General features: G+C 43.7%; 6 protein-coding genes and 1 pseudogene across 15 annotated transcripts; 6 read left to right on the top strand and 1 right to left on the bottom strand.

Moving 5' to 3' along the window:
* The first annotated feature begins 742 nt into the window (after positions 1–742).
* On the top strand, positions 743–12,334 carry si:ch73-362m14.2 (NHS-like protein 2). Of its 5 annotated transcripts, none has more exons than XM_014195999.2 (6): positions 775–886; positions 1,901–1,984; positions 2,425–2,574; positions 8,777–11,124; positions 11,308–11,446; positions 11,724–12,334. In XM_014195999.2, exons 4-6 carry the CDS (start codon positions 8,892–8,894, stop codon positions 11,944–11,946), a joined length of 2,595 nt encoding a protein of 864 aa, XP_014051474.2. In that variant the 5' UTR covers positions 775–886; positions 1,901–1,984; positions 2,425–2,574; positions 8,777–8,891; the 3' UTR covers positions 11,947–12,334. The 5 variants fall into 5 exon arrangements, with proteins under 5 accessions (XP_014051473.2, XP_014051474.2, XP_014051475.2 ...); XM_014196000.2 differs by having other exon boundaries at positions 1,901–1,990; XM_014195998.2 differs by lacking the exon at positions 1,901–1,984 and having other exon boundaries at positions 743–886.
* A 1,212-nt stretch (positions 12,335–13,546) lies between these two features.
* Positions 13,547–17,781, top strand: LOC123742350 (retinal guanylyl cyclase 2-like; annotated as a pseudogene).
* Positions 17,782–21,851: 4,070 nt separating this feature from the next.
* Positions 21,852–28,193, bottom strand: LOC100196573 (ATG4 autophagy related 4 homolog A (S. cerevisiae)). The gene is given in 6 exon segments (NM_001141602.2): positions 21,852–22,341; positions 22,343–22,353; positions 25,071–25,169; positions 25,258–25,329; positions 25,426–25,536; positions 28,178–28,193. Coding segments are annotated over 6 exon segments (318 nt in total). The 5' UTR covers positions 28,188–28,193; the 3' UTR covers positions 21,852–22,326.
* A 660-nt stretch (positions 28,194–28,853) lies between these two features.
* t185l (Transmembrane protein 185-like) lies at positions 28,854–32,229 on the top strand. Its single transcript, NM_001140554.1, is given in 7 exon segments — positions 28,854–28,991; positions 29,470–29,646; positions 29,795–30,002; positions 30,160–30,243; positions 30,357–30,533; positions 30,626–30,749; positions 30,915–32,229. Coding segments are annotated over 7 exon segments (1,053 nt in total). The 5' UTR covers positions 28,854–28,953; the 3' UTR covers positions 31,160–32,229.
* A 309-nt stretch (positions 32,230–32,538) lies between these two features.
* LOC106602949 (protein EOLA1) lies at positions 32,539–34,623 on the top strand. The gene is made up of 2 exons (XM_014195997.2): positions 32,539–34,148; positions 34,287–34,623. The coding sequence occupies exons 1-2, from the start codon at positions 33,890–33,892 to the stop codon at positions 34,499–34,501; spliced, it is 474 nt and encodes a 157-aa protein (XP_014051472.1). The 5' UTR covers positions 32,539–33,889; the 3' UTR covers positions 34,502–34,623.
* Positions 34,624–34,755: 132 nt separating this feature from the next.
* Positions 34,756–82,913, top strand: LOC106602948 (high mobility group protein B3). Of its 5 annotated transcripts, none has more exons than XM_014195994.2 (5): positions 34,756–36,294; positions 68,927–69,129; positions 80,072–80,217; positions 81,684–81,858; positions 82,062–82,913. In XM_014195994.2, the coding sequence occupies exons 2-5, from the start codon at positions 68,980–68,982 to the stop codon at positions 82,188–82,190; spliced, it is 600 nt and encodes a 199-aa protein (XP_014051469.2). In that variant the 5' UTR covers positions 34,756–36,294; positions 68,927–68,979; the 3' UTR covers positions 82,191–82,913. The 5 variants fall into 5 exon arrangements, with proteins under 5 accessions (XP_014051469.2, XP_014051468.2, XP_045572844.1 ...); XM_014195993.2 differs by having other exon boundaries at positions 34,756–36,427; XM_014195995.2 differs by lacking the exon at positions 34,756–36,294 and adding an exon at positions 53,216–53,827.
* A 455-nt stretch (positions 82,914–83,368) lies between these two features.
* Positions 83,369–87,921, top strand: LOC106602947 (mitochondrial ornithine transporter 1). 2 transcript variants are annotated; one of them, XM_014195988.2, is made up of 7 exons: positions 83,369–83,590; positions 83,869–84,127; positions 84,313–84,453; positions 84,713–84,885; positions 85,019–85,177; positions 85,636–85,782; positions 87,284–87,921. In XM_014195988.2, exons 1-6 carry the CDS (start codon positions 83,518–83,520, stop codon positions 85,758–85,760), a joined length of 930 nt encoding a protein of 309 aa, XP_014051463.1. In that variant the 5' UTR covers positions 83,369–83,517; the 3' UTR covers positions 85,761–85,782; positions 87,284–87,921. The 2 variants fall into 2 exon arrangements, with proteins under 2 accessions (XP_014051463.1, XP_014051464.1); XM_014195989.2 differs by lacking the exon at positions 87,284–87,921 and adding an exon at positions 85,925–86,129.
* Positions 87,922–104,406: the final 16,485 nt, after the last annotated feature.

Raw genomic sequence — 104,406 nt, 5'->3', positions numbered from 1 at the left:
CAAGTCAAGTAAAGAGCTTTTCTTTTATGTCTTAAAGGGGAAGCGTTGTATTTTGAGATTGCCTTGAATAGCTAAGTAGCCAATAGGCAGAGCGTAGCATAATTTGTCTGATTCTTTTTTTTGTAAAGTGGTTTCTTGCATCAAACACAACATTTTCAGACACCTCCTTGTCTGAAGAACAAATGGATAAGCAGGTTCATGTCAAGCCCTGCATGTTTATTTTCAAAAGTCTCATGGAATGTAGGCATTGAGCCCCACACATTGGCTGCTACTGTAGGCTGAATGATAGAACAGCTAGTTCTATGATAAAATGTTACGGGATGCATATCCTCCATTGTTTTTGATGGTAGACCACTCTGGTAGGCCTACATTATGATCAAATAGCCACGGTAGTCTACTTGGCCACTGTCAAAGCTGTAACTTAAAGCGGGTACAGCATCAGTGTTCACAGTAAACAACTTTTTTATTTTTGAGGGATCATTGATAACCAGTAATGTTTTACACCATCCATATATCCCCAAAATCACAGTGAGACGCCCAATCAACTTCAGTAAGGTGTGGGAGCATGATCTCTGCCTGTAAGGAAGCAAGGGATGTGGTGTACATTCGATGGTTCTCACCCTTCACTGAACCCTTGACCCTGATCATCGAGCCCCAGCCCTAATCACTCCCCTGCTCTGGTTTCCTGTCACAACGCCTGGTACACAGCCACTTCCTGTATTCTAAGGGAGGGGCTGACTTAGAAGTTACATTTGAGGAACATTGGGTCATATTGGGGCATATGTGACAAGAGTGGGTGTTACAGCCAGGTCTAGAGAGACACCTCACCATCTCATTCAGCAGCTTGAGTATGCGGATTGTGAGCTCCTTTCCTGCAGGTAAAAAGGTATGTGATTTGGTTTTTATAATATAAAGGCTTGGTCTACCAGGGTTGCAGGGTTCAATTGATAACATCAGTATGGAATGGTGAATTGAAGGCCATTCAATAAACTTTCAGTTTGAGCTCTTTATGATCAGCTAAGGCTCATGGCATGAAGATGACCTGTAGCAAGTTCAAGTATTTCAAAAGTACAATGATTCCTTGGTTACTTTTACTTTTCTTAAATATAATGCAGAAAATCAATAAAGATTCAGTGCACTGAAATACAATTTAGTAGGTCATGTCGGCATGGTATTAAAAAGGAAGAAATTGGATGTTCATGCACCATCTAAGTTTACTCTTGGGAAAGAAGCAAAGCTTGCTTGAATAAACCCCAGCCTTTTCATTTGAAGGATTCACATTGACTGATCAAGAAACAATTGGCACAGCAAAGCTGTCTCGGTAAGGTTAGAGTGCATGAATTGTCTGTTGTATTGTAACGTGTCTACTTTTCTTGCTCTGATTAGCACAGTCATAAACCCAGTATTCCCACCAAGGTCATGAAGGCCTCACAATGCTCTATTTATATGTGTATCACAGAATAGTCTTTGCCTGGCTACCCAGACTCCAAGCTCCGGCCAAACGTTACACCCCGCCCATGGACGTTAGTCTCTTCTCCTCAATGAAAAAAACGAACGATCAGCTGAATCATTTTGTGTGAGTCGTCAGACTACACAGGCAATGTATGTGTTGAACTGTTCAGTTAGCAGAAAAACGTATGTGCAGAGGACGTTTCCCAGAAGTTGTGAAACGTTGGTTAACAGCTCTCCCGCCATTAGTACAAAAGGGTGGACTGTCATTAGCAGAAGAGATCGGACCCAGTTTATCTTTCTCATCTCTGTCCTCTTTCGCCTCAGTTGTTACTGTCAACACCTGCTACATCATGCATCAGTAATTTAGTTGTATTTGACTGTATGGCATGGCACTTGTTGATTGTTAAAAACCCTGATAAGAACATAAACATGGTTTATCTTTAAACAGCATCTGAAGGGATGTTCCTGAGCGAGCAGCCACTCATGACATGAACTTCTGAACACACCCATTGAGATAAAAAAAAACACTGAGGTGATTGTAAGTTGACGTTGAAGTGTCTCAAGCTTTCATGCTTTTATTTACATCAAACGTCGATGGAGTTGAACATTTCCATCTGGCAAAGTCAATTTAGCAAAACAGCTGGGAATGACTTGCAAATCCAGTACTGTACATTGCATGGTTGTGAAGTAGAAACGGACATACATAATCTATACTCCTCAGTGTAAACCAACCAAGGCATACCAGGAATATCAAGTCATGTTAAGTCTGTTATGTCAATTCTTGTCATGCTGCAGTTGTCTTGAGTCCACGGAACTATTTTGATGTCCCAGCCTCTTTGAAACTGTTCAACACCCTTCTTGTCCCTTAGAGGCAAATGTGCTCCACACGCCATCAGAAAACAATTTTGATGTGCATCCTCTGTTCTCCTCTGGCTGTCTTTCTACCTCTCCCTCTCCCTCTCCCTCTCTCAGCATCCGACGAACTCAGAGCAAGCAGCAGCCCACTTCCAATTGTCATGGCAACAGCATGTGAATGCATTGGGCCATAGGTACAGACTGTAGAGTGGATGTTTGAGTGCGGCATCGGAAGCCACAGCTCTATCTCCTGAAGCAAGCTGTAAGGTAGGAGGGGACAACACAGGGGTTTGGAAGGGTTTATGGACACGTTAATCAGGCTCTATTTTACAGGAAGGTCGAGATGACGGTATGCCACTGCTGTCCGTTCGTTCTGTCAAAGATCCATTTTGACTTCATGTATGTAGACATGCAGACAGAGCTTGTGTGGTTTATGTGAAATAATGGCATGTTTATTGTTCAAATTAGTATGTATTTATTCAAGGAAGTCGAGGGTCTCTCTCTATCTACAGTGTGTACACGTCTCTCTCGCTATCTCCATCTCGCTCTCATCTATCTGGAAAGGTAAAACATGGACATGATTATGTCAGAAAGCCCTCTATTTTAAGCGTTGTTGTTATTGTGTGTGTGTGTTGTGAGAGGTTGTGTGTGCGTGTGCAATGTGCAGGCATATGTGGGTGCATGTATGCATGTGTGAGTGTGTGCATCTGCATGTGCAAACGTGTGTGCATGAATGTGTGCATGCATGTGTGTGTTTATGGGCTTTTGTGTGTGTACATGTATGTATGTATGTATGTATGTATGTATGTATGAATGTATGTATGTACAGTACCAGTCAAAAGTTTGGACACACCTACTCATTCAAGGGTTTTTCTTAATTTGTACTATTTTCTAGATTGTAGAATAATAGTGAAGACATCAAAACTATGAAATAGCACATATGGACTCATGTAGTAACCAACAACAAAAAAAGTGTTAAACAAATCAAAATACATTGAGATTCTTCAAAGTAGTCACCCTTTGCCTTGATGACGGCTTTGCATACTCTTGGTATTATCTCAACCAGCTTCACCTGGAATGCTTTCCAACAGTCTTGAAGGAGTCCCCACATATGCTGAGCACTTGTTGGCTGCTTTTCTTTCACCTTGCAGTCCAACTCATTCCAAACCACCTCAATTGGGTTGAGGTTGGGTGATTGTGGAGGCCAGGTCATCTTATGCAGCACTCCATAACTCTCCTTCTTGGTCAAATAGCCCTTACACAGCCTGGAGATGTGTTGGGTCATTGTCCTGTTGAAAAACAAATGATAGTCCCACAAAGTGCAAACCAGATGGGATGGCGTATCGCTGCAGAATACTGTGGTAGCCATGCTGGTTAAGTGTGCCTTGAATTCTAAATAAATCACAGACAGTGTCACCAGAAAAGCACCCCCACACCATCACACCTCCTCCTCCATGTTTCACGGTGGGAACCACACATGCGAAGATCATCCGTTCACCTCAAAAATACACAGTGGTTGGAACTAAAAATCTCAAATTTGGACTCATCAGACCAAAGGACAGATTTCCACCGGTCTAATGTCCATTGATCATGTTTCTTGGCCCAAGCAAGTCTCTTCTTATTATTGGTGTCCTTTAGTAGTGGTTTCTTTGCAGCAATTGGACCATGAAGGCCTGATTTACGCAGTCTCCTCTGAACAGTTGATGTTGAGATGTGTCTGTTACTTGAATTCAGTAAATAATTTATTTGGGCTGCAATTTCTGAGGCTGGTAACTCGAATGAACTTATCCTCTGCAGCAGAGGTAACTCTGGGTCTTCCTTTCCTGTGGTGGTCCTCATGAGAGCCAGTTTCATCACAGCGCTTGAGGGTTTTTGCGACTGCACTTTAAGAAACTTTTAAAGTTGACATTTTCCTTAATTGACTGACCTTCATGTCTTAAAGTAATGATGGACTGTCGTTTCTCTTTGCTTATTTGAGCTGTTCCTGCCATAATATGGACTTGGTCTTTTACCAAATAGGCTATCTTCTGTATACCACCCCTACCTTGTCACAACACAGCTGATTGGCTAAAACGCATTAAGATGGAAAGAAATTCCACAAATTAACACTTAACAAGGTACACGTGTTAATTGAAATGCATTCCAGGTGAATGCCACATGAATCTGGTTGAGAGAATGCCATGAGTGTGCAAAGCTGTCATCAAGGCAATGGGTGGCTACTTTGAAGAATCTGAAATATAAAATCTATTTTGATTTGTTTAACACTTTTTTGGTTATTACATGATTCGATGTGTTATTTCATAGTTTTCTCTTCACTATTATTCTACAATGTAGAAAATAGTAAAAATAAAGAAAAACCTTGGAATGAGTAGGTGTGTCCAAACTTTTGACTGGTACTGTATGTATGTATGTATGTATGTATGTATGTATGTATGTATGTATGTATGTATGTATGTATGTATGTATGTATGTATGTATACACACACACACACAGTGCATTCGGAAAGTATTCAGACCCCTTTTGCTAAAAAAAAATCCCCTCATCAAATTACACACTATACCCCATGATGACGAAGCAAAAACAGGTTTTTAGAAATATTAGCAAATTTATTACAAATAAAAAACTTAAATATTACATTTACATAAGTATTCAGGCCCTTTACTCAGTACTTTGCTGAAGCACCTTTGGTAGCGATTACAGCCTTGAGTCTTATTGGGTATGATGCTACAAGCTTGGCACACCTGTATTTGGGAAGTATTCTCCAATTCTTCTCTGCAGATCAGCTCAAGTTCTGTCAGATTGGATGGGGAGCATCGCTGCACAGCTATTTTCAGGTCTCTCCAGAGATGTTCGATCGGGTTCAAGTGCAGGCTCTGGTTGGGCGACTCAAGGACATTCAGAAATTTGTCCCGAAACCACTCCTGTGTTGTCTTGGCTGTGTGCCTAGGGTCCTTGTCCTGTTGGAAGGTGAACCTTCTCCCTGGTCTGAGGTCCTGAGCGCTCTGGAGCAGGTTTTCATCAAAAATCTCTCTGTACTTTGTTCTGTTTATCTTTCCCTCGATCCTGACTGGTCTCCCAGTCCCTGCAGCTGAAAAACATCCACACAGCATGATGCTGCCATCACCATGCTTCACCGTAGGGATGGTATTGGCCAGGTTATGAGCGGTGCCTGGTTTCTTCCATACGTGGCGCTTGACATTCAGGCCAAAGAGTTCAATCTTGGTTTTATCAGACCAGAGCATCTTGTTTCTCATGGTCAGAGTCCTTTAGGTGCCTTTTGGCAAACTCCAAGCGGGCTGTCATGTGCCTTTTACAGAGGAGTGGATTCCGTCTGGGCACTCAACCATAAAGGCCTGATTGGTGGAGTGCTGCAGAGATGGTTGTTCTTCTGGAATGTTCTACCACCTCCACAGAGGAACTCTGGAGCTCTGTCAGAGTGACCATCGGTTTCTTGGTCACCTCCCTGACCAAGGCCCTTCTCCCCTGTTTGCTCAGTTTGGCTGGTCGGCCAGCTCTAGGAAGAGTCTTGGTGGTTCTAAACTTCTTCCATTTAAGAATGATAGAGGCCACTGTATTCTTGGGGACCTTCACTGCTGCAGACATTTTTTGGTCCCTTCCCCAGATCTCTGCCTCGACACAATCCTGTCTCGGAGCTCTACGGACAATTCCTTCGACCTGATGGCTTGGTTTTTGCTCTGGCATGCACTGTCAACTGTTGGACCTTACATAGACAGGTGTGTGCCTTTCCAAATCATGTCCAATCAATTATTGAGGAGTATTTCTGTCTGTAATAAAGACCTTTTGTGGGGGAAAACTCATTCCGATTGGCTGTGCCTGGCTCCCCAGTGGGTGGGCCTGGCTGCCAAGTGGGTGGGCCTATGCCCTCCCAGGCCCACTCATGGCTGCACTCCTGCCCTGACTGATTCCTTATCTGAACTGTAACTCAGTAAAATCTTTTAAAATGTTTGCATGCTGTGTTTATATCTATCTATCTGTTTAGTTAGCGGAAAGGTAATGGGACTGATCCTATCTCCAATATATCTAAATGGGGTAATTCCATTTGAATTCAATCACTTTTTGACATCATACCTCTTGCCCATGGAAGAAGTGGTCAGAAAGTGACTTTTTGAACCTGAATGCCAAAACATTCAGGAGATAAAGGTGCTCAAAGTTGATCTATTTTGTATACCCCACCATACCATGAAACATCCATGTTTTCATCACTGGAAAAGATAAACGGGTGAGATTGATACAATTTAACCCAATCAGTCAAAAGACCCCGTTTTTCATTTTTTCTGACTAACATTTATCTGCATGTCAGATTAATGGTTGGTTGGAGTCATTGGATTAAAAGCTTACAAACAGTGCTGTCAAACTCTTTTATTATTCCTTGACAAAAAAATGAAATTGTCATTTTGAAACCTTTAACGTCAACGATCTAAAAACACATAAACCGAAAAATAAATCAAAAATCTTCATATTTGCATATGCTGTATCTTAGACCCCATTTCACATCATATGAGGTTTTGTGTGGTGCCAGCCATCGGTTGAGACACAACATGCTCTTGAAAACAGTGTGGCTGTCATTTCAATCATAGATATAGAATTCATAGAATGGACCTATCCCTTCAGACCACTGCAATTTAGCTGGTACACCATTGAAATGTAAATGAAATTGTAACTTCTAGTTACTACCACAAAGATGACCGCCAGTCCACCCACCGTCGAATGTCAACTTAAATGGTCATGTTTATTCTGTTATCTATATTTGTATGTTTCAATAGGTTTCCTATGCTGGATTGACAATAGAACTTAAAACAACAGATATTCCCATTCAAATCATTATTCTCTGATGTGTGGACCTTCAACCATCTTTGTGGTACCATTTGAAAGTATACATTTCAATTGTATTCCCATTATCAGTCAAAACATGACACTCACCCTGTATTCAAGAGCATGCTGTGTCTCAACAGATGGCGGGCACATCACAAATACCTCAGATGATGTAAAATATGGTCTAAGCATATGTGAATATGAAGACAAAAATCAAGAGTTAACATGTTTTTACATAGTTGACATTAAAGGCAAAAAGAAAGTTCATACAGAAATGATAAAATAGTTTGACAACCGTTCATCTTTTCCAGTGATTCATTTTTATTTAAATTTTTTATTTATTTAACCTTTGGGCCAATTGTGCGCCGCCCTATGGGACTCACAATCACTGCCGGTTATGATACAGCCTGGGTGAAGACATGGATGTCTCATGGTATGGTAGGGTATGCAAAATGGGTCAAATTGAAGCACCTTTATCTCCTGAATGTTTTGGCATTCAGGTTCAAAAAGTCACTTTCTGAGCACTTCTACAATGGGCAAATATGTACGGAAGGTTTCATTCAAATCAAAAGGGGTGCTGTGAATAAGTGAATCAATTCAAATGGATTTACCCAATGGCAACTGACCCATGCCAAAACGTTCTCTTGAATCCATCATAACCCACTTAGCATTTACAAGAAAGAAAGTGTTAAGTCTAGTTTTTCCTAAACAGTATGTTGTTCAGAGAGTTGTCAAGGGAGAAAGCAGGTGACGGAATGGAAATGAAAATGGAAGGGAAAAGGGATTTTGGACTGAAAGGAATTAAGGTTTAGTCCAGCAATGAAAGAGGGGGGATTCCAAGAGCATCTGTACACAACAGTCTTTACCCTACTAATTGTCCCAAAAGAAGGTGCACCCTCCAACAATAACAGATGATCATTTTCCCCCGTGAAACAGCATTGACCATCTTCATTAGCTAACTTTATCCACACTCTGTCTGACTGTGCTGAGGCTTGTTATCAAGTACTCCATTGTTGAATGTGTAGATCTCAAAGCAACATTCATCATACTAGCCTTGAAACTATTACTGCACTGCTCCTACCATCTCTTTATTCCTGTTCAATATAAAACTGGGTGGTCTTCGTAATAGAGCTTGTCAATCTCCCTCAATCAAAATGTATGTTTTTTTTTTTAACACACTCTTTCCCTTTGATCAATGGCCATGGCTTTTTTTGTTGTTGTTGGCATGATTACTGGATTAGCTTTTGCACATCTTGTTCATCCAATGCAGTGTAAATGGTAAGAAACCAGACATCACGCAGTATAGATCTCATCTGGGAGTGTTTTTGTGCTCTGACTATGGATGAACAGGTAGCAGTTGCCATGGCAAACACCCACTCTTTCTTTATCAGGCACAAGACCAAGATAAGCAGACATTTTCTGACGTCCTTCCTTCTTCCCAGCCACAGCTCTCTCTCGCCCCTCTCCTACTCTCACTATCTCTCTACATCCTTGTACTCAATAGATTATGTCTTAATTCAAAAGGGAAATGAACAAAAGGCAGAATAGCATATATTGGTTTTATTTATGAAACCAAGATGAACACCCCACTATGCTCGCACTCACACAACTTGTTTCTTCTCTCTTCTCATCCAGCTGAATGAATAGTGAAACCCTGTTCTCTAAAGAGGAGCCATCTCACCAAGGATCCATCTCTGCTCAGCCAATCAGCCTGTGATCTGCCCGGTCTCTCAGGCCTGTCTCTGATTCCATGGAGCACAGGGCCCTGATGTGTACCAGTCAACCCTGGAAGGGGCCCAAAGGCTCCACCTTCACCCCTAACTGGGACGCCCCATCATGCCGACCAACAGTGACGTCCCCTTGCCCTGACGTGGTAAAGTCCCCGTGTCAACATGCTGCCAACATATGTCACCCTTCAGAAGCCCCTGTGACCTCCCAGTCCCAGCAGATTGGCCCCCACGTCTCAACATCCTCTGGGTTCTCTGCCACTGCCAACACTGCCAGTAGAAAAGGTGAAAAGGAGTGTAATATAGTCATCCCCATTCAAAATGAGGAGACGGTCCTGCCAGCATACAACCCTGGGTTTCGCGGACGCTCCTCCTCCGCAGCCACTGCCTCACACCCAGTCCCTCCCAGACGCAGATGTGACAGCTACGTCCACCTATGCCCTGACAACGGCTCAGAGGACACAAGCAGAGGCGACGCCTCCCAGTTGAGCCCAGACGTCTCCCCTGATCACGGTGGCCCACGGTCGCGGTCCCGCAGCATCATCCTGAGGAAGACAAAGAGGAGGCCGGCGCCGCCAACCCGTAGCGTATCCCTCAGGAGAGAACCTGCCACCAAGCTCAGAGACAACAGGACTAAGAGCCTTTATATCGACAGGGACCCTGCCCCCCATGACTCCTTCCTGCCTGACCTCATCCTCATCTCCACACCGAGGACAGAGGAGGAGCTGGGCCTGGAGCAGTCCCCTGCTCAGCCTGTACAGGCCCGGATTGGGCCACCAGTCAACGACAATGGGCAGCTACGTGAAGTAAGGTCTACTGAGCCCTGCTGTCTCATGCCAAGCTCAGGTCCTGCTATGGGTATTACTGTAAATGAGGGAAGAAAAGCCTCCAGCAGGTCAGAATCAGTCAGACCCCTTCCCCCCTTGCAACGCCCACAGTCTCTAACTTGTAAGCAGTCCCCCTTCCAACAACCTGCCTCAGTCTCTCCCTCCAGTGGCCAGTCCAGCTCTCAGTGTGAGACTCATCCCCCTCCTGTCCTCACATCTGCCATCACGGGACCCTCCCCCTTGGGCTGCAGGATGCGCCCCAAGTCCTCCACCTCGCCCACCTCCCCCATTGCCAGGACCAGCAGGATGCGGCTATCCCTGGAGTTGCCAGGGGTCGTCCCTCTCCCAGACCCGGCGGCGATCAAACCCAAAGCCACCCGGCGCCACTCAGAGTCCTCTGGGTCGTCTGGCACCACCAGACCCAGACAGAGGCTGAGCTCCAGCATGATGGTGATGCCTGTGGTGACCCAGGAGGAGCTCAGCAATGTGCGTTTGCGTTCCGTCAGCAGCTCAGACTCTGACAAAGGCCTGGAGGGCTCACCTGAAGTCATCAGGGAAGAGGAGCTGGAACAGGAGCTGGTGAGCTGCCCACTGGTCCACCACAGTCCTAAAGCTAAACCACCTGTTGCTGCTAAGCCACCTGGACACAAATGGCCACCGATACATTTGGTAAAGTCTTCCTCAGTCTCTACTCATTTCTCAGAGACCATTCCAGCCTCACCAAGAGAGAGCCAGGGGGACATGTATATGGTGGAAAGGAGACCAAAACCTAAAAGGTTGCATCAGCTTCCTCGTGTTGCCAGTGATGGGGTTATGGTTGAGAGGCAGCAAGCTGTAGACAGGCAACAGTATGATGTGATTGACCCCCACCCACCACCCGCCTCCTGCCATTCAGAGACCAGGGATGTGAGAAGGACCTCTCCCACCAGGACCTCATTTCTCCTAGCTGAACTGGATAGGAAGAAGAAGATGGTTCCCCCTCCAGTCGCAAAGAAACCGGATGTCCTCTTCATGTCCTCCATCAGCTCACTGGGACAAAAGAGTAATAGGAGCCATGTCTGGTCTGGGCCCAGTGGTGCTTACCAGTCTCCTGCCACTGCATACCAGTCTCCTGCCACTGCATACCAGTCTCCTGCCAGTGCATACCAGTCTCCTGCCACTGTATACCAGTCTCCTGCCACTGTATACCAGTCTCCTGCCACTGTATACCAGTCTCCTGCCACTGCATACCAGTCTCCTGCCACTGCATACCAGTCTCCTGCCACTGCATACCAGTCTCCTGCAAGTGATTACCAGTCTCCTGCCAGTGCATACCAGTCTCCTGCCAGTGCATACCAGTCTCCTGCCTGTGCATACCAGTCTCCTGCCAGTGCATACCGAGACAAAGACTTTATTGGACAAGATCTCAACCATCACAGTATAAGAGATGGTATTCTTCATTTTATAAGAGAAACTCATTCGCACTGTTTTGAACTCTGCATGCTATCTGTGTTTGTTACTATCAAATCAATATGTACAAATAATATGTAGATGGCATGAGTTAGTTCTTAAACTAAGAGTTAGCTCTTGCACGAAGTAATGGAAATGATACTGTGTTATATTTTTCCAACAGGGTTCTTCCTAGATGAGAACTATGAAGAGAGGAGGGCAATGCCCCAGATGAGAACACTGTGCCTTGGGGAGCAGGAGGAGGAAGCGTTGGAGCACAACTCACAGTCAACTACTGAGGACCTATTCACCATCATACACAGGTAATGAGACTTACTGTTCCCCAAAATAGAACTGTGACAGACACACAAAACAAACTACCCGTATTGCGTAAGTAAAAGAGATACAGAGATGGGCCCTGTACACTTTCATGCACACTAAATTAGTTACATAATTCCATCCATCAAATAACCAAACATTACCACACTTCACAAAGAAATATGTTGTCAGAATTATTTTCAACTTATGGTTGTTTAAAAAAAATATACATCTTCTTCACAAGTGTATTAAATTGGCTACTTTCGGTCTCCCTTTTTTAAGGTCCAAGAAGAAACTCCTGGGTCGCAAAGAAACAGCTGACAGCAGGCAAGGTTATGGATCCCCCATTAAAGGCATCCAGGGGGTTGTCCAGAAGTCAAGCTCCAAAAATGACAACTTCATGGCTTTTCTGCAGAGGCGGAGGAGCAATAAACCCAACTCTGGGGAGAGACTGTCAGCCGCTGAACTGCTGAAGAGTACCAAACCACTGGTCGGTCAGCCATAGAGCATCAAACAACTCCAATGTTTATGTTTCTCAATGTGTTGCAAACACTTATCACTCAATATGGGGCATGAGAGTATTGTGGACAATCAGGGACGGGGGGACTGGGACGGGGGGACTGGGGGAGGTGATTGTTTAGATTGCTTTACGTGCTACACCGTCAACTTGTTTCTGTGATGGCAATACAGCATACAGAGGTCTAACTGTGAATATGACAACATGTTGGCCAGCTGTGTTTTGCTTATGAGCTGAGACAATCTATCACGTCAACACCTTTTTCTTGCCTTGACGTGTGATGCATACACCATTTGTTTTTGAGCTGCCAACATTTGTGCTTTTGGTCATGTATCGCTCAGAAATAAAAACAAAAGCTGCTTGTGTGTCTATGACAGATCATTAGTATGCGTCTGACCTAACCCACCGCTGCCCAAACCGGATGCCCTTATTTACTCGGACAAACGTGACTGCTGTTTTATCGACTGGCTTTTCATCGATGAGTAACTCCTCCGGCGTCAGGGTTATTGAACTGATATCAATTCAAGATATGTTTAAGGGCCAATGTTTTCGCCCAATATTTCCCTGTTACAATTACATTGCATTCAAAATGGGTCAACTGGTAGGGTTGTGAAAAATGAGCAATTTAAGTCATTCAAGAACTTAGTCACTGAAAAGTGGGGATTGCCAAACATTCAAGCCAAGCATGGGGACTCTGAGCATGAGGGGTGTTACTGAGTGTTAGAGATAAATAGATGGGATTTAATATATATATATATTATAATTGTATATATAATCCACAGGTAGTTTGCCCTAGGTCCTCAATGTGTCACTCCTGATACAATATGACTGACTGGATTACTAGCGTTTAGTATTTCACTCTCACTACTAAGGTCCACTCTAAGATTCAATTTCAACATGGCTTTCCTGTTCAGTGTTAGAGTGGGTACATCCCTGGATTGAAGAGACCTTAATGTTCAAGAAGGGGAGAATTTGTGCTAAAAGGTGAGGACTTGTTTTAGCTGAGGCTGGATGATGGTGCACCTGCCAAATACAAGTTTGTATATCAATGTTGGCTAGCAGCGTATCAATATATTGTGAGATATTACTCATCTTTGACCTCTGACCCCATCAGGTGATAGGAGGGCTGCATTGCTCTTATAAATCAATGAATGATATTTAAATGTTTGGGGAATGTAGTAGTAGTAGTAGCAGCAGTAGTATAGTTATCCTATATAACACAAGACGTGTCCACTTTCTGGTCTCGGATGTCTCTCTTAAAGAATTAGAAATTTGTTGAAAATGTAATTTCAGGTTAATTCCAACAAATAATACGTGTGACTGCGTTGTGATATCTCACAATGTCTTTCAAAAGGATACGCAATGATGTCTCACAATGTCTTTCAAAAGGATACGTAATGATGTCTCACAATGTCTTTCAAAAGGATACGTAATAAGAGGTCGTTTTCATGTCACACGACATATCATAAGGATCATTTTATGATATGGTATTTATGATATTTTACAAGCAAGGTTGAAAATGTGAATTTAGTTTGTTTTTCTCTCGAATCACAATTGTTACACCTGGAACTGGAACGACAGGTTGAGTATGGTTCTACTGAGGATTAGACAGGTAGGTCATTGTGACAGTACTATTAGGCAGGTGCCGATGGGGACAGACAGAGGGCTTTTTCAATCTGTGCTCCCTGTCTGCCTTGATTAGATTATCACCACACATGATGAATAATCATCCCATTGGAGAAAATAAACCTATAGAATTACGTCAAATAAACCTAGCCATGTCTGTCGTCATAACTTTATATTTCACAAGACATCGGGCCTTTTGGGGGAAGGACAGTGTTTGATGGATAGTGGAATCTGCTGGAGGAGGCATTTTGCAATGCTCTGGCAGCTTTACCAGCTTCACAGTTTACTGCATGAGTGGCCTCAACCTATTTGACAACCCCAGTCCTCAAAGAAGCCAAGTTCCCTTATACCTCCCCATGGACCCTGGCTGCTGTGGTTCCTGCTGGCATCCCTCAGTCTGTTTGTCCTATGTGGCCTGATCTACTGTGTTCAAGGCAGGGATAGTGGGACCTTGGAAATGTGACCATCTTGTTTGCTAAGGTCCTGCCTCAGACTGCAGCGCGGCTAACTGTGGAGACGATCAACGACAACCCCTCACCGTCTCTGGGCGCCACCTTCGAGTACGTCATCATCGATGAGGACTGCCAGACATCCAAGTCACTCAAAGGTTTCCTAGGCCTCTAGTCACAGGCTAATGCCTTCCTGGTCCCTGTCAACCCTGGCTACTGTGAAGCAGCCTCTTTATTCTTGGGTCTGTGTGAACTATGTGCTGGATGATTGAAGTAAGGCACCTTACCTTTGCCCGCACGGTGCTACTCAGCCTGGTGAGACACTTCCGCTGAGCACACATAGGGATCATCTCCTCGGCTGAGGATGTGTGTGTGTGGACACAGTCAGCAAGGTGGCCAGTGCCCTGCGTAACCATCGTGGTATCCACAGACAAGGGCCCTGCTAGCATACGACTGGCTCTCACTAGGGTCCAGAGAGCAGAAAAGAGTACTGTTTTTCATTGTGGTTTTTCTTTCAATACAACTACTATTTGTCCACCACTAACAACTATTAGTACTACAATCAGTACCAGAGACAGTATAAAAAGACAACTACTACTGTGTCGCAACTACTACTACTACTACTACTAACCTATTGTGTGGTTGTGTTTTGTGTTCTCTATAAATCAGTGATGATCCTCAGCATGTACTCTGTGCTGATTGGAGGGCGTAACCAGAAGTTGCTGTTGGAGACTGCTCTGGACATGCATCTGACGGACGGTCCCTCGTGTTCATCCCCTACGACACGCTGCTCTACAAGGACGTGCACTACCCTGCCCTCATCAACCACGGCAAGCTGGAGAGCATGCAACGCTGTCTTGACCGCCACCTTGAACTCAGAGGAACTCTGAGGAGAACTGGGGCTAAAGGGTTTTTTCATGAATAGCCATAGTTTGGGCTAAATCAAATCGTTGGAGTGTCCCTGGTTTTGTATATTTGCATTTGTGTAACATTATCAGTATGTAATTTAATCCTTTTCCACATTCCCCCTCTGTTTGGTACCGTCTACAGCTCTATCCTCTTCGTGGCTAACGCTATGCAGAATGTGCGTGACTGGTGCGCCACTCCAGAAACATAGCTTTCTATGGGTTCCGCCAGCGTGTCGGGAACCAATGGCTCTGGGGCCAGCCTACTGGAGCATGTGGTGCTGGTCACCAATAGGTAGTCCTGGCCTCTGCTGCCCACCCACCGTGTGGACCTAGACCCTGGGATGGTCAGGTCTCTGGGCTGTAGCACCCACTTCCCATCGGGGCCCCATCCCAACCTCCAATTGCTGGTTAATTCCAGGCACCTTATGCACAGGAGGTGAGGAGAGAACACAGCAAATTATACAAAACCACATAGGGTAGGGGGGGGGGGGTTAAACACAGACAAAGGAACACACACACTAACACACTGCCCTCACTCACTCACTCACGCCCACACACACACACACACACACACACACCAGCAAAACAGGAAGAGAAGGTCACCATCTGTTCATAGAGAAGACATCTTTCTCTAGAGGAAAGTGGAACAGAGAATTAGAACAGGGTGTGGTGGTGGAATGTTGATATAGTTTGTGGTAACTTCAGGAAGCTAGGGGGTCTTTTTTAAAATCAGGCAAATGCTACGTTTACTACATGATGTTTTTGTTTCCACTTCATCGTCCTGTTTCAGGGTCAGGAGGAGCGGATACATTCCATCATATCATAGTCTTCCTGTGCATCCCTTTGACGATTCTCCTCTCAATTGGACTCTAGTTATCATGACACAAGGTGAGACCCAGCAGACACAGGAGGCAGATGGTTGGAGTTTAAGATGTTTATTAATCCAAAAGGAGTAGGCAAGAGAATGGTTGTGGACAGGCAAAAGGTCAAAACCAGATCAGAGTCCAGGAGGTACTGAGTGGCAGGCAAGTTCGTGGTCAAGGCAGGCAGGTACAAAGTCCAGAAACAGGCTAGGGTCAAAACCGGGAGGACTAGAAAAAGGGTCAATAGCGAAAAGCAGGAGATCAGGGAAAATGCTGGTTGACTTGGAAAAATACAAGACAAACTGGCATAGAGAGACAGGAAACACAGGGATAAATACACTGGGGAAAATAAGTGACACCTGGAGAGGGTGGAAACAATAACAAGGACATGTGAAACAAATCAGGGTGTGACACTAGTACTGTATTAGGTACAGTACCTTCCACATATTGCAATTTTTTTAACAGCTGGTAATAGCAGCAACAACTCCCTACTATATGCTTGACCTGTCTGCTGAAGGTAGGGATCACTCATCCAATCACAACCCCCGACACAATCAAAAACAGGTTTAACAGTTTAGTTTAATATGCGTGAGTGATTCAGGCTTCATTTGAATGTGTACATACACGTTGTCTGTTGCACGCATGGTCCCAATGCTCTCTTCCTGTCTGTCAAATATCATCCAGAAGGTGAGTACCGGTAACCCTCCTCCACTATGCTGTCCCAGTTTAAGAACATTAACAAAAAGGGAGGGAGACCAACATTCTAGACTCTGTGCTGTGGATTCTGGAGCAGTACTCCTCTAACACGGAGAAGCTGATCAGAGAGAGCTGGAGATAGAGAAACAGAAAACTGAGAAATTACTCACCTCAGAAGCTGCCTCCATGACTAACAGACAACAACAACACTCACACACACCCTCAAAAAAAAAAAAACTGTCTAGGATGTACACGTTTATCCAGTTTCAACTGAATAGGGCCCTAAGTGGTGTGTTTCAGTCAACAGGAAAGCGTAAGTCCTCTCAACTGCCACCAGAAAGCCCAATATGGCTAAAAGATGAAGTAATTCTAAGCTGCGTTTTAGCCATCGCTTCATCCCACACACCCAAAATAGGATTTTCCCTACCATGTTGTTTGCAGAATACCAAATCCATTTGAGCCATAGCACAGCAAAGATCCTGGTGGCAGGTAGGAGTGCAAAAACAACCTATACAGGAACAGGAACTGTGGTCCAAGTGACCGTGTTCCTGCAGGTATCAAACTACTGTATGCATCATGAACTGTATACAAACTGCACTTAACCACCAGATCATAGCGAGTTACTATGACAACTTAAAGTGGATACCTGCAGCGCATCATGTGTATAGTTCCCATGTGCAGCATTTGCTTTAATCAACACCCCCACCCCATATATGTTTCAGACAAATGGCTCATGGCTTGCAGATGGAGGAGATCGCCCGATAAAAGCGGAAAGCAGAACAACAACTTGCCAAGAAGAATAAATGAAGTAGAGTTATGCATTAAACATGTATATCATTACAAGGTGTACATGGCTAGAGCACTCTCTCAGTGGGATACACATTATGTACACCGACTGCCTTTTTACTCTTCCTGGATTTGTTTTTCTACTGAAGATCTTACTAACAGCTGACTAACATGATGTTCTTTCAAACTTAAATGGACCGCAAGTGGGACTCGCTCTTTAGAGTCTGTGCTAAGGACGCAGCAATGACAGTTCAAGGGGAAAAGGCCACAGACTTCATGGATGACTGATGTCCCACATCCAGCTTGCTGTCTTTCAGAACGAGGACAGTAGTGAAGGACTTTAAGCATCTCCTGCAGGAAGCGGTGAGGAGGATCTTGACTGTGCAGACAGTGACGGACTCTGGCACCAAGTTTGGACACGGAGGACAATGTGATGAGGTATCATCCCCGAAACACAAGAAACAACTCCGGGGGATGAGGAGAAACATCAAGTGAAAACGGCATACTCTCTGCACTTGTATTTGCCATTTTGACACTCAAGGGCTTTTGTCCAACCAAAACTCTTCCTATGGAAATGGTTGGCATCGGTGGACATATTGCAGATGACATCACCGGATATATTGCAGATGACATCACTGGATATACTGCAGTACAATATATTGTAGAGATTATTCTGCAATCTTAATAAGGAGCTTTTCAAAGAGGAATTTGTCTCTGGAGAAGGAGATATAAATAGCATATGGGATGACATTTACTGAGCCATAGAGGGATCACATTTCTGACCTGCCCCTCACCCCATTTTTCCCTTTCCTGAAGCAGACAGCATGTAGTACAGTAGATGAGTCACTGGTACTTAAGGAAGAAAACACTCTTTACATGAGGTCGTAAACATTGTTTTGACCCAGTTGGGCGGGAGCACAATCTTTGCATCTCGGGAGCATGTGTGCTTTTCCGGTGCTCAAATAAACAATCATACAAGGGTTCATATAAGGATTGTACATGTACAAATATGATAGTGTATTGCAACATAAAACTGGATCTATGTTTCATGAATCTGCTATGCGGTTGTATCCGATCATTCTGAGCTGTCTTAAATATTTCCATATCCAAATAGTCATTCGCATGAGGTGCTAAAAACATGTGTTTTACCTACCATTATTATCTGCATCTCAAATAAATGGAAGTGGAATTGCATTTGGTTGGTTTCGTCACACCGTGCTTGAGCGTGGGCCCTGCAAGTACAGTATCTTGTGATGCAACTATGCACTAAAAGCCAACGTAGATGAATAAAGGAAACTTGCATCAAACATATTTATTTGGAAACAATTGTCCAGTGGACAAAGTGACATTCTATTACAGTATCAGAATCTGGGCATTTAAAGATTCCAATGTTTTCGTCTCAACTCCAGTATGCGCTACACTGCCCCCATAAGGCTGAACGGGACCGTACCAGGGGCGCGTTCAGCACCACACAAAGTTTTGGAACATTCAGATAAAAACATGTTATGTAGAACAAACATGCCTCTCCGTATCCGACATGTAATCATGTCGGCTTTATTCATGGCAACGTTCAACAACGTTTGGAACGGAACGTGGCCCATAATAGGCCAGTATAATCCTACACGTAAACTATCCTCATTACAATTTGCATGAAATCCTGCCATCAGAAGAGTGAGTAGGTAAAACATTGTGAGCCAAAACAAGTGTAAACTCTGCTCAGATATCTTGCACTGTCCCTTGAGTTTGTAAAGCTGATTTGTTGCAAAAATATGACTGGCTCCAAGACACTTTGAAATTGAGAGATAAATAAGAGATAAATAAGTTTGTGGTTTCCCCGGAACGTTCAGCGCTTTCAAAATGGCGAAAACACCTGAGTGCAGAGGTATAACAAAGGAGAATATATTTTTCGTTGCTTCTCTTAACCTACCCCGAAACCACCATAATCAACAACAACAACATCACCACCATCTACCCTCAGCAGCGGTGCTCACCTTTAGCTAGAGGAAACAACACTGCACGCTTGGAGTACAATTCATTTTGAAATCTCTCAGTGCTGTGAGTTCTCCTAAGAAGGTAATTGATCAGTATCAATGTTTCACTGTTAGTAAGAGGGGAGATTCTAAACACAAGCACCTGATAGGCCTGTACACTAAGGACGAGAACTTTATCATGAGAGCGAAGAATGCAGAGGAGCAAGAGGATAGGTACCTGGCTCTGAATGACCTGAGTATCTAGGAGAAAAATCAGCACCAGGACACTGAGGAGTTGAATTATGGATGCTGGACAATCTCTCCTGGCACCATCTTCAAACCAAGAACCTAACGGGGCTGTGTCTCTCTGCCAAGAGATGCTGTCTGTCAACCTGCCTATGATGAATGTCTTTCGCTGTGGTCACTCCCGAGTGCTTCTTCTTTATTGAGGTGGGTCGCTCGATCCTCTACTGGGCCCGCGGAGATCTGGATGCAGGTAGACTCAGGTGACCCTGTAGTGGCTCAGAACATGCACAAGACAATCCTGGTGGCCGTGAGAGCGCTGGCGGCCATCCCTGATTTCAGGCCGCGGAGCAAGAGTCAATCATTCCCATCAAACCCCTGCGCTGTAGTCACCACGTGACGTCATCAACATGTCAACCTGCCACCCAGACGGACTGGGCTCCAGCGGTCCTCAGGGACTGAAACTGTTGTAAGCAAACTGTCCCCACAGAAAAGTGAAAGAGATGAAGGCCACCGCCCTAACCAAACCTGTAGCCAAGGAGAGGGGACAGGTTAACAACTGATCAGCCCTGCGACTGGCACCTTGGCTCTCTGTAATGTCTGCATCAATAAAATCCTTGAAGAGAGCCTCAGTCACGGTGCCTGCATCTCCACCACCATTCCCGCCAGTGTATCCGGCAGCGGTGGCAATGTCTCTGATACACACCTCTGGCCCCTCCGTCTGTGGTTCTCCCAATGATAGAGGCTCTGTCTGGGCTGAGGATTTGGGCTCCCAGCCTTTCAGTTCTCCAGCAGTAACACCTCTGACTCCCACTCATTGAAGAGAACAGCCGGACTGACTACGTGGCCATGGATCTGAAGGTAATGGCGAGATCTTCGGTGTGGAAAAAGTCTACCCCTGAACATTCCAGACAATACCACCAAATCACTTCATGCGCTTCAAAATGTGAAAAATACCTCATCCAAGCCCCCTTTCCTTCATGTCTATCACCAGAGTACACATACACCCTCAGTGGCGGGCAGTTATATGCCAATGACTCCTGGCCCAGGGCCTCATGATGCAGATTATATCCCTTCAGAAGTCAATGTGACTCCCACCCCTCCTCAAACACCTAGTGCTACCATGTTCTCCTCAGACCAGGTGGGGCCCCAGGGCTACATGATGATGCTTCCACATAGCTGTTCACCAGCAAAGGAGAGCCTTAGTGATGTCGATCATTCACTGTGATGAATACATGGACGTGTCTCTTTGGAGCCCCATGGAAGACCCATACATATGGCTCACCCGAGGCTGTTAAATCTTCTTATTCCTCTCTACCAAGCTCCAACCAGCTCTCTACCAAGCTCCCCCCCCACACACACAGAGGAACTGTGAGCACGATGACTATGTCCTCGTGTGCCATCCTGCAGATAATCACTACTCTGCAGTTGAATGGAACGGTAGAAGCCCTCTCAGTAGCTCACCTTGTCGTACTTCTCATCCAAACAGTGATTTGTATGTCGGATGTCACCGGTTTATCCTGCTTTTGAATTGATTTAATACAGAACAAACCAGATTGTGAATACTCAGCCTCGTTGTCTATAGAATGAGAAATAAAAGTTTAATTAATCATATTGAAAATGTCTGTCACGTTTATTTTCTTTTGGTGGTTGTTGCTACACTTGGAGAACATGTTCCTATAGCTCCTTGCAAAGAAGTTGGTTTTGTATCGGTTGTCAATTTGAAGAATATACTTTTTGTGTGGGCCTTACTGATGTCTGTTTCGTGAGTCAAGAGAGGGATGTTTTATTTTCTTATTTTTAACAGGGCATTTACTGGAAAGTTGCTCTGTACCTGTGCGGAAGTCAGCACTTTCGGGTTATGAAAAAAAAAAGAACTTTCGTATTGGATTGCCACGGCCCGGTGATATCACCTTTTTATGCCTGAGATAGGATTATACCATTTAAAATAAAGAAAATGCTGTTATCCACAGCTTGTCTTCACTTACTGGGTTAGATGTACAACCAGTAATACTATAACCATTATATAATTCAGTTGTCACCACAGGCTATCATCCTCCGTACTAATACAGTGGGCTGCAGGGACAATCAATAACCATCATAGAACAATTCATCAGTGGAAAGGGGTTTGCAGGAAAAGATGGGTTAGGTTCATCACAAGAAGCCAGTTTTGCTAATGATCACTCAAGGCTCTATTCTACACATTCCCTTTCCACATGACACTGTCACAAGGCCATTTTAGCTCCTTCTCAGAAATACACACAAGGAAGATGGTGCTAGAACAGAATATCAACCCTGAGGCAGAATCACAATATATATTTAAATATCTTTATTGACAGGCATATTTACATGGGGGGGGGGGATGTTCCACACCAATACCTTGGGAAACCCCTTATTCTAACCATTGAATAACATACATATATTTAAGAGAGGCACTTTTCTTAAGTTATTTGTTGAATGTTTGTATTTTAACCCTGGGGGTAAAAAAGTGTCTGCATATTTGCTGTCTCCTGGCGTCAGGAGGTAGTGTGTAATGAGGAGATATCATCCTCACCCCTGTCTTCACCTACTGTAGGACCCTGGCTTTGTTTCCTAGTGACAACATCAAAGTGAGACAGTGCAAGCTTGTATTTACTGTGTACATCATGTTTCTGCCTTCATTTGGTCACTTTGTTTTGAGTTGTTGTCCAGAATATTTTCTTATCTAGTATTGTCTCTTGTTGGTGATTATTATTGTTTTTAAAATTGCAAAGTGGTAAGCAGTTAATGCTTGGTGTTGTTCTGAGGCACTTCTACAGCACAGTATGGAAGATGGTGGCCAAGGGAATCAACCCAATCGCCATCATCCACTGGACTGGACGGAGGGGAGGGGAAGCTGGGTCACACGTTAAGGATCTCAAACTCCTCTTCAGACTCAAACAGCTTGTCGGACGAGTCGATGAACTCTGTCCAAAAAGAGAACACAACGGTAATCCATTTGACGCGGCACACTCAGTTTAGTTTTGTAGGTTTCAGTTGAGGTTAAACACCACATAGAAGTTTCAATACGCTTCAAGTAATAAGGCGCAGTCATGCACCTATAAATAAATACACTTCCTGTATAGACCTACACTGTCATTTCAAAACAATATTAAGAAATAAGAGTGGAAGCTGGATACCAGTATCCCTATAATTATTTGCAGCCAGAATTTGTTATTGGTGTAATACTATGGGTCTGTCTGGTGGCATAGCTCATACCGGCCCCTGTGGTCTGAACCTCTGGTTTGGTGGGAGGAACGAAGGGGGGCCAATGGGGCGGGTGATTCTCCACCAGCTCAAACATCCTCAGGTTCCTCTTCATCTGGATCTCCTTAAAAAGGACATGGGTCTCAATCACAAGAGAATAACCTCCATCTGCATTGACGTGTGGTTAGAGTGGATGACTCTTACCTGCTGGATCAGGTTACACCAACTGTCAAAGTCATCCTCACTCTTACAAAAAAATCCCTTGAAAGAAAAGATCGAATTTTGATTGGCAAAATCAGCACCACTGTACACAAAATTCACATTGGAGCAACACTTTAGAACATGCCACTTAAAAAAAAAAAAGATTCATTTTAACTATACAAACAAGGCCCGTGAGACAGGAGGCTCGGTAGTAGAGCAGGTTATGGTGGTCGGTGTGTGGGTTCAGCTCTCACCAGGGCCACAGAGGGGTCCAGGTTGGTGATCTTCATGCGGCGTGGACTCCTCAGACAGTGGTAGCTCTGGTCGTCCACTCCACTGCCAGCCTCTGACTCCACGGCTGACTGGGTGGTGTGGGGGTCCAGGTAGATCAGCTCCTCTCCTGGAGGACACATACAGGCCTGGCTGAACACAGTGGCTTGACAACTCACAGGTTTGGCTTGTTTTTTTTTTTTGTTGCTTCCTTTTTGGGAACCTTCACTTACGGCTTCCTCTTAGACTCACCTACAAATCCGATGAAGTAATAAGCCAGATTGGGCTTTCCTCCCAGCACACCACAGGATTGTGGTATTTTAAAACACTCCTGAATGGGAGAACACAGAGTGAGACCAGTATAACTATTTAAAAGGCAACAGTAAATACAGGAATATTCTAGTTTAGTATCAATTGAATAAGAACAGAGGAATTCATTGTACCTTGAGGGCCTGGATGTAGACAGGGTTGATGTGGTTGATTCCCAAACGGAGAGGTATGACCAGCAGCAGGGGCCTCCAGTCAGAACGAGACTGGGATTGAGAATGCGGACACATCGTGGCTCTGTTCCCGTACGTGTGCGAACAGGCTTGCTCTGGTGTTTCTCCAGAGGTGAAGGGTTCCCCCCAGCCACAGGGTCTGGGCCGCAATCTGCTCCCTCTGCTTGCCTGGCGACACTGCTTCTCTGGAGAGGACATGGAAAGGAAACATTTGTGTCCTTTTGGCATCACCTTTGTGATCCTATACAGAACTCTCAGGTGGTAAGAGCTCAACAAGTGAGGGGTGAAGAAAAAAACGTACTGATGTCCTCGATCACCACCGTGTTGTCCATTGACACATACACAGCAAGAGAATTCCAGTCATCAAATAGTGCAAGTTTCCTGAGGAGAGATAACAGGTTTCTTATTCATGGCCAAAACTTATTTTAGCTTGAAGTCACTGAGTCCACTACTGATCTTTTCAATGTTCCGTAATCAATATTCAGAAATGAATTGATCAGTCGTAAAACGTGCTCATAAAATACTTACTTGAGTACTTGCGCAACTGTGTTTGGGCCATACCACTCTCCCACAGACTTCCCTTCACCGACTCCCATCTGAGCTGCAAGCAGGTAAAAGGCAAACAAAGTTCCCTGCAAAGGTCTAAGTCATGGCTCCTTTCTAGCCTGTCTAACCTGCCGTCTATTCATCAGGCTACTTGATATTCTTTCTTCAAGTTACACCTTTTTACTTTGAGGACCTGTCCTCTAGAAAATTATAGGAATGTGAGAGAAAAAAAATTACATTTGATCTGCTGATTCATGCTAGGTGTGGTCAGACCAAGGTTAAGGCAGAGTTAGGTTATGACTCTGTCTTACCCATTTGGTGTACGGAGTAACAGCTGTCTTTCCTATCCAGGAAACAGTGGAGGATACGATGGTACTCCTCTGGCTGTCCTCCCTCTGCCCTCCAACGCCAGGCTACAACAGGAAGACAGGCCACAATCACTGTGCCATTCTGACATAGCCGTGCTACAGACGCTATGGTCAGCTAATACAGGACTAGTAAAGGGCCAGTGCACTACTTTTGTGAAAAACATTTTTTTCAAAACAACAAAAAAAAGAATATATATATATATATATATATATATATTCAGATTTTTCAGGGGGTGCTGCAGAACCCTCATCACCCCTAATTCCCGCAACCCTGCATTCTGATAGCCCCTTTCTCACTGTTGAATTGATTACATAGCAGTATACATATCATGACCTATTTGGGATCCTCAAAATCTCTCCCCCAGATGAATAATTCACATATAAAACACCCCTTTGCTGATGCAGTTCCATACATCCCCACCCCATACAGCTATGTACACGACTCGAGACATCCCCCTCACCTCGTCCCAGCTGTGAGCATACCAGGGCCTGTGCAAGAATCATCTGCCCACACCGTAGCATGCATCCCCAGCCTGTATCAGAAGAGGGCCCTGTCCCGCCTACAGACCAAACAAAGATAGACACTTAACCGTTAAAGAAACTAGCCATCAATTGGTTATCACAATAACATCTGCCTGTTTCACTCACCTATGGGAGAGAATTTTTTCCTGTAGGTGAACCATAACCGCGAGTGAACGTCTGATAGGAGTTCTGTCTTTTCTGTGACCACACAACAAGAAGCACCGTCAAGCCCTTATTCGGGCTTCTTTTTCCACATATGAATCACAATGTGACTGCTAGAAGATGCCAGCCTACCTGTTTTAACGTTGTAACACTCTCCTAAAACCCATACAGGTTCATCGGTGTCAGGCAAGTCTTCAAGGAATTCAGAAAACACATTTATCTGGTTTTCATACTTGGCTAATACTGAAACAAGACATGGAAAATGGGAGACATAAAAGACTTGTCAATAAACATACATGATGTGATACACCAGTTCATAGAGTTTATACACAAGAAGTTTTGGGGATATGGGTTGTTATTTAGTCGCAATTTGACATTATAATTTAGGTTTGCTGGAATTATTAGACATGCAGGTTGGTTTGTTGTTGCCAACACTATTTGTAGATGCCTGATAACATACAGTATAGGCTGTACACTATATCTCAAAAACCCTTCTCCGTATGAATCATTTGCCGCCATTACATTTGGCTGTGGTAACTACAATTCCATGCTGTGTTTTAACGTTTAGAAACGTCAATAATCATCGCTTTCGAAACGGTTTTCGAAAACATATGCTGATACGGCCCTTATCTTTCATGTCAGCGAGATCGAATCTTTCGGTTTTGTACAGACCCATATACTGTGTGTGCCTCCTGTTGACAAACTACACTGCATCCCCAGTTTGAGACAATAACGCTTGGTCCGAAAATATGGTCGGATTGGCCGTATGGATGGTGTGACCGCAATCGCGAAGCCTCTGGAGGCTGTGCGCCTCTCAAAATGTGTAACAATGCAGACGGCTCCGTATAGCTCCGCATGGACATGATTTGTTGATGGTAGTTGAGGGCGGAAGGTCCTGTATAAACACAAACTCACTTCCTTGACAACTTCCTTCCCAACCGATGCTGCTCGGTGAAGTGCAAGAAAAATGGCGGGGGGAGAAAGGAGATGGTTGTTAAAGAAGAACGGTAGAAAGTGTAAGCAGAGGAGAAATAGAAGTGAATGAGGGCGAAGTATCGGAGGTGGCAGGTGTGGTGCCCGGGCTAGCACCGACGGTCAGGATAAAGATGAATCTGTGCGAGTAGGAGTGAAGTTTTTGGAGAAAGTGGACCCTTGCCTTTTGGCTGATCCATTTGAGATTTCAGGGTGGGTCAATTACAGAGTTGGGTGCTGTGGAATCTGTGAGGGTAACCAGAAGTGGTCTTGTGATAATGGTTTGTGTTTCTGCTGGTCAGAGGGAGCAGGTGCTCCGTGTTAAACGAATGGGGGAAAGAGATGTGAATTGTTTTGCTCTCAAGAAAAGGGTGCCATTGAAAGGAGTGATTACTGGGGTAGCAGTAAATGTGAAAGCTGACCAACTGAAGGGGAATATTCCCAGTGTTTGTGATGCTTGTCGTGAGTGGAGAAACAGAATACGTTGTCTGTTCTTTTGAGTTTTGATGTTGAGTCTGCCCGACAAAGTGCTGTTAGGATATAGAAGTTATCCTGTACGAGCTTTTGTGCCAACTACATTACGTTGTTACAGGTGTCAAGCTTATGTGCATGTGGCAGCAGTGTGTAGGGGGAAGGTTCCTAGGTGTGCAGAAGTGTGCAGAAGGGCATGAGACAAAGGAATGTGTACCATTGGGGAAAGTAGTGGTGTTAATTGTAGGGGTGCCCATGGAGCTGGGGATCAGAAATGTCCCGTGTGAGAGAGGCAGGTTCAGGTTCCCAGGGTTAGAGTAGTGCAGAAGTTGTCATATGCTGAGGCAGTGAAGAAAGTAGAGGAAGATGGGTCAGTGGGGAGGGATCCTAAGAGGAGTGGTATGAGTAGTAGATCTGTACCAGTACAGAGGGATAAATAAACAAGTGATATGTTTCAGTAAGATTGGATTTTTGGCATTTATAGTAATGGTTTATCAACTGTACTGAAGGGATGGAACGTAAGGCACAGAAAATAGGTTGTGGTGGCAGCTGCAGAGAGGTGTTTGGGTGTGCGAGACTTGACATCAGAAGAGTTACAGGGTGTGTTAAGTGGTGTCCCATCTTTTCAGGATGTTGGCCTGAAGTGGGACTACGGTATTTATTATTATGATATTTATTATACTTTTTGTGTGAGTGTAGTGTTAGATGGTAGGGTATTGGTTGTAATTGTTTTATTTTTTTGTTGAAAAAAATGATAATTAAGCAAAGCATAAGGGAGGTTATACTCCAGTCTAACAGGTGGCGGTAATGCAACATGTATTGGATGCCAAACGGCATTAAACCTCATCGAAGAAGATAGCTAATTAGCACAGGTAGCAGCCCATGTCTTCTGTAAACAAGCGGTGTAACATGAAGATATGGCCTTGTGGGAACACAAACCCTATTAAAAACACGTAGTAATTTACCTTTTTTTTGTTTAATTATTTTTTCACTGATATGAAAAAGACACGTTCCTAAAACAGTACCGCAGAGCTCTTTAACAAAACTCCCCCCTGCCAGAAGACACTATCGTCAATAGGGCTAAAGTAGCGTCTACGAGTGTAGCTGTACACTGTGTGACCAAATTACCATAGCACCCTTACACTGAAAAAAAATACATATCGTACTTCAGAGAAGAAGTACATTTCACTGACAATGCCCCGCTTTTCAAATGTTCTGAAAGCCGCCGGGTAGACAAGTGAGCGAAACAGGCCACCAAGGAAACAACAATGGCTAAACTTTCACATCAGCCATAGCTTTTTACAGGGGCAAGTTAATAACGACCAACATCTTTAGAAAACATGTTTTTGGTTCAATTGCAGGGCGATCTGACAACACATGTAAGGGACTAACTGAAAGGCGCATAATAAGTGAATAAGGTATTTGTTTTAGTGGCTATTACCTGCCTCCATCCTTCGGCTGTCATTGGCGTTAAAAGGCAGGATACACGCATAGTATAACTGGGTAATGTAGTTTAAATGCGTTTGTGCTTCGTGACAACGAATAACATTTGAAATCATTATAAACTACATCTACCAAAAATACTTGTTCATTACGAATCCACGTGAGAGTTTCCAGACTGCATACATTATTTGACAGTCTGGTTTTTGTAGGTTTTTTTTCACACAATAAAAAAAAATGGTTTTTGACATACTTAGATATGGCTAATTCCGATATGAAAAATATTCATTTTCATTGTCTCAATTATTAAATACGTGCCTGTTGCTTTAAAACATAATCCTATTTGATTTTTGCGTGCGTTTAGGCTACAATGTATATATCAGTCAAAAAACGTTCAAGCTTTGTGCCAGAATGTGGCAGTGTAAGAGGATCAAAATCGTAGTGTTATGTATCATGGGTCAATTGTGACTGACTGATCTACAAATAATAATGAGTAGTTATTTATGATGCAATGTTCTTTGTAGATCAGTCAGTCGGCAGTCTTCTGCAATGTCGAACATGCTCCATTATCATTGTAGCAAGCTGTCCTGCTTTGACAACACGAGCTAGCTACATTGTTGCCAGTGGCAGTAGCCTTACTGTACATGACGCCCCTAGTGGCCTATCTCTCTAGCTAGCGTGAACCGCAATAGCAAGCAGTTTGACTGATTAAAAAAAAAAACATCCTCTTGATACGTAATTGTATTGTTAATCCAAATAAGAATATAAAATATAGTCATGAATCTTCGGGGATTCTTTCAAGATTTCAATCCCAGGTAACGTAAAGAGAAATCTAGCTGTTAAGTTAACGTCTCGCGTTCGAGCTACCAGTAACTTAACTAACTTAACGTTAGCGAACTAGCTAGCTATCTGAACCGGTGAATCATTAGGACTTCTGACCCAACTGACGAACTAGCTAACATTAGCAAACTAATTTAGCTATTATATTGGCGAAGGACAGCATTAGCTAAGTTAGCAAACATTGATGTTAGCTAGCCAGCCTTGTTTTACAGTCGCTATTATTAGCTAGGTAACGTTAGCATTGTTTTTTTTTATGCCAACAAGCTAGATAACTAACCAGCTGAATAGTCGGAATGGCTGACTCCACTGAGCTCAGTTTCCTTGTTCTGGAATTGCATGGGGTGTACATTTTTGTACCAACCTGTGCTAACATAATCTGATGAGTAGCAAGCTAAATGTATTCCTGAATAGATTCATGGTTGATGAAATTGTGTTTTTTCCCTCCCTTCTCAGTAAATTCCTCATCTATGCCTGTCTGTTGCTGTTCTCTGTTCTACTGTCCTTGCGTCTGGATGGCATCATCAAATGGAGCTATTGGGCTGTGTTTGCCCCCATATGGCTATGGAAGCTAATGGTTATCATCGGTGCCTCAGTTGGCACAGGCGTCTGGTCCCATAACCCACAGTACAGGTGTGTTTTTAAACCCAAATGCGTTTATTCTTTGTTTAGTTTTTCTGTCAATGTGGCTGTCTTATCAATATGAAGCTGTCTGGTTGCCATACCTATCACTGCTGACTAGTATGTCTTATTTACTGTGCCTGTCATGCTGGCAATGCAGGGCTGAGGGTGAAACCTGTGTGGAGTTCAAGGCCATGCTGATAGCGGTTGGGATCCACCTACTCCTGCTCACCTTTGAGGTGCTGGTGTGTGACCGTGTGGAGAGGGGCACCCACTTCTGGCTGCTGGTCTTCATGCCCCTCTTCTTCGTCTCGCCGGTCTCTGTTGCGGCATGTGTGTGGGGCTTCCGCCATGATCGCTCTCTAGAGGTCAGTCTGGCATTTTAGCAGTTACAAGGATGTTATTTTTCTCAAATAGCATATTTAGGCTAGATCTTGGTGATTTATAATAGATATATGTATCTATCTCCATTGTTCCCCCCCCTCACCCATTTTTTTCTGTTCTTCCTATCTCTCCTTGTATTAGTTGGAGATCTTGTGCTCAGTCAATATTCTCCAGTTTATCTTCATTGCCCTGCGACTGGATAAAATCATCAGTTGGCCATGGCTGGTAAGTGAACTACCTCCCTAATATTTTGGTCTGAAATATTCTGGGAATTGAGTTCGATATATAGCGAGTTGGAATGGAAATATACGTAGACATTGTTGGTTTTTGTCATCCAGGTCGTCTGTGTGCCACTGTGGATCCTCATGTCCTTCCTGTGCCTTGTGGTCCTCTACTACATGGTGTGGTCAGTGCTCTTTCTGCGGTCTATGGACGTCATCGCAGAGCAACGGCGCACTCACATCACCATGGCGATCAGCTGGATGACAATCGTTGTACCTTTGCTTACTTTTGAGGTATGTGGTCATGCCATCCCCCCTCCAGTTATTAGTGTGTTTGGAGAGCTAAAGAAGTTGGGTTATTGTTGTCTCTGTCATTGGTTCTTCAGATCCTGTTGGTCCATAAATTGGATGGCCACTACAGCTCCAGCTATGTGTCAGTTTTCGTGCCTCTCTGGGTATCCCTGGTGACTCTGATGGCCACAACCTTTGGCCAGAAAGGAGGCAACCACTGTGAGTTATTCCTCAGACAGTGATAGCAGTGCAGCAGAATTAATCGCCATATAAGTCATATTGAGGCAATGTTATTTTTATTTATTTGAGAATCCAGTCAGTGTAACTCTTTAAATGTTGCTTCAAGCTATATTTGTTTGAACTGGTTTTTCTATTTTCTAACAGGGTGGTTTGGCATCCGAAAAGACTTCTGCCAGTTTCTTCTTGAGCTCTTTCCCTTCCTGCGGGAGTATGGGAACGTTTCTTATGACCTGCACCATGAGGACCCTGAGGTGTGCGAGGAGATGCCTGCACACGACCCGCCAAAAATAGCCCCGATGTTCAGCAAAAAAAATGGTGTGGTGATCACACAGAGCCCAGGGAAGTACTTTGTGCCTCCTCCAAAACTGTGCATTGACATGCCTGACTAAATTAAAGCTTTGCAACAACTGCTCCAGAGCTTTGATGGACTTCACATGCACCAGACTGCTGGATAAGTATTTTTTTACAACCACATATCTATTTTTTTTATGTAAATGGAATGTTATAGAAGGTGAAGTAGAAACTTACCCCAAACTGCGAATTACTTCTTCATTATTTTTGTGGAGTATGGGTGTCCTGAAAAAATGTGAACAAAGGCTCCAAAAAAACCCAAATATGGCCTTTTAAAACGGCATATTACATTGCGGATAAAGTTCGGAATGATGCAATTTCATGTGTACATATCTAAATACCTGCATCACTATACTGAGAGCTTTACCGTTTCTAAAGTAACCTATTTTGGTGTTTTTGGAGCGTTTGTTCATGTTTTTTCTGGGCCCCTGTATTGCACAACGAGGATGAGGAAGTGATTTGCTGTTTGGGGTAAGTTTCTCAAAAACAAGTTGAAATCACAAATAAAAGGTAGCTGGACCCTTCTATAACATGCCGTTTACATCAGAAATAGAGATTTGGTTGTAAAAAAAACAAACAACTTCTTTAAGAAGAGGCAGAAGAGCATAGCGTTCCATGTAAGTCACTCCTAGTGAGCGATGGGACCTGGTGGGACCAGAATTTGGACATGAGTTTTTTCTGAAAACAAAAATCCATGGCAGAGTATGTGGAACAAAAGGCACTCTTTTATCAACGTGTGTTTTTCCATTGTATTGGCAGTGGAAATAATGAGTTCCTTTTCATTGATTTATGTGATATACTGTATAGTACTTTCTATTTTCCTTGTGATGTTCTGTCCGCCAACAAAATATCTCCAAAGTGTTCATCCTCTTTTAAAATTCAGATGTCTTTCACATTATTCCAGTTGAAGATGCATTCTGTTGTATGTGTGTCAAATTTCCCAAACCCTGATTCTTTTTTGTTGTTGTTTGTTTTTTGTATCAAAGCTGAAATACTATATGTTAGGATGACAACACGATCATGCTTATTAGTGTAACCTTTTTAAATCTAAGATTAGCTTGCTACTTGGGTATAGTTGCTTTTTGTTTATTAAATTATTTAACTTCTCTATTGTGAGAAACATTTGTTGTAATATAATAGTGTTTATATATAGTATTATTCCCTAATACCCATTTGTATTTCGATGGTTTGGTTTTGATTTCTTAGGGTATTTTCCTGAATTAAGACTCAACCCCGATCTCTGTCCACTCAATTGTATTTAAGTTTACAACCTTGTTCCTCTACTGGCCCTTTGCACTGAGTGTATAAAAACATTAAGAACACCTGCTCTTTCCACAACATAGACTAACCAGGTGAATCCAGGTGAAAGCTATGATCCCTTATTGATGTCACTTGTCAAATCCACTTTAATCAGTGTAGGTGAAGGGGACTGGTTAAAGAAGGATTTTTAAGCCTTGAGACATGGATTGTTTGTGTGCCATTCAAAGGGTGAATGGGCAATACAAAAGATTTAAGTGCCTTTGAACGGGGTATGTTAGTAGGTGCCAGACACAATATTAGGAAGGTGTTCCTGATGTTTGGTATAGTCAGTGTATATGGCAGTATGGCAGACATTGTAGTTGGCCTTTGCTGTTACAATAATGTCAGATTCAGGGTGCACAACTTCACCTCAAGGTTCCTAGTAGTGTATTCTAGTTTTCAATTAATCTTGAGTATTCTGGGTAAACAGCCTGTTTGCGTCTTCTACCTTGCCAGGTCTACATTGGGTAATGTAAGGGAGAAAACCTGCAGTGCCACTTCTCTATTATTATACCTGTGTAAAATTCTTTGTTAGTGAAATTGTGACTCCCCTTCATACAAAATTGTCTCCCCCCCCATTGAACTTATAATGTAACCCCTCTCAAGTTTTGTTCATTTTGTCTGTTTTGTCTATGTTCTGTGACCACGCTCAGCTAGCCTGAGAGATGAGCATTACTCATTTGAAAACATGTTTTTGACCGAGGACGGACCAATGTTATACTTTTCCCCCTCTATTGTACCTCGTTTCTTACCTTTCACCATACACATTCTGTTGCAATATAGCTGTTTATTTTTCTGCTGGCAAGCACTTCAGTACGTGTTAAATGCTGATAACGTTTAAATCATTGTTTGTTATCGGTTAGTTATCTGGTCATCATTTTGTTGACTTGTCAAATGCATGAACATTGATTTCAAATTGAAATAATACTTTTTGGAAATAATACTTTTCCGTTTCCACATTGTTTATACTTGATTGGCTGCAATTTACAGTGAATACAAAATGATGGAATGAATCGTTTCCATGGACTTGTCAGTCGCTAGATGGCACTATGCGCCTATTTTAAACATTTTGGAACTCCCATTACCTTCTTATCAAGACGTCCTCGATAACAGGACAAACAGGAAGTGTGTAAGGTTTGGGAGAGTAGTTGAAAAGTCTTGTAGCTCATGTCAAAAATTACGTTTCTGGTGCGTCGAGGAATTGCCGATTAAATTGCATTTGTTGTAACGAGGTGGTCTATATAAATACAAGTCAACCATTGTTCCTTTATAATTTCAGTCGGATACATGTAGCCAGCCAGCCAGCCAGCCATAATTTACGCGTCACAGAGAACACAAAGGCATTGATTGACTGCGTGATGATGTGTGCAACAGCTTTTTCTTCTTACTAGCTCATTATTTTAGGATTGGTTTAGAGTGATAAGAGTAGCTAGCACCTGGTTGTAACGTATTCACGACGTGGAGTGACGATGACGTTACAAGTGGGTTGCCTATCATTCAAGCAGCCATATGCCGGATTAGTACTGGACGGTGTAAAAAGTATTGAGACACGTTGGCGCCCTCTGCTGTCCACAATGGAAAACTGCACTCTAGCTATTCATATTGCGCAGAAGGACTGGGAGGCCGACCAGTGGAGAGACATCCTCACCCATACACTGGGAATGAGCCACATGCAAATAGAGGAACTTCTAGCATCCGGAGACAGATTTGGCCGTGGAGTCGTAGCAGGTAAAACAGTACTTTTGCATGACTTAGCAAGTGGGGAGGACTCAAACACAGCACATCTCATGTTTGTTTTATACTCGATTTGGAATTGTAAAGTAGACTACAGATGAATCTCCAACCCCCATCATGTCTTGTTTTTAGGTTTGGTGGAAGTGGGGGAGACCTGGTGCTGCTCTGACAATGTGCCAGAGAAGGATCTGAGGGAGCTGGAGAAGGCAGCAGTGCTCACTGGGCTCACAGAGAAACACCTCACACAGCTGTCAAACCCACGCTGGCTCAAGGAACCCCTTTATGCCAGAGGTCACAAAGACATATGGACAGTAGATATCCCAGTGCAATTACTGCCTTCCGCGTAGTTGTGGTAAAATAATGTATACTCATTTTGTACTGACAGGATCATCTATCAAGTTAGGGAGGCAATATATTTGTAGACTACTCGCATTCGCTTTAAGGTGCAATAAATGACCAATGGACCAAAGTATTGTCAATGTTATTGTATATCCTGCATGTCTAAAATTCATATAGACACCATAACGTTGTTGCAATAGGCATTTATTATTAATCTAAATCTGTTTGCAGGGAGAATGGGAGGTCTGAATCATTGGAGCTGTGGGAGGTGAATCCCTGTGGCAGTGAGGAGATAAAATAGGGCAGGGTTGCCATGATTGCCATCACTAATGGAAGACCGAAGGATATCCAGGTGGTGGTCATGTGGGTCTGGAGCTGGGCTAGACAAGCCGCTCGGGCATTCCTCTTTGAGAACTGGGTAGTAAACCAGTGCTTGGGCTGCTGTTGCGGTGTTCTTCAGCCTCCTGGCCTGAAGTGCTAAGGTCTGGTGCCAACGATATGGCTGAAGTGCTTGGGAGTGGAGCTCTGCAGTTCAGCCCAGTCGGAGTCACATTGCCTGTATCTGCAACGCTTGGGCTATGCTGGTGACCAGTGCTGGTCTCATTGCTGTTGCCTGATTTCTCCCTCCCTATGCCAAGTCTTGTGCCTTTGACCTGCACACATCTCTTCATTCGTGACGGGAGATGTTTGAATGCTTGGTGGAAATTGGGATTGGCGTAGTAGTGCAGCTGCAGGATAAAAAGTCAGTGTCAAGAAATCACACGTCCGAATTGGAAACTACCGTAACACAATTTGATATTCATGAAACTTGCCTTTGACGTCCATGCGTTGTCTTCCCTAAGCAATGAAGGTACTTAGTGAAGTCAACCTCGATACCAGAGAAAGCTCTTAAATCCATAGGCGTTGAGTTGGCGGAGAAAACTCTTCATGCCGGATGTTTCGCAGATTTTGGATGGTCCAGTACTTTTCATTACCTCCCGTGTGAACAGCTCCTCGTCTATCACTAGTTACATTCCCGTCCGGTCCCATTTCATAGATTCTAGAATTTCTCTCTACAATGGTCCACAGTTGTTTTGAGAATGAAATGTAATAAAAATTGTCATCCACCGGGTTCATTTTGAGTCTGAGCGGTATCTTAAGGTTTCTTGGACATGTTTTTCTGAGCCAGAATCTGGAATGCGCTCTCTTCCTCTTTTAGTCCTCGACTCCAGAGTGTATACCAACCCAGAGTGTATACCAGTGCATACCAACCCAGAGTGCATACCAACACAGTGTGTATCTGAACACACCAGCACGTGACAAAGGTTGTGAGGTCTCTGCTGGCTGGGTGGAGGGGCACCTGAAGATAACCCTGACGCAGGTCAAGCTTCGTGAAGACCGTGGAGCCATGAAATTGTGCGGTCAGTTCCTCAGCTGTAGGCAAAGGGTACTTATCTGGGACAACAGCCTTATTCACAGCACGGAGATCCACACAGGTCCGGATTCCACCTGACTTTTTGGTTGTGATGACCAAGTTTGAAGTCCAGGGGGCAGCATTGACTGGCTCAATGATGCCTGCCTCCAACTGTGACTGGAGATCCTTTATGACGTCATCACGCAGTGCAAAGGGGATGCGCCACGGGCTGTGTGACTACGGTCACGTCCGGGTTCACTAGGGGCCTGCGAGTAAAAGCTGTGAGGTAGCCCAGTCCATCAAACAGAGTTGGCTAGTTCTGTTGCCATGTGCCGGTAACTTGGTGGATAGCTGACCCGCTATCATCTGTGTGAACCCCAAGTCTGTGAAGAGGTCGAGGCCCAAGAGGTTAGCATCCCGCTTAGCAACGTGAAATGTAAATGATGGCAGATGCTTGGCGCCGTAGTGCACTGGGACCTGGAGGGTGCCTGCAATGTCTATTTTGGATCTATCATACCCGCAGTGGAGGACTGTTAGAGTGGTAGGTGACTTAAAAACCTGTAGTAAGTGGCAAGGTTGAGCGACGACACCGCAGTGCCAGTATCCAGTAGCAAAGGCAAGCCCAGCTGCACAGTGCATGTCTTGAATGACACATGGTTAGTGGAGATTTCAGTGTTTTCATGTTGAGAGCGAGATGAAAATAAGGTCCTGTTCTGGGTGGAGGTAGTAGCTGGGGTAGAATGACACACTTTTTTTTAGCAAAGTGATTGTAGTTTGAACAGTTATTGCGTATTTTCCCACAGGCTGGGCAGTTTGAAGCCCTTGAATTGTGAGAGCTAGCCCCACAGTTGCCACAGCTACTTCTGTTTGCTTGTCTGTGTGCCTGCTGCACAGGCATGCCGGTGTCTGTGTCCACGCAGCTATCGACGTGGGAGGGCGCGCGCAGCGTGTGACCGTTGTAGTGCACGTGAAGCTGCTGTGTGAGAATGCCTGGGGGCCGAGTGCATCCTGCAGAGCTGTTTGTTAGTATAGTAGAGCATTCCAAAGCCGCTATTTTAATAGCTCCGTCAAGTTGTAAATTATCCGATTCCAAAAGCAGTTTCTCCCTTCTCTTTTCACATAACGTCCCCTCTATCAGCTGATCCCTGATGATCTCTTCTTGAGGTGTCCCATAGTTGGAAGAGCTAGCCTGAATCCTCAGATTAGCCCGTTAGCTTTGAATGGACTCACCCGGGCGTTGTTGTCTTTTCCGTAGCCGGCAGCGTCGGAGGAGCACTCGCTCTTTCTCGGCGAAGTGGTTCCGTAGGAGGCTGACTGCAGCGGTGAATGTAGGAGCTGATCCAAGCGCTCTGAAAATCCGCTGTACCGAGGCAGTGACGGAGCAGTGCTGTCCTCCGCTTGTTGGAGATTGTAGAAAAGTCCATAGCTTCGAGATAAGTGTTAACTTTGAAGCTAGTTATTCCACGGGACTGGAGGTTCGCCAGGCATGGCGAGGAATGGTGCAGGTGGTGGTAAACTGAATTCATCCATCTTCGTCGCCGACGTTATATCTAGCTTAGCTGTCAAAGAAGGCACATCTGCACAGTTTCACATTATGCATCACTCTCTCGTTTAATGACGTGCCACTCATTCTGACAACCCATTCATCTGTAAAGCAGCACACTGTCGTAAACCATAACGTACAGTACGTCGTACCATACATAACAATATTGATTGTGGTTTTGACTCGGTCTTGGACAGTGAGGACTCGTAATTTCTTCCCGAGACCAGCAAAGTAAAAACAACTCATATCAGCTTCCATTCAGTCAGCGCATAAAACCGCTTCACCAGGCCAAATATAGGAGTGTATATCTATTACAGTGCATTCGGAAAGTATTCAGACCCCTTGGCTTTTTCCACATTATGTTACAGCCTTATTCTAAAATGGATTAAATGTTTTTTTTCCCCCTCATCAATCTACACACAATACCTCATAATGACAAAGCAAAAACAGGTATTTTAAAAATGTTTAAAAATCAAAAACCTTTAAAAATCAAAAACCTATCACATTCACATAAGTATTCATACCCTTTAATCAGTACTTTGTTGAAGCACCTTTGTCAGCGATTACAGCCTCGCGTCTTCTTGGGTATGATGCTACAAGCTTGGCACACCAGTATTTGGGGAGTTTCTCCCATTTTTCTCTGCAGATCTTCTCAAGTCAGGTTGGATGGGGAGCGTCACTGCACAGCTATTTTCAGGTCTCTCCAGAGATATTTGTCACATGCGCCGAATACAACCTTACTGTGAAATGCTTACAAGCCCTTAACCAAAAATGTTGTTTAAAAAAAAAAGTTAAGAAAACATTTGAAAAAAATTAAAGTATCACAAAATAACAATAATGAGGCTATATACAGGGGGTACTGAGTCAATGTACGGGGGTAGAGGTTAGTCAAGGTAATTTGTGCATGTAGGTAGGGATAAAGTGACTATGCATAGATAATAAACAGCGAGTAGCAGCAGTGTGAAAACAAAGGGGGGGTTAATGCAAATAGTCCGGGTGGCCATTTGACTAATTGTTCAGCAGTCTTATGGCTTTGGGATAGAAGCTGTTAAGGAGCCTTTTGGACCTAGACTTGGCTCTCCAGTACTGCTTTCTGTGCAGTAGCAGAGAGAACAGTATGACTTGGGTGACTGGAGTCCGACACTTTTTTTTGCCTTCTGACAGTATATAGGTCCTGGATGGCAGGAAGCTTGGCCCCAGTGATGTACTGGGCTGTACGCACTACCCTCTGTAGCGCCTTATGGTCGGATGCCGAGCAGTTGCCATAACAGGCGGTAATGCAACCGGTCAGGATGCTCTCCGATGCAGCTGTATAACTTTGAGGATCTGGGGACCCATGCCAAATCTTTTCAGTGTCCTGAGGGGGAAAAGGCGTTGTCGTGCCCTCTTCACGACTTTCTTGGTGTGTTTGGACCATGGTAGTTTGTTGGTGATGTGTACACCATGGAACTTGAAACTCTCGACCCGTTCCACTACTGCCCCGTAGATGTGGATAGGGGCGTGTTCGGCCCTCCTTTTCCTGTAGTCCACGATCATCTCCTTTGTCTTGCTCACGTTGAGTTAGAGGTTGTTGTCCTGGCACCACACTGCCAGGTCTCTGACCTCCCTATAGGCTGTCTCATCGTTGTTGGTGATTAGGCCTACCACCGTTGTGTCGTCAGGAAACTTAATGATGGTGTTGGAGTCGTGCTTGGTCATGCAGTTGTGGTTGAACAGGGAGTACAGGAGGGGACTAAGCACGCACCCAAGGGGCCCCCGTGTTGAGGATCATCGTGGCAGATGTGTTGTTGCCTACCCTTACCATCTGGGGGCTGCCCATCAGGAAGTCCAAGATCCAGTTGCAGAGGGGGATGTTTAGTCCCAGGGTCCTTAGCTTAGTGATGAGCTTTGTGGGCACTATGGTTTTGAATGCTGAGCTGAATTCTCACATAGGTGTTCCTTTTGTCCAGGTGGGAAAAGGCAGCGTGGAGTGCGATTGAGATTGCGTCATCTGCTGGGGCGGTATGCGAATTGGAGTGGGTCCAGGGTTTCCGGGATGATGGTGTTGATGTGAGCCAAAACCAGCTTTTCAAAGAACTTCATGGCTACCAACGTGAGTGCTACGGGGCGGTAGTCATTTAGGCAGGTTACCTTCACTTTTTTGGGCACAGGAACTGTGGTGGTCTGCTTGAAACAACATGTAGTTATTATTACAGACGCGGTCAGGGAGAGGTTGAAAATGTCAATGAAGACACTTGCAAGTTGGTCTGCGCATGCTCTGAGTACACGTCTAAGGTCTTGCTCACATCGGCTACGGAGAGCATGATCACACAATCACCCAGAACAGCTGGTGTTCTCATGCATGCTTCTGTGTTGCTTGCCTCGAAGTTAGCATAAAAGGCATTTAGCCCCTCTGGTAGGCTTGTGTCACTGGGCAGCTCGCGGCTGGGTTTCCCTTTGTAGTCTGTAATAGTTTGCAAGCCCTGCCACATCAGACGAGCGTCAAAGCTGGTGTAGTAGGATTCAATCTTAGTCCTGTATTGATGCTTTGCCTGTTTGATGGTTCGTTGGAGGGCATAGCGGGATTTTTTTTATAAGCATCCGGATTAGTGTCCCGCTCCTTGAAAGCGACAGCTCTAGCCTTTAGCTCGGTGCGGATGTTGCCTGTAATCAATGGCTTGTGGTTGGGATATGTACGTACAGTCACTGTGGGGACGACGTCGTCGATGCACTTATTGATGAAGCCGGTGTCTGAGGTGGTATACTCCTCAATGTCATTGGATGAATCCCAGAACATATTCCAGTCTGTGCTAGCAAAACAGTCCTGTAGTGTAGCATCCGCGTCATCTGACCAATTCCGTTTTGAGCGAGTCACTGGTACTTCCTTCTTTTGTTTTTGCTTGTAAGCAGGAATCAGGAGGATATAATTATGGTCAGATTTTCTAAATGGAGGTCAAGTAAGAGCTTTGTACCTGTCTCTGTGTGTGGAGTAAAGGTGGTCTAGAGTTTTTTTTTCTCCCTCTGGTTGCACATGCTGGTAGAAATCAGGTGCGGCAGGTAGCCTAGTGGTTAGAGCGTTGGGCCAGTAACCGAAAGGTTGCTAGATCGAATCCCCGAGCTGACAAGGTAAAAATCTGAACAAGACAGTTAACCCACCGGTCCTAGGCCGTCATTATAAATAAGAATTTGTTGCCTAGTTAATTAAAGGTTACATTTTTTAAAAATGGGATGGGTGACTGGGCATGCATGGACAGAGGCCCACCCACTGGGGAGCCAGGCCCTGACAGGCCCACCCAATCAGATTGATGTGATTTAAGCATTATTGTGGACTTAGACCATCATAAAAAAATATATATATTAAAATAAAGTGTGATTTTTGAGAATGAAAATCTGAAAAATCAATAGGAAAACAAAAAAACAACAAAGGAAAACAGGATTTTTCACACAGGGTGCCTTTCCTTCTCTGGGCTGGCCATTTGGGAACTTTTTGCCAACATTTTAGTATACCCACTTCTCCAGTCACCACTGCATAGGGCCGATGGAAAGACAGCAGTCACACAAAGCATGATGTTAAAGGATAAGCAATCCATAAACTCATAATAAGCCAGTAGGTCCCAATCATAAGAATACAAAAACACAACCATTAAGCATTTCCCAATCAAAATGTACATTACTTACCTTGGCAAAAAGCAATTCCCGTTTAGTACACAAAGTAACTTGGTGATGTAAAGTTTAAAGTGGAACTGACACCGTTTTAACTATTACAAAATGTGGTTCTATTTGACTCAACGTTCCATGACATTCAGTAAGGCATTGTTGGCTAAATAGATGGATGCAGTTCAATGCATGATTGATATCGTTCACCAATACATTTCTTGGTAGTCCCAAAAATATTGCTATCAGGTTGTAAATCACAGCTGGGCTGGTACATTGTTTGCTGCCTCCATTCGGGATGCACTGTTTCAATTTCAATGACTCAATATTCTGGGCAAAAATGGACAAATGTAACTCTCGCTGGGAATGTCAATACAATCAAACTAGCAAGGCAATGATCACAGTCAGTCATAAGGTGGCTAATAGCCTAGCATATCTATTTATGTAGCAGGCTAAAAACACAGAGCCTAACATTAGCTAACTAGCTGCTAGGAGGATGTCATGCCATTGGAGGAGTGGGTGAGTGAGTGACTTTTTCCCCTCATATTGTTTTTTGGTGGCTATACACAGCTAGAGATGCAGGTGTCATTTGGTTAGCTAGCAATAACTTTAACAACTGTTATCCCGTTAGCCAGATTGAATGCAGAGAGATATGCTACTCCGATTTCAGAGCACTCTCATCTGAGTGTGTCAGACCACAGAACTGATGAATTTACGAACGTGCAACACCTGCTGCATATGTGTAGTGTCAGGAAACGTAGGGAAAAAAGTACAAGATAACGTGTAAACATCCTAACCAGCTCTGATACGGTGAGTAAAATGGTCAGAGTGAAGAATTCTCTCATTTGTGTCTGGAAGTAGCTAGTTAACTTGCTAAAGATGGCTAGCATGCTATCTTGGGTGCTTGGTTGGGACCAGCATGCATTGGCAGGCAAGCTGCAGAAGGACGAGGAGGCTACAATTCCCCATTGTTTATCAGTGCAATTTTGAGGCTTTATCTAATGTTCCTTTGTTAGATTTTAGCTCATCTTGCTCTGGCTAGCATTAGCTAGCACAACCTTTTCATGGTTGTTTGATCAATAGGACTGTAAAGTTCCCAAATGTAAAGTACCCGTGTGGCAAATGGCTTATTTGTTTAAAGACCTATTGTAGCTCCGATTGGCTATAGTGCACCGGTTTTAGTTACTGCAGTATGTATTAATTGTCCAAATGCATGGCCGCGTTCCAACTCTATTTTGCTATAGAATATACACAAATGCCTTAGTATACGTCATTCCCAAACATTCTACGAATTTATGAAAACGTGACCATATCTAAGTGGTCGCTTGTCAGAAAATGCTTTAAAAAACTGTAATTCTTCCTGGGGGTATATGAATAGATTTTAAGATTTCATGTTGCTAAAATGCTGTCAATTCCACTTTAAATGCATCAGTTTCACACACAAGTTATTTTCAAAGAAATTGCTAACAACAGCAAGCGTGCTGCAATACAAAATGAAAGTTACGTATGTTACCACGGTTATGTGAGCTATTGCACTCCAATATGGTATCCTTCTGCTCGGCAGGATACAGTACATTCCAAGTAAGAATTTAAGATTAGTCCTGTGTACCTGGTAGCGCTGTGGCTGACCCCTTAAATAGCTGCCGCTGCACTAATCCCACCTTGTGTCCTTTTCGAGGGGCCGTAGATCACCGACAAGACGATTGGAATGATCCAATTGTTACATACGTAACCTTCGTTATGTAGCACTATATAAATCGGATCAATCCAATATGGTATCACAATACCAGATTAATCGGTGAACTAGGCATGGTCAGACAGGAGCAAAATCCCGTTGGACTGAGCTCAAGGCAGTCATGGTTGCTGTGTCCCTCCATCTCCCTGTAGGGAAATGGAGGCAACACCCAACACGGCTCAATCTGGTTGGCTGCAGCAACATTGACTCGATAGTGCCTAGCAAGGGGAACTCCTCGAAGCAGGGCCCACGATGTAACTACTCCTCTAATAGAATGCGCCGCCACAGCAGACGGCAAAGTCCAGCCGGCCAGCTGATATACTGTAGTAATAGTGTCCACAATCCAACGTGAGAGTCTCTGTTTTGATAGGCTCTTCCCCAGAACTCTCTGACCATAACACACGAACAGCTGATCTGACTGTCGTATTGTCTTAGTCCGTGTAAAGTAAGTGTCTAGTGCCCTCACTGGGCAAGGCACACTTGGGGGAAAAACCCAATCCACTCACAGCCATGGGACAAATGTAAGGGCCAGTTCACATGTCTGTCAGACAGGACCTATGGCAAGAAATAGAGGTTAGGCCAGAGGATAACACTCCCCTTGTCTGCACCCATTCGGAAACATTTAGCGCTCACTGAAAGAGCATGAAGTTCACTAACCTTCTTAGTAGAGCTAAGAGCCAACAGGAATGCCACCTTTATGGAAAAAAGACGCTAACCCCAGGGTCTCGAGGGTGGCCTAGCAAGTGCTGACAGCATCACGTCAAGGTCCCAGTTTGGCACCAAACGGGCCTTCGATGGATACAGACATCTAATTCCCTTCATAAACTCGGAGTGCAATGGGTAGCCACCCAAGGGTCCCTCTGGGCCATTGTCATGTCACGCCGAAATTGTGGCCAAATACACACTCAACGTAGATGCCGCTCAGCCCACATCAAGCAGTGATTGTAAAACCACTTTGTAAATCACACGACTCGGGGACAACATTATGACCCTCACACCAAGTACAGAATATGCCCCACCACATTTGATATGACACATTGGTGGAGGGTCCGGATGCCAGAGTGTCCCCCGAGCCTGAGAGAGCAGGTCGGGTCTCAGCAGCAGCTCCCATGGGGTCCCAGAGAGGAGGGACAACAGGAGGCTGAACCATGGTCGTCTCGGCCAGTATGGGGCTATCAGGAGTAGCCGGTTGCCCTTCAAACTGACCCTTTCTAGCATAGTTGTGATCAGGGGAAATGGTGGGAATGCATAAAGTGTCGTTGCTGGCCAATCGTGAGTGAGGCTGTCCAAACCCAGAGGGCCTAGAATGTCCGACATCGAGAACCAGCTGGGACAAGGAGTGTTCTCCTGAGATTCAAACAGGTCCACTTGCGCTCTCCCGAATCTTTCCCACAGCTGTAGCATCACCTGAGGGTGTAGACTCCAGTCCCCCTCCGTAGGGCCATTTCTCGAAAGCATGTCCGTTGCCCGGTTCAAGACCCCGGGGATGTGCGCTGCCTGCAATGACGTAAAGCGGGTCTGAGCCCACAGAAAGAGCTGAGCCATTGGTGTTGTCTGATCTGACCAGGACATGCTTCCCTTCTAAGTAGGGCAGGAAGTGTTGGAGTGCCAGGTGAACCGCCCTGAGCTCCAACCATGCCTCTAAACACTGCCCACAACCCGCTAGCGAGGCATCGGTGCACACTAGCTCCCTGCAGTGGACTCTGTTCAGTATCACTCCCTCCAACAGGAAGGAGCGAGTGCCATTTCAACAGTGTCCTCACACATGCATTTGTCACAGATAGCTAACGATGTCGATGTCGTCTCTGGTGTAGCTGAACCATCGCTAGTGTGGCCTGAGGGGAAGAAAGCCCAGCGGCATCAACAGAGAAGCCGACGCGAGTAGGCCGAGTAACTTCTGGCACTCTAATACGGACACGGCTCATCCAAGCCGGAAACGGTCTAGGTAAGCCTGTATCTTCTCCAATCTCATCTGAGGGAGATGTGCTCTCATAAGAGTTGAGTTGTTCAACATCCCACCTGTGAGGGAGTCAGGTTGCTCTTCTCCCTGTTTAGGGTGAGGCCCAGGTCTTGAATGTGCTTCAAGATTATAATTATGTTTGCTGTAGCTTGCTCTCTTGATTTGAGCACACACCAGCCAGTCGTCCAGGTAGTTCAGCACTAGAATGCCCTGGGACATGATAGGTGCTAGGACTGCGTCCATGCACTTTGTGAATGTACGCGGCGCCAGTGTGAGGCTGAAAGGAAGGACTTTGAATTCATAAGCCACTCCTTCGAAGGAAAACCGGACGTACTTCCAATGTTCTCGATGAACAGGAACATGGAAGTATTCATCCTTCAGGTCGAGCGTGGTGAACCATTGGCCGCTCGAGACTTGAGCTCCTTTAAACATTTAAACATTTGTTGAGGCCGCACAGGTCCAGGATTGGCCAAAAGCTGTCGTCCTTTTTCTGAACTATGAAATACGTGGTGTAGAACCCACTTAGCCGTTCTAGTGGCTCTACCTTCCTGATTGTGTCCTTGCTCAGGAGCAAGGCTGTCTCCAACCGGAGGGCCTCCTTCCTCACCCCATCTGCCACGAGGTGACCCAGATTGCCCTTTGGGCCTGGGACAGACGGCTGAGGCCGACCGCCAGCACCTCAGGAGGACTGCCGAGGGGCCCATCCTTCTGCTTGTAAGGGTGGTGACGACTCCTGTCCTCCTGCTGTCGGGGTGTAAAATGCTGGTTCCCATTTCCCTGCCCCTGCTGTCCTAGCGGGGGGTGGACGGGGGCCAAGACGTTGCTGGAGCACCCTTCAGACATCCTGTCCTGTCTTCCAGCTCCTCCCAGTGGCGGAGGTAGGGCGCACAGTTGCCAAGAACTCCTGCAAAGTCTCTCTTTGAGCAGTTTTGTAGTCTGTTATATGATGTTGTCGACCTCTGGCCCAAAGGTGAAACCAGGCATGAAGGGGAGCTCCAAGAATGTTTTCTGAACTGGCGGTGGCAGTTTAGACTGTGCCAGCCAAAGATGGAGTGAAGTCACCACTGAAGCCAAAGCCTTGCCATTGGCATGTGTCATGTCCATCTGGAGCATAGTGAGCAACCTTGACACCTCTGCGGCCTCCGTAAGAAGCTCATCACCACCCCTTGGGAGATGAGGGATCAACAGGGCGAGGTAGGTTTGCAGCATCGTAGCCGCGTTTGAGGTGCGCCATGATGGAGAGGGTCCCGAAAGTGCTTTGCAGCCGCTCATCGCTTACTCTTTCAGGTCCTGGTTTGGGGCGACGCACCTTGCCAACGATCTCCTTGTCAGGGAGGATCATGGCAGCCACCATGTCATCCATCACCACATTAGTGGTCTAGCCCCAAGGACTCTGCATCCAGTAGGAGAGTCCATGGTCTGGTTGTCGCAATGGAAGCGCCCTCCCATCTTGCTCCAGTATTTGCAGAGAGACAAAGCAAACTTGGGGCAGATGGGGATAAGGAGCTGCTCTGATGGTGCTTCTTCCAGCTTGATATCAAGGGTGGTAGCCACTCTCGCTGAAAGCCCTCGTGTTGCTTCCGTCACCACCATGGGTGCCTCCATAGCGGTGCTCCCAGCTACAGATGGCACTGTGGATGGGGTCGATCCCTGATGTGCTCGAAACACTGAATCACTGTCACCCAACTCCAACTCGTCTCCAGCGTGGAGAGAGAGGGTGTAGTCGCCGTCATCCCTCATAAAGCGTCCACTTCTTCCCGCAGGCTTTCCGCCTGACATTCAAGGCCGATCAACTCCTCAGCCATACTAAGTTTGGATGGGGGATTTAGATGGGGGGCCCAAAGTGGACAAATTGAATGGGGGGGGCCCCAAAGTGGACGAAGAGGGTGCTGCCGCAAGGGGGGAGTACGGTCATCAGCCGGGGAGAACTGTACTGAGGCCCTCATCCCCTCCAGGCGTGCTAAGCGCATGCTTCTCCAAAGGAAGAGTAGGCCAAACAACTATTGGGTTCTCTAAGCGCTCTCCATGTGTGATCTAATCCAAGACAGGTCATGCAGGCAGAGTGTGCATCCCCCGTAGACAGGGGTACCCTGCATCTCTCACAATGAAACACCATAATATCTATGTAGTTTCTCTGTGAAAGTGAAGCCAACAGTGTGATATTGCTATGTGTCTATAGTATACACAGCTCAATTCTGTATTAGTCAAGTACTACAGATCTACAGTACCAGCCTTAGTCTCAAATCAAATTTTATTGGTCACATACACATATTTAGCAGATGTTATTGCGGCTGTAGCTAAATGTTTGTGTTCCTAGCTCCAACAGTGCAGTAATATCTAACAATTCACAACAATACACACAAATCTAAAGTAAAAGAATGGAGTTAAGAAATATATTAATAAGCAATGTCAGTGGCATTGACTAAAATACAGTAGAATAGAATACAGTATATACATATGAAATGAGTAAAGCAGTATGTAAACATTATTAAAGTGACTAGTGATTCCATGTCTATGTATATAGGGCAGCAGCCTCTATAGGTACATGGTTGAGTCACCGGGTGGTAGCCAGCTAGTGATAGCTATTTAACAGTGTGATGGCCTTGAGATAGAAGCTGTTTTTCAGTTTCTCGGTTCCAGCTTTGATGCACCTGTACTGACCTTGCCTTATGGATGGTAGCGGGGTGAATGGGCCGTGGCTCGGGTGGTTGATGTCCTTGATGATCTTTTTGGCCTTCCTGTGACATTGGGTGCTGTAGGTTTCCTGGAGGGCAGGCAGTGTGCCCCCGGTGATGCGCTGGGCAGACCACGCAACCCTCTGGAGAGCCCTGTGGTTGCGGGCGGTGCAGTTGCTGTACCAGGCGGGAATACAGTCCAACAGGATGCTCTCAATTGTACATCTTTAAAAGTTTGTAAGAGTCTTAGGGGCCAAGCTGAATTTCTTCAGCCTCCTGAGGTTGAAGAGACGCTGTTGCGCCTTCTTCACCACACTGTCTTGTGTGGGTGGACCATTTCAGATCGTCAGTGATGTGTACCTTCTCCACTGCGGTCCTGTCGATGTGGTTAGGGGCGTGCTTTCTCTGCTGTTTCCTGAAGTCCACAATCAGCTCCTTCGTTTTGTTGAGGAAGAGGTTATTTAACTGGCACCACTCCGCCAGGGCCCTCACCTCCTCCCTGTAGGCTGTCTCGTCATTGTTGGTAATCAGGCCTACAACTGTTGTGTCTGCAAACTTGATGATTAAGTTGGAGGCATGCGTGTCCACGCAGTCATGGGTGAACAGGGAGTACAGGAGGGAGCTGAGCACGCACCCTTGTGTGGCCCCTGTGTTGACAATCAGCAAAGTGAAGGAGTTGTTTCCTACCTTCACCACCTGGGGGCGGCCCGTCAGGAAGTCCTGGCCCAGTTGCACAGGGCGGGGTTCAGATGCAGGGCCCCGAGCTTAATGATGATCTTGGAGGGAGTACTATGGTGTTGAAGGCTGAGCTATAGTAAATGAACAGCATTCTTACATAGGTATTCCTCTTGTCCAGATGGGATAGGGCAGTGTGCAGTGCGATGGCGATTGCATCGTCTGTGGATCTATTGGGGGGGTATGCAAATTGAAGTGGTTCTAGGGTGTCAGGTAAGGTAGAGTGATATGATCCTTAACTAGCCTCACAAAGCACTTCATGATGACAGAAGTGAGTGCTACGGGGCGATACTCATTTAGTTCAGTTTCCTTTGCTTTCTTGGGTCCAGGAACAATGGTGGACATCTTGAAGCAAGTGGGGACAGCAGACTGGGATAGGGAGAGATTGAATATGTCCGTAAACACTCCAGCCAGCTGGTCTGCACATGCTCTGAGGACGTGGCTAAGGATGCTGTCTGGGCCGACAGCCTTGCGAGGGTTAACACGTTTAAATGTCTTACGTATGTCGGCCACGGAGAATGAGAGCCCACAGTCCTTGGGAGCGGGCCGCATTGGTGGCACTGTGTTATCCTCAAAGCGGGCGAAGAAGGTGTTTAGCTTGTCCGGGAGCAAGACATCGGTGTCCGCGACGTGGCTGGTTTTCCCTCTGTGATTGTCTGTAGACCCTGCCATATTCGTCTCGTGTCTGAGCTGTTGAATTGCGACTCCACTTTCTCTGTACTGATGTTTTGCCTGTTTGATTGCCTTACGGAGGGAATAACTACACTGTTTGTATTCAACCATATTCCCAGTCACCTTGCTGTGGTTTGCGCTTTCAGTTTTGAGCAAATGCTGCCATCTATCCACGGTTTCTGATTTGGGTAGGTTTTAACCTCTATGGGCTAGGTGGGACGCTAGCGTGCCACCCGTGGTGCACTCCATCAACAGCAGGTGCATTTCAAGAGCGGCAAATTTGAATCCAAATAAATGTCAAAATTAAAATTTTTCAAACATACAACTATTTTACACCCTTTGAAAGATAAACATCTCCTTAATCTAACCACGTTTTACGATTTCAAAAAGGTTTTACGGCGAAAGCATAAATTTAGAGTATGTTAGGACAGTACATTTACAAGAGTTGTGTGTAATGTTTTGTCAATTCAAAGACAGGGTCACCAAAACCATAAAACCAGCTAAAATGATGCACTAACCTTTTACAATCTCCATCAGATGACACTCCTAGGACATTATGTTAGACAATGCATGCATTTTTAGTTCTATCAAGTTCATATTTATATCCAAAAACAGCGTTTTACTATGGCATTGATGTTGAGGAAATCGTTTCCCTCCAATAACCGGCAGTCAAGTCAGCACCACTAATTAAATAATTAAAATTAGAAAACATTGGTAAAATATTATATTGTCATTTAAAGAATTATAGATTTACATCTCTTGAATGCAATCAACTTGCCAGATTTAAAAATAACCTTACTGGGAAATCACACTTTGCAATAATCTGAGCACTGCGCCCAGAAAAATACGCGTTGCGATACAGACTAGACGTCATGTTGGGGAGATCTAAAATCGAAAATACTATGTAAATAATCCATTACCTTTGATTCTCTTCATCAGATGTCACTTCCAGGTATCACAGGTCCATAACGAATGTAGTTTTGTTCAAAAAAGCTCATCATTTATGTCCAAAAATCTCCGTCTTGTTAGCACATGATCTAAGCCAGCCTGACTTCTCGTCATGAACGAGGGGAAAAAATATATTTACGTTCGTTCAAACATGTCAAACGTTGTATAGCATAAATCATTAGGGCCTTTTTTAACCAGAACATGAATAATATTCAAGGTGGACGAATGCATACTCTTTTATAACGTATTGGAACGAGGGTACCCAACATGAACTCGCGCGCAAGGTGTCTAATGGGCCATCATCGTTCCATGACTCTTGTTCGGTCAGATCTCCCTCCAGAAGACTCAAAACACTTTGTAAAGGCTGGTGACATCTAGTGGAAGCAATAGGAAGTGCCAAAATATTCCTCAGCCCCTGTGTTTTTCAATGGGATAGGTTTAAAGGTAATACAACACATCAGGTATCCACTTCCTGTCAGAAAATGTCTCAGGGTTTTGCCTGCCAAATGAGTTCTGTTATACTCACAGACACCATTCAAACAGTTTTAGAAAATTTAGGGTGTTTTCTATCCATATGTAATAAGTATATGCATATTCTAGTTACTGGGTAGGAGTGGTAACCAGATTAAATCGGGTATGTTTTTTTATCCAGCCGTGTCAATACTGCCCCCTAGCCCTAACAGGTTAATAGTCACAGTGGGAACAACATCCGCTATACAGTTCCTGATGAACTCAGTCACCATGTCAGTGTATACGTTGATGTCATTCTTAGAGGCTAGCTGGAACAAATCCCAGTCCACGTGATCAAAACAATATTGAAGCACGGATTCCGATTTGGTCAGACTAGCGTTGAATAGACCTTAGCATGGGTACTTCCTGTTTGAGTTTTGCCTATAGGAAGGGATGATTTAAAATGGAGTTATGATCTGATTTGCCAAAAGGAGGGAAGGGGAGGGCCTTGTAGGCATCCCGGAAGTTGGAGTAGCAGTGGCCGAGTGTTTTAGCAGTGCGAGTACTAGAGTCAATGTGTTGATAGAACTTTGGTAGCGTTTTCCTCAAAATTGCTTTGTTAAAATCCCCAGCTACAATAAATGTGGCCTCAGAATATGTGGTTTCCAGTTTGCACAAAGTCCAGTGTAGTTCCTTGAGGGCCGTCGTGGTATTGGCTTGAGGGGGAATAAACATGGCTGTGACTATAACCCGAAGAGAATTCTCTTGGGAGGTAATACTGTCGGCATTTGATTGTGAGGTATTCTAGGTTGAGTTTCTGTACGTCAGGGGTGCCCAGACTTTAGTTACATAGGAGCTACTTTTTCCACCCTCTTCCTAACGAGGTGAATTGCGAAAATGTACATTTTTAGTGCATACGTTTTTAAAACTTTTATTGACCGGTCGACCGCGATCAATGTCCTGGGCACCAATGCTATATGTTATCACAAACACTCCATGAGTAGTTAATAGTTAACCCCTCTTTTCTTCTTCCCAGAGAGTTCTTTATTCCCGGCTGCACGATATACTGAGAACCCAGCTGGCTGTATGGACAGGGACAGTATATCCGGGGAGAGCCATGATTCCGTGGAACAGAGTATGTTACAGTTCCTGATGTCTCTCTGGAAGGAGATCCTTGCCCTGAGCTCGTCTACTTTATTGTCCACAGACTGAACATTAGCGAGTAATATACTCGGACGCGGTGGATGGTGAGCACGCCTCCTGAGTCGGACAAGAAGTCAACTCCGAATACCTCTTCTCCGCCGGTGGCGTCTTGGAGCAGCCTTTCGGATAAGTTCAATTACCCTGGGGGGTACGAACAAAGAATTAAATTCGGGAAAGTCATAATGCCGCTCTGATATCCAAAAGTTATTTCCGGCTGTATGTAATAACACAAACTTTCTGGACTAATATTGTAAGAAATAAAACACGAAAAAAACAAAATACTGCAAAGTTGCTTAGGAGCTAGACGCAGAGCTGCCATGTCTGTTGGCGCCATCTTGCAGGGAAGGGAAGAAGGGAATATGTAAACGAGGTGTGAACTGCCTGATCATGGGAGGAGGGGCAGAGCACACAAACTCTCACACACGTTAGCTCAATCTTTGCTTATACTGTACGTGTGGGTAGGCTGTAACTCAAGCTACGTTATAGTTTATTCTACTATTTGTGGGGATGTTGGCAGGATGTGATAAGTGTGCTTAGTCCCGCACTAGGCCATTCTTATTAAGCTAGTTACTGCATAGCTCATTCACTGTGGAACACACAAGAGTCTAGGCAAGATGGCTGCACCCTGTGAGAGATAAGCATGGTGCACCTAGTGACACGTGATTCACTCTCCTGGGAGAACTGCAAGCCTGCCGGAATGAAACATACAGACTCCTGAACTTGCGGGGTTAGTCGCGGTCCCCGAAGCCGAAGGTTAACCGGGAGGGTTCCGGTGGACAGACAAGACACAGACAACTAGGACAAACCCTCAGCACCACAGTACTGGTCGACCAAACCGAGTATCGCCCTGGTTGGTACACTGTCACAAGTAATTAAATAGAAGGACAAAACCCAATTGAGATGGCACAAGCCAAACCGAGTGGGGGGACAGCAGAGCACCCAGGTGGAGAGGCTAGCTAGCTGCTCTAAACTATTGAATAGCTGTGGGCATACTTCTGCGTTTATACACTCTAACAGAGTGCTTACCAAGCAAATCCTCTCTGGAATGAGCCGAGAAAAGGAAGAGGTGGGAGTAGTGCAGCGGCAGCTATTTAAAGGGGTCAGTCGCAGCACTACCCGGTACAAGGGACTAATCTGCAATTCTTACTCGAGAATGTATCCTGCCGAGCGGAAGGATCAGTGACGACCCGTCATTCAGTGCAGCGGGGGGGGGCTTGCCTGTTTTGCGTGTTGTTTTGGCATTTAATACAAGTCACAAATCAGTTTCCAAACTAATATATATAATTTAGTTAATAAAGCCGCATACAAACATGGTCTCTTTTGTTTTCTTGAGTAAGGCAGCTCCAAAATGCAGGAATTTCAGCCTAGCTCAGTGCTTTCTGTGGTGGTGGGGCAAGCCAGCAGTAAATACGGAGTGTTGCGCCGTGATTGGCTCAGTGTTCTGTCACTCATGGGGACTCTACGTCACCGCCAAGTCTAAGGGTAGAGCTAGAAAATTCTAGCCCCTTGGGTGCTGCCATAGAGTTACATTAGAAGTGTCCATCCAAGAAGGCTCAAGGTCATTAGCCACAGATAAGATGACATCAAATCATGTACAGTAGCTTTGATTGGACTGATCATGTCAACATCATACTTTCAAAATCTTAGCTAGCAGTCATCATCATGAATCAAGTTGACAATCTACTGGCAAATCCTTTTTAATCCTTGTCATATGAAGAGAAATAATGAGAAATTATAGATAAAACATATTGGTGCTCATTGGCCATTGGACATAAACATTACACAACAAGTTGGAAATCGCACATTCAACAAAGAGTGGTTTGGAAGGAATCAGTGACAGTGGCTAACTGTAACCATTGCAAAGCAATCATTAGCCTGCTATTCAAGCAAGTCACCAACAGAATGTTCCAGTCTCATCATTTTCTCTTCCTACTTTTCCCTTCATGATATAGGCCTAAAGTGTGTGGTAGTTTTCAATTAGGCTAATTAAATAAACGTCATATTGCGTATTTAATTTACCACATACAAAATGTCGACAGGCTACATTTTCGCACATGATGTTAATATACCCATTTGTGAAGAGTATTCTATTACCGAAGAAAATATGCTTCACATTGTTGTAACAAACGCATGGTATTGGCATGACGTTTTGCGTGTTGGTCCAATTGAAGTTGGAATGTCAGCTATATACAGTATAAATAGCCTGCTGTATGTGCTCTCCAAATTGATGTGAATTAAACCAATCCATACTAGAGGTTATTTCAAATCGACTATCCAATCAGACCGGTCTCGCAGTGAGTTAGCGCGAGGCTGTGTACTCCGCTATTAAAGCCTAAGCGAACCGACGTGGGATCGTGTGACTGACTGCGCTATAACAAGCAACACAGGTAGGCAGACCACAGGTCCTATTGAAAGCAATTGTTTGTAATATATTGGCAGCCTGTAAGAAATGCATGTTTGGATAATGTTTCTCATTCTTTACAATGTGTTCATACTTTATTCATAAATAGTTAAATTAATTAGCTAGTGGCCTAATTTCTGTTTTTTTGGGGGGGTCGTAGATTATCGGGATATTTGTATGTTGAAAAGCATTGTAATTTGTTCCATTAAATATTATTGATTTTTAGACTGTTAATTGTTGGATATTTAATGCATTAAAATGGGTTGCTATTTAAGCCATTAAGAAAGACCACAATCAGCCATCAAATGTTTTTAAAGTCTGACAATCTCATGAAACGACACCATTTCGTTTTAATCTCAGTTGCACTTTAGTTCCCTCGATACATTAAAAAAATATATATTTTGCGTTTCGGTTTGCAGTGTTTGACACGGTGCTACCATCGATATACCAGTCATGGCTGGCTTGTACAGGCTTTTGTTACTGACAGCTCTGCTGGACGCCGGGCGGTGCTTGGAGAACTTTGACAAACTGATGAAATGTCCGCTTTTGAAAATGAAGTGTAGGCCTATAGATGGGCTACATGTAGGAATACAAATATACATTTTTCAGATAATATCAAACGTTTGAGATCAGAACGTAGGTAATGCATTGACATTGCTCCCGTGACATTTGTAATCCGAGGCTGTGTGGCTTTGTTACTAAACCTTTCCCTAGCAGTGGAACAGAGGCCATTTTATTCAATGGACTGCTATAGCAGATCCACCCTTCTTCATACGGCATCAAATAGCCTAGTCCCCATACAAGCGCGCCTTTAGAATTTTGTGTTAAAATATGCCTAATGGATCTATTTGTGACGGGAAAAAAACACAAAACTCAAAAAGCTGTTAAAATTAAAGGACAGTTTCTGTCATGAGAATACAATTCACAAAATGGAAGGTGAATAATTCCTGGTGTGGAATTCTCTTCAATCCGCAAGTAGGACTATAATGAGTTGCATCACCAACACTCTCACTAAAAATAATTTATTCAAATTAATCTCGTGTTTTGGTGGTGGATCATATGACTAAATGTCTCTAATTAATTTAGAAAGCTATACTACCTAAAGTTATCTAAAAATCTGATACAGTGCATTTGGAAAGTATTCAGACCCCTTGATTTTTCACATTTTGTTACATTACAGCCTTATTCTAAAACGGATTCAATTGTTTTTTTTCCCCTCATCAAGCTACACAAAATACCCCATTATGACAAAGCAAAAAAACATATTTTTGTGTGCAAATTAAAAATAAAATAAAACTTCAATATCACATTTAAATAAGTATTCATACCCTTTAAGTACTTTGTTGAAGCACTTTTGGCACTGATTTAAAGCATGGAGTATGATGTTACTAACTTGGTACACCTGTATTTGGGGAGTTTCTCCCATTCTTCTCTACAGATCTAATCAAACTCTGTCAGGTTGGATGGGGAGTGTCGTTGCACAGCTATTTTCCGGTTTCTCCAGAGATGTTTGATCCGGTTCAAGTCCGGGCTCTGGCTGGGCCACACAAGGATATTCAGAGACTTGTTCCGAAGCCACTCCTGTGTTGTCTTGGCTGTGTGCTTAGGGTTGTTGTCCTGTTGGAAGAAGAACCTTTGCCCCAGTCTGAGGTCCTGGTTTTCATCAAGGCTTTCGCTAAACTTTGCTTCGTTCATCTTTCCCTCGATCCTGACTAGTCTCCAAGCAGCTGTCATGGGCTTTTTACTGAGGGGTGGCTTCTGTCTGGCCACTCTACTATAAAGGCCTGATTTGATGGAGTACTGCAGAAATGGTTGTCCTTCTGGAAGGTTCTCCCATCTCCACAGAGGAACTCTGTCAGAGTAACCATCAGGTTCTTGCTCACCTCTCTTACCAAGGCCCTTCTCCCTCGATTTGCTCAGTTTGGCCTGGCAGCGAGCTCTAGGAAAAGTCTTGATGGTTCCAAACTTCTTCCATTTAATAATGATGTTGGTCACCGTGTTCTTAGGGACCTTCACTGCTGCAGCCATTTTTTGGTACTCTTCCCAAGATCTGTGCCTCGACACAATCCTATCTCGGAGCTCTCCGGACAATTCCTTCAACCCGCTGGCTTGGTTTTTGGTCTGACTTCTTCTTCAGTATAATGTAACAATTATATATACATTCCGCCACCTACTGTTGCGGATGGCTAATAAGGATCCCAAAAAGCAAAACATTGGGGTTAAAAAAAAATATATATAATAAAAATTTATTTTTTAACCCTTACGTTTTGCTTTTTTTTTGTAGTGTATGTATGTACAGTTGAAGTCGGAGGTTTACATACACCTTACCCAAATACATTTAAACTCAGTTTTCACAGTCCCTGACATTTAATCCTAGTAAAAAAAAATCCCTGTCTTAGGTCAGTTAGGATCACCACTTCTATTTTAAGAATGTGAAATGTCAATAATACTAGAGAGAATTATTTATTTCAGCTTTTATTTCTTTCATCACATTCCCAGTGGGTCAGAGGTTTGCATGCACTCAATTAGTATTTGGTAGCATTGCCTTTTAAATTGTTTAATTTGGGTAAAACTTTTCAGGTAGCCTTCCACAAGCTTCCCACAATAAGTTGGGTAAATTTTGGCCCATTCCTCCTGACAGAGCTGGTGTAACTGAGTCAGGTTTGTAAGGCCTCCTTGCTCACACACGCTTTTTCAGTTCTGCCCATAAATTTTCTATAGGATTGAAGTCAGGGCTTTGTGATGGCCACTCCAATACCTTGACTTTGTTGTCCTTAAGCCATTTTGCCACAACTTTGGAAGTATGCTTGGGGTCATTGTCCATTTGGAAGACCCATTTGCGACCAAGCTTTAACTTCCTGACCGATGTCTTGAGATGTTGCTTCAATATATCCACATTATTTTCCTCTCTCATGATGCCATCTATTTTGTGAAGTGCACCAGTCCATCCTGCAGCAAAGCACCCCCACAACATGATGCTGCCAGCCCCGTGCTTCACGGTTGGGATGGTGTTCTTCGGCTTGCAAGCCCCCCCCTTTTTCCTCCAAACATAACGACGGTCATTATGGCCAAACAGTTATAATTTTGTTTCATCAGACCAGAGGACATTTATCCAAAAAGTACGATCTTTGTCCCCATGTGCAGTTGCAAACCATAGTCTGGCTTTTTTTATGCCGGTTTTGGAGCAGTGGCTTCTTCCTTGCTGAGCGGCCTTTCAGGTTATGTCGATATAGGACTCGTTTTACTGTGGATATAGATACTTTTGTACCGGTTTCCTTCACCATCTTTACAAGGTCCTTTGCTGTTGTTGCGGGATTGATTTGCACTTTTCGCACCAAAGTACGGTCATCTCTAGGAGACAGAACGCGTCTCCTTTCTGAGCGGTATGACGGCTGCGTGGTCCCATGGTGTTTATACTTGTGTACTATTGTTTGTACAGATGAACGTGGTACCTTTAGGCGTTTGGAAATTGCTCCCAAGGATGAACCAGACTTGTGGAGGTCTACAATTGTTTTTCTAAGGTCTTGGCTGATTTCTTTTGATTTTCCCATGATGTCAAGCAAATAGGCACTGAGTTTGAAGGTATGCCTTGAAGTACATCCACAGGTACACATCCAATTGACTCAAATGATGTCAATTAGCCTATAAGAAGCTTCTAAAGCCATGACATCATTTTCTGATTTTTTTTTTCCCCAAGCTGTTTAAAGGCACAGTCAATTTAGTGTATGTAAACTTCTGACCCACTGGATTTGTGATACAGTGAAATAATCTCTGTAAACAATTGTTGGAAAAATTACTTGTGTCATGCACAAAGTAGATGTCCTAACTGACTTGCCAAAACTGTAGTTTGTTAACAAGAAATTTGTGGAGTGGTTGAAAAACTAGTTTTAATGACTCCAACCTAAGTGTATGTAAACTTCTGATTTCAACTGTATGTATACTACAAAAAAAACAACTAATTCTAATCAGGTCCCAACACCGCCTCAGAAGCCTCCTGTGATGGCTGGACATTTCCTAGCAACAATAGCCCTTGTAGTGCTTCTGCTGTGAAGTCTTGGAGCCCCAAAAATTTCCCGGCTGTAAATATGATATCCAGCTTCTTGGACTTCTTAGACTTTGTACTGTACGATTTAATCACTGTGGCTATAAATGCCACAATCCATCTTCACAATGAGTGTATCCAGATAACCTGATTGCCTTAACACTAGCAACTGGTTGCAATGCATCCACCGCCATATCTTCAACACTGTTGCCTTTTGCCCCTTTGACTCTCTTCACCGCCTCCACATAGGAGACCCGCTGCACAGCCCTGATCCTTGACACCTCGACTTCTTTCACCCTAACAGGGCACTCTAGGAAGTCTGGAGTATGATCCACACCACTGTTGCAACATTTTCCATTCACAGATTCTTCAATATCATACTTTTCCCATCTGAAAACATTTGACACGTGACCATATCCTTTACAATTTCCACGCTATAATGGTTTGGACACATGCTCTCACAGCATACCTCACATATCCAAGCTTCACATTCAGGTAGAGTCTCCTCCAACAACAATACTATCGACAGGCTTTTCTCCTTCCTTCCTTTTACCATATGGACCAGGCGACATGCACTGACAACTCCTGGGATTTTCTGACTAAGGTACTCGTCTATATCCAATGAGACTCTAGCTATAGCTCCTTTGGCAGGTGCCCTGCTCCGAAGATCAATACATGTTACTTCTGACGTGGACAATTTTGCCAGATCCAGTTTACGCTTCTTCTGCTCTTCATCGACACAATTAACCAAAACAAGGCCGCTTCTAGTCACCTTGATTGAATCTGCCTTTCCCACTGCTTTCTTCACAGTCCTCGATTTACAAATGGATTTCCCAAATGAATCTCCTCGTCCAATAGGAAATGCATTATTGGACCGGTCCTTGTCTTCTACTACAACTTTTGCTTGTTTTGTTCCATTCTTTGATTTCACAATTTTCCATTCATTATCACACACTTCACTTGCCGCGCTTTCAGATTCAAGCACGGACGCCATTTCCTCCTCCCTTCCTAGGACTCTCTGACGTGCACTGTCAACTGTGGGACCTTTTATAGACAGGTGTGTGCCTTTCCAAATCATGTCCAATCAATTGAATTTACCACAGGTGGACTCCAATCAAGTTGTAGCAACATCTCAAGGATGATCAATGGAAACAGGATGCATCTGAGCTCAATTTTGAGTCTCCATAACAAAAGGTCTGAATACTGTAATGCGCTTTGTCATTATGGGGTATTGTGTGTAGATTGAGGGGAAAACCATTTTATTTAATACATATTAGAATAAGGCTGTAACTTAACAATGTGGAAAAAGTCAAGGGGTCTGAATACTTTCCGAATGCACCGTACTTTTTAACTCTGTGGGTGAGAGTGGGTTCACCTAGCTCTCAAACTGTAGGGGGGCCTCCTGCTTTCTCCAAACAGTTTTCAGTAGTTAGCTTTGCCCACCACTGACTTGTGAACTACAATCCTGACTCTGTTTTAATGTTAAGAAATGTCAATGATCACTTGCGATACGGCTTTCGAAACATATGGCTTTCATCAGTGAGAAAGAATCCTTCAAATAAAAAAGATACAATTAATGTAGCCATTTTGCCCATATCCATAAAGCTATTGGTGCCTCCATCTTACGAAACTACACTTCCTGAGTTGTGCCTACACACAGGTGTTCGGAGCACAATTAGCACAGGTGGTCTCCTCTGTCTTCCATCTGAATTTCCTTAAGCAAACAATGTAACATTGAGTTACAGTATGGCCCTGTGGGAACCCTATAAAGGTGTGTATCAATTTAACCTTTTTGTTCGTTTTAAAATGATTTCTCGCTGTTAATGTTCAGACCGAGCGTCAGGACTCTTAACGAAACTCCCCCTGTACAAAAGACACCTTCGTCTTATGTGTAATGTAATGGAACCGAGAGTCATGATCAAGGGCTAGGGCTCACCAACAAAATATGATTAAAGGAATAATAACCAGATGAAACTATATTTCAAGGTACATTCCATGACACCGTCATCGCACTAGACTTATATTATGAGAACATCTAGACATCTTGCCTCTAAATACTTTTCAGTATAAGCTGTCAATTATTTCCCATCACAGAAGTATCATGGTGATGGTACCGAGGTAAAGATAGTTTCAGGTTGGATATTCGCCTGTAGTTTTCCATACATCCACCAACAGCAGTTAGGGACTGTCAACATAGTGACAAATCAAAGGTTTCAAATTTCAATAGCTATTTAACCATTACTCCTAAAACTTTCAAAACTGGTTCTAGCTAACCCGATGGCATAGACACACTTTGCACACATTTATTTTCTGTCAATTTACATCTTGCACTATTTTAAATTAGTTATTTACATTTTTGAATTTCAATAGCCCATTGGTCATATGACCTACTGGACTCAAACAAGGTTCAGAATGTCCACTGACTACCCTTCTATATTGCACACCCTTTAGTTTGTCCATTTTCATCTCACAAGATTTTACATGAATATTTCAAAATGTAAAAATTCAATAGCTCCTTGGTCATGTGACTTCAAACATGGTGCAGAATGTACCCTTCTATATTGCACACTCTTGTTTGTACTGTAAAATCACGCTGTGTAACGTACATTTTTCATAGTTTAAAATTTCAATAGCTCCTTGGTCATGTCAATTACACGCCTAAGAAGCGTGCAGTGGATATACACCCATATTGCATAACCTCTAGTCATGTATCTTCTATATTGTACATTAATATTAGTTTGATAATTAGGGGGTTCAGTCCAGTGTTTACCCTTTTTCTTAGAGAGAGAGAGAGAGAGATATGAAAAAAAGGCCATGTGGCGAAGTACATACAATATAGCAAGTAAAACACTGGAATGGAAGAAAGTGCGAAATAGAAATAATGGGGTGCAAAGGAGCTAAATGAATAAATACAGTAGGGGAAGAGGTAGTTGTTTGGGCTAAATTATAGATGGGCTATGTACAGGTGCAGTAATCTGTGAGCTGCTCTGACAGCTGGTGCTTAAAGCTAGTGAGGGAGATAAGTGTTTCCAGTGTCAGAGATGTTTGTAGTTCGTTCCAGTCATTGGCAGCAGAGAACTGGAAGGAGAGGCGGCCGAAGGAGGAATTTGCTTTGGGGGTGACCAGTGAGATATACCTGCTGGAGCGTGTGCTGCTATAGTGACCAGCGAGCTGAGATAAGGGGGGACTTTACCTAGCAGGGTCTTGTAGCTGATCATTCCTAGTTACAGCACATGGAACCACCGTTGGCATGCAAAACATTCAATCTAAAACAAAACAAAGCGTAATTCGTTATAAATAATATCAATGCACTATGACGAATTAGCCATCCATTGTGTTATATCATAAATTGTCTTACATGCCGTCACTGTTGTCAAAAGATTATAAACATGTTAAATAAAGTTACTAACCCAGTCAGTCTTTGGGCCACATCCAGGTTCTTTATCAGTGGCATACATGAAGCAGTTGTTGGCTTTGTTGAACTCTGAAATCATAGGCATGAACTGAACATATGGCTGTCCCACACAACTACATAAAAATAAAGAATTTACATTTACTTTGAATGAAATGTCATTACATACCAGACATTTTTAGTATATCCTCAGCCATTTCTTTTCGCAGTTGCTCCATGTGTTTTTGAAGGTTCCATATCAATTTGGGAGGGGATGTTGGGGAAGTTCTGTGCAACTTCCTTGGCCATCTACACCAAAAAATAAAATAGAGTTTTTGACCTAATTGTCACATAACAGCTAACCATTCCTTATTGAAAATATACCTATCAATCCTGCATTACAAAGACCCCACAGCTGAAGGTGTCCTGCTGCATGGTGTGAGTTATTTCCCCTCTCCACTTTATGTCCACCCAGTTGTCTTTTCCATGGCAGGATCTTCTTATTTCGAAGTATTCTCTTTTTTTTATGTAAACATAATGTAATTCTGATTAGTTATAGGAAAATTAATACACAAGCCAAATTTGTATGCTGTTTTCCTTATCCCTATAATCTAGTAGTAGAAGTAATTTCCTTTATCTTATTCTACACACAGCCTAAATTATAGGCGCTGAACCACTTACAGGACAATAATAAAAGTAGCATATAGGATCCAACCCTATCAGAGTGAATAAATGTAGAGCGTTTGTAGACTTTAAGAAAATAAATATTAAGTGACAGTTTCGTCAGTACGTGCTTAAAGAAAGCCATATCACAAAGATCACAGATGACAGAGTCCACCAAATCTATGACAATAGACAATGAATTGTAAGCACCAAAGTGTGTTTGTCAAAATAATATCTGAACATGTCAGTTGTTGAACATAATACTTCTATTTGCAATAGCAATTTATGATATATGCAGTTGAGGAATATTCCATGTACCAACACTACATGTAGGACGGACATAAGACATTCCCAAATACAGTATTAAAAAAAAAATATATATATATATATATATATATATATATTTCACCTTTATTCAACTAGGTAAGCCAGTTGAGAACAAGTTCTCATTTACAACTGCGACGTGGCCAAGTTTAAGCAAAGCAGTGTGACACAAACAACAACACAGAGTTACACATGGAATAAACAAATGTACAGTCTATAACACAATAGAAAAGTGTATATATACAGTGTGTGCAAATGAAGTAAGATTATGGAGGTAAGGCAATAAATAGGCCGTAGTGGCGAAATAATTACAATTTCGCAAATAAACACTAGAGTGATAGATGTGCAGAAGATGAATGTGCAAGTAGAGAAACTGGGGTGCAAAGGAGAAATAAACGACCTGGAGCCAGTGGGTTTGGCGACGAATATGAAGCGAGGGCCAGCCAACGAGAGCATACAGGTCGCAGTGGTGGGTAGTATATGGGGCTTTGGTGACGAAACGGGTGGCACTGTGATAGACTGCATCCAATTTGCTGAGTAGAGTGTTGGAGGCTATTTTGTAAATGACATCGCCGAAGTCATGGATCGGTAGGATAGTCAGTTTTACGAGGGTATGTTTGGCAGCATGAGTGAAGGAGGCTTTGTTGCGAAATAGGAAGCTGATTCTAGATTTAATTTTGGATTGGAGATGCTTAATGTGAGTCTGGAAGGAGAGTTTACAGTCTAACCAGACACCTAGAATATGTGGACAACTACAAATACCTAAGTCAGAACCGTCCAGAGTAGTGATGCTAGGCGGGCGGGCAGGTGCGGGCAGCGATCGGTTGAAGAGCATGCATTTAGTTTTACTTGCATTTAAGAGCATTTGGAGGCCACGGAAGGAGAGTTGTGTGGTTAGTTAACACTGTCCAAAGAAGGGCCAGAAGTATACAGAATGGTGTCGTCTGCGTAGAAGTGGATCAGAGAATCACCAGCCGCAAGAGCGACATCATTGTTGTATACAGAGAAAAGAGTCGACCTGAGAATTGAACCCCCATAGAATGTGCAACCCCCATAGAGACTGCCAGAGGTCCGGACAACAGGCCCTCCGATTTGACACACTGAACTCTGAGAAGTAGTTGGTGAACCAGGCGAGGCAGTCATTTGAGAAACCAAGGCTGTTGAGTCTGCCGATAAGTTCCTAACTTCCCTGAAAAGTTGGATATCGCGGGGGCTATTCGATAATAATGCAGTACGCCACAGGATGTTTTTGTGCTGGTCAAGGGCAGTCAGGTCTGGAGTGAACCAAGGGCTATATCTGTTCCTGGTTAAAACATTTTTTTGGAATGGGGCATGCTTATTTAAGATGGTGAGGAAAGCACTTTTAAAGAATAACCAGACATCCTCTACTGACGGGATGAGGTCAATATCTTTCCAGGGTACCCGGGCCAGGTCGATTAGAAAGGCTTGCTCGCTGAAGTGTTTTAGGGAGCATTTGACTGTGATGAGGGGTGGTCGTTTGACCGCAGACCCATTACGGACGCAGGCAATGAGGCAGTGATCGCTGAGATCCTGGTTGAAGACAGCAGAGGTGTATTTAGAGGGCAGGTTGGTCAGGATGATATCTATGAGGGTGCCTGAGTTTACGGATTTGGGGTTGTACCTGGTAGGTTCCATGATAATTTGGGTGAGATTGAGGGCATCTAGCTTAGATTGTAGGATGGCCGGGGTGTTAAGCATGTCCCAGTTTAGGTCACCTAACCGTACAAACTCTGAAGATAAATGGGGGGCAATTAATTCACATATGGTGTCCAGGGCGCAGCTGGGGGCTGAGGGGGGTCTGTAACAAGCGGCAACAGTGAGATTTATTTCTGTAAAGGTGGATTTTTAAAAGTAGAAGCTCGAACTGTTTGGGCACAGACCTGGATAGCATGACAGAACTCTGCAGTAGATTGCAACTCCACCCCCTTTGGCAGTTCTGTCTTGGGGGGAAAATGTATACACATACATAGAGGCATTTTTCAGCTATGATTTTTCCACTCAGAATCCAGAATGGATATGACAATGTGGCTGGAGGATGGAGATGGCGAACGTGGCAGTCTTCCCTGTGCTGGACTGGGCCTGTGCGATGACATCATAACCTGGTGGGGAATGAAGGGTCGTATTCATTTCTTCACACCGTAGAAAAACATTTTGTTTGTACACCCTTACAACAATTTAGTTTTTGTTCTTCTTGACTTCTTATCTGGTAAACGGCTACTATGTCTCAAGAAAAGAGTCCCAATTAGGGGTTAGTGTACACCAGTAAAAAAGGACTGGTTTAGATTTCAAACTATTGCCCTGTGTCCCCGTTCATAGGGGCATGAGAGACTAGTCAGTGGTAGAATTGAGTTGGCACTTTATTGGCCCAAACACCCACAGACCCACAAGGTTGAGGTTACTCAGGGACAATAATAAGTATTTATTTTTTTTTTAATTTTTTTTGCATTGATGCATTGTGTCTTCTAACTTTCCAAGAATAGGATCCAAAGTGTTAGGAAATATTTGTTCCCATAAATACAAAGGAGGATGTCTCTCCTCATACCTCTGGCACTTTAGTCAGACTGTGCAACACAGGGCCAATCAGGAGAGAATACATACAGGTCAATGGTGCCAATTGAAAGTCATGGGGTGTGTCTGTGACTTTTGGATTACTCTCTCTTTACAGGGAACTCCTGTGGTTCAAGTCAAGAGCTACCCTTCCCCTTTCAGTCTGCTCTGTCTGAAAGTGTGTCTGAAAGTGACAGAGCCAGCAGCCAAGAGTTTATCACAGTATGTCATAAAAAATGATTACACTTATGAATGTAAAATGCTAATATGTATTAGATCCACTACAATGGAATAACTAAGACCTGAATTAGAATGGAGCTTGTTCTGATTCCTCCTTCTCTTTCTGTCCAGTAGGGTCAACCAAAAACACTTGGCCTGATGGTTCATGCAGATACTGGCGAAGCAATATAGAAATGTATTGATCCCTTAAATGATTTTACTATTAAATGACCCATATCACAACCCTCATACCTCTTCACAAAAATGTACCTAAAGGATTTTACTCACAAAAGACGTGGGAATTTATTTTTCCAGTTAGAAATAGTAGGCCATGCATCAAATAACTCTTTTCATCAGAAAAACAACCCTCAAATGCACTATTGCATTTTGTAAGTTGTCTGCAGGTGGCTTGTTGTGAATGCACTCAAATATCAAGTCATTATCAGGTTATGTAAACTGCGTTCTAATACTCAACGTAGAAGGATTTGTCTTAATGTACAGTATATGAAAGTGATGCTATGAAAAGGATTCTTTCACCTTATCATCACATGCAGCCATTTGCAGATCTTTTCAGTGTCCATGTGAAAGATGGTTATTGCGAGGCTAGAACATTTTGTTAACTTCCCCCAAAAAATGTAACACCCCATGTGAAATGAAGGACTGCAAAGCTTACAGATTTAAGTCTAATAGCATGATATGAAAGTAGACAAACATCAGTGTGCAATATGAAGGTATAGTCAGTGGACATTCTGAACCTTGTTTGAAGTCCCATGGTCACATGACCAAGGAGCTATGGAAATTTTAAAGAATTAATGTGAAATCATGTGAGATGAAAATGGACAAACTAAAGGGTGTGCAATGTGTAGGCCGACTGAGTGTACATTCTGAACCTTGTTTGAAGTCACTCACTAGGTCACATGACCAAGGAGCTATTGAAATTTTACATTTTGAAAAATTCATGTAAAATCTTGTGATGAAAATGGACAAACTAAAGGGTGTGCAATATAGAAGGGTAGACAGTGGACATTCTGGACCTTGTTTGAGTCAAGTAGGTCACATGACCAATGAGCTATTGAAATTCGAATGTAAAAAAAGTTTGTACTTTTGTTTATGCTCCCTAACTAATTCAACTAGGAATACAAAATGCTGCTCACATTTCCACATGTTTATTAGCTTTGGAAAGTGAATTAATGTCCAACTCGTGAAAGTAAGACCTGTGCAATGTTGTGCACAATTTTTCCAACATCATGACACTTATTTGGAGTCTGTGGCTCAAGTGGTTTGAAAGCTATTGAGGTTTGAAAGCTCGAATATCCGTTGAATATCCAACTTGAAACTGTCTTTACCTCGGTGGTGATAGTTTAGCCCAGCTTCTAGACAGAAATTGTTCTCAGTCTAGTAGTGTAATAACACGTAGCCATCGTGCGACTTAATTACTGGCCTGTCTGCCTGTCTGGCAATGTTTTTCCCACGTAGCACGGTATATCTGCCCATGGTCAGTAGATGGTTCTGATTGGAGAAATTACAGTTTGCTTCGCCGAATAGTGAACAAGAAACTAGGAATTCCTGATTTCAGATGCTAGGATTTCCCAATCAGAACCATCTACCGATCACGGATATGCCCTTAGGCGTGGGGAAAGCATAGCCAAACGGGCACAGACACAGGTTGGTAATTAAGTTGCACGATGGCTAAGTGTTATACTGCAAGACGAAGTTTGTCGAAACTGGGCTAGGCGATGGCTAAATAATAGGCGAGACCAGGGAACAAAGTAACACTTTCAGTCTTTTATTTATGAAAAGATTATTAGAGTTACATGTAGATTTTGATGATAATTTTTATATTTTTTTAATTTTTAATCGAGCTCCTGCCCGATTCAACCACTGGCTACCATAACACACTGTAACTACATTTCTAGGACACGCGCGCACACACACAAGTATGTGGAAACCCCTTCCAATTAGTGGATTCGGCTATTTCAGCCACAGCCGTTGCTGACAGGTGTATAAATTCGAGCAGACAGCCTGCAATCTCCATGCGCAAACATTGGCAGTAGGATGGCCTTACTGAAGAGCTCAGTGATTTTCAACGTGGCACCGTCATAGGCTGCCAACTTTCCAACAAGTCAGTAAGTCAAATTTCTGCCCTGCTAGAGCTGCCCCAGTCAACTTTAAGTGCTGTTATTGTGAAGTGGAAACGTCTAGGAGCAACAACGGCTAAACCGCGAAGTGGTAGGCCACACAAGCTCACAGAACGTGACAGCAGAGTGCTGAAGCGCATAGCGCGTAAAAAATGTCTACCGAGTTCCAAACTGCCTCGGAAAGCAATGTCAGCACAATAACTGGTCAGCGCAATAACTGTTCTACGGGAGCTTCATGAAATGGGCTTCCATGGCCGTGCAACCGCACACAAGCCTAAGATCACCATGCGCTATGCCAAGCGTCGGCTTGAGTGGTGTAAAGCTCACCGCCATTGGACTCTGCAGCAGTGGAAACTCTGGAGTGATTTATCACGCTTCACCATCTGGCAGTCCGATGGACGAATCTGGGTTTTGGCGGATGCCAGGAGAACGCTACCTTCCCCAATGCGTAGTACCAACTGTAAAGTTTGGTGGAGGAGGAATAATGTTCTGGGGCTGTTTTTCATGGTTCGGGCTAGACCCCTTAGTTCCAGTGAAGGGAAATCTTAACGCTACTGCATACAATGACATTCTAGATGATTCTGTGCTTCCAACTTTGTGGCAACAGTTTGGGGAAGGCCATTTCCCTTTTCAGCATGTCATTTCACCCATGCACAAAGTGAGGTCCATACAGAAATGGTTTGTTGAGATCGGTGTGGAAGAACTTGACTAGCCTGCGCAGAGCCCTGACCTCACCCCCATCAAACACCTTTGGGATGAATTGGAACACCGACTGCGAGCCAAGCCTAATCGCCCAACATCAGTGCCCGACCACACTAAGGCTCTTGTGTCTGAATGGAAGCAAGTCCCTGCAGCAATCTTCCAACATCTAGTGGAAAGCCTTCCCAGAAGAGTGGAGACTGTTATATCAGCAAAGGGGGGGGAACAACTCCATATTAATGCCCATGGTTTTGGAATGAGATGTTTGACGAGCAGGTGTCCATATACTTTTGGTCATGTAGTGTACCAGTCATTTACAATTCAACCCAAAGTGGTGGAAGTCAAAATGCTACAATTGACCCCAAAGGCGGGGTTAAATGTATCAAGCTGCAGGGTTAAATGTAACAGCCTTCAACTGGAAAATTAGATGTAACTGAAAAATTAACAGATATATTTGGATGAAAATACACTAAATTGACCATCTTTTAGGCATGTCATATTGACCAAAACAACAGGATAAGATTATTATTTTTTTCCCCCAGGTATTATCATCTTAGTTGTACTGAAAACTTGATGTAAAGAAGTGACATTTTGTAAATAGGTCTAAATATCATACCATAACATTTTATGTAAGAGGTCAATTGTAACATTTTTCTAATCTGAGTCTTGTGAGAAAATACAACAATTACTGGTCGGTAATCAACTAAACAAATCAAAAGACCTCTTCTTGCTGATAATTATTGCATGATTAGATACATTGAGATTGTTCCACAGGTCAAAAAAATAAATAAAATTGAGCTGCAATTATGAGGTATTTGGGCTCAATTTTTGGGGGGGGTCAATAAAACAAAATATAATTTATGGATTCAAACAAAACATCCTACAGAAAAAACACTACCCAAACATTAACACATTGAATACCGGCTTTCAAAGTGGTTTCTAATTTGAGTTATTTAGTTGTTACAACTGACACTGTGTTACTCAGGATCCCGACTCCAGAGTAAGTGTTAAATTAAGCTTTAATGTCTGTCCGTCTTGTAGGAGCTGGTGGAAGATATTCTGCTGGTGCAAGAGAACATCCACCATTTTTCAGGATGGCCAAGGGTGACGCTCGTAAGCCAAAGGGCAAGATGTCTGCCTATGCCTACTTTGTTCAAACCTGCCGAGAAGAACAGAAAAATAAAAATCCAGAGATCCCAGTGAACTTTTCAGAGTTTTCCAAGAAGTGCTCTGGAAGATGGAAGGTAAGAAGACGTAGGCCTATGCGATGCACACCAAATGTATGGTCACAGTTGTGTTCATTTTATGTTTTATTTTATTTAAGAGATGTGCGACTTATTTTTTTCTAACTAAATATTATGTTTAAGAATATACTGTACGTCCTCCAGACATTACATTGGAAGTGTTTATACCAAGTGTCACCACAAGGGGGAGACTGTAATTTGGGAGCTCTGGTTGGTAATGTACACCATGAAACCAAAAGTATGTGGACACCTGCTCGTCGAACATCTCATTCCAAAATCATGGGCATTAATATGGAGTTAGTGCCCCTCTTTGCTGCTATAACAGCCTCCACTCTACTGGGAAGGCTGTCCACTAGATGTTGGAACATTAATTCGGGGCCTACTTCCATTCAACCACAAGAGCATTAGTGAGGTAGGGCACTGATGTTGGGCGATTAGGCCTGGCACACAGTCAGCGTTGCAATTCATCTCAAAGGTGTTCGATGGGGTTGAGGTCAGAGCTCTGTGCAGGACAGTCAAGTTCTTCGACACCGCTCTCGACAAACCATTTCTGTATGGACCTCACTTTGTGCACGACGGCATTGTCATGCTGAAATAGGAAAGGGCCTTCCCCAAACTGTTGCCACAAAGTTGGAAGCACAGAATAATCTAGAATGTCATTGTATGCTGTAGCGTTAAGATTTCTCTTCACTGGAACTAAGGGGCCTAGCCTGAACCATGAAAAACAGCGAACCATTATTCTTCCTCCACCAAACTTTACAGTTGGCACTGCATTGGGGCAGGTAGCATTCTACTGGCATCCGCCAAACCCAGATTAGTCCGTCAGACTGCCAGATGGTGAAGCGTGATTATCACTCTAGAGAACGTGTTTCCACTGAGAGTCCAATGGTGGCAAGCTTTACACCACTCCAGCCGACACTTGGCATTGCGCATGGTGATCTTAGGCTTGTGTGCGGCTGCTGGGCCATGGAAACCCATGAAGCTCCCAACGAACAGTTCTTGTGCAGATGTTGCTTCCAGAGGCAGTTTGGAACACTGTACTGAGTTTTTTGCAACCAAGGACAGATCATTTTTTTATGCTCTACGCACTTCAGCACTCGGTGGTCCCATTATGTAATCTTGTGTGGTCTATCACTTCGGCTGAGCCGTTGTTGCTCCGCTTCACAATAACAGCACTTACAGTTGTCCGGGGCAGCTATAGCAGGGCAGAAATTTGACGAACTGACTTGTTGGAAAGGTGGCATCCTATGACGGTGCCACATTCTACTGCCAATGTTTGTCTATGGTCCATGGCTGTGTGTTCAATTAAAAAAGAAATAAAAAATGAAAATGTATACACCTGTCCACAACGGTTGTGGCTGAAATAGCCAATCCACTAATTTGAAGGGGTGTCCACATACTTTTGTGTATATACAGTGCATTCGGAAAGTATTCAGACCCCATGACTTTCCACATTTTTGTTAAGTTACAGCATTTATTCTAAAATGGATTAAATTGTTTTTTTCCCGCTCAAACTACACACAATACCCCATAATGACAAAGCAAAAATGCTTTATTTTATTTACTCATCACACTTACCCACTTCAACAAAGTCTGAATACTTATGTATGACCCTGCAAGCTTGACACACCTGTATTTTGGGAGTTTCTCCCATTCTCTGTAGATCCTCTCGCTCTGTCAGGTTGGATGGGGAGCGTCGCTGCACAGGTATATTCAGGAGAGATGTTCGATTGGGTTCAAGGCCACTCAAGGACATTCAAAGACTTGTCCCGAAGCCACTTCTGTGTTGTCTTGGCTGTGTGCTTAGGGTCATTGTCCTGTTGCAAGGTGAACCTTCGCCCCAGTCTGAGGACATTAGCACTCTGGAGCAGGTTTTCATCAAGGATCTCTGTATACTTTGCTCTGTTGATCCTGACTAGTCTCCCAGTCCCTGCTGCTGAAAAACATCTACACATCATGATACTGCCACCACCATGCTTCACCATAGAGATGGTGCCAGGTTTCCTCCAGACGTGACGCTTGGTATTCAGGCCAAAGAGTTTCATCATACCAGAGAATCTTGTTTCTCATGGTCTGAGAGTCTTTAAGTGCCTTTTGGCAACTACAAGCGGGCTGTTGTGCCTTTTTTACTGAGCAGTGGCTTCCATCTTCCAACTCTACCATAAAGGCCTGATTAGTGGAGTTTTGCAGAGATTAATGTCCTTCTGGAAGATTCTCCCATCTCCACACAGGAAATCTGGAGCTCTGTCAAAGTGACCATCGCGTTCTTGGTCAGCTCCCTGACCAAGGTCCTTCTCCCCCGATTGCTCAGTTTGGCCGGGCGGCCGGCTCTAGGAAGAGTCTCGGTGGTTCCAAACTTCTTCCATTTAAGAATGATGGAGGCCACTGTGTTCTTGGGGACCTTCAATGCTGCAGACACAATCCTGTCTTGGAGCTCTATGGATGTGGATGTGGATCGAGCGGGCTTCTCCATCTGTCGGAGGCCTGCACCAGGTGCCGGGAACAACAGGCTCAAGTTATCCTGCCACTCGCTCATCCGTAAAGGGTTCTTCGAAGCGTGGGAGTGGACGGATTTCCTCATCCTTCTCGCCAGCCGTGATGTTTGGGCAGCTCCATGGTAAGAAATGTAACCGTTCCTGGTGCAAAAACAATGCCTTATCCCGAAGCTCGAGAAAATGACATTTACTAAGCTGCTCTCGAATGTACTACGTCAGGACATCTATCGTAGTCCATATGGGTTTTAATGACATTGTGAAGGGCAGCTCTGAAAAGTTGAAACTGGATTTTAAAGAGCTGATTGACTCTGCTAGACACTAACAAGAGACCCATCATCTCTGGCCCTGTGTCCTCTCTGAATCGAGGCACTGAACGCTTTAGCAGGATTCTTTCTCTTCACAACTGGCTACGTGATTATTGCAGCTCAATGGGTGTAACTTTTGTTGACAATTTCGATACCTTTTGGAAACAAAACACGTTTTATAAGGAGGACGGGATCCATCCAAATCATTTGGGATCCTGGATCCTTTCACAGCTCTATAAGGCTGCGTTGAGACAATGCCTTATCAATGACCCCAGCCCAGTTGAGCTAATCCCTACCATTGTGACGCAGAGTTGTCATAATGCTTCAGCAAATATACATTACACCAGGGGCGTTGGTAGACACAATGTAAGTAACCTAATTTATGTCCCTTTAACTGCCCTGAATGCCTCTACTGATCCAACAGCTATTGCATGCAGTAATCATGTAACTATGAACCAGATTTAAACTGTTAGCACTAAGCCGGTGTGACCTAGGAGGAAGTCCACTGTGAGCAGCTCACCCTGCACTAACATAAAGAACATGAGCACATCTACTGCTGCTAAAGCTTCCCAGTAAAGCAATGCAAGCAAGTAAGCATCCCAGAAGAAAAGTGCTCAAAATAGCCCATGTTAACATATGTAGCTTAAGGATCGAGGTTCATGAAATCAATAATTTGCTAGTAACAGATGACATTCGTAGTCAGAATATCTCTGAAACTCACTTAGATAATACCTTTGATACAGTGGTAGCAATACAAGGTTATAACATTTACAGAAAATGTAGAAATGCCGATGGTGGAGGTGTTGTTTATTTTCTGAACCAGATTCCTGTAAAGATTAGAGGATCTCATGTCAAATACTGTTGAAGTAATATGGCTACGGGTTCATCTGCCTCATTCTGGTGGGAAGCTGCTGTAGACCACCAAGCGTGAAATGCTTGATAATGTATGTGATATCAACAGAGGTATATTTTCTGGGTGATTTTTAAATATTGACTAGCTTTCATCAAGCTGCCCACTCAAGAAAAAGCTTCAAACTGTAACCAGTGCCTGCAACCTGGTTCAGGTTATCAGTCAACCTACCAGGGTAGTTACAAACAGCACAGGAAAGAAATCATCAACATGTATTGATCACATCTTTACTAATGCTGCAGAAATGTACTTGAAAGCAGTATCCATTGGATGTAGTGATCACAATATAGTAGCCAAATCAAGGAACACCAAAGTTCCAAAGGCTGGGCCTAATATAGTGTATAAGAGGTCATACAAGAAGTTTTGTAGTGATTCCTATGTTATTGATGTAAAGAATCTGTTGGTCCGTAATGAGGAGCAAACAGACACTGCACTTGACACATTTATGAAATTGCTTATTCCAGTTGCTAATAAGCATGCACCATTTCAGAAAATGACAACAAAAAAACTGTTAAATCCCTTAGGATTGATGAGGAACTGAAAAATGGTATGGTTGAGAGGGATGAGGCAAAAGGAATGGCAAATCGGGCTGCACAACCGATTGGCAAACATATTGAGAAATCATGTGACTGAAACGAAGAAACTACACTATGAAACAAAGATCAATGAAATAGAGAATGATAGTAAAAAGCTTTGGAGCACCTTAAATGAAATATTGGGAAAAAGGAAAACTCGGCTCCATCATTATTTGAATCAGATGGCTCATTCATCACAAAACCAACTACTTTGCTAATTTTGCCAATTAAAAAAATCATTAAACTTAGGCATGACATGCCAGCAACAAATGCTGACACTACACATCCAAGTATATCTGACCAAATTATGAAAGACAAGTATTGTCATTTTAAATTCCGTGAAGTTAGCGTAGAAGAGGTGATAAAATTGTGTATCAACAATGACAACTTGGATGGAAAATTACCGAGGACAATAGTGGATGATATTGCCACTCCTATTTGCCATATTTTCAATTTAAGCCTACTAGAATTTGTGTGCCCCCAGGCTTGGAGGGAAGCAAAAGTCAATCCACTACCTAAGAATAGTAAAGCCCCTTTTACTGGCTCAAATAGCTGACTAATTAGCCTGTTACCAACCCTTAGGTAACTTTTGGGGAAAAATTGTGTTTGACCAGATACAATCTAGATACTGTTTTACAATAAACAAATTGACAACAAACTTTTTAAGCATGCTTATAGAGAAGGACATTCAACAAGCACAGCACTTACACAAATGCCTGAGAGAAATGATGATAAGATTGTGGGGGCTGTTTTGTTAGACTTCAGTGCGGCTTTAGACATTATCGATCATAGTCTGCTGCTGGAAAAACGTATGTGTAATGGCTTTACACCCCCTGCTATATTGTGGATAAAGAGTTACCTGTAACAGAACACAGAGGGTGTTCTTTAATGGAAGCCTCTCCAACATAATCCAAGTAGAATAAGGAATTCCCCAGGGCAGCTGTCTAGGCCCATTTACTTTTTAAATCTTTACTAATGAATTGCCACTGACTTTGAGTAAAGCCAGAGTGTCTATGTATGCGGCTGACTCAACACTATACATGTCAGCTACTACAGCGACTGAAATGACTGCAACACTTGCCACCCACTCTTTGTTAAGGAATAAGTTAGTCCTAAATATTTCTAAAACTAAAAGCATTGTATTTGTGACAAATCATTTACTAAACCTCAACTAAATATTGTAATAAATAATGTGGAAATTGAGCAAGTTGAGGTGACTAAACTGCTTGGAGTAACACTAGATTGTAAACTGTCATGGTCAAAACATAATGATACAACAGTAGCTAGGATGGGGAGAAATCTGTCAAAAATAAAGCACTGCTCTGCATTCTTAACAGCACTATCAACAAGGCAGGTCCTACAGGCCCTAGTTTTGTCGCACCTTAACTACTGTTCAGTCGTGTGGTCCGGTGCCACAAATAAGGACTTAGGAAAACTGCAATTGGTTCAGAACAGGGCAGCACGGCTAGCCCTTGTATGTACACAGATAGCTAATATGAATAATATGCATGTCTGTCTCTCCTGGCTCAAAGTGGAGGGGAGATTGACTTCATCACTACTTGTATTTAAGAGAGGTATGGACATGTTAAATGCACCGAGCTGTCTGTTTGATCTACTGGCGTACAGCTCGGACACCCATGCATACCCCACAAGACATACCACGAGGTCTCTTCAGTCCCCAAGTCCAGAACAGACTATGGAAGGCGCACAGTACTACATAGAGCCATGACTACATGGAACTCTATTTCACATCAATTAGCTTGTGCAAGCAGTAAAATTAGATTTTAAAAATAAAACGGATGAAAAAAACACCTTATGGAACAGCGGGGACTATGAAGCATCTCAAAGATGCATACACACACACACATGGATTTTGTACTGTAGATTTGTGGAGCAGGGGCCTGAGGACACACAGTGTGTTGGGAAATCTGTGAATGCCTTGGCAGCAGCTAATGGGGATCCATAATAAATACAAATACGGATAATTCCTTCGAATCTGACATGCACTGTCAACTGTGGGAACTGTGTGTGCCTTTCCAAATCATGTCCATTCAATAGAATTTACCACAGGTGGACTCCAATCAAGTTGTAGAAATGTCTCGAGGATGATGTTTCCATTGAAACAGGATCTGAGCTCAATTTCGAGTCTCATAGCAAAGGGTATGAATACTTATTTACATAAGGTATTTTTATATTTAATACATTTGCAAATGTTTCAAAAAATCTGTTTTCGGTTTGTCATTGTGGGGTATTGTGAGTAGATTTGCTTATTTATTTAGTACATTTTAGAATAAGGCTGTAACGTGGAAAAGGGTGAGGGGTCTGAGTACATTCTGAACGCACTGTATAGTATACTTTGACCTTGGTGCTGCTTCCTCATTCTGAGCAAAGCTATCCACGAACCAGACACCTTATTTCCAGTCTCGTAATTTGTCCTCGATATTATGTACAGTTAAAGTCAGTTTACATACACCTTAGCCAAATACATTTAAACTCACAATTCCTGACATTTAATCCTAGTATAAAATCCCTGTCTTAGGTTAGTTAGGGTCACCACTTTATATTAAGAATGTGAAATGTCAGAATAATAGTAGCGAGAATGATTTATTTCAGATTTGATTTCTTTCATCACATTCCCAGTGGGTCAGAAGTTTACATACACTCAATTAGTATTTGGTAGCATTGCCTTTAAATTATTTAACTTGGGTCAAAGATTTCGGGTAGCCTTCCACAAGCTTCCCACAATAAGTTGGGTGAAGTTTGGCCCATTCCTCCTGACAGAGCTGGTGTAACTGAGTCAGGTTTGTAGGCCTCCTTGCTCGCACACGCTTTTTCAGTTCTGCCCGCAAATGTTCTATGGGATTGAGGTCAGGGCTTTGTGATGGCTACTCCAATACCGTGACTTTATTGTCCTTAAGCCATTTTGCCACAACTTAGGAAGTATGCTTGGGGTCATTGTCCGTTTGGATGACCCATTTGCGACCAAGCTTTAACTTCCTGACTGATGTCTTGAGATGTTGCTTCAATATATCCACATTATTTTCCACCCTCATGATGCCATCTATTTTGTGAAGTGCACCAGTCCATCCTGCAGCAAAGCACCCCCACAACATGATGCTGCCACCCCCGTGCTTCATGGTTGGGGTGGTGTTCTTCGGCTTGCAAGCTTCCCCCTTTTTCCTCCAAACATAATGATGGTCATTATGGCCAAACAGTTATAGTTTTGTTTCATCAGACCAGAGGACATTTCTCCAAAAAGTACGATCTTTGTCCCCATGTGCAGTTGCAAACCGTAGTCTGGCTTTTTTATGGCAGTTTTGGAGCAGTGGCTTCTTCCTTGCTGAGAGGCCTTTCAGGTTATGTCGATATAGGACTCGTTTTACTGTGGATATAGATACTTTTGTACCGGTTTCCTCCAGCATCTTTACAAGGTCCTTTGCTGTTGTTCTGGGATTGATTTGCACTTTTCGCACCAAAGTACGTTCATCTCTAGGAGACAGAACGCGTCTCCTTTCTGAGCGGTATGACGACTGCGTGGTCCCATGGTGTTTATACTTGCAGACTATTGTTTGTACAGATGAACGTGGTACCTTCAGCCATTTGGGAATTGCTCCCAGGGATGAACCAGACTTGTGGAGGTCTACCATTTTTTTTCTTAGGTCTTGGCGGATTTCTTTTGATTTTCCCATGATGTCAAGCAAAGAGGCACTGAGTTTGAAGGTAGGCCTTGAAATACATCCATAGGTACACCTCCAATTGACTCAAATTATGTCAATTAGCCTATCAGAAGCTTCTAAAGCCATTCCATTTTCTGGAATTTTCCAAGCTGTTGAAAGGCACAGTCAACTTAATGTATGTAAACTTCTGACCCACTGGAATTGTGATACAGTGAAATAATATGTCTGCAAACAATTGTTGGGAAAATGACGACTGTCATGCACAAAGTAGATGTCCTAACCGACTTGCCAAAACTATAGTATGTTAACAAGAAATTTGTGGAGTGGTTGAAAAACAAGTTTTAATGACTCCAACCTAAGTGGATGTAAACTTCCGACTTCAACTGTATAAACCTATGTACTTTATCGTTTCCTGTAAGTAAAATATACTACTAACGGTCAGTCAGTGGTTTTACTATACTGAACAAAAATATAAATACAACATGTAAAGTGTGGGTCCTGTGTTTCATGAGCTGAAATAAAAGATCCCAGACATTTTCCATACACACAAAAAGCTTATTTCTCTCAAATGTTGTGGTGAAATTTGTTTATATCCCTGTCAGTGAGCATTTCTCCTTTGCAGTTGTGGCATATCAATAAGCTGATTAAACAGCATGATCATTGCACAGGTGCACCTTGCGCTGGGGATAATAAGGCCACTCTAAAATGTGCAGTTTTGTCACAACACAATGACACAGATGTTTTGAGGGAGCATGCAGTTGGTATGCTGACTGCAGGAATGTCCACCAGAGTTGTTGCCAGAAAATGTAATATTCATTTCTCTACCATAAGCTGCCTCCAACATTGTTTTAGAGAATTTGGCAGTACGTCCAACCGGCTTCACAACCACAGACCAGGTGTAACCACGCCAGCCCAGGACCTCCACATCTGGCTTCTTCACCTGCGGAATCATCTGAGACCAGCCACCCAGACAGCTGATGAAACTGAGGAGTGTTTCTGTCTGTAATAAAGCCCTTTTGTGGGGAAAAACTCATTCTGATTGACTGGGCATGGCTCCCAAGTGGGTTGGCCAATGCCCACCCATGTGAAATCCATAGATTAGGGCCTAATACATTTATTTCAATTGACTGATTTCATTACATGAACTCAGTAAAATCGTTGAAATTGTTGTATGTTGCGTTTTATATTTCTGTTCGGTATATTTGATCGTTTTGTAAAGTTTGTTGTGCGGCAAGTCACGCTGCTTAGCTAGGGGGGAAAAAAGGAGGAATTCACTGGCTTTTTGGTTTTGAAATTTATTTTGTAGCTCCTGTCACTTATTTAATTTCTGTGTGTGTCGTCATTCTTTTGGTATTCTTGGGATATTTAGAAACATTTTATTTTTCACCGTTGGTTGTCGTAAGGTCAGTAGCCTCATGGTGGTGGTTCTTTTGAAGTGGAGGACTGCTGCTCATTGTTACTCAGGGGAGGTTTAGTGAATGCATTGCACTTTGTTTCTAGCTACACATTCTAGTTAAATGAATAGTTTTAAGCTGTGGATAGGCCAGTGTGTGCTCTTGTACTGGGTAATGAGTGAATGTGTTCAATGTATTTCCACATGTTTGTGATGGATGATGTACACTACATGGCCACAAGTAGGTGGACACCCCTTCAAATGAGTGGATTCGGCTATTTAAGCCACAAACAGGTGTATAAAATTGAGCACACCGCCATGCAATCTCCATAGACAGACATTTACAGTAGAATTGCCTTACTGAAGAGCTCAGTGACTTTCAATGTGGCACAGTCATAGGATTCCACCTTTCTAACAAGTCTGTTAGTCAAATTTCTGCCCTGGTAGAGTTGCCCCGTCAACTGTAAGGGCTGTTATTGTGAAGTGGAAACGTCTAGGCGCTACAATGGCTCAGCCGCGAAGTGGTAGGTCACAAGTTCCTCGGTTGCAACACTCCCTACCGAGTTCCAAACTCTGGAAGCAACATCAGCACAATAACTGTTTGTCAGGAGCTTCATGAAATTGGTTTCCATGGCCAGCAGCCGCACGCAAGCCTAAGAGCGCAATGCCAAGTGTCGGCTGGAGTGGTGTAAAACTCGCCACCATTGGACTCTGCAGCAGTGGAAATGCGTTCTTTGGAGTGATGGATCACGCTTCACCATCTGGCAGTCCTACGGATGAATCTGGGTTTGGTGGATGCCAGGACAACACTACCTGCCCAAATGCAGTGCCAACTGTAAAGTTTGGTGGAGGAGGAATAATGGTTTGTGGCTGTTTTTCATGGTTCGGGCTAGGCCCCTTAGTTCCAGTGAAGGGAAATCTTAAGGCTACAGCATACAATTACATTTTAGACGATTCTGTACTTGCAACTTTGTGGCAACAGTTTGGGGAAGGCCCTTTCCTATTTCAGCATGACAATGCCTTTGCACAAAGTGAGGTCCATACAGAAATGGTTTGTCGAGATCGGTGTGGAATAACTTGACTAGCCGGCAGAGCCCTGATCTCAACCCCATCGATCACCTTTGGGATGAATTGGAACGCCGACTGCAAGCCTGAAATTATAATTTTTGATACCAACAGAAATACAAAACAGATTTTTCGATGCTCAATCAATTCTGAGCGACGCTGTCCACGACCCAGACACCTTTTTCCCAGTCTCATATATATATATATATATATATATATTCTCTTGTTTTACAGGATACTATTATCTGTTGACCTAGTCCTAAGCCGGGACCTGTTTCACCTAGCATCACCAACACACGCACTACAAATCATTTATTCAAATTGGTCATGGATGTGTGTTTTGGCGGTGGATGAGAATACAATGTATTTTCTTGAATAAACTGGCACACAGTTTCCTACTTTGATTTTAGGAGCAGCATGGACAGTTGAATAAACCTTTTCAGATGTCGTCATGATAAATGTTTTCAATGAAATACACCATCTTAACATTTTATTTGGCACACTTTTTTTTTTTTTTTGCAGACCATGTCTCCAAAGGAGAAGTCAAAGTTTGAGGACCAGGCGAAGCAGGACAAAGCTCGCTATGATTCGGAAATGATGAGCTATGGTCCTCCTGGGAAGAGGGGCAAGAAGGCGAAGAAGGATCCTAGTGCTCCAAAGAGACCTCCGTATGTCTATTCCTAAAATACTGTAATCATCTATGCGTAACTCAATATTAGGAAGGTGTTCCTAATGCTTGGTATTCTCAGTGTATATTGGTTTATGCTGATTTATTATAGACAATTCCAGAGTCGGCCTTATGTTTTTGCGGGCCCTAAGTGCGAGATTTGGTACGGGGGCCCCCCACCTCACGAGGTAAACATTTTAGTGGTCCCCTCTTGACAGCGGAGAGGAATTTCAGTTTTAAAGTTAAGTTCATGGCAAAATGCGTAGAACTGCAGGGAGTGGAGAGAATTTGGCTGTTTTTAAAACTACACTGAACAAAGATATATAAATGTAAAGTGCTAGTCTCATGTTTCATGAGCTGAAATAAAAGATCCCAGAAATGTTCCATACGTACAAAGCTTATTTCTCAAAAATGTTTTGCACAAATTTGTTTACATCCCTGTCAGTGAGCATTTAATATTTTGACAAAATAATCCATCCACCTGACAGGTGTGGCATATCAAGAAGCTGATTAAACAGCGTGATCATTAAACAGAGGCACCTTGTGCTGGGGATAATAAGGCCACTCTAAAATGTGCTGTTTTGCCACATAACACACTGCCACAGATGTCTCAACTTTTGATGGAGCGTGCAATTGGCATGCTGACTGCAGGAATGTCCACCAGAACTGTTGCCAGAAAATTCAATATTAATTTCTTTACCATAAGCTGCCTCCAACGTCATTTTAGAGAATTTGGCAGTACGTCCAACTGGCCTCACAACCGCAGAACACGTGTAACCACGTCTGCCCAGGACCTCTACATCTGTCTGCTTCACCGGCGGGATTGTTGTTGTTGGGGGGGGGGGGGGGGGTGGGGGTGGGGGGGGGGATTTCTGTCTTTAATAAAGCTGTTTTGTGGGGGAAAACTCATTCTGATTGGCTTGGCCTGGCTCCCAAGTGGGTGGGCCTATTTTTTTCCTTCATAATATTTTCATGCATTTCTACAAATTTTGCCATGGGCTGGAGAGAAGTTTTGAAGCTAATTTCCTGTAATTCTACACATTTTGCCTCATGTCATGTTCATATGATATCTGAGTGAGAGTACCTAACAAAATCAATGGGGGCCCCCTGGAGGTCAGGGCCCCTGGACACATGCCCTGTTTGCCTGGTCAGTAATTACTACAAGGTGTAGATAGCTGGCTTGACTAACTTACTAATACAAACCCATTTTTAGCTGACATTAACTACTTGAGTGACTGACATTACATGAGATACTGCTGATGCGCTACCATATTTCAAAATTGCACCTTGTGTATTACACTAACTCAGCAAAATTGTGAATTTGGGTTGGGGGCCCCCTAGCGGCTGGGGCCTTAAGCGACCGCTTATGTCACTTATGCCCAGGACCGGCCCTGGAAAATTCAAAGTATGATACATTTTTGAAGTCCTGCAACCATCAGTAACGACTGCATTCCTTCTCTTATACAGATCAGGGTTCTTTGTTTTCTGTGCTGAGCAGCGCCCCAAGATCAAAGCCCAACACCCAAGCTTTGGCATTGGAGATGTGGCCAAGAAGCTTGGAGAGATGTGGAACAATTTGACAGACTCCAATAAGCAGCCATATCTTGCCAAAGCCAACAAACTCAAGGAAAAATACAAAAAGGTAACGCCAATGGGTACTCCTTATTTGTCTCAAAGGAAATGTAATTGAATGGGATTTTTACCACTGTAAGTGGTCTGACTGTTGTGTCAGACCCTATATGCATGGAATCACTGGCTAAATATTACAAAACCTGTGATTTTTTTTTTTCTCCAAGGGATTGAAAATGTGACTTATTTAAGACACCTTTTGCTTACTGTTTCTAGGATGTGGCAGATTACAAAGGAGGAAAAGGAAAACCGGGCGGGGCAGGAGCCTCTAAATCGAAGAAGGCTGAAGACGACGATGATGAGGAAGATGACGAGGAAGATGACGAGGAAGATGAGGATGACTAATAGAAAAGGGTATTGTGGTTTGTTAAGACACTGGCCATTTAGATGTGAGCACACACATCTGTAGGTTTCACCTAGTTCACCTGTCCCAGAAGAAAACGAAATCAAATTGGTTTTGAAACTGGTTTCTCACTGCAGTTTCTTTCTGGCTGTCATTTTGAGTCTTTAACACTTTGCTCTCCAGTGTTTTTCCTGATCCCTTTTGCTTTTTTTTCAGTTGAACAAACCTATTCACAGTGATAGCATAAGGGTTCATACCCTATACAATACTTGTATGGTGATGTGTATGCTACTATATGGTTATTGAAATAGATTCAGATTTTATTTTTCTATTTGACAGGGATCCACATTTCATGGAATTGTACGTTTGTGTTTGAGGGAATTGTATGTGTATCTAGACACAAAATCCATAGACTTGAGGTAGATGTCCAGTCTGACAATCAGGTATTCAGGTAACATTGTCCGTGGCCTATTATGCCAACCACCTGTGTGTTTGAGGCAGGACATTTCACTGTGTTATGGCTGAAAGGAATGATGATGAAATGGGTCCTATGTTTTTTGGTGTTGTTCATTTGGATAAGTGGAATGACATTTTAGATGTTAACATTTCTCCATCTCTTGACCAATGGTGACAATACATCTGTTGGACAAGGTGGGAGTTTTTCTTTGCACCTGCACAATTTGTTTTGTATGCCTCTGATCTAAAAATAAATAATTACGTTTTTACGTTCTGTGTGGATCCAAATTGATTCATTCCCTCTATGGAAATGACCGTTTTTTGTATTTTTGTGGCCTTTCTTTAGCGGTAAATGTATTAAACTTTATGCAACATTGTAGTATTTTGATTTTACATTTTAACATTTAGCAGATGCTCTTATCCATAGCAACTTGCACTACTGTTGTGACAGGCATGCATATCTTAGTAGCAACTTTTAAAACTCATTATTACACTTAATAAGAAAATGTCACAATTCTGAGAATTAAAAAATGTAGCTGCTCAGAAGTATTCTTATCTTTAAGAAATTGTATGCTTTGGGCCCTGAAAGTGCTCCCTGGAAAGCCACTATCCGCAATTGATTGAGTCCTGGATTTAATCTTCAAGGTTAATAATTCATTTTTTAAATAGCTCCTCCCATTGAGTTTCGAGACTATAATCTGCAACCCACCTTTCCCCACATGCACTACACCAAATACGCTGCACAATGTAGTTGAACACGTTCCTCTTTTGTAGGTTATTTATTATCCAACAAAAAGTTTGCCCGAAAAGTCAAAAGGTTTCATCATATCCGATTCGTATCAGTGAACGTGCATCGCTGACTCTCCGGACACAATGGGCGTGGAGGAGGAATGTGCATTACATCCCATGACCGACGCAATCATAAACCTCACTGCTGGGGCAGCAGGCAAGTAAAACTTTTTTTTTTTTTTAAATCTTTAATTACTTCAATTACCTAGCATCACAAACGTTTCCATAGGTTTAAGCCTTGATGACTCTTGACTGACACACGTAGAACACAAGGTTGTTTTGTTGTCCAGTGGAAACATCTAGTGAAGGATAAAGCTGAACAGGATGGCTGTCATTCAGAAAATGTTAACTTTTTAACCATGAACATGAAAAAAAGAGTGGAAGAAAAGGTTGAGGTCCTTCATGGTGACCCTGGAAATCTCTCCTCTCACATAGGGGGTGTTGCGTGTGTGCTGAGTGGTCAGCCCTTCGACACGGTCAAGGTGAAGATGCAGACGTTCCCCAGCCTGTACCGTGGCTTCCTGGACTGTTCCCTGAAGACATACCGCCACAACGGGCTTCGGGGGCTCTACCAGGGAAGTGTGCCTGCTTTACTGGCCAACGTGGCAGAGAACGCTGTGCTCTTCGCCTGCTACGGGACCTGCCAGCAGCTCACCAGGAGAGTCTTTGGGCTGGAGAAAGGGTCTCACCTCAGGTTGAGGCAACAGAGGATCTCTGTCTTAGCATTCTCATCTCATCCCTCTCCCCATTCACCATGTGTCTGGCTGAGTGCTTAAAAAACATGCAAAGTGGTCTCTTCATCTGTTATTGTGTTTTGCTGCTGTTTCTCTTTGCTCTCCTGTAATCTCTCGCTCGTTGTCTATAACGTCTTTGTCACAGTGACCTGCAGAATGCCCTGTCTGGGTCCCTGGCGTCTGTCTTCTCCTCGCTGGTTTTGTGTCCCACAGAGCTGGTGAAGTGTCGCATGCAGGCCGTGCATGAGATGAGCATGGTTGGAAAGACCTCCCTTGCGTCACACATGTAAGCATCACAACTCTTCTGTGGACAGTACAACTGGATCATGTTGTCATTGTGGTTCAACACAAATAGTATACGTGGGTGGCAGGTCATCTCTTATTGCTTATCTTTCAGAAACACGTGTTAGTTGGTGAATGAAATATGTCTCAGGAAACCATATTACCTTAGGGTTCTACTCCAAAGCACATTATGCATAACTAAGACGTTGTGTGATGTGATAATAGATGATGTGTTTGGCTGTATTCTGGTGCTCTCCTCGCAGTTCCACCTGGTCGGTGGTGAGGGACATATTGAAGACAGATGGTCCTCAAGGCCTCTTCCAGGGAATGACCAGCACCTGGCTCAGAGAGGTGCCTGGATACTTCCTCTTCTTTGGGGGCTATGAGATCTGCAGATCCCTCTTTACAAAGCCTGGCCAGTCCAAGGATGAGTTGGGTGAGTCCATTCCTTACGACTCCAATGAAGGGATTCAACTTCTCATTTAGCTATTCAGCAAACTCCAGATTAGATAAGATGTCGACGGTATAGCTTTACTCAACTGATTTGATTTGTTTTCTGTCTTTGATAGATGCTGTCCCGCTGTTAATCAGTGGAGGAGTTGGTGGGGCCGCCTTTTGGTTGGCAGTGTACCCCATTGATTCAGTCAAATCCAGAATCCAGGTTCTATCGATGTCAGGCAAGCAGGCTGGGTTTATCAGAACACTGCTCTGTATCATGAGGACAGAAGGTGAGAGCATACCACATTATTTTTCATAATCTGATTCTATTCCCCCTTCTAACTGCGGGCGTTCTGTCAATCTCAAATGTGTTCATCGATAAACTTCTGATTGCGTTATTTGCCCTATCATTTGCTTATTTACTCATGTTGGCAGCTTTCTTTTCGAGGTAACAGAAATGAATGAACTCACTAGCTCACAGAAGATTAGGATTGTCCCTCATAGTGCAGGCTCGTAATAATGGCTGGAACGGAGTGAATGGAATGGCATCAAGCACATTTGATGTACTTGATACCGTTCTTCGTATTCCGCTCCAGCCGTCACCATGAGGCCGTCGTCCCCAATTAAGGTGCCACCAATCTCCTGTGGTGCCTCGGCTTTTGTAGTTTGAGCTCCTTTAGGTTTCACATGTACAGGCTGTTATGCGTCCACGCATGATGTGCTTGATGATGTATTGTCCCTGTTCCAGGGGTTCCTGCTCTGTATTGTGGTCTAACCCCTACCGTCCTGCGGGCCTTCCCCTCCAACGGAGCTCTATTCCTGGCTTATGAGTGGACCAGAAGAACCCTCATCAACCACACATCTACAGCCTGAGTTTGTAGGGCTGGAGCAAGAGGTTTGTGAATTCAAATTCCCCAACATTCATCAACATCTACAGTATAAACCTGAATACTGAAAGTTGAAAAATAAAACGACATTCAGAATTTGTGGTAACCTCTGATCTTGTTTTGAACATGTTTTCTATGCTGGGTCAATAGGTTTAATGTCCAGCTACAGAACCTGATGAGTCAGTATTCAATCAATGGACTCCATGCAATCCAACAACATTCCACCCACTTCCCGAGACATGCATCACACTATTTTAGACAGGATGTGTTGTCAACTAGTGGAACGCAATTATAAAAAAAAATGTCCATGTATTTACTGTATATATGTGTACATAAAAGCCTTTCATATTTTCTATTTTATTGAACCTTTATTTAATCAGGCAAGTCCGTTAAGAACAAAATCTTATTTACAATGACGGCCTACCCAGGCCAAACCCTAACCCGGACAACGCTGGGCCAATTGTGCGCCGCCCTGTGGGACTCCCTATTACGGCCGGTTGTGATACAGTCTGCATTTGAACCAGGGTCTGTAGTGGCGCCTCTAGCACTGAGATGCAGTGCCTTAGACTGTTACGCCACTCAGGATGTGACTACACCACTGATCAACAACATTGTTTTTTTGTTATGTTTGTTATTTTTCTACATGAGATATACACACGGGGAACAAAACATTCAAGAACACCTGCTCTTTCCATGACACACACTGACCAGGTGGATTCAAGTGAGAGCTATGATCCCTTATTGGCGTCACTTGTTAAAGGGGAGGAGACAGGTTAAGGAAGGATTTTTAAGCCTTGAGACAATTGCGACGTGAATTGTGTACGTGTTCCATTCAGAGGCTGAATGGACAAGACAAAAAATGTAAGCGCCTTTGAACGGGGTATGGTAGAAGGTGCCAGGCGCAATGGTTTGTGTCAAGACCTGCAACGCTGCTGTGTTTTTCACACTCAACAGTTTCCCATGTGTACCAGGAATGGTCCACCACCCAAAGGACATCCAGCCAACTTGGCAACTGTGGGATTGGGAAGCGTTGGCGTCAGCATGGGCCAGCATCCTGGCCCATGTTGACGCTTTCAACACCGAAGTCCATGCCCCAACGAATTGAGGCTGTTCTGAGCAGTGGAGGCTGTTGAGGGGAGAACGGCTCATAATAACGGGATGGCATCAAACACCTGGAAACCGTGTGTTAGATTTTTATTGATACCATTCCACTGATTCCGATCCAGTGGAATGGGGGGGGGGGGGTGCAACCCAATATTAGGAAGGTGTTTCCTAATGTTTGGTGTACTTAGTGAATATTACAGTCAAGTCAAGTATTATGCCTTCTTTATCATGACGGAGAAGCTACTGTATGTATGATATGGACAACAATGTGTTCTTTTGAACATCTGAATCTAATCCAAACTTTAAGTAACGAGATGTTAGGTAATGGGAACACTGGATTGAATTTCTTTTTAAGGTGACTGTTCAAATTCTTCAAACTTTTCCAAGCTTTTTTTTTTCTCCTAGGTCAGCAGACGAACTGGTCGTCTGATATTTTCTTTGCTGTCAGTGTGAAAGCGGGGTATCCTACGAAGCAGGTTTGAGGAGTTAGCGAGGGAGCTTTGGTCAACTCTGAGTTCATCTCGGGATAACCGGTCATACGAAAGTGGCTCACCTTTTAGCCAGGTACATTTCTATGGCAACGAAACCTAACTCAGGTTAACCTGAGTTAGCCTCTGGGGCAGGCTAACTCATGGCTAACTCCACTTACCTTGAATGAAGTGACTGAGCCGCGAGTTGAGGACCAATGAAATCAGATTCCCATCCCCTTCATTTGAGGAAGATGACTGATTAAATATTTTATTAATCAAATGTTTGAAAAAGGAAAGCGCACACTGCTCTTGATAGTATCACTGATCTTTAACAAGCTTACATGAGCTTTAATAAGCTTATTAAAGATCAGTGATAGTCTCCGGTTTCCTTTTTCATTCATCTTGTTCATCTGTTGCCACGCACCTGCAAAAAGATTGCTCAGATGTGCGAGTGCCTTTTTGAATATTAATCAAATGTTTGTTTTGTGTAAAAAAAAAACATAACGTACACGTTTGATGTCAGAATGCATTTTAAACTTTTGTATGACTTAATAAAGCAAATATTGATAGGAAGGTGCTTGTGCATTGATAAGAACACCAAAGATGGCGTTAACAATAAGTAATAAAATAAAGATGGCACTTCGAAAAGCCTATTTCACACCATAGCCTGCTGAATTGCAAGACAACTTTTTATTTAATTTTCGACACAAACGAAAAAGCGGCTAGATACATTTTTCAGCATTGTCTCAATAAAGGCTTTGGCGTTTGACTAGCCATGTGCGACATGCACATGCAGTTACAAGCCTGCTAAAGTTAAGAGGCAGGCGGACGAGCAATATTCACTGTCGCAGTAGGCCTACGGATGATGCCTGAGCTGGAATTAGAAGCTAACTGAAGTTGGTTAGCTTTAGAAAACTCTGAGTAGATATAGCTTGCTTCGTACAACACCCATTTCGACATGTCATCATTTACCTCAGCGCATTCAAAGTACAGTGGGTTCACATCAACTGTCCACCAAGTTTCAACTTTGGGATAGATCAAATACAATACTCTTACACTGTAGTAAGAAAGCATGTTTGTTTCACTCAGTAAACACAGTTTTGTTGAGCATGTGAATATATACTAAACAAAAATATAAACGCAACAGTTCATATAAGGAAATCAGTCAATTGAAATAAATAAGACCCTAATATATAGATTTCACGACTGGGCAGGGGAGCAGGCCCAGCCAATCACCATTTTCTCACCACAAAAGATGATCCCGCAGGTGAAGAAGCCAGATGTGGAGGTCCTGGGCAGGCGTGGTTACACGTGGGCTGCGGGTGTGAGGCCAGTTGGACGTACTGCAAAATTCTCTAAAATGAAGTTGGAGGTGGCTTATGGTAGAGAAATTAACATTGAATTCTCTGGCAACAGCTCTGGTGGACATTCCTGTCGTAATCATGACACTTGCAAACTCCCTCAAAACTTGAGACATCTGTGGCATTGTGTTGTGTGACAAAACAGAACATTTTAGAGTGGCTTTTTATTGTTCCCGAGCACAAGGTGCACTGTGTAATGATCATGCTGTTTAATCAGCTTCTTGATATGCCACACCTGTCAGGTGGATGGATTATCTTGACAAAGGCTAACATGCTCACTAACAGGGATGTAAACAAATTTGTGCACAACGTTTTAGGAAAAAAACCCCCCCCCCGAGAAGCTCCCATTTATTTGACCACGACATAAAAGAAAATCAATTCAATGAAAAGGAGATGTCAGTGTGATACTGCAGTATTATCTGCCCTGTTCTCTCATCTGGGTACAGAGTTGATGAAGTATACTATTATTATTATTATAAAATGTTGACATAAAATGTCGGTTTTGATGATGCATATAATGTTTTTACCCTGATGTCACCTTACAGAGTCCAGACCTTCATCAGTCATTGGTACTGTCTATGAGACTTTGACCACTTGGCAAAAGCACTGTACATTACATACCGTCACTGTTAGACAGCTAATACACCTAGTCGCCTATTGACTGTTTACATGTAAGAAAGGATTTTACAGAGGCGGCGTCAAGACAATTGATTTATCTGCCTCTTCGTAGAAAAGAAGCCTGGCTTTGCTGCTATTTACCATCATATGCCTGCATCGTACTGTACAATACACTAACAGGAACTAGTGTATAGTTTCGTTCCCTTTAAACAGTAATGTCTTGATGCTGAAAGTAAAGGAGAGCCACCTGGAGGTTTACTCAGAATGTTTGTTGTATAACCAGGGCAGGTGTAGTATCACATCAATATCCAATGACAATGTCAGCCAGACGACATTGGAGGATTTAGAGAAGTTGCAGTAGTAATTGCGAAGGAGACTGAGGCCCACAATAAAATATGATATACAGGAAGGTCCATAATTATTGGCACCCTTAATAAAGATGAGCAAAAAATATTAAAATAATGAATACAAATACTGAGCTATATTGTAGGTTCAAAGAAATTGGAAAATTATATTGTTTTATACTTATACAATTGCCCAGAGAAAGAGATTTAGTTTAACAAGTAATACAAAATATCAAAAAAAAGGTATGGGTCAAAATTATTAGCACCCCTGTTTTCAATACTTTAGCACCCTCCCCTTGCGAGGATAATGACACTGAACCTTTAAAAAAAAATGTTTTATGAGATTAGAGAACACGTTGGGAGGGATCTTAGACCAGTCCTCCATACAGAATCTTTCCAGATCCTTGATATCCTTCATCTGCTCTTATGGACGGCCCTCTTTGATTCAAACCACAGGTTTTCAATGGGCTTCAAGTCCGGAGACTGAGATGGCCATTGCAAAATGACGATTTTGTGCTCAATTAACCATTTCTTTGTGGATTTTGATTATCGCTTGGTGTTATTGTCCTGCTGGAAGATCCACTTTCGGCTAAGCCTCCGTTCAAAGGCAACCAGGTTTTTGTCTAAAATATCCTGGTACTGGGTAAAGTTCATGATGCCGTTGACCTTAACAAGGGCCCCTGGACCAGTGGAATCAAAATGCCCATAACATCAAAGATCCACCACCATATTTTACAGTAGGTATGAGGCACTTTTCTGCATATGCTTCAGTTTTTAAACACCAAAGCCACCACTGGTGTGTGTGGCAAAGAGCTCTGTTTTCATGCCATATGACCATAGCACCGGTTCCAATCCAAGTGCCACCTCCAGGTGGTGGTATGGTCAGATGACATGAAAATAGAGCACTTTGGCCATGCACACCAGTGGTTAGGAGGCTTTCCCTAGAGTGTCCGGCCATCTAGGCAGCCTATAGCCAAAGGTCAGAGCCATGCTTCAGTCTGCACAACACCGCCGGTCTGCTACAGTCCTGGAGAAACTGATGAATTATGGAGTGTATTGCATAAGCAAGATGTCATGTACATTCTCTATGTTGCAGGGAGAAGGTCCTCAAACAGACAGGGGGACAGGAATAGCTTCGTGGAGATTTCCCTTCTTCATGTCAAGTAAGTCGTTTGACCACATGAAGAGGGAGAAAGCTGACAGAAAGGCTTCAGTTTTTGTAAACATTGGGATGCTTCATTTCTAATTTATAGCCGAGTATAAATGCCAATGCATTTTTATACAGGCCTTTAACTGGCTGTAACAATGCCATGTATACACAATAACAAAGACAAGGTGGACGCCATCCCTGTAATTATTCCTGATCGTACAGTAAAATTGTTAATTAGTACTTGACAATCAACTTCATAAAGATGGGACACAGAACTTTTATTTTGCTCTTTAAACCACAGATGTGGTTTATTCCCAAGGCCTTTTCTACTTACCGCATTAAAATTACATCTTTAATCCAGGACCACGTCAACTAATGGGCTCTCTCCTACTCCTTTGTTCCTCCATACTGTACTGTATATGTCAGATATGGGTTCTTTTGTGCCCCAGCGCTATTTCAGGCAAGTTTCACAATGAACAAGACTTGTAAAAATGTATGAAAATGCCTTTTAAAAGTCTCTCTTCAAAAATAGGCCTCTTGTGTAAATGCTCACCGGGGAGTAAGGGTGGGGCCAGTGGCCTGTCGTTTCTACGTTGTTGGTCGTACACCTGCCGTTGTCGGGTCGCCTTCCCCACCTTCTCATAGGTCTCCAGGAGGACCTCTTGATGACGCTGCAGCCACTGGTCCGTGGATCCACCTGTCTGGGAAGATTTGACTCCAAGAGTACATTCAATAGGCAATCGTGCATGTCTACCAAATATTAGGAAGTGTGGGGTGTACCCGGTTTACCTGTGGACTGTATTGTTGTTGGCTTGAAGAATAGCTGGTAACTGTTCTTCCCAATGGGCCCGCCCTTCTTCACTCCATGTGTTTAATAGAGTCAACAGCGTCTGGTTCATTCTTTCACAAGCCCCATTACCCTGTGGCCAGCATGGGCTGGTTCTGGTTTCGGTACAACCATACAATGCACACAGCTGTTTGACCACTGCAGACTCAAAAGTTGCCCCTCGGTCGCTGTGAAGATGCTTGGGGCAACCAAAGATTTGGAAGAAGTGTTTCCATAGTACTCGAGCTGTGGTGTGGGTCGTCTGGTCCTTTGTGGGCAATGCCCATGTGTACCTGGAAAACACATCAACCATCACAAGTAAGTAAATGCATTGGCTGGGCGACCCAGGGAGACGTAATCAATGGCCACCATTTCCATTGGGGCACTAGTTGACACTGGAAGCATTGGTGCATGGGTAAAGGGCACAGGTTTACTCACCACACATTGTTGACATGGAGCAGTCTATATTAAATATCTGCTCTAATTTTTGGCCAGAAGAAACCTCTGCTGTAGGGCAGATAGGGTCTTCTCTGCCCCCATGTGTTGTAGTGGTTCGTGGAAGTGTTTCCATAACTTTTGCCGTTTCCCCTCAGGGACAACTATCTGGATGTGATGCTCCCTCGTCCGTTCTTCTTGCATCTGTCTGACTATCACCCTCTCTTGTTTTTTGATCAGGTTCCTGTCTTTGAGCAGGTAAAGTTTTAGTTGGCTGGGGCGGTGCTTGCAGTGCTGGCTTGCCCTGGTCTAACAGTGATCCCATTTTTCTTGTCGGCCTGTTGCCAAACACTCCAAGGCCATGTATTTGGGGGGTCCCCCTCTACTGAAGTCCCTCCAACAAACTGGGACGGGGGTGTCTCTTCGCCTCCTCCTTGTTCTAAAAGTCCTTCTGCTGAAGTCCCTCCAATCAACTGGGTCTGGGGTGTCATTTCACCTCCTTGCTCTGGAAGCCTAGAGAGGACATCGGCGTTGATGTTGTGGGCTCCTGGACGGTACTCGATGTTGAACTGTTAGTTTGCCAACTGTGCGGCCCAGCGCTGCTTGACTGCCCCGAGGTTGGCTGTATGCAGATGGACAAGCGGGTTATTGTCAGTGTACACAGTGAAATTGGAGCCCCACAGGTAATGTTTAAACATCTCTGTTACCACCCATTTCAGTCCCAGCAGTTCCAACTTGAAGGAGCTGTAGTTTTGCTAATTTCACTCAGTTGTGATCAGGCTTCGGCTGCCGTACATGATGACCCTTTCCAGTCCATCCTTCACTTTAGACAACACAACCCCCAGCCCCCCGGAAGCTTGCATCTACATAGGGCTGGAAAGGGAGAGAAAAGTCAGCATATGCCATGACAGGATGTTGCGAAAGGTTACTTTGAAGGTATCAAAAGCAGTCTGACACTCTAGTGACCACTGTACCTGGACACTGGTTTTTCGTGAGCTGGACCACTGGTCCTTGAATAGCCTATTGAGAGGTAAAGCAATCATGGAGAACTTGGGGATAAATCACAGATAATACCCCACAAAGACCAGAAACGATTTTACCTGAGTCACTGTGGTAGGGGTAACCCATTCCTTTACTGCTTCGACCTTACCAGGGTCTGCCGTGACCCCCTGGGTACCCACAATGTGCCCATGGTAAGTGACCTGCCTCTGGAACAGGTGACACTTCAATGGGTTGTAGAGGCACTCAGAGGCGCTCAAACACTTCTTCCAAGTAGGCCAGGTGGGTTTTGAAGTCTGGGGAAGAGACAATAATATTGTCAAAGGTAGAAAAGGTAGCAATGGTAACAATGATTCTCCTACCTGGTTCCCCAGACACCTTTTCATCAGTCTCTGCAATGTGGCTGGCACGTTACACAGCCCGAACGGCATCCGCTCAAAATTCAAACAGTGGTGAAAGCAGTCTTTTCCCAGTCTCCGGGTTCCCCCTCCACTTGCCAGTAGCAACTGGTGATGTCAAGAGTGGAGTACCAGGCAGCTTTTTCAGGGTGGTTAAGGACTCCTCGATCCAGGGCAGGGTGTAGGCAACTTTGTAAGTCATTGCGTTGCACTTTCTGTAGTCAACACAGAAACGCCATGTACCATTCTTCTTCTTGACCAGGACAATAGGTGCAGCCCAAGGGCTAGTGCTCTCACACACCACTCCTCCATCCAGCATCTGCTTCAAAAGGCTGCACAGTTCCTGGTAGAGTGCTGGGGGTTGGGCTGGAACCATGCTCTGCTGGGTGGGGCAGTGCCTGTATGGCCAAAGTCGTCTTCGTGACATGAAAACACCTGGGCCTGTTCTGCAGGTCTGAGAGTTGTTCAGCTTAAGCTGGGGTCAAGTCCTTCCCTTACAGGACATCTGCTGGCAGCATGTCTACTAACACAGCTACTTCTGGGGTAGCACTGGTCACTTCCACCTCTATAGTCTGGGGCCCTTTTGGGTTAAGGGTGATGTCTTTTTCCCCTCTGATCTCCTGTGGATTGATGGAATGGATGGTAGCCAAGGGCTGAGGGAGCTCAACAGGATATGGGTTAACATTCTGTACTCTCACCAGGCATTGGTTTCAAATCAAATCAAATTTATTTTTATATAGCCCTTCGTACATCAGCTGATATTCTCAAAGTGCTGTACAGAAACCCAGCCTAAAACCCCAAACAGCAAGCAAAGCATGTGAAAGAAGCACGGTGGCTAGGAAAAACTCCCTAGGAAAAACTCCCTAGAAAGGCCAAAAACCTAGGAAGAAACCTAGAGAGGAACCAGGCTATGAGGGGTGGCCAGTCCTCTTCTGGCTGTGCAGGGTGGATATTATAACAGAACATAGTCAAGATGTTAAAATGTTAAAATGTTCATAAATGACCAGCATGGTCAAATAATAATAATCATAGTAGTTGTCGAGGGTGCAACAAGCACGTCCGGTGAACAGGTCAGGGTTCCATGGCCGCAGGCAGAACAGTTGAAACTGGAGCAGCAGCACGGCCAGGTGGACTGGGGACAGCAAGGAGTCATCATACCAGGTAGTCCTGAGGCATGGTCCTAGGGCTCAGGTCCTCCGAGAGAAAAACAGAAAGAGAGAAAGAGAGAATTAGAGAGAGCATATTTAAATACACACAGGACACCGGATAAGACAAGAGAAATACTCCAGATGTAACAGACTGACCCTAGCCCCCCGACACATAAACTACTGCAGCATAAATACTGGAGGCTGAGACAGGAGGGATCAGAAGACACTGTGGCCCCATCCGATGATACCCCCGGACAGGGCCAAACAGGCAGGATATAACCCCACCCACTTTGCCAAAGCACAGCCCCCACACCACTAGAGGGATGTCTCCAACCACCAACTTACCGTCCTAAGACAAGGCCGAGTATAGCCCACAACGATCTCCGCCATGGCACAACCCAATATGAACCAAGGCCAGAGAGATCTTCCATCCCTTCCACTAGAACACAGAATGGTTGTATCACAGAGGGGCCACATATCTCAGTCCATACCACCATCTTGAGGACTAGTGATTGCAGCCGGTGGCGGACAGTGCGGCGTACTCCCTCCCCTCGTTCTGCCACTTGGAGTTTGTTGCAGGGGGTGAAGGCTTTGTCTCACTCCTTCCAGGTCTCTGGTCTCATGACGGTCTAAAACTGAACATGTTGAATGGGAGTCGCTCCAAAGAGCTCTCGCCAGCAGGCGGTTATCGCATTCATTCCTAGCACATTCATTCTTAGTCATCTTGTACCAGGATCACTCCCCGCTTGAGTGCCTTCACCCCTCCTACCTCAAAATAAAAGACTGCGTACCCCACATATGGACAGCCCCATTAGCAGCCTTCAAAGTCAACCAGTCGATGTCCTCTGTAATACCATTTCTGGTTTTGGATCCACTTCTGAATGAAAGATTCACTGAACAGTGGTACTTGAGATCCCGTGTCTGCTCATACTTCCTTCTCCCATTGCTCCAAGTTAGTGGGCACCGGGGTTGCCCTTCTCTGGGTGGTATCCAACCGCAGCACACTGAGCCTCCCCATGGATGTCTGGCCACCTCCTTCCAAGTTATGGCCCTCCTGGGTGGCATCTGAAAATGACATATAGGGTTATGACAAAGTTGTTTGTGAAGTTCTTGACTAACCGGGTGTCTAAGGATTCCCCTGTCTTTTGCTCCACTCTTTCTGCCAGCTCCTTCAGGTGTCGGGTGTAGCCGCCATTTCGCCCCATAATTTGCTACTGGTGAACCTGGTGTACGAGGAACTTAAAAACTAGTGACACATTAGGTCTGTCAACACCGGGCAAGATAAGTAATTCTCTTTTTGCATCCCTTTTCAATGCATGCATTAGACACTCCAACTGTTGTTGTGGAGTCAGCATTTGTGATCGGATCATAAACTGAATTTGGCCTTGCCATTCTTCATAAGAATCTTCATTATCTGACCCTTTAAATGTAGGAACCCGTGGCACTCCCATCATCAATGGCATTAACAGAGAGCTTGTTTGGGGGGCTGCATTATTTTGTTCACCTTGCTCGTTCATCAAAAAAAAGTATTGAGTGTCCTGCCAACTACGCCAAATGTCAGATATGGGAAAACTCTGGTTATTTTGTGCCCCAGTGCAATTTTGGAGAGGGTGAACAACAACCAGGCAAGTTTCACAATGAGTCATACTTTATTCAGAAACATTTTGGAAAATGTCTCTTTAAAAGTCTCATTTCAAAAATAGCAATTCCACTTGCGTAAAATCCATACTTCAACAGTAATCTTAATTTACACCAGTCAACCCTCATGTAGTCGAGTCCGCTCACGGCTTCAGTTCCTCCACTTTTAGTTAGAGCTTTTCTCCATAGCTCTCCATTGATTGTCTTTCTCTCCACAGGTTCCAATCTCCGCGTAGGGAGTTTTCAAGTCCGTCCTCAAGAAGAAGGCAGGGTAAGTATCCGAGTCAGGTAGGTAATCACAGTTTCCCCATAATAATTCCCTTTTACTTCTATATCTTCATCACATCGTTAGCTCATATCCTGCATAATCATTACAGAAGTGGCTTTGATAAGTAAATGATAACTTCGAGGGTGAGAGGAAAAGAGTACTACACTTTAGTTTGTTATTTGTGTTAGGAGCGAAGAGTGTTCAGAGACAGGAGTGAATGCGGTCTCTGTGAGTCCTAGGAGAAGGTGGCCACCGGACAGCTGTATGTCCACACCGTTGTATACAGGGAGAGAGGCACGCTCACTGGCTACACACTTCCTTCCGCCGTGTAAAGGCACAGGGACGAAGACCAAACAAACATGGAACAAAAACACAGGGTAGTAACCCAAAACAAAAGAGCGAGGAGTACCTCGAATAAATAACACACGCGCACCATGATTAACACACGGGACGAGACCCGGAATCATCTGCGCAATCCACAATGGCATGAAAGCCAAAACACACAGCACATTCACACGCACCAACGGACATGGTAACAATAATCGACCGCACCATGGTGAACAAAGGGCACATATGTACAAATACAATCAGTGGGAATATGGGCCAGGTGTGCGCAATGAAAGTTCCCGGGGGATCTGTGACAATACGTGAGATTTCACACTTCAATTAGTTAAATAAAGGTTACATTTAAAAAATATCTATTATTGAACACGCAGCTCTTGTGAATAGGTTGGCACAGCAAACGTATTTCAAAACGTGAACACAGCAAATGCGGGAGGAAGAAAAAGGAAGCTGTTCATCACTAGATGACATACAGTCTGTCTGCCTGGGTACGCTGGATCCATTTGCAGTGAGTCATTGTGAGGTTGGAAATCATTCTAATGTTGCCCTTGTAGCCACTCTAGATATTGCAGAACTTATTTGCATTCCCAGTGACAGTGATAGCATTGTTTCCATTTTGTGATAAGAACAATCCAACATAGAAATCTTGGTCTGTGACGCTCAAAAGTCACAGTGCATTAAATATTCTGTTGATGTCATAATCTATCACAGCAGCCTATTAACATCTGAATTTGAGAAGGGAAACAGGCTGGGACAGAAACGCATCAACCTCAGAATTGACTTTGCTCGGAAGATCATTTGAATCTTCTTTTTCTCACTCTGTGTCTGCAGAATTTAGTTTGTTCTCTGAAAAAACATTTCGCTGCAACACCAGAAAAACTGCGTCTCTCCCAATGTGAGGTGCAGTACATGTATAAATCACAGATGATGAAAGTGTGCAGCATGTTATTGTATTTGGTGTGATCATTGACTACGGTGCCTAAAGATACAATCTGTAGCCTACATACTGATCGGCCTATGGGTCTGTAGAAGGGTTCAAGGGTATGTTCTGATCAATCAATAACCTAGCAGCCGACAGTGTCCCAAGTCATTCACTTTACCCGCATTGATTTATGGTAATGATGCTTCAGCATTCAATATCGCTATAGATGCTGCTTTTTCCTCAGATCATTATTATGGAACCAAACATCAGTGCAGATGATCAGTGAAACAAGGGGAGGACTTGAGCTATTCCCAATGTTGCTGGCTCTGGGAACATTGAGTATGCTGACCTGGTCTTCGTCACTGTAGCTGTCCTAGATTGGGCAAATATTGTATTGGAATACCTTTTGGTGAATCTCATCTTTCAAGTTCTGCTTGTGCTCACTTGTGATGCGAAACTCATGTATTAGCCTACACCAGGGTTCCACCACTGGCGGGCCGATTTTGTTGTTGGTGTCAGACATAAAAACACAAGCAAATGATCTCCAAGTGATTTTTCATTTTGGAAATCTGTTCCAGGGTATTCCCACGCATAATAGAGAGATAAATGTGATCATTTACAAATGTAAACAAGGATTGACGTGATTATGTTTTAGTCAAATATTATTATATCTGTTTGGGTTTCTTGCTGTACATTTTTGCAATCTCCAAATGTTTTATAATTATGTTCTGCCCATTGACCATCCACTCAAGAACAAATTGTCCCACGGCTGAATCTAGTTGATGATCCCTGGCCTGCACTAATGCATGCTGTTGTAACTTACATTATAGAAGCCGCAGGTACGATGAAGATGTCTAAAGGTTGCAACATACTTCACTCCATTGATCGGCGTGCATGCATTTGCAAGGGCTGAGTCCGTTTTTTTTGGGGGGGGGAGTGCGCACTTTTTGTCCACATATTTGTTGTGTTTCCACCCAGAGAGGAAGTCTGCCTAGTGAAGTGTAAATCTACTAGGGGCTCGGGCAGCCAGAGTAGCTGATCAAGAAAGATAGGCCTTGTGTAATGGATATCCACTACGGGGAGCCGAGGCACTCCTTGACAGTAGCTAGCGACATTTGATGTTCCGGATTCAGTGTTATATGCTTTTTTGTTTACAAATACTAGCTAGCTACATGTCTGGCTAGTCTGGTGTTCTATGCTTTTCAACGCTACTGTTTAGCCACAGAAGCAGAACCAAACATGTCTCTCTATAAATTGCAAATGATACAGCTTGAACAGCTCTTACCACTCAGGAGGTGAAAAATAAATAAAACAGAGAACATTTGCCCGCTGAACACTGCAAGAGAGGACGATGGAGAATACATATGTAATCTCCATTATAAACACCAGCTCTGGGCTCCCCCCCCATATTCACACCAATTTGTTTTTACTTTACTTTTCGTATAATCTGCAGGCCATTTAATAGCACATCAATAACCATCCTCCAATACATTTTCTGACTTCCAACTTGTCTACTTTGATACACTTTCTATTGTTTGTTTGATGATTTCACTTGAAAGAGTATAGACTTTCTTGACTGGTATAAAGAGTGAGGCCCTTATGTACGCAGGAGGGAGATGCGGGTATCTTCTCACGAAACAAGTTCGACTCCCAACTCATTGCAGGCCAGCTGCCGCTACCAAGGCGAGTGCTTGCCGGGCACCCAGACATCGAGCCCACATGTCTTTGTGGGAAACGAGGCATTCCCTCTGAGGGAAAACCTGATGCGACCATATCCAGGTAAGATAGCAAAATATTGTACATGTGACTATATCCTTATGATGTAAAAAGTATACCAATATAGATGTTGTAATTATATGCCTCACATAAAAGTGATCTGGCAGGATGGGGGCCTATGTCCAAAACATAGGCTACACAGTTGTTGCAGTACACATTCGATAATAGCCTTCATGTTCCTGTTCAATACTAATGGAAACGCTTCTTTCATTCAAAAGGTTCTTCTGGCCTTGAAGCCGCCAAGAAGATTTACAACTACCGCCATTCACGAGCCAGAATAATTTCAGAGAACTGCTTTTGGATCCGTGCTGCAAGATGGAGGATCCTGAGACGAGACCCAGAGGTTGCCCCAGAGAAATCTGAGACCATTGTGAAGGCCTGCGTGGCCCTCCAAAAATACCTTTGCATCACAGACACTGACAACACAGAGTCATCAACACGGTACATCCACCCCACATTTTTTGACCACTCCACATCCACTATGGACCTGCGTCCAGGAGAGTGGGGATAGGTGGTACAATGGGACCGCCCTTTTGTGACAAAAAACGAAATTGTAACACGCTCCGGAGGGTCCTTTTCTATAGAGTATAATTGGCCTTTACTAGTCTGCGGAAATCCTTTTTGTGTGCTGATATTGGCGCTGGAAAATTCAGGACCATGGACAGCGCCGCGATCAGCACGAAGTGAACCAAAGGACTGCTAGCCGATATCAGCACCACAAGATTTTAATCAATCAACGACAACCTTTTGCCATCTGCAAACTCCAGTGGTGGCTGCTGAGGGGAGGACGACTCATAATAATGGCTGAAATGGAATCAATGGAATGGTATCAAACACCTTTCCATTCACTCCATTCCAGCCATTATTATCAAACGTCCTCCTCTCAGCAGCCTCCACTGGAAAACTCTCCCCAGAGGCGTGTGGGAGGTTACCAGGACAAGGGCACAGGCAGACCAAAACAAGAGATTAAGACCTGGCCTCACTGATCTATCTTCTCCTCCTCTCTCACATGGCCAACGTCATCCTGGGACTAGGATGGTAATTGAAACGTAGGTTTCATGCTGATGATCTCAGAAAGCTCTCGGTTGTTTTGGTAGTGCGTGTGCAGAGGGACCGTCAGAGTGAGACTGCTGCTGCTGTCCAATGGCTGCTGTCCACAGCTGAGTGTGTAATGGCTTTATTGATCTTTGGGCCTGTGTCGCTGCCTTTACCTCTGTCATTACAGGCCCACATTGCTCGGGTAACCTTCCGTACTCCCGGGGTCCTATCTGATCAGTGCACACTCACGCATCTACCGAGTCACACAGCACACACACACACACACACACACACACACACACACACACACACACACACACACACACACACACACACACACACACACACACACACACACACACACACACACACACACACACACACACACACACACACAATGCATGACTTTCTTTAATTTCTTTAATACACCACCGGACTAATGCGGCTACTGTATAGGCTGCACGGAAGTTGCAGCCATTAGGGTTGTATTTGCGTTGTAATTGTGTGTGAAACCTGGTGTAATAACCAGTGCATGTTCCAGGTTCCATTTTAAGACACTTCCCACATTGCCGATGATTGTTTAAATCTCATAAAAGTCTATTGAATTTGACTTGAAGTCCAACCAGAAGCAGCACTATGGTATTTCATGTTGTTGCCGGGTCATTTACGTGGCGATATAATAGAGAGTACTAGTGACATCATGTTGAATAAATGATAGAAAGTACTGTATCATGGCACTGAAAGTGCTACAGCGGAGAGAAAGGTGTTACTGAATAGCACCATCGTTGTCCATTTGCTCGACACGTTATCATGGCCGTTAGGTGGTGCAGAGCACAATTACGTTTACATCATTGCCACCGTTCGGTTTAGATTTATTCTCTCCATTACACTCACCCTGTCCCCCAACACCCAAATGCTCCATCACTCCTCAATTTCCTTTGTAATATCAGCAGGCTCTCAAAGAGGCATGTAATCTGTTGATTATAAATCAACAAGATGGAGGGTTTGGTGGATTTTTCTCACATATATTGAGCCAGGGGCAGCGTTGTGACCTACCTAGCAGGTTTATATACAGTGCCTTGCAAAAGTATTCATCCCCCTTGGTGTTTTTCCTATTTTGTTACATTACAACCTGTAATTGAAATAGATTTTTGGGGGATTTCATGTAATGGACATACACAAAATAGTCAAAATTGGTGAAGTGAAATGAAAAAAATTACTTGTTTCAAAAAATTATAAAAATGGAAAAGTGTGCGTGCATATGTATTCAGCCCCACAGAGCATATTAACATCCAATAGAGTACCATTAAATCCATTATTAAAAAATGGAAAGACTCACGGACCAGGCAAGGAGGGCATTAATCAGAGAGGCAACAAAGAGATCAAAGATAACCCTGAAGGAGCTGCAAAGTTCCACAGCGGAGATTGGAGTATAGGACCACCTTAAGCCGTACGCTCCACAAAGCTGGGCTTTATGGAAGAGTGGGCAGAAAAAGCCATTGCTTAAAGAAAACAATTTGTGTTCACCAAAAGGCATGTGGGAGACTCCCCAAACATATGGAAGAAGGTACTCTGGTCAGATGAAACTAAAATTGAGCTTTTTGGCCATCAAGGAAAACGCTATGTCTGGCGCAAACCCAACCCCTCTCATCACCCCGAGAACACCATCCTCACAGTGAAGCATGGTGGTGGCAGCATCATGCTGTGGGGATTTTTTTCATCGGCAGGGACTGGGAAACTGGTCAGAATTGAAGGAAGTCTTTAAGTCTTCCAGAGATTTGAGACAGGGACGGCGGTTCACCTTCCAGCAGGACAATGACCCTAAGCACACTGCTAAAGCAACAGTCGGGTGGTTTAAGGCGAAACATTTTAATGTCTTGGAATGGCCTAGTCAAGGTCCAGACCTCAATCCAATTGAGAATCTGTGGTATGACTTAAAGATTGCTGTACACCAGCTTGAAGGGGCTGGAGCGGTTTTGCCTTGAAGAATGGCCAAAAATCCCAGTGGCTAGATGTGCCAAGCTTATAGAGACAAACCCTAAGAGACTTGCATCTGTAATTGCTGCAAAAGGTGGCTCTACAAAGTATTGACTTTGGGGGGGTGAATAGTTATGCACGCTCAAATTTTCTGTGTTTTTGTCTTATTTCTTGTTTGTTTCACAATAATAAAATATTTTGCATCTTCAAAGTGGTAGGCATGTTGAGTAAATGAAATGACACAAACCCCCCCCCAAAAAAAAAGAAAATCTATTTTAATTCCAGGTTGTAAGGCAACAAAATAGGAAAAATGCCAAGGGGGGGGGTGAATACTTTCGCAAGCCACTGTAGTTACATCACACTGCTGATGTCATATATATGCTATTCTCTCTTGTGATATAGTTCATTGTACAATGGTTTGGAATGGTTATCTAAAAGTATGTCATTGCATGCTCACACGTGGATACAGCACACAAACCTAATGCTTTGATAGCTCACAATCATTATAGACATTGTCCGGCATAAGAAGATAATTGATCAATCAAAATAGTGACTGGGGGGGGGGGGTTGGGATAGAGCTCTCATCTCATCCTCCTAAAATCTGTGTGTGTGCGCTTTGCTCTCTGCCAGAAGCTGCTTAACATTTTCAGATACTCCTATCCAAACCACTCTAAACCAGCGTAGACTAGAGAGAATGCAGGAGAGCTTCTGTGCACCCATGACAGCATAGCCATTTGTCGCAGTATGCCACACTGTGTTAGCATCTCGTGTCTCCACCCTCTTACAATTGAGAAGAGCTCTGTCTCTTTTCCTTTTCCTTCACTCTTTTTGTCTTCCTCCCTAGATCCCTGTCTTTAAAAAAAATAAAAATAACAGTCAAACCGATAATCTAATAATAAGTCGGAGTTGACAGCGTGGAAGAAGCAAGAGGTACAACGCTTATTAATGTTCATGCGTCTGTCGTTAAATCTCTTTGTTTACCGAAACAAGTCTTTCCTGCGTCAGACAAACAGAGAGCCATGGAAAGCCACATCATGCGGGATTTGTTTCTACAGGAATAAATTAGAGAACAGACCCATACATTATGAATGTCCAGACCCACAAGCCATCAAGACGCAGAGATATTAATGAGGAAACAGCACCATGGGGAAGACAACTTAGCCACAGGCCAGGCTGAATCTTGTTTTGATGACTAACCCACATCTACCCTTTTCTAATTACAGGATTGTCTAATTCATCAAGTAATTAAAGTCATCACTCTATTGACTGGGTGTGGTTGGCTGGATTGCAGATGAACCTAGAGATATTTATTTATGCTATTGAATAATCCCCAAGTGTTATGGATATTCGATGATAATCGTTAATATGGGTAATCAATCAGGGGTTTAGGAGGGAGTCCTTCAAAGAACGACAAAATAATTACTTTTTGTTGAATGGAAGCAATGCGATCTTTTCATGTTGAAGAATCCCCGCTGGCAGCACATTTGCATTCTTATTAAAGACAGATAATGTATTTAAACAGTGGAGACTGATAATGGTATGTCAGTGACATACTGGATCTAAATTGGCCTGTTATTGTTTCTAGCAAGTGTGTGTGTGTGCTTGAGTGTGCATGCCAAAGCATTTCTAGAACCCCTTGTCTCCTGTGTGCTTCATCTGCAGTGCCACAAGCCAGCCATCCCTGTACAGGTAACGTCATCTGACTGGGGAAAATGAACACCACAGTGAATCAATGCTTAACCCCCCGCTCCCCCGCACGTCAGTCTCGTTTCCCATGAGGCTGAGCACATCGCTGGCACGTATCCTCTCTCCTGTTGT

The sequence above is a fragment of the Salmo salar genome, chromosome ssa04 (assembly GCF_905237065.1).
Source record: "Salmo salar chromosome ssa04, Ssal_v3.1, whole genome shotgun sequence".
NCBI classification, from domain to species: Eukaryota; Metazoa; Chordata; class Actinopteri; order Salmoniformes; family Salmonidae; genus Salmo; species Salmo salar.
The sequence above is the reverse complement of the archived record's forward strand: the minus strand, read 5'-3'. Positions and strand labels throughout refer to the sequence as shown.

Coding starts and splice junctions, on each gene's coding strand:
- si:ch73-362m14.2 (XM_014195998.2), top strand. CDS start 8,892: ATGGAGCACAGGGCCCTGATGTGTACCAGTCAACCCTGGAAGGGGCCC. Junction 11,125..11,307: donor CCATCACAGTATAAGAGATG/GTATTCTTCATT, acceptor TTTTTCCAACAG/GGTTCTTCCTAGATGAGAAC. Junction 11,447..11,723: donor CTATTCACCATCATACACAG/GTAATGAGACTT, acceptor CCCTTTTTTAAG/GTCCAAGAAGAAACTCCTGG.
- LOC106602949 (XM_014195997.2), top strand. CDS start 33,890: ATGACGTTACAAGTGGGTTGCCTATCATTCAAGCAGCCATATGCCGGA. Junction 34,149..34,286: donor TGGCCGTGGAGTCGTAGCAG/GTAAAACAGTAC, acceptor TCTTGTTTTTAG/GTTTGGTGGAAGTGGGGGAG.
- LOC106602948 (XM_014195994.2), top strand. CDS start 68,980: ATGGCCAAGGGTGACGCTCGTAAGCCAAAGGGCAAGATGTCTGCCTAT. Junction 80,218..81,683: donor AGTGCTCCAAAGAGACCTCC/GTATGTCTATTC, acceptor TCTCTTATACAG/ATCAGGGTTCTTTGTTTTCT. Junction 81,859..82,061: donor TCAAGGAAAAATACAAAAAG/GTAACGCCAATG, acceptor TACTGTTTCTAG/GATGTGGCAGATTACAAAGG.
- LOC106602947 (XM_014195988.2), top strand. CDS start 83,518: ATGGGCGTGGAGGAGGAATGTGCATTACATCCCATGACCGACGCAATC. Junction 83,591..83,868: donor CCTCACTGCTGGGGCAGCAG/GCAAGTAAAACT, acceptor CCTCTCACATAG/GGGGTGTTGCGTGTGTGCTG. Junction 84,886..85,018: donor CCAGTCCAAGGATGAGTTGG/GTGAGTCCATTC, acceptor TGTCTTTGATAG/ATGCTGTCCCGCTGTTAATC.